Source organism: Phascolarctos cinereus, unplaced genomic scaffold (assembly GCF_003287225.1).
Source record: "Phascolarctos cinereus isolate Bilbo 61053 unplaced genomic scaffold, phaCin_HiC Scaffold_5;HRSCAF=322, whole genome shotgun sequence".
Taxonomy (NCBI): Eukaryota; Metazoa; Chordata; class Mammalia; order Diprotodontia; family Phascolarctidae; genus Phascolarctos; species Phascolarctos cinereus.
The window spans coordinates 55,603,635-55,747,813 of NW_027555958.1; positions in this window are offsets into that span (position 1 = coordinate 55,603,635).

The following is a 144,179-nucleotide window of genomic DNA, read 5'->3' on the forward strand; positions in this document are numbered from 1 at the left end:
CTGCATGTATTTTACATGAACCTAAATGTTTGTATGTTTCCTTCTCAATTAGAATACCCTTCGCTGTGATGCCTTTCTTTGCATCCTCAGAACTCAACACAGTTCCTGGCACATCACATTTTGTTGTTATTCATTTGTTTCAGTCACATCTGACCTTTGGTGACCCCATTTGGGGTTTTCTTTGCAAAGATACTGGAGCGGTTTGCTATTTCTCTCTCCAGCTCATTATACAGATGAAGAAATTGAGGCAAATAGGTTATAATTAGGTTAAGTGACTTGCCCAAGGTCACATAGCTAGAGTCTGAAGCTGGATTTAAACTCAGGAAGATGCGTCTTCCTGACTCCAGGCCCAGCACTCTATCCACTGTACCATCTAACTGCCTCATATCAAGTATAGCTCTGCTGTTAATAGGCACTCTACAAATTCCAGCTATTTCCCATGTATTTAACTAGCCAGTTTAGTATTTTACCTGATATGGATCTTCATTCCTGCTATTTGTATTTTGATGTGTAAATCTTTCCCTTTCTCTTCTACCTTCTATAACATTTCATTGTGCCCACCCTGCCTATGGAACTAAAACCTCTGTAAAGGTGGCCAAAAACTGCTGCTTGGAACCCATCGGTTTTTATGTTTCACAGGTCAATGTTGAGCATATAATAAATAAATTATAATTGTATTAAAATGTCCAGTGTGACAACAATACCAGAAGCATCTGGAGAGGCCTTGAGTACCAGGCCAGGAGGAGGAAGGACTGGATGGCCTTAGGAGGTACTGACCCTGAGATTTGGTGCACTGTTATAAAAAGCTCTTACCGCGCCCACCCTCCCTCTGTGAATTAGGGCCAATTCAGGTATTTTATAGGGAGGAGCAAGGCATGGATCAGATACATCAAATTGGTTTGATTGCTAGCAGCACGTATCAATGAATCCTTGGGCAATTTTTATGTCACTCTCTACTCCAATCTGTCCACCATTCAGTCACCAAGGGGATTTTTCCTAAAGCATAATTCCAAGCCTCACTCAATAAACTGCTGTGGCTCCCTGTTGCCTCCAGGATCAAACACAAAATGCTCATTTTGATGAAAGCCCTTTATAACTTAGCCCCCTCCTCCCTTTCCAGTTCTCCTACGCCTCACTTTGATCCAGTGACACAGGGCTCCTTCCTGTTTCATGAACAAGACACTGTTAGATCCCAGCATTTTCTCTTTCTGTCTCTTTCCAATGCCTGAAATCCTTTCCTTCCTTATCTCTCCCTTCTGCTTTCCTGGCTTCTTTAACGTTCTAACTAAAACCCACCTTCTAAAGGAGGCCTTTCCCCATCCCTCTTAAGTCTAGAAGCCTGTCCTCCATTAATTATTTCCTATTTATCCTGTATATTGCCTGTCTGTATATGTTTGCTTGCTTTCTGCTCCCCCCATTAGACTATAAGCTCCTTGAGGGCAGGGACTGTCTTTTGCCTCTCTTGTTTTCCTAGCACTCAGTGAATATCTGGTAGGTGCTTAATAAATGCTTTTTGACTGATCAACCTCAGTTCCAAAGTATTGGTGATTTAGTGTGCTACCCCACTTCTTGACACAGATATAGGATAAAATACTCATTTTTGGACATCGCCGATGTGGTGATTTGTCTAGACCAGGCATATTTGTTACAATGGTTTTGGGCGTGTTTATGTGACTGGCTCAGCCTCCTACACAAAGCTTTTTTTGATCTCCCCAGTTATTAGCACTCTCTTCTGCCTGAAATGACATCATATATACTTTGTATTTATGTGTGTACATATTGTACTCTCCCATTAGAGTGTAAGCTGCTTGAGGGTAGAGATCTAAAAAATTAAAAAAAAAGTTATCTCTCTTCCTTGCAAGGTGCAGATATATTGAGAAACCAATTTGATGTACTTTGTCCTTCCCTGCAAAATACCTGAACTGGCCCTAATGCACAGAGGGAGAGTGGGAATGGTGAGAGCTTGGTATAACAATGGGCCAAATCCTAGGGTCAGTGCCTCCTAAGACTATCTCGGTGGTCCTCCCTCTTCCTGACCTGGTGCTCAAAGCCTCTCCTGAAGCTGGTGGTGTTATTGTTGCACTGTACACTGTGATCCGAGTAGCTTGTCCTTCTGGCTTCTGATTGTATTCCTTCTTTCCCCAGCCCTCCCTTCTTCATCCCCTGAGAAGGAGGGTCTCTGGTCAAGGTACATTATCTTCCCTTATAAACGAAAAAAAAAAAACCCCACAAAAAACAGCAACAACAACCTATTATTTTTGGCATTGACTGGTTCATCCAAGCTTTCTTCCAGCAATGAATGCCCTCACAGTTTCCTCATCTGTATAATGGGTTACAAAATGATAAAAATATCCAGGATTTATATACATATATATATATAAAACATAGGATTTATTTCCTTATATTATCTCCTTTGATCCTTAGGTGCTATCATTAACCCTATTTTACAAATAAGGAAACTGAGGCTCAGAGGGTTAAGCCCAGGGCCACACAGCTGGTATGTGTTTGAGGCTGTTTTTGAACTCCAAATCCCATGCTCTATTCACTGTACCACCTGGCTGCCCAATAATACATGCATTCGCTGCCTCACAGGGCTGTTGGGAAGGCAATCACTCGTACACCTTTAAAGACTTTTAGAAATGTGAAGTGTTGCTATCATGATTCCCAGGGAGGCAGGCCCCACTGAGACCTTTGCCGCAGCCAGGAGGACAGAGAGGCTGTGGGGAGTTGGCATTCCCTGGCTCTCTCTTCTATGGTTGAGTCACAATGCCTGTGAGTGAGCCCAGCAGAGCCCAGAGAATGATCCCCTTATTACAGGGCTGACTGGTGTTTGCTTCTGCCCGCCCTCCCCTCGGTCCAAACAGCAGCTGTGAAGCTGACGAATTCCGACTAAGCTGCGAGGCCTCTTTGGGAGCCTGTTCCAGGACGTGCTGTGACGGCTTCCCGAGGAGGCGACGGGGACACACAGCAGCTTGCAAACAAGCTGGTTCTGGCTGCTGAGAAGGGAGGCGGGCAGCGTGGGCCCCTGCCCACCAGGGGAGCCGATTAAGGCTGTGAAAAGGCTTGTGGAAAGCACTGTCAAAAAACTCAATTTCATTGGGGAAAAGGGGTTGGGCAGGGTTCTGTTGAACTGTGGGAATCTGCCTGGATAATTCTGGACACTCTCAAAACTCTCACCCTGCTAAGCTGGGCACCGCTCAGTCCTTCCTCCTCCAAGATTCTCTCATTCTTGAGATGGGCTTTGGTGCTTGGGGTGGTGAGTGACCCCTGACCTCTGAGAGATGCTCAAGATTGCTACCTGGACTAGGACTGTCCATTATTATTGATTGAGGCAGGACAAAGGTCCTGGGGGTCAATAAGGATCCGGGGAAGAAGGAAAAACTTAGGGAAATGAGCTTCTGTAATATATGGTTCTATGGGGTCTATGAGATGTTATTCAGTATGAGTGGTGATAGTGACACATAATAACTAATAATAACAGCATTTACAAAGCATTTTAAGGTTTGAAAATACATGCTATCTTCCTTGAATCTCACAATAATCTTACGAGTTGCTATAATTATCTTCATTTTTTGTTCAGTTGTTTCAGTCATAGCTGACTCTTTGTGACCCCATCTGGGGTTTTCTTGGCAGAGATACTGGAGTGGTTTGCCATTTCCTTCTCCAGATAATTTTACAGATGAAGAAACTGAGGCAAATAGGATTAAGTGGCTTGCTCAGGGTCATACAGCTGGTAAGTATCTGAAACTGGATTTGAACTCAAGAAGATGAGTCTTCCTGACTCCAGGCCCAGTGCCCTATCTTCTGTGCCCCCTTGCTGCCAGGTCTGGAGTCAAGAAGACCTGAATCCAAATCTGGATTCAGACATTTTTCCAGCTGTGTGACCCTGGGCAAGTCACTTAACCATGTTTTCCTCAGTTTCCTCATCTGTAAAATGAGCTGGAGAAGGAAATGGCAAACCACTCCAGTATCTTTGCCAAGAAAACCCCATATGGGGTCACAAAGAATTAGACACTATTGAACAATATGATCCTATGATTCTAAGTCACTTAATTTCTCTGGATTTCAATTTCTTCATTGTAAACTTTGGGAGTCTTCTAACTCCAGAGCCAGTGATTCTCAAGCCATGATACAACAGACAGAACAATAGATGTGGGATCCAAAGACCTGGGTTTGAGTCCTGCCTCGGCTACTTATTAATGGTGCAACTATGGGCAAAGTAACTTCATTTTCTGAGCTCCAATTTATCCATCTGTAAAATGGGGAGGGCACTGAGCTAATTGAAACAGCCCATTCCAGCTTTAACTCCAACCATGGTGTTGATGGAGATGATGATGGAGAATTTGTTAATGGTCCTAGAAATGAGGGTGTTGCACCTTTTTCTTCTATGACATTTTTAAAGCAGACTAGACACAGTGATACACTGCCAGACCGCTGGGTCTCAGTGTTTCAGGTCATAACATCTCTCTTACTCTGGGAAACTACAAAAAAAAACCTGTGTGTTACTCACAGATCTCTAGGCAAATATTCAACACCTGCGGTGGTTTGGCCTGGATGAGAGTGATGAAGATGCAGATAAGGTGATGATGAGATGAAGAACAGTCATGGAGCCTTATTGTGGGGATATTTGGGAGGAATGGGGCCACTGACCAGATGCTCCAGAGATCTAGGCTGTTGTGTGCTGACAGGTCACTAGTGTTAACTGTTTAAGGCACGGTTTCCAGTCCATTGTCATGAACTTGGGACTTATACAAGACTTCACAGAAGGATTAGACCAACCATTCTGTGCTCAAAGCAATAGGCCTTTCTTTGACATTGTCTTTCCCTTCATTTCCCCAAGGGTGGGGAAAACATTTCAGCTTTTTTGTTGTCACGATGTCACTGTGAATATTTTTGTATCTATGGGTCCTAAATTTTTAGCTTGATGTGTAAGGTGATGCTTTGATAAAGGCATGGCAGCCCTGTTTGCTAGCACTCATAGGGAGCCCTGGCTCTTTGGCCCTGAAGTCTGGCACTGCCTTGTCTGGTACTATCTCAAAGCTTCTGATCACCCGGTCCCAGCGGATTTGTGGATACTGATAGTGAAGTAGGCAGCCAACATGGGGGCGCAGAAAGCATTTGGTTTTAGGGTATAGCCTTCCTATTTGGTCTTTCTGTTTGCTAGGACTCCTTACCACCGGTGTGGTGGTGCAGAAGTTCTGAACAGTTGGACTGCATGGGAAAACTTGACAAAGTGACAGGAGCTATAAAGACAGCTGCTTGTCATTCACTGTGGCTCTTGAGAAGAAAACAACTAGGAAAGAGGTTAAATGGAATGCAAAAAAATATGCTTGTGACTAGAAATAGAGTGCATTGTAGAGTTATCACTTATGTCAATGCATCCATCAATCACTGGTAGCCCAGCATCACCATGAACATGCTACCCAGTGTCCATCAGCTAGTGACATGTTGGGATAGGGATTGTTGGGAAGAGGATTTGTGGAGAATCCTGAGAGAAAGAAAGATGAACAAGCTGGTTAAGGGGGAAAGGTTCAGAGTCTTATCTTCCATTTTGGTACAATATGGACTTTTTCCAGATTTGAGAACTTAGCTGGCCACTGATCAATGTTACTCTGAGGTTTCCTGCAAAGAATCTGAAGATTAATAATGTAGCTGGTTAGTGATGGAGGGGAGAGAAGGGAGGGAAAGAGAGAGAGAGAGAGAGAGAGAGAGAGAGAGAGGAGAGAGAGAGAGAGAGAGAGAGAGAGAGAGAGAGAGAGAGAGAGAGAGAGAGAGAGAGAGAGAGAGAGAGAGAGAGAGAGAGAGATTGACAGAGAGAGAGAGAGACAGAGACATAGAGAAAAAGAGAGAGAATCAGGATACGGTCCTGATTGAATTCCCTCTCCTGTGACACAGAGTTGAAGAAGGAAGTAATTGCACAAACCTTTCTCTGGAAGCTAGGTGGATAGAGTGCCAGACATGAAGTCAGGAAGACATCTTCCTGAGTTCAAATCTGGCCTCAGACACTTGCTGTGTGACCGTAGGCAAGTCACTTAACACTGTTTGCCTCAAGTTTCCTCATCTGTCAAATGAGCTGGAGAAGAAAATGACAAACCAACTCCAGTATCTTTGCTAAGAAAACCCCAAATGGAGTCAAGAAGGGTAGGACACCATCGAACAACAAAAAATGAGGGAGAGGAATGAGCTAGAGGACTAGTTCTCTGAATTGAAATGAGGTGGGCTGAATCCCGTAGTGCCTGCTTGCTCACTCTGCTTTGCATCTGCTGCCCTGTCTGGTTTCAACTCCATGGAACAAGATACCCCTCCCCCTTTCCTGCCTCCTTTTGTGTGTTGGCTCTCCTTTTAACCTGCAAGCTCCTTGAGGGCAGGGGCTGTGTTTCTTCTTATTAATTTTATCCTCAGCCCTTCCCACAGTGCCTGGAACATAGTAGGTGCTTAATAAATGTTTATTGCATTGGATTGCTCCTGCAGGTTGGTCCCCTTTCTCTTCTTTGTTCTTTCCTTTGCTATCATTTATTCCCGTTGTAATCTAAAGAAATGAGTGGACAATAACCCTTGCTGTGTGATCAATGTTGTTTGTGGTAATAGAGGACATACTGGAAATTGGTCTATTTGGAAAAGGGTGGGGCACACATTTAGTCCCTAGCATGAATCATGGGGGACAGAAAGGGGCATTAATGAATGTGATGGGAATGAAAATCAAAACCCAGCGGTGATACTCTGCTAAAGTATTATTTACAGCTCAAGGTGATAAGTAGGAGAGGTAGTAAGCAGAGAAAAATTAATTTAAAACAGAATAAAGAAATAAAAATCCCCTAGACTAGAGATATTTTGAGAACCATCCTGAGTGAAGGAGGATAGTATAGTAGTTTTTTGGAGTGCTTTACTGGGGTACACCTGAGTTAACCTTCATATACCTACCTCCTACTGAATTATTGTGTCTCTCTGAAGGAGACTAGTCCATTCAAACTGAAATGTGGGAGATTTAGGGGCAAGCCTAATTTCCTCAAATCCTTCTTTAATTTATGTTATACATCGGAGACAATGCCCTTTTTAAAATACAACCCATCAACAAGCATTTACTAAGTGCCTAATACAGTATATATGTTGATATCGAGCAATCAGAAATATGCATAAAGATGTAATAGTCCATCTGGCATACTGAAATGTATTCAGAAGAGGGCAACCAAGCGGGTGAAGGGCCTAGATCCTTGTATGACATCATCTAAGGATCACTTGAAAGAACTGGGGTTCTTTTGCCAAGAGAAAAGAAGATGGGGGAGGTAAAAGCTCTTTTGATGTATTTGAAAGGGCTGCTATGGATGATGGATTAGACTAGTTTTACTTGACCCCAGAGAATAGAACTAAATGTAACGGGTAGAATTTGAAGAGGCAGATTTAGGAAAAACTTCCCAATATTAGCCAGTATTACAATGTAGAACGGACTGTCTCAGTAGTTAGCATCATTGCTACCATCGGATGCAAAGACTGGATGACTGCTGATGTAGATATGGCCTCTGAGGTCCTTTCTAGGTCTGAATTTCTGTGATGTAATAATGCCATGCCCTTGAGTTAGTTATGTGATTTTCCTGAATCCTCCGTAACTAACATCACTTGAAGAAACCACTCCCCTATGCCTCATAGTTTGCCCTGAGTTCCATCTCAACTGATCACTTTCTGTTGTTAAGTCATTTCAGTCATGTCTGACTCTTCCTGACCCCATTTGGGATTTTCTTGGCAAAGTTACTGTGTTTGCCATTTCTTTCTCCAATTCATTTTACAGATGAGGAAACTGAGGCAAACAGGGTTAAGTGACTTGCCCAGGATCACACAACTAGTAAGTGTCTGAGGCTACATTTGAATTCAAGTCTTCTTTGCTCCAGGTCTAGCACTCTATCTACTGTGCCACCTAGCTACTAACTTCTACATCTTTACAAAATTTTAAAGAGCACAATCTACAAATACATCCTTAATAAAGGTTCGAGAAAAACAGGTTGGCTTTTGCAAATGATATTCTACAGCTGATCACATTTTAGCCATCACACAATCCACTAAAAGGTATAGAGAATACATGATTCTTCTATACTTATTTTTGGTTTACTATAAAATAGCATTTGATATCATAGATCAAAATGCTGCCAGAAGGCTCTTCTCCAACATGGTGTCTCCCCATAAATCTAATACAATTATATAATATTTTTTGAAGCATATAATAGAGATAATTGCATTTGCCAATCTTTTGATTATTAATTTCAAGTGAGACATAAAACAGAGTGTTGTATGCTCACTAAAGATGTTTGCCACTATCTTAGAGGATGTCTAGGGCAGAACCCAAAGGAGAGAGGGATTCACTATAGATGGTAAACAGTCTATTTTATGTGTATATATATATATATATATATATATATATATATATATATATATATATGAAACTATGCTGATTGTATGAGCATTTCAGTATCTCTTACATGAGACCCATAATTACTCAAAGGAATTTGCCTTAACTATCTATTCTGTAAAACTATCTATCCTGTAAAAGCCAAATGGACAAGCCTATTGTCCATACTGTGATTTATAGTTGTATCGACACCCCTAGAGCTCATTTATCAATATGTGTATCTTGGGTCAGCACTTCAAAGGACAATGAGCTAGACCTAAAATTGATAGGAAGAGGAGACAGGGCTAAATTGCCTTTGGAAAACTGGATAACACTTTTAAAGGCCCAAAGTTCCTTTCTAAAGCAAAGTCCTGCCTTTTCAAGCCCAACAGTTTTTTTGGTGATATTGAATAGGTATGCGGAGAATTTCACAGTCTTTGAGGAAGTGAATTTGAAGATTATCTAAAGGTCAATGGAGCCGTGAATAGTGGACATGACCAGGTTGCCATACATTGGAAATAAGGAATTGTGCAAAAGAGGTGGGTAAATGATGATGCTAGAGAAATGTTCAGTTATTTTTCAGTTGTGTCCAACTCTTCATGACCCCATTTGGGGTTTTCTTGGCAAAGATACTGGAGTGGTTTGCCATTTCCTTTTCCAGCTCACTTAACAGATGAAGAAATAGTGGCAAACAGGGTTAAGTGACTTGCCCAGGGTCACATAGCTGGTAAGTCTGAGGTCAGATTTGAACTCAGGAAGATTCCAGGCCTCTATCCACTGGAAAAAAAGAGGGACCAGTCACATTGTAAAAATGAGGCTTAAGCAGTGTAATAGCCTGTTTGCTTCATTGGTATATAGACATTTTTAGGAGATTTAGAAGAATAGCCCTAGCATCCTAGGCAGACCTCTTATGTTGTATTTATGGGAAGGCATGAATGAGAGTTACACAGGATGGGAAGACAAGGATGAATTAATTGTGTTTCAGATCACTAGAGAAGGTAGCCTCATCAGTGAGATCCTAGGTCCATGGATGTATCCAAGAAAATATCAGGAGAAAGGTCTCCCCTCCATAGGTCTTCCTTGTATATGTTTCCTGAACTTTTGCTCATTAAAATACTCCTGCTTCTTCATCAAGTTAGCATCCTTACATGCACATAGATCTCTTAACATGTGCTAAAGGTCAGTAGATTTGTTTGGACTTTTGACTGGACTTATGACATCACCAGTGTTGGGAACTTCCAGTGAGGAGGAATGAAGATTGCCAGCTGTTGTAGAATTAATAGCCTCAGATATTTGCCCGGGACACTGAGAGGTTGTATTGATTTGCTCAGTGTTGCACAACCAAGATGTGTCAGAGACACGGCTTCATCCCAGGTCTTCCTGAAATTGTCTCAACAGAAAGGGGCTAAAATTACAATGCACATATATAGTGTATGAGTCTGTGTGCCCACAGGGGATGGTTTGTTTTTCTGGGAGAGGAACTAGAAATTAAAAAATAATGTGTTGAGTTTCCCCAAAGCAGTGAGGCATAAAGCAGCCAGACCCTCCAAGGCACATATATGCTTGTTTCAATCCCTCACCAACCCTCTAGGTTCTATTGCCCTCCCCCCCCCCTCCCCGCAGTGTCTCCCTCTGCCCCAGGGCAGAGCAGTAGCTCCAAGAGGAATTGGAAAGCTGAGACTGCCTCTTGGGCCTCATTGCCTCTCAGGTTGGTGCCAAGAATATGTCTCCATTCCAAAACATTAAACAATCAGCACTGACGTGCTGGGTCTATTCTGGTCTCCAAGTTGCTTCACATTGCATAAAATTAAGTTAGTACTAAATTTTATTGACTGTTGGAAAAAAATCCTCTTGTCTGAGATTTAACAAGACAGTGGCTTCAGAATCCCAAATAACTTTTAATTAGCACCTCAAGGCAGAACAGAGAGAGTCTCCCTGTCAATTCTGAAACATCCTCCATCTCTCAGCTATCTCTCTCATCTTGAACCCCACATTCTTCTGTCTTGTTATGGTATCTGGAGATCATGTTGACCCTTCCTTTGAGCCCAGCAATAACCTAAATTAGCCAAAGCCGACTTCCCCCTTGTTTCCATGAAGCCTGGAGGGAGTTTCCCCTCTGTTTTATGCTCTCGTGATACTTACAGTGTGGATCATTTATATGGTGCTTAGCATACTACCTGTCCTTGCTGCTTAGGGGAAAGTTGCTGAATTCAGAGGCAGATGATCTGAGTTGAAATCAATCAGTCAACAAGAAAATACCAAGTGCCAAGCATTGTGATAGGCAGTAGGGTTAAAAAGACAAAAATGAAACAATTTCTGTGCCTGAGAAGCTTACATTCTTTCGGAGTAATAGCATGTATACATATACCTAAATACAAAATATATACAAAAAGTTTTTTTTTGAGGGGGGATGGGGAGAAGAAGGGCAGGTGAACATACCAATACCTAGAGGAGTCAAGAAAGTCTTCATGGAAGAGTATCTGAGCTTTGAAGGGAGGTGGGAATGCTGAGAGTTAGAGTACATTCCAGCCTCCCCAAAGACATGGAGGATATGGAATGCTGTATACAAGGAAAAGAGGAAACAAGCATTTATTAAACACCTACTATGTGCCAGGCACTGTGCTAAGCACTTTCCAAATATCATCTCCTTTGAGACTCACAAAGGTAGGTGCTATTAATATCTCTGTTTTGGAGTCGAGGAAACTGAGGCAGAAAGAACTTAAGTGACTTGCTCAGGGTCACACGATCAGGAAGTGTCTGAGGTCAAGTTTGAACTCAAGTCTTTGGGACTTCAGGCCCAGTGCTCTGTGCACTAGGGCGCCCACTAGCTACAAAGGAGCAGCAAATAGGCCAAACTAGCTGGGATGGAGCATACTTGGACAAGACAGGACGGGTAGTCTGAAGCCATACTGTGAAAAGCTTTACATGTCAAATAGGGGAGTTTGTATTTTCATTCTAAAGGCAATAAGGAACCCCTGGAACTTTTAGAGTAGGGGGTGACATGGTTAGACCTATGCTTTAGGAATATCAATTTGGCAGCTCTGTGGAAGACACAGCTGTTTGGGCCTCAGTTTCCCAACTATGTGATCTCTAAGGTCCCTTCCAGATCTAAACTTATAGGTTTCTGAAAAGAAAGAACTTATGTATCTACGTATGTATGTATATATCCATAATTATTGCCATCAATTAAGGGTTGGATTTGCAAGGCAGGTAATATCCCATGAATTTTTCTTTTTAAATTAATCCTAATTTTAAAAAAAAGCGTCAAGAAATTACTTCCTAGTTAATACAGAATGTCCTAAAAGTCTTAGTGCATTTAAGACTCTTGAAGCTTCAAACAGCACTAAGACTTCTGGGACACCTTTAATAATACTCAGATGCAATAACGTTATAAAAAAACACCAGCACAGATTTAAAATATAATAAACAAAGCACTGAAAAACTTCACATATTATAGTTGCCTATTTAACCTAGGCTGGTAGGTTTTAATTAATTTACAATCTGTTCTGGTTTTGACCAGTCTACACTGAGCTCTGCATCTGTATGACTGTTGGTTATTCTCATTAACCATCATTGTTGACCTCAGATGTAAGCTTGTTCCATCTAGAGATGCCCCCTCTGTCCATTCAGCTTCTTTCCTTGACTCTGCCTGCTTTTCCGACTGCACTCAAAAGGAAGGAACATTTATTCTTCCTGTCATAGTCTAAGATTATGCAGCTAATTAGTGGCAGGCAGATCGGAAGCTTGAATCTGAATTTCCTGAGTCCATTCCCTGTGGTCTTTCCATTATACCATATATACTTCTTAAATACTTTTTCTTGGGGTGTGTGTGAGATTTTATATGGCATTAAAACTAATTAAAAAGGTAGTTTCCTTTGTTTCTTCATTTATTGTGAATTCACCTTTTAATTTTTGATACTGGCAAGCTGGTTTTCTTCTTTCTTTTTTTCAGATTCTAGTTTTATTTATTTCATTTTTCTCCCTTGCTTTCAATTTTGTTCATCTCTTCTTTGTTTTTCAGAATTTCAATTTTAGCTGTTTAGTTGGTGGTTTATTTTTAGGGGGACTTGTTGCTTTTCTAGTTTTTATTAGCTGCAAAGTTAATTGATCTATTCTTTCTCTTACTGGTGAAAGTGTGTGTGGAATGAGGGTCTGGTGCATGGATGAAATACCTTTGATGGCATCTGATGGAACATAGTGAAGTTAGGGAGCCTGCTTCTGGGAGAATCATGATAATGTGTAACAGAAATGCTTTAGAGAGACTGTGAAGCATGTGTAGACATTCTGTGTTTGGTTCTGGTCTGATAACAATGAGTTTAGGATGAGCCCCCATATAAGGTAAGTATATGGAATTATTCTAACGGAATTAGAAGCTGAGGCTTGTCTCAGGCCTTTTTGAAAATGCCCCTGCTTCCAGCTCTGTAGCCAACTGAAACAGGTTTCTTCTAACTGCATGGTTAGCAGACCAGGACCGGCTATAGATTTTCTAAACATGCTCTATAGTTTCTCCAAGGTTTACATCATGACAAGTCTCCCAAGGAGCAGACTTCCTGGCCTTTCCATGTGAGCAGAGGCTCAGAAGCACTCTGCACATGTGCCATCCCCTATTATATAGGGAAATATACATTTTCCTGTGTACCTAGCACGGTGGCTTACATAAGATAGTGTTGTGGTCTGGTGGAAAGACCACATGATGAGAAGATCTGCGATCCTTTTCAAGGTCCAATGTTTGACTTGGGCCAAATCAGAGCATTTCTGAACCTCTATTTTTTTCCTTTATTTGAACCTCAATTTTCTTATTTGTAAAATGGTATTAACATTACTTAGTGTCCCTTCTCATAGGGTAGTTGTACAAAAAGCTCTTTGTGAACCTTTAAGCGCTTCAGAAATATGAGTTATTACCCAAGTAATCTCTCAACAAATATTTATTAATAGATCAATTGAGAATAAAGGGCAGTTTTTCTGGGAATTTCTCATATAAGGGTTTGTTATTTTACATGCATTAAGTTTAGTTGCATCCATATACATGGGGCTCAGTCACCGTAGGGACACAGCTCAAAGGATGATGTAAGGTCCAACAACGGGTAGAACCTAGAACTCCCAGAGTTCCGAGTCACTTTTTCTGAGCCCATAGATTTAGAGGTGGAAGGGGAGCCATCTCTAATCATCCTGAGCTATATCTGGAGGCTGCACCTAGATGGCTTCAGAGGAGAAAGTGAGGCTGGTGACTTTGCACAGCCTTCCCTCACTTAAATCCAATTCACTTGCAAATCAAGGCATCATTTCCCCAATGTCATGGTCCTCTTCAAGAACAGAGGACAAACAACAACAGTAACCTAAGTGAGAGTTAGGTGGAACAGGTGGGCACCAAAGGTGGAAAGTGGCCCTGAAAGGGCTCAGCAGCCTTCACACCAGAGGTACTAGTCTTCCCTGAACACGCCCTACAACAGCAGCAACAACAGCAGAGGTGGAAGGGACCTTGGATGCATGGAGTCTAGCTTTCTTGTAGATACTAAATAGGAGAGCCAGGATTTGAACTTGGGTCTTCTAACTCCAACTCCAATTATCTTTGCAATTCAATTTAATAAGCATTTATTAATCACTTACTATGTGCCAGGTACTGTGCTAAGCACTAGGGATACAAATAAGAGGAAGAAATGTAGTCCTTACAACCTAATGGGGAAAGAGAACATACAAAAGAAAAGGGTGGGGAATACCAAGAGGTAACCAGCACAGGGCCATCTTGCTCTGTGGAGGTGAGATCAGAAAGAAGAGCAGATGGAGAGGGAATGAGCTAGAAAGTCCAATTTCTGCCCTCTATAAAGGAAAGTATGGGAGACATTTAGCACTCTACCCTCCAGCCCTTCAGAGAGGAGAGGAGCTGAGGGAGGTGGTGCCCAAGGCGGGAGTTAGCAGCATGATGATGAGATTAGATCATTGTTTCATGAAGTAGAAACTAGGCAGAGCTGTAGATGGAGAGAACCACATTGTTTCTCTCATGGTACTATATCGTTACTTTCTAGGAAGTAAGTGAGTTGTCTTAGACGCAGCCACAAACTAGCTGGGTGAAGTCTGACCAGTCTTTACTTGTTTCTGGGCATCAGAGGTAATTGATAGGACAAAGCTGTTGGATGAAATGATCTGTAAGGTCTCTTCAAGTTCTCATATCCTTCAATCCTACACCAGCATGGGCTGCTCGGACAACAGCTGGGGAGGAGCTTAGAAATCCATGTTTGGGGATGGGAGTGTGCTCAGTGACCAAAAGTGGATAAAATTCCATTAGAGGTAAAATGTTGTCAGACGGTGGCCTGGAAAGATATATTTTAAGCTGAGAAATTACTTAATAAATTCAGACCAACACTCTGTGACATTTCCCACAAGACTTTAATGCTGTTTACAAATTCCGGAGAACACCCGAATCATTTCTGGCATGGGCTTATGATTTATTTCAAAAGAAAATGGGACAGAGTGTGTGGGTTTGTGTTTAATGTGAGAAGGGATTTGGGATGGAAAGTCAACTGGTATGAAAGATTGCAGGGCAAATGCAAACTAACAAAGCATGTGGGTGGCCTTGGAGCATATGAGAGGGCCCTGGGAAGAGAAGGGGCCCTTTTGCTATTTCATCTCTAATCAAAAGGTTCCATTTGCCCAAATGAACAATGCTACAGAGAGGTGGAGGAGGCCACAATAGTCTGGTGGGTTTCATAAAATTTTTAACCTAAAGCACTTTCAGAACCTTAGTAGAGGAGAAATAAGTACTCAGAAGAGGGGGAATAGGAATCCTCTTAGGGCAGCTTGGTGGCTCAGTGGATAGAGCTCTGGGCCTAGAGTCAGTTGGACCTGAGCTGTGTGACCCTGGGCAAGTCATTTAACCCTGTTTGCCTCAGTTTCCTCACCTGTAAAATGAGCTGGAGAAGGAAATGGCAAACAACTCCAGTATTTTTGGCAAGAAAGCCCCAAATGGTATCAAGAAAAGTTGGACATGACTGAAAAACGACAAGGAATCTCCTGGAAACTGAAGCCTGTAGAAGTGAGGGATAGTGTAGTGTCCTGGGAAGAACATGGGCTCTGGAAGCAGATGAGCTGAAATAAAATCATGGAATTCTTACAACCCCTTCCTTACTATCTATATTAACTTGGTCATGTCACTGTGCCTCAGTTTCCTAAACTGGAAAAATGTAGGGGTCAGATTATTTGATCTTTATGGTGCCTTACCAACTCTAATAGTCTATGATCACCAGAGCAAAGCAGATGGGATTGCCTCTTTAACCTTTCGACTGGGCATCGGGTAATCTGGGTTCTTGGACTAGAATCACCACAAGCTATCAGTATTACCTTGGGTGAAGCCCTTCACTGGTCTAGACCTTAGTTTTCTCTTTTGTAAAAGGAAAAGTGCAGGTTAGACAATTTCCAAAGTTCTTTCCAGCTGAGATCAAAACTCTCCTCATGGTCAAATTGAGAATCAAGGGATCCTATAACTATCATGTTCTAAATTGTAATAGGAGAGTAAGAAGGACTTCCCAAAAAGCCAAAGACCGGAGATACTGAGGTTCTCAGAGGGGTGGGCCAAATCATAGAATTGTAGTCATAACTAGAAAAGACTCCAGGCTCTGTAGCCTAGTCCTTCATTTGATTGATGAGGAAATTGAGGTCTCTGGGCTTAATTCATCAGAGCATCAGAGAACCTGGGGCTTCTCACTCCAGGGGCAGCTTTTTTCCCCACTGTACTATGACTGCTTCTCCAATTTCATTTTCTTTCCTTCTTGGAGAGCACAGGGCTGGGTGAATCTGCACTAGATGACCTTTTTTCTCTCAGCATTCTGAAGGACAGCAGCAAGGGGGAAGGTGTGTGTGGGGGTACTTAGCAGGGTGTGTGTGGGGGTACTAAGCTTCTAATCTGTCTGCAGTTTGAAATGTGGTATAGGTAGAGGACGCTACATGGTAGGAAGGCAGAGTAGCAGGGAGAATATGAAATGAAGAAGAATCTGTGGCTGATCCTTGCCCCCACCTTCTTCCCCTTAGCCCCTCTTAGCCCATTAATCTTTCTTGCCACACTAGAATGTGTGGTTTGAATAGAAACAAGCATGATGACGTTTCCCCTGTCTCTCAAAGAAAAAAAATGGCATTCCATTTGGTCTTGGAAAATACACAATATTCTGCTTATAAAATATTCAATCATTATCATTAATCCTTCTGCCTGGACCACTCTTGCCCCACTTAAGTATGTGATCCCGACCTTGGTTGGATGGCCACTGGCCAGGGCTTTTCTTTCCCTGGCAAATTAATCAGTGGCTCTGAGACTTCAGTTATTAAAGGTCTGGACTGGAAGCAGGATTTCAGCCCGTGGAAAGCTTTCAGAGAAAGGGGGTCAAGACCGTCTCAGACTAAAAGTATCAGGGGCTGAAATCTACCTAGAACTAGGTAGTTACACCTGGGACTTGATTTAGGGACCTCTAGGATACAAGTTTTAGGGGATCCTTACACAGAGGCAGCATCATTAGTAGAAAGAATAGAGGAGCAGAAGTCACAGGAGGAAGATTCAAAGCCAGGTTTTACTACTTCAATTCTATTTAGCAAAAATTCATCTACTATGTCCCATGGAGTCAGGGTTGTGCTGGGAACCATATTGAACTATCTCCTAAAGGGTGATTTTTTTTCAGTGTGAACATTTACACCTCCAAAATCAGCAAACACTACACACCAGAGGCTCGATTTATTGCGTTGTTGACAGTCTAGACTTAAGAAAATCATGGAGAAAATGTTAATATTACACATTAAACTGAAAAGCGTGTCTTGGTACATTCCTCCTCCCCCTTGGGGAGCTGATTGTTAAACATTCACAAGCACACAACTGCTCTAATCCTCCTGAGCTGAGTACACTTCCCTGGTTTTGGTAACCAGGTTATTTCTCTTGAGATGCTCGGCCTTGCTTGGCTCTTTGGAGCTGCTGCTCTCTCTTCTCCTGCTTTGAATTCAGCCCCCCCCCCCATTTTTCCATCCCCCACTTCTTCATTCAGTTTCTCTTTCTCACCATCCCTTTACTCTCTTGTTTTTTTAAAATAAGTTTTACTGATGTCTTTTTTCCTTTCCAATTATTTACTGATTTTTGAGCCCTTCTTTTTAACAAAAATAATCAGTTAATGCAAAACAATTGCCATAGTGAGTCAAATTGATTCAACAAGCATTTGTTAAATGCTTACTGTGTGTCAGGCACTGTGCTAAGTGCTGGGGATATAAGTACAGCCCAAAACAAAGACAGTCCTGCACATCTATAATCTATATCAAATTGCTTGCCTTCTCAAGGAGGGAGGACAGGAGAGAGGGAGGGAGAGAATTTGGAACTCAAAATTTTAAAGTAACAAAATTTTTTAATATTTATTCCCACATTAGTAATGTTGGGAAAGAAGAATCAGAGCAAAAGGGAAAAACAAAAAACATAAGTGAAAATAATATATGATTCGATTTACATTCAGACTCCACAGTTCTTTCTCTAGATGTGGATAGCATTTTCCATCATGAGTCTTTTGGAATTGTCTTACATCATTGCATTGCTCAGAAGAGATAAGTCTAACAAAGTCAGTCATTGTACAATGTTGCTGTAAAAAAATGAATGTTAAAAATTGTTTTTACATGTAATTGGAAAAAAAAAGAGAAAAGTTCCTGTCTTCAAGGAGCTTACATTCTAATGGGAGAGGGGAAATGAGTGGGACAGGTAGTTTTCAAAGAGCCAAGGATGGCTGGTTTGAGCCCTTTCTCAAAATGGAGGTTCCAGAAGGAACTCGGCAAAGGCTGAAGGGGACTCTGGGGTGGGAATGAGAAGACAGCCCTAAAGCATGATGGCAGGTGATCTTGTTTGACAATGGTCTGCCCTGCCCCCAGTCTCTTGGTTCTTGGCTTATCATTCTTGTTCTCTAAACTTTTTCCCTTAGTCACTTCTTCTATTGGTCCCCAAGCCTGGCCTTCAAACTGTCTTCATTGCCAGATTGGTTTCTCTTTTTGTTCTACCTGGTGTCCTCAATTTCTGATTCATTATAACCTGAGCATCCCCAAAGCTCATGTTTGCATAAGATAAATTTGTCTGCAGTGAAAAGGAGAACATGATAATAATACATTATGTTTGAATGACACTATATCATTTTACAAAGTGTTATCAATAAACAAATATGTGTTAAGCACCTACCATAAGGTAGGTACCGGAAATACAATGATGAGAGTGAACAAGCCCGCTCAGGGGAGATAACATCCTCATAGATAGCTGTATACACACACACACACACACACACATACACACACATACATATATACATACATATGATATATACATATATGTATATATATACATATATATGTATATATATATACACACACACATATATATATATACATATATATGTATATATATATATACACACACACATATATACACAAAATAGGTACAATAGAGTCAGGGTAATTTAGAAGTGGGAAGTTACTGTTAATTTAATGGATCATGAAAGGCTTCTTGTAGAAGGTGGTATTCAAACTGAGCATTGAAGGAACCTTAGGGATTATGAGAGGCAGTGGTAAAGAGTGATTGCATTCCAGGCAAGTGGCATAGCCAAGGCAAAGACATACTGTCCAGAGATGGAAGGTTTCATATGAAAAGCAACGAGAAGAAGAATGTGGCTAGATTCCAGTGGACATAAAGTAGAGTGATATGTAGTAAAGATGGAAGAGCAGGATGTGGCCTGGTTGAGAAGGGCTGGCTTCAAAAGCCAGACAGAAGAATTTTCAAAAATTGATCTTCAAAATAACAGGGAGTCACTGGAGTTTATTGAGTATGGAAGTGACATGGTCAGATCTGTGCTTTAGGAAAATCACTTTGGCAACTGTGTGGAGGATGGATAGGAGTAGAAGAGACTGGAGTCAGGAGCACTTATTGCAATGGTCCAAGCAAGAGTTAATGGGGGCTTGAATTGGAATGGTAGTTGTGTGAGTGGAGAGAAGAGGACAGATGGGAGAGATGTTGTGGAAGAAGAAATAACAAGATTTGGCAATTGGTTGTTGTTCTGTGGGGGTCAGGAGAGTGAGGACTCAAGGGTAACACCAAGGTTGCTAACCTGGCTGAATGAGAGGAGGGTGATGAATTTGGCAGAAATAGGAAACTTTGGAAGAGGGATGGGTTAAGGGGGAAAGATGAGTTCTATTTGGGTCATACTGTGTTTGAGATGCCTTTTAACTAGAAATGTCCAATAGGCTCTTGGTGATATGAGGCTGAAGCTAAGGAAAGACATCAGGACTCGATATGGAGAACTGGGAGCATCTGTTGTTTCATTAGAAACTCAAGCAACCCTGGGAAGTTAGATAAGGTAGGTGTTATTATTCCCATTTCAAAGATGAGGAGGCTGAGGCTCAGAGAGGTTATAGGGGCTACTCAAAGTCACACAGCTAATAAGTGACAGAGCTGTAACTAGAACCTAGTCTTCTGATACCTATCTCTTTCCAGTCCAGAGTACGTTCTACTTTATTTATGAGATTATCACATAATCCTCATGACAGCCATGATGTATAATCAGGTATAAGATTACTTAACCCTGTAACTTAGTGAATCAAATCACTCCTCCCTGGCCACTGATACCCTGTAAATATTGTCTCCTCTTTTAGAATGTAAGTTCTTGTGGGCAGGCTTTTTCTATTTGTATGCTCAATGCTTTGCTTAGTGGTTGGTACATAATAAATGCCTCATAAATGATTGTGGAAATCAAAGGAGATGATATTTGTAGATGGCTTGTAAAAAAGATTCCATATTAATTTCATCTTTATTAATAGTATACATGTATATGTATGTGCATATAGGTTTAAACAATTTGCATATGTATGTGCATTTATACATATAATTGTACATGTGTAAACATGCACACACATATACTATTAATATAGAACATGCATACTTACACACACATACACAGTGTCCCAAAACTCTTAGTACAGTTTTAAGCTTTAATTGGTTGAAATAAAGACATTGTTTATACATTATATATATAATGCTCTATTCATTATGCCACCTAGCCGCCCCTGTTTCATGAGAATCTGAGTTCAAATCTGGCCTCAGACACCTACTAGGTGCGTGACTCTGAGCGAGTCACTTAACCGTGTTTGTCTCAGTTTTCTCATCTGTAAAATGACCTGGAGAAGGAAATGGTGAACCAATCCAATATTTCTGCCAAGAAAACCTCAACTGGTGTCATGAAGAGTTGGACATGACTGAAAAAGCCTGAACAGCAACAAATATATTACATATATACATGTCCATGTGTGTATATATAATAACACCTCTCTCAGTGGATGTTCTGTCCATACAATTCTGGGGGATGAGTGTGGCCATTGTAGAATGAAGATGGATGTTGCTGAGACTAGGGCTTTAAGGTGAAGACTGAGTTGAACACTGGAGGAGAGCTGAGGCCAACGGCACCCTGTGCCATTTATGTTTTCTGGCTGCTTGGCCCTCCTTCAAATCCCCTACCTCAGCATCCTCTGTCATCACTTGGCCATGCTGGTTCTTCAACCATGTGCATCCTCCAGTATCGTATGGACAGGGCAGGCTGTTCTCAAAAGAAAAAAAACCTTCTGCTTCCTCTTCCCCCTCTCCCCCAGTGATAACTGAATTTATGGATGGTTTGGTTTGTAATGTGACATTTTAAATGACAACCACTCCTGTATTTCTTGTTTGCATAGGCAAATATTTGTCACCCTTAACAAATACATACTAAACACTAGTGCTGCAGTGTACTGTCTTTGGTTCTAGGGACAGAAGGAGCTCTCAGTATGACAAAGTAGCTGGCCCAGAAGGAACTTTACAATCCAATTCAGGGAGACAGGTGGGGATGGGGGATGGGAACTTAAAGAGATAATAGTGGGAGGCAAACAGCAGGAGGTCAAATTAAAGAGAAATCACAGAGGGCAATTGGGAGAAGGGATAGACCTGATACTGTCATTCCTCCCATCAAAAATCTTCGATGGTTCCCAATTGACTACACAGTGAAGTTTGAATTCCTTTTCTGGACATTTGATTTCTCTTAGTATATAACCTATACACAGTAGGTACATATATACGTATATACATACATATATACACATATATATATACTACATACATACATATATATATGTAGTTCACATTAATGCATGTTTACTGGCCTTGAATTTGAATGAAGGTGGAAGACAGTCAGTCAACAGATATTTATTAAGTGCTTACAATGTGTCAAAGAAGGTTTTTTTAAAGACAAAAATGATGAAAAGAATTAGCAAAACCAATCAATACATTGAAAAAAGTCTGAAAATATATGCAATGGATCTCCCACTTCTGCAAGAGAGTTGGGGGGCATGAGGGTGCAGGGAATGTCTTCTCCTGTCTCATCTCTGGAGTCATGATTGGTCTTTGTAGTTATTATGCAATGCTCATTTTTTCCCATTTACATTGCTGTTGCTATGTCTATTGTTTTCTTGCCACCGCTTCACTCCTCATCAGTTTACCTAAGTCTTCCCATGCTTCCCTGAATTAATTATAGTCATCATTTCTTAAGACACAGGAATATTCCATGACATTAACATAATGGACTTACTTAGCCATTCTGTAACTGATGAGCATATACTTTGCATCCAGTTCTTTGCTCTTCCCCAAAAAACATTGCTATAAATATTTTGGTGCATGTGGGGACTTTCTTCTTATCATTTCTTCTTATATTTGGGGTATGAGCCTAATAATAGGACTTTTGGGTCAAATGTGTGGACATTTTAGTCCTTTATTTGCCCAAATCCAAAATGCTTTCCAAAGGGGTTGTACTAACTTACAGGGTTCCAGAGTTGATTCTTGAAGGAAGCCATGGAAATCAAGAGGCAAAGGCGAGGAGGGTGAGCACGTCAGGAGTTGGGGACAGCCTGTAAAGGCGCACAGAACTGGGCCATGAGAATAGAACTTAGAGAAAGAGAGAGGACTGGAGAGACCTTTTTGAGTAGGGAAACAATATGAGAAAAGCTAAGAGGAGGGGAGTAAAAATTGGTATGCAGTTATCCCTTCCACATGGCATGGGTTAGGGGCATGGCCCCCTCCCCTTGCAATCTGGAAAATCTGCATAAAATTTCTTGGCCCTCCCTTTGTACCAGAGAAGAAGTCTGAATTTTTTCTTTTTCTTTTATGGGGTATTTATTTATAGTACGTTGTTGTAAAATTTGGGTTAAATATTTGGTCATAGGCTCTGTGTTGTCTGCTGGCCTTCTCCTGTCATCTATAGCTTCCACAGAACTCCCCCCCAAATTCCCATTTAATTTCGTATGCCAACTCATGATATATCAAAACCATGATGGGGAAAGTTGCTATGTGGAAGGGGTAACTGTATATTCTTGAGGCCAAGTGCATGCCACCTGAGTGGTATGGGAAAGTGCCCAGGAGAGGACTAGATGGTGAGTCAAAAATGAATTGTCATTAACAGTTTATTGCAGATAATACACAAGGCTGTCTGCTCATGGATAGATGATTAATCCCAACTCAGCTTTCATCAAATACTCTTTGTATCCCTAGTATCTGATGGACAGCCCAAGGACTCCACAACATGTGAAGAAAACTGGAGGAAAGAAGGCTTGCTGCTGTAGGTTAGGTGGCCCTCACTGTGGTGACTTCATGGGAGAGCACAGATGAAAGCCACACAACCTGGGAAAGCATGAATGATTTGTGACCTGAATCACTGGCAGGAACGCCCACAACAATAAGGTCTAGTATTTACTGGAATATTGGCATATTCACAAGGCAGATAATTGAAAAATAGAATGCTTTTGCTAAACGTTAGACACGCTTCTGTCCCCAGTAGAAGTTGTTACCAACTGGTTCCCTCTTAATAGTTGGAAAGGGTTTTTTTGCATAATTTCTGCAGTCTTGAAGGGCACTCTCAAACTGTCTTCAATAAAAAGATGCAATCCAAGAAAGGAAATGTGCCCACCTGGCTCTCCCACTGAGCCTCTCATCTGGGCCAGAGTTAGACCCTTTGATGTTAAAATCCTCTGATCCTATGTTCCAACTTCTAGGGCTCTTTGCTTTTTTGTTCCCTGCTGGAGAATCTTTTTTTCTCACTAACGCTCTCCCCAGACTCTAGAAGGAGTCCAAAGAAAAAGCAGACTCTTCACCTGCTGCTTCTTTGGATGAAATCCAGGTTCGTGGTTCTTCAGCACTCTTCTGAAATGGACAGCGTCTGGGGTGCAGGGTGGAGGAGGGGCAAAACCATTACTGCTGCCTCCCTTTCTTGCAAAGGACACAATATACAGGTGACCTCACAGGCCCAGATGGCACCCAAGAGAGTTATACCATAATGCTAACTGGTCCCATTTATCTAGCACTTTCCAGTTAAAAAAGCACTTTCCATCCAACAGTGAGGTGAGGTAGGTAGTTCAGGTGTCATTATTACCATTTTACAGGTGAAGAAAATGAAGTGCAGAGAGGATGAGTGATTTTTCACATTGTTACACAGCTAATAATGGTCAGATAACTCTAACTCAGTTTTCACATCACTAAATGGGCCTTCATGATTTAATAGTGTATTGACATTATTTCACAGATGAAGGGATTGATGCGTCTATAGGCGATTTTCCTGAGGTCATATGGCTGGTGGAGCAGTGGTTAGAGTGCTGCATTGGGAGTCAGGAAGACCTGAGTTCAACTTTGACCTCATATACCTACTAGCTGTGTGACCTTGGACAAGTCATTAACTTCTGTTTACCTCAGTTTCTTTGACTTAGCACCTACTTCCTGAGGTTGTTGTGAGGGTCAAATGAAATGATATTTGTAAAGCACTTAGCACAGTGCCCAGCACATAGTAGGTGTTTTCCCTTACCTGGTTCACCTGACTGAAAAATCCAGGGGGTTTTCCTTCTTTGTCAGTAGAAACAGACCCAGCTCAGAGGCTTATTCAAGGCCTCATTTCATCCCTCTTATTGTTGTTTTTTTTCTCCTTGAGTTCTCTTGTTTTTACATCTCTGTGTACAGGTTGTGCTCCGTTTCCCCTCCTTTTATATCCTTATAATCTAGCCCAGTGCCTTCCACATAGTAGGTGTTCAATAAATGTTGAATTCAATGGAATTTTCTCTCCCTCCAAGATCATAGGGGTAGCTAGTTGGTGCAGTGGATAGAATTCTGGTCTTGAGTCAGGAAGACGCCTTGCTAGCTGTGTGACCTTGGCAAGCCACTTAACCACTATTTGCCTCAGTTTCCTCATCGTAACATCAGAATAATACTAACATCTACCTCCCAAAGTTGGGAGGATCGGATGAGATAATAACTGTAAAGCACGTAGTTCAGTGCCTGGCACATAATACGCACTGTATAAACATGAGCTGTTATTGTTGTTATTATTATCAAAGGATCATAGATGTAAGGCTAGAAAGCCACTGGGTAATTAGGAAGGAAAATGGGTCACAGAATCACGGGACCTCAGAAGTCGACCGGACCCCAGAGATCATCTAGTCTGCCTCATATCTGACCAAGAATCCACTTTAAGGCATCTTTGACAAAGGATCCTTCAGAGCAGGTGCTACTCAAACACCCCTGGAGATAATATTCTCTACTTCCGGAAGCAACTTATTCTATATTTTAACTAGTCCATATTTACTTCGTGATGAAGCTCTATTTACATCAATCAATAAATCAACAAACATTTATCAAGTGCCTGCTCTGTGTCAGGCACTGTGCTAAGTGCTAGGGATACAAAAAGAAGCTTTCCCTCAAGGAACTTACAGTCAAAAGGGGGAGACAACACACGTACAAATATACACAATGCAAGCCCAATTAAGGTGGGCTAAGCTTTAAACCATTGACTTAGCTTCCTTATGATCCAAGTATAAAAACCTACTCATGAGTAATAAGGGACTTATCCCTTAGGCTTCTGACCAACAGGCCAACATGGCCAACCCCAAAGCAAGGAAGCTTCACCCAAGTGATTCAATGTCTCATGCTTGCTGAATAACCTTTCCTTGTTATTGCTTAGCATAGCAAATCCAAATGTAAATAAGCTTATGGTAGAATCTGGACTCTCTGAGGGCAGGGCTGGCTTCTTTCTGTCTTCCTAGCTCTTATAATTTTCCTATATTAGGCACTTCATGTTTTTTAATTGAATTGAACTAAGTCTAATCTCTCTTTGACATGACTGCCCTTCAAATTCTTGAAGACATCATGTTTCCTCTAAGTCTTTCCTTCTTCAGGTTAAAAATCTTTACTTCTTTCATCCAATCTTTATACAATAGTTTTCAGTCCTTTCAACACCCCTCCTCTGGCCATCCTCTGGACACTTTTCATTTTGTCTACCTCCTTCCCAAATGATGCTTGGGAAATGAACGTGTCCCTTGGAAACAATTTTTCCCTGTACCTTCTTATTCTGTAAGTCTATGTTTGTCTACCTAATAGAATGCTTTACTATCTGATAGAGCCAGAGGGTTTTTTTTTTTAATGAATTCTAAAGTGCTGATCTGCATGCTCTGTGACACCAAATCTAAATATTCCCCAGTTAATGTTGGGTCTGGTTATAGTCTGCTTTGAACAGAACTCTTTGTAGGGTTCCAGCTGGGAGCCAAACGGTTGTTTGCCTAAAATACTATTTTATGGAGAACTCACACAAGGAAAGTGCTCACATAGAAGTCAGAAGAAGTGAGACAAGGACACTCTCAAGATTTCTCCAAAGAACTTTGGAATTGATTGCGTGTCATGGAAGATACTGGCAGAAGACCACCCAGCATGGTATAACCACATCAAAGAAGACTCTGTTCTCTATGAGCAAAGCAGAATTGCAGTAGCTGAAAAGAAACATGAACTGCACAAATTTAGAGACAGCTCCACTCCAAATGTTCATGTGGACTATTTGTGACCAACCTGTGGTAGAGCCTTCTGAGCTGTATTGGTCTGACCAGCCACTCTTGGCCACACTGTAACTTGATTCCAACATAGTGGTGCCATTTTGGTCCTCTTTGAGAATGGACAGCAACCAACTCTTCTTAATCAAGTAGCTTTCCAGTCGGCTCCTCATCATCTGGCTGAAATGCAGCATTGGACTTGAGTCAGGAGGTGTGGGTTCAAATCCTGGCTCTGCCACCTAATAGCTTAACATCTATGATTCTGGTGGTAGCACAGTGTGATAAAAGAATACTAGATTTGGGGCAGGGGATACAAGTTCAAGACTAGCTGTGCCACTTACTAGCTATATGACCTTGGGTGGTCACTTTACTCTTCTGTAAATGGGAATAATAACGGTTATTCTATCTAACCTCCAGTGTTGTGTGGAAAACATTATAAACCTTGAAGTGCTTTTATAAATGTGAATTATTATTATGAGGAAATTGAATAGCCAGGATGGTTTTGAAAGGGAATATAAAAAGAATGAAGTGATAAAAAAGCAACTGTGTAATCCAGGCTATTGAAGCTGAGTGCTGTTTTATTTCCTTTCTTTTAAACTAAATTTTATTGATGCCTTTTGTAGCTACAGTCATTTCCTAATATACTTCCCAGTGATTTCCAAGCTGTACCATCTGTACTCTGATCATCCTAATCTTTCTACTTCTGGACTCTGCCCCTGGGTCCCTGAGCTCTGATAGTTGAGCTTTGGCTTGATTTTGCCCAGAACCAGGGGACCAGGCCACTTCTCCACGGTTATACATGCCCACCTTTTTTCTTCTTTGTGTGTTGCCTTCCACCATTGGAATATGAACTCCTTGAGGACAGGTACTATTTTCACTTTTGTATTTATATCTCCATGCTTATTATAGTGCCTGGAACATAGTAAACACTTAGTAAATACTCATTTATTCATTCATTCATACCCTCCCACTGTGGAACCCTCATTAAGTGAACCTTGTCTGACAAGTGTATGCAATATTGTGTATCCACAGTCCCATACCCCTGCTCCATTTCCAGCATCACCAGCCTAGCAGATACCACTGGTTGACCATGGCATTTGGGTTTTCTTTATTATGGTGCCTTTCTTTGTGAACCTGAAAGTTTTACTAGTATCAGACTGTTGTTTACACTACCAAGCAAAAGAACGAGAATGTTTTACTGCGTTGCAATAAGTAGGTCCTGATCAAAAGATATGATCAGTTTTCAAATGAAGTAATCAAAGCTATCTATAGCCACGTGAAAAAAAAATACTCTAACTCATTATTAATTGGAGAAATGCGAACTAAAACAATTCTGAGTACTACCTCATACCTATTAGATTGGCTCATAGGACAGAAAAGGTAAATGACAGATGTGGGAAAAATGAGGCGTTAATACACTGTTGGTGGAATTGTGAACTGATTCAACCATTCTGTAAAGCAATTTGGAGCTATGCCCAAAGGGCTATAAAACCATGCATACTCTTTGATCTAGCAGTAGTACCACTAGGTCTGTATCCCAAAAGAGATAAAAAACAAAAAGGAAAAGGACCTATATGTACAAAAATATTTATAGCAGCTCTTTTCTTGGGGCAAAGGACTGAGGGAATGCCCATCAATTGGAGAATGGCTGAACAAGTTGTGATATGTGATTATGATGGAATGCTATTGTACTATAAGAAATGATGAGCAGGATGCTTTCAGAAAAACCTGGAAAGACTTGCATGGGCTGATGCAAAGTGAAATATACTATGTACAGAGTACCAACAATATTGTAAGACGATCAGCTGTGAATGACTTAGCTGTTTTCAGCAATACAACGATCTAAGACAACTCTGAAGGACTTACGATGAAAAATTTTATTCATCCCCAGAGAAAAAAATTGATGGTGTCTGAATACAGATTGAAGTATACTTCTTTTTGCTTTATTTTTCTTGAGGTTTTTTTGTTTGTGTTTTCTTTCACAACATGATGGATATGTTTTGCATGAGTACACATGTATAACCTATATTGAATTGCTTGTCTTCTCATTGGGGGTGGGGTGGGGAGGGAGGAAGGGAGAAAATTTGGAACTCAAAGTTTAAAAAAGAGTTAAAATTGTCTTTACATGTAACTGGGGAAAAAGAAAATAAAATAATAAGATAAAAAATAAGTAAGGCCTGAAAAATAGGAATTTCTGTTCACTGTGATGGTTGGGGTGGGATCCTTTCTGACATGGGGGCAAATAGCATGAATAAAGTCCCAGAAGTGAGGAGGAGGATGAGTAAGAATACATTGTAGAGAACAGTTCAGTTTGACTGGAATGATACTATATGAAGGGAGTAGTATAAGATTGTCAAAAGTTCTGGGGTTAGGAATTTCTACTTGATTTAGGGGTCAATGGGTGGCCACTGGAGGTCATTAAGTAGGCAACTGACAGTGCTTAAATCCTTAGGTACAGTTGCAAAAGCCATCATAGAACATCAGCTCCTTCTAATACAGTGATGGCCATGGAGGACTGCAAAGTTCTTTCGTCTTGGTCAGGACACATCAGGAGTATTTTACTCAGCTATGCTCATCACATTTTAGAAAAGACACTGATAAGCTAGAGACCATTAAGAGGAAAGCAAGGAACCAGTATGGTGGAAGACCTTGAGTTCATACCATATGAACATTGGTCAAAGGAACTGGGGATGTTCAGCCTGAGGAAGAGAAGACTTAGGGGAAACATGCTGGTTGTCCTCAAGTATTTGAACCATTATCACCAGGATAATGGATGAGACTTGTGTAGCAGTGGTATTATGATGTTATGCTATGTGGGTAAAAAGGGTTGTTATTCTTCCCTCTTAGCCCAACTTTTATGTGGTCTGGGCTGTTCCTCCCCTGCTATTCCCTAATCTCCTCCCCTATGAGAAGGGTTTTTTTTTTACTCTTGAACTAAATCTAGGAAAAAAGGAGAATGAAAATTATGAGGAATTGAGTTTTAACTAAACTTGGTAACTCCAGGCACATAGTACAAGAGTGCACACAGTTGGTTCTTAACAAATGTTTTCTGCATTGTGCTAGCTCTCTCTTTCAGGAAGTCCCTTCCCCAAAGAATGTTCTTAACCTTTCCTTCAGCCCCAGCTCCCCCTTCCATTCCCCCAGCACCACCAGCCTGGCAGATACCACTGGCTGACCATGGCGTTTGGGTTTTCTTTATTATGTTGCCTTTGTTTGTGAACCTGAAAGTTTTACTGGGTATTAAATTCTCACGTCAGGCTGCTGTTTATGCTACCAAGCAAAGGGACGAGAGGGTTTTACAGCCTTGCAAAAAGTAGGGCCTGAATCATTTATGAACCAGCATCACAAGAAACCCAGCACTGGTGGGAGGAGAAAAGCAGCTTCCAGATGGAAAATGTTTATTGCCAAAATTATATCTCTGCCCTCATCCCATAAATCTATAAACCCTTGTTAGAGAGATCATGTGTGTCATTAGAGAACTTCTTTGGGGGAAAAGGGGGTGAAAACTTGGGGTGGGTGGAAGTCAAGAAGGCTGAAACATGTTTTCCTTTTGGATTGGGTTAGGCTCAAGAAGGCTTTTTGGTAATTGACTTGCAACATCAGGAAAAGAAACATTTTCTGAGCCCACTGGCTATTTGATTCATTAAAAAACCTCATAGAATCTTATAATCTCAGTTACAAGGAACCTCAGACCTATCTCATCCCTTTCATACTTGAACTAGAATCCTGTCTACAAAGTATATAACCAGTGGTCATGTCAGCCTTTATCTGAGATTCTCCAGTGAGAGAACACCCTTTACCTTCTGCTACTCTCCTAATGCTAATGCTCAAGTAATTGTCTGGCCTTTTCTAGAAGGTTGGGCAGCCTCCTCAGAGTTGGGGCAGGCACTAGGCTCAGAATCAGGACACCTGGATTTGGATCTCAGCACTGACACTACTGATTGACAATGGGGAAGCCTTTTAACCTTGAACTTTATCTAAAAATAAGGACAGTGTTATTTAAACCACTTATTTCCCATGATTATTGAGAGGTAAGTGCTCTGGGAACTTCAAAGTGCTATATAAAAGGTGCGCTTTTGTTCCCAGATGCCAGGCCACTAAATAGAGTTTCTGGTGTTCATATTAGTACTTTTTACCTTCCTTCTCCATCTTGGAGTACAAGTTTCTTTACAGGTGCTGAGCAAACGTATCCATCTCGGCCTAGCATCTATCCACCTCCCTCAATGCCCTTTCTCTTATTTTTTAGCCTTTTTAGCCACCAGGTAGAGCTAGACCTACTGGAGGATCCCAAACTCATCTGGTCAGTTTTCACATGCACTACTGGGGAGGCAGTGCTGAGTAAGTGGCGCCCCTCTATGGTTACCAGAGAATCAGGGACCTTTTATGCCTCTTCGACTCAGCTGCTTTCTATTGATTAATGCCCCTTGTTGTTAAAGGGTATTTGGACTTGTGGATCTACCAGTTAGCTCTCAGTTCTGCATTCTCGCCCAATGGCCACCCCTGCCTCCTTTTGAGTGTGTTTTATTTCATTGAGCTCTAGTCATGATACTTTGGCATCATGGTGCCACTTCTCTATGGAAGCCAACATATATCCTAGAATACTGTATGTAGAATTTTTATTCTTAGCACAGAATCAGTGAGTAAATAAACAGAACCTAATAATAAGACAATTAAAATAATGAACATCACGATTCTCCCCTGTCTAAATCTTGTCAGTCCTTCAAAGACTGGTTAAATCTCTTCTCCATAAAGCTCCCCCAGACTACTCCAGACTTTGCCCATCTCTCATATCTTTGAAATCTTATTACTTTTGAAATCATTGCCACACGGTTGGCTATTTCCTGTCAGTTTTTTCTTAATAGATTCCAAGGACACTTGTACTTTCCTTACACATTCATCATCATCAACCTCACTAACATTTGTAGAGTGCGAAATGTTTGCAAAGTGTTTTTACATGTTATCTCCCTTGATCCTCACAACAACCCTGTAAAATAGATATGATTATTACCCTTATTTTACAGCTGAGGAAACAGAGGTTGGAAGAGATTAAGTCATTTGTCCAAGGTTGTACAGCTAGGAGCTAAGGCAGAATTCATACTCAGATTTTCTTGACTTCATGTGCTGATGCTCAGTCTACTGGACAACCCAGCTGCCATAAATCATTCCTCTTTCTTCCCTTCTCTTTTCCCTCTTATGGCTATGCTTGGAATAGTATTGGGCACATAGTGGGTCTAATGTCAGTAAATAATTGTTGACAGGTAGATCCCTTAGTGTGAAAGGGAAGACCATAGATTGTGTCTCTATACCCCTATGGTTCTCTCTTCTCTATCCTCCCCTTTAAAACTTCCTCATTCAGGTACCTCCAAGAGTACATTCAGGGAAAGAGTAGGTGCACTAGGGTCAGGGGGAGTCAGGAGACCTGCATCCTAGTTCAGCTACTGCCACTGGCTAGCTGTGTAACCTTGGCTAAATCAATCAGCTTCCTGGGGCCTCAGTCTTCTCTGTAAAATAAAAGGATTGGCTGAAATGATCTCATAAGGTGCCTTTCTGTTCTTAACATTCTATAATCCTATGATTTTATGACCTGTTGATATTCTCTAAGCCCTTTATTCCTGGTATTTAGCCTCCCAATACCACTGGTTAATCATCATTTTAAATTACTTTCAGTTGAATAATAGACCTCGAAGAAGAGATCTGTAAGGAGAAGCAACATGGCAGTATGGATAGGGGGCTGGTTGTGGAAGCAGATAGATCTGGATTCAGATTCCACTTTAAACACTGGCTGTGTGATTCTAGACAAGTCACTTAATTGCCCTGTGCCTCAGTTTCCTCATCTGTAAAATGTGGTGTGTATATGTGTATGTGTGTGTGCACTCACTGGCCTCTAAGGTACCATTCAGATCTAAAGCTATGATCCTATCTGTAAAATTCCAAAATCCTATTGGTTAACCCAGGGTAGTACTGTGCCATCTTTAATTTTTGTATTTTAGCCAGTGCCTTACATGTGGAGGAGCTACTTGGTAAATACTTAAATTGCAATGAATGGTGGTAGCCACAATGGCTCTACCCTTCAGCATGACTCTGAGCTTACCTGTCTGGCTTGGAGGGTGGGGTGGGGTTGGAGGATGAGATGCATTTGCTGGAAAATGAAAAAAAGAGCCAACTCTGGAAAAAGCCCTGGTTAGTGTCGGACTAATGGCCTCTCAGACAGCAGCAATGTGGGGGTAATGAGCTGCCAGCTTGTAAACACCCTGGGCTCCGGGTCTAGATATTATTCTTTATGTGCCAACAAAACTTAATACCTGTTGGGCTGCCTTGGTTTCCTTCTTGATTCCAGAAGTCTTTGATTCTCCTGTCTTTTTGCTTTACTTCTGGTGGAGAGGCAAGCCTGTCTCTCTTCCTAAAGCCTCTATTTTTGCTAGTTTCACTAACCTCCTCCCAGCCTTAGGCTCATAATCCTAGAATCATCTTTGACTGTTCTCTCCATCCCCACATCCAATCAGCTGCCAGATCTCATTGTGGATTTTTTTAAACCTCTGCATCGATTGGAGAATTCAGCTCCTGATTTCCAGTCTCTCTGCAGCTTCCTGTATTTTGAAAGCTTAACTCTTCTAACCTAGATTATTATAATAACCTCTCAAATTAGTCTTTATGTCTATAGTCTATTTTCTCTCCAAGTCATCTTCCACATGACTGCCTGAGTAATCTTCCAAATGCACCACTGTGATCGTGTCTGTAAAATGGGGATAATAATACCTATAATACTTACCTCACAGGGCTGTTATGGGGATTAAATGATATAATGTACGTAAAGATCTTTGCAAGCCTTAAAGTGCTATACAAGAGTCAGTTATTACTATCATTATGTTATATAATTTTCTATTAAAAAAGATCTTCAGTGACTCTCCTTCCCTACTATGTTCTAAATAAAGTATGAACTCCTGACTTTGATATTCCAGGCCCTCTACAATCTGGCTCCAGCCTACCTGTTCAGACTTATTTCTCATTATTTCCTTCTAGTATTCTTGATTACAGTCCAAGTAGACTACTCTCTAACTCCCATGCTCAACCTGTCTCTGCCATCTTCACACCTTTGCTCATGCAGCCCTCCATTCATTGAAATCTCTCCTTTCCATTTAAGGCTTGGGTCAGTCTCCATCTTCTTCATGAAACCTTCTCATTCTTCCTTCCAAGACCATCCCCCAGGGAAAAGTAATCTTGCTTTCCCCAAAAATTTCTTATAGGTATTAGCCTGGACTTCTTTTTTTATTTTTCTGCATTCATCTCATTCTCTCTGGAATCGGATATTTTTCATATTTTCCCTTTCCCCATTCAATTATAAGCTTCTTGAGCACTGGGCTTGGGAAGTAGGCCTATGGCATGACTATCTTTGTACGCCCAGTGCTCAGCACAGTACTTTATGCCTAGTAATTTAGTACTTCAATGGCTCTGTGTATATTCCCTTGAAATCTATCCATACCTTCCCATCCTCTGCTATTCTTGTCCATGTCCCTTGAAATTTCTCCTATAGAGAGTATATCTACACGATGTGCTGGGGGCCTTCTTGAGGTCTCTTAACATTATATGGCTTTGCCTCTATTATCCCTTGCTCTCACTACGTGACTGTACAAATTCTTTTTCCATTCATATACCCTTATACTTCTTTGATGAATCTTTTACATCACTTTCTGAGCACAATTTATTGTTGGCAATATACTGCAGTCAATTACCTTTTGGGTAACTCACAATTTTGATTTTTTGGAAATTGTGGTATTCCATTATTTAAAGCCATATAGAACCTCTGGAAGAATACTGATGTTAAAAATGTGGGTTTCTGTTTTGAGGAGAAACTTAGGGTTATTGGAAATGATGTATAGTTTCCTAAATGCAATCGATTCTGTCCTCTCCCTCCTTTTCGTGGAATCATAGATCTAGAATCAAAAAGGAGACAATTCAGAGATAATTTAGCACAACCCCTTCATTTTACAAGTGAAGAAATTGAAACCAAAGGAGGTTAAGTGACTTACTGAAGGTCAGACAGGTAATTTGTCAAAGATAGTATTTAATTCTTGGCCCGGTTAATTGTCCATCTGAAATGTCTGTCCAAGACATATATACTGGTGGACTAGCTGTAAGGTCTATTCTTCCAACTGCATAGCATATATTCTAAATAAGTAATAAGTGGAACCCAGGTTTCCCATTTCCAAGTCCCAGATTCTTTTCATTAGTCTAGGTTTCTACCTCTCCCTCTCCTACTCCTTTTCACTATTTTCTTCTCCTCAGTCTTCCTATTTTGCCCAGTCTGGAAGTACAGTGGTCACTCACAGCCATGACTCATCAGCAACCAATTAATGAATCAGCACACATTTATTAAGTGCCTACTATGTGCCAGGCACTGTGCTAAGTGCTGGGGAAACAAAAAAAAGCAAGGAGTTTACAGTCTGATAGACCACACACAAATATATACAAAGCAAGCTATACACTGGATAGACACTGGAGGATTCATCTCTCCTTAGGCAGTCTGATGCCCTCTTCACCTCCTTGGGGCTCACCGGTGTGCATATCCAATCAGTTTTAACCCACCAAAGAGCCCTTGATCTCAAGTGGACCATCAGCCTCAGGCTCCCCAGTAGAAGAGATTATATGTCTACATTACCATGCCTGAAGCTTATTTTCCCAAATACAATGGGCAAGCCTCTAAAGAGCAGAACCATGCTTTTTGATTCTTTACGTACTCAGTGCTTAGCACAGTGCCCTGCACACAGTGCCTTACATTTAAGAAGAACTCACTGAATTTTTTATGACAATGACCAGCATCTAGGAGGAGAGTAGAAAAGGATGAGAACTTACACTAAATGTTTACTGCATCACATTTAATTTCTCGCCCATTTGCCACCACCCACTCCTGACCTTGATTTCACTTTATTTGAAGTTGATTTCATTCTCCTTTATATCAAGTCAAGGTTCAATTGAGGTAACCTGACATAATGGGTATAGAGACAGATTCAAACCCAAGAAGATCTGGGTACAAGTCACACGTTTCACGTAGTCTGGTTGAGTGAGCTTGGGCAAGTCACTTAACATCTTAGTGCTCCAGGCCATATATTGCATGGAAGGTGCCAACCTGCATAGGTAGAGGGAGTCTCTTCACTTGGGAATTCTGTGTACCAATGAAATCACAGGTCCAAGTCCCTATTCTAAAATTCAGTTATGGGTGGACTTTTTACTTTGTATATTTAAAAAGAAATTAATCACAGAATCATAGAATTGCTGAGCTAGAAGGAGTCTCAGAGATGACATAGTCTAATAAAAATAGCTATGATTTATATGGTACTTTAAGGTTTGCAAAATACTTTATATATGTTGCCTCATTTGATTCTAACTCAACTCATGGAGTACTATTATTATCTCCATTTTACAGATAAGGAAACTGAGGCAGAGGGTAAGTGACTTGTTCAGAGTCATACAACTAATAAGTGTTTGAGGTCAGATTTGAATTCAGGTCCTCCTGATTCCAGGGCTGGCACTTTACTGTGCCACCTAGCTGCCCCATCACACTTTTAGACCACTTTAGCTGTTAGGAAGCTTTCCTACTATTTTGAACTGAAATTTTTAGCCTGGTAACATACACCCATTGATTCTTGCAGAGGCCAAGCAGAGTTTAATCCCTCTGTCATATGACAATCCTTTGAAGATTTGAAGAAAGCAATTATTACTTCCCTCATCCCAATAAGTCTTCTCTTCCAAAGGCTAAAGGTGGGCTTCCCATTCCAGTCCCAGATTGGCTTGTCTCTGCCAGTCCACATCTTTCTAGGCTCCTCCCATTTTTGTCCCAAGGCCTTATATTTGGTGCATTCCAACAAGGTTTACAATTGGGCTAAACTGAATATAACAATAAATGATTTAATAGTTCCTAAAGTCCAATAGAAATGATTCAGGGATAATCCATTTTTGGGGGGTATTATCTATGCCTCTTCCCTCCTTCAGTAGTATGGATGACTGAGGGTTGATTATAACTTTTCTATATCTCTGCTTCCCCCCACATCACCCCAAAGCCAACCAAAAGAGAGCCAAACAGAATAATTGACATAAGAAATTATCTCTGATTCTTGCCAAAGTAGGAACAAAGATGAGAAGCAAGCCTCCTTTTTTTGGGTGGATTATATAAGCATTTGTCTTTCCCTCTGAATCAACAAACTAATGGGCACCTTTTGTGTTTGCCTCTTTAGCTTTCTGTATCTGCTTCTCCCCTGTCCCCAAGCCATGGTCTTCTTTCTCCTAGTTTTATTGCTAATGTCTTACTTTTTTACTTCTGCACCCAGCCATCTGTGATTTCTACCCAAAGTATATTTGGCTGAATTTCAATCCAGTCTCCTCTTCTTCCCTTTCTTTCTGACTCCCCTGACCTCCCTGTATCATCATTGGCTGGTTCTGGAGTGATACAAGCTTTGGGGGGCTGCAAGTACTCTCATCAGTCTCTGTCAAATGAGTAAAAGGGCTACCAGTTATCTCTTCGAGGGAGACCAGAATGAAGAGATGAAGGGAACTGTAGTGCCACTAGTCATGACTAAATGGAAAATTATTGCTAAGAGCCTGAGTCGATTGCAAGACTTCAGCCAACAAAGGAAAGAAGAACTCTGCAGCACTTGCTGAAAAACAAGCCAGGTCCCTAAACTGGTCTGCAATTTTGGCAGCATGGGCATGAGGATACAAGGCAATCTTGGCCTCCAACCAGCAGAATGTAAACACCTCAAGGGGAGGAATTGTTCCTTTTTTGTCTTGTTTCCCCAGTACATAGGGGAAGAAGGAGTGGATAGGAGGTTGGCTTCAAGTCAGGGCTACCTGGGTTCAAGTGTGCCTAGAACTAATTTTGAGAAAGTTCTTAACCTCTCAGTTTCCCGAGCAACTATCAAAGACTATTAATTGCAAGATAATTGGCAATCTACACCGGTAGAAGGTGTTTTCTCATGGGGGAGCTCTATATTAGAGCTTACTCTGTACTGATTATCTCCAATTCATTACATATATATACTATGTAGGTATATATCTATATCTATATCTTGTTTGTACGTAGTGGTTTGTGTGTTGTCCCACCCATCAGACTAGCTCCTTGAGAGCAGGCACTGTTTTTTGCCTTTCTTTGTATCCCCACCCAGTGTCTGGCTCACAGTAGGCATAAATTCTTGTTGACTTACCATACAGATGAAATCACATCCAGGTCTGCCTCTCCTCAAAAAACAAAATGTTCTCATGCTTACCATGCACCTAATAATTGTGCTAAGTTATGGTTATACAAAAACAAAAGTGAAGAGAGAGCCTGTTCTCAAATAACTTGTATCCTAATAGAGGAGATATCACTTAGAGTAGAATGATGGCCAATGAGGGACATTTTGCTTTGGAAAATCATAGGGATGGTGAGTGGAGCCATTGAGGAAGAGATTGATATACTCTTTAGTGTAGCGATGACAGCATTCATTCTCCTTCCCGAAGCTCAGGGATATTTTGAAGGAATCAATGACAGGACTTGGTGATAGATTGGAAATCATAGAATCATAGAGTTTCCGTTACTTTGTGAGCTCCACGAGGGCAGGGACTATCTTTTACCTCTTTTTTTTTAATCTCTAGTGCTTAACACATAGTAGGCATTTAATAAATGTTTATTGGTTGAATGATCATAACATTTTAGATTTGGAAGGACCCTAAGAGACCATCTAATCCTACAGTTAGCTGAGTACATGTCACTTTCACAAGGTCTCTCACAAGTGGTCATCCAGCCTCTACTTGATTGTCCCCAGTGATGAGAGTCCATTGTCATCTCTGTACCTATGGTAGTCAGTCTATTCTACTGCTGGACAGCTCCAAGTGATAGGAAACTTTTTCTTACATCCATCATAAATCTGCCCCTTAGCAACTCTCACACATTGTTCTTTGTTCTGCCCTCTGGGGCCAAGCAAAACAAGTCTAGACTCTTCCATATAACAATCTTTTAATATTTGAAGACAGCCAGAAAGTCTTCTCTAGGATAAAAATCCCCATTTCCTCCAACTGATTCTCCAGCGTGGTCTCCTGTGTCCTCTTTATTCCGGAAGAAAAAGGAAGGGGAATATGAATTTTCTATTGTAGGAGACAGGAAAAATGGATGTAACACTGACAGAAATATGGAATTGGGCAAAGAAACCCAAAATATTTCTGGAGTTGCATTAATCTTCCTTTTTCTCCAATTTATGGCTTTTCTGTTTCTTTTTGTTTCCATTTCCCCCTCTCTCTGCTCCTAATATGGCTTCTGAAGCTTTGTCTATGACTCTGTCTCTTTCTCTTAATCCTCTGGCCCACTGTCTGTCAGTCTCTTAATTTCTCCCCTCTTTGATTTCTTTGTCTCTTTAGTCTTCTCTGCTTTGGTCTCTTCTCTGTCCTTTTCTGCCTCTTTCAGCAGCTCCCTGCCGACTGGTTTGCAGAGCCCTGACTTTGCATTGAGATCTGATTAATAGCTCAATATGGTGTCCTTTTTGGATTCTTTTCTCTTTACTGCCTTTCCTTCAGCTCATTTTGGTAGATTCTGTCAATCTTCCCATAGCTCTAGTTGTTGTGGTTCAGTCATTCAGTCATGTCTGACTCTTTATGACTCCATGGACCATCGATGCACTCCAGGCCCTTCTACCCTCCACTATCTCTTGAAGCCTGTCTGAGTTCATGTTCATTGTTTCCATGATACTATGCATCCAATGATGATGATTCTTTGACCTGTGGTGAGCCTAACACTAAGTGTTCTTTCCACTGCACCTCTCTTATTTTATCTTAATTTTTATTGATGCCTTTTGCTTTTGCATCACATTTATTTCTGAATATATTGCTCCCTAGGGAACTGTCTCTTGCAACAGAAATTTTAAAAGGAAATTAAAAAACCAGTTCAGCAAAGCCAACCAATAAATCAACTGTGTTTGACAGTATATGCAACATTCAGCATCATAGTCCCCCACCCTTGCAGTGAAGGGAGGAAGTACTTCTCTCATTTTAGGGAATAATTGAGCCACTAAGTGGCATAGACAGCTATAATTTACTTGACAAGTTATAACATACAGCCGGGGACATGTCTTCTATTGTTGTCTTGCATTGTTCTTTAAACATTTACCTTGTTTCTTGCTTGTCCTATTTCCTTTGAGGACAAGGGTCATGCCTGTCAGATCTTTGTATCCCCCATGGTGCTGTCCATTTAGCCAGTGCTTAGTTGAATATTGACTGAATGAGCACTGCTTGGTGCAATAGAGTCCTAGAGACCTGAGTTCTAGGTCCCAATCTGCCACCTGACCAGCCTGCGATTTCGGGCCCCAGTTCCTCTCTAGAAAATGAGATGAGACTTCTCTTTTGGTCTCCAGAGAGAAGAACAACAGGTGGACATTGCAGAGGGGCAGATTTAGGCCTGATATCTGGAACAACTTCCTAACAATTAGAGCTACCTAAAAGTAGAGTGGGCTTCCTCTCACTGGAGGTCTTTAAGAGGAGATTGGATCAGTACTTGTCAAGGTGTTGGATAACAGGGATTCCTGTCTTGGTACAGATTAGACTAGATGGCCCCTGAGATCTCATCCAGCTAGCCAGCAAAGAGATTCTGAGATATTTCTATGATGATAAAAATTGCCAGAGGGCTAATAAATCTGATATATTCATTCCTGCCAAACTCAGCTCTCTTATTCAATCCCCTTTGGATTTTGAGAAACTCAGAGTCGGGACATCTCATGGGGAGGGTAGTGTGATATACTGAAAAGAGCTCTGAACTAGGAATCAGAGTGATGTAGCATTTAGTAGTATGTCTCACTCACTCACCCACCAGAGCAATGGGGAGGGGAGGAGAATGTTGCCAAAAATAGGCAGAGTGATTGGTAACTACAAAAAGTAAAAATGCAATACCTCAAGTGAATCCTACCAACCCTCCCATGCCCTCTTATCTTGCTTACTCACGTCTCTGCTATTGCAAAGCAGGTCCAAGTAGCTTGTTTATTTTGCAATAAAAGGCAATGAGGAGAGTGGGGACTGGAAGGATTCACTTGAACAAACCTATAGGTCCAGGTTGGGTTGGTCAGCTTCTGATTGGACTCTGCACGTCCCGTGGCACATCCCAATGTCCAGACAAAAGGTTGGTACTATGTCACAGGAATGTAGATACTCCCATTGTATCCCTTATGTCAATAGAGTAAATTGTAATTAGGTAAGGTCTCTGAGTCTGAGCCTTGTCTCTTTCCCTTGAATCCATAAATGAACAGTTACACAGAAAATCCAAGTTCTGGCTTTTGTACTCCTTAGGGCAAATTTCTCCACCTTTCTGGGTCTCAGGTTTTTTTCATCCCTAAAATGAAAGGGTTGGAGTAGATGGAATTCCTTCCAGCTCTAAATCTATGATCCTATAATCTTGTCCAAACCCCTTGTTATACTGATGAGGAAACTGAGGTCTAGAGAGAGAGAGAAAAACAAATGACTTGCCCAGGATCACAGAGGGAGTAAATGGCAGAGCTGGGGTAGGTCACTGATCTCCCAGGCTCCTTCCAATTTTAATATTTTGAGTTGTTTCTGTTTTCCCACAAGGTCTAATCCTAGGTGAGGAGAGGCAGGGGGTAAGGGAAGGGAGAGAAGGAGGATATCTGGAGCCTTTGCTCTGATTGGCCAGGTGGGTCACCAGGCCTGGCTCTTGGAGGTGACCTTAATAACGGCTTCTCCAGTGAATTTGATTGCAAGGGCAGAGACTCATCAGCTCCCACTGAAGATAAAGAGGAACACCTTAGACAGACATCCTGGGAGCTGAGGCATGCCTGAGACAGGCACAGTGGTCTTTCTGCAAGTGATTGGCTTTGCTCAGATAAGGCGTCAAAGACGCTGAGAATTAGAGATTGCCCACAATCTCTTTCCCTAGATTTGAGTTCAGTCAACCTGTCTCTCTCCTCCTCCCCCATATCTACTTCCTAATCTCTTCCAAGGGAAGGCAAATTAACCCTCACTGGGCCTTTTCCAGAAAGGATTGATGCTCAAATATGTCAGATGCTGGGAAAGACCAAAGCTCAGCCGGTTTTTTGAACTGACTGTTAGATCTAAAAAAGAAAGGCATTTAAAGAGACGGACAAAATTAGAAAAGGGCGATGCTCCATTTTGGGTGGTATGGAGGGTATGCTTAGGGTAGACTTGCTAGACCCTGTAAAGCCAGTTTTTCCTGGCTTTTGTGATTTTAGGTACCTGTGAATTGGGGTATAGTAGGATAGAGGGGATGGAAGAGAATCAATTCAATCCGATAAGCATTTCTTTAAAAAAAAGTATCGATATCTTTTGCTTTTACATCACTTTCATTTCTAAATATATGGTTCTCCATTCCCCTACCCAGTGAACCATTCTTCCATAACAAAAAATAGAAAAGAAAGAGGAAAAAATCAGTTTAGCAAAACTAACCAATACATCAACTGATTCTGACAGCATACACAATATTCTACACTGATAATTCCCCCACCTCTGCACAGAAGAAAGGGAATTGCATTTTCTTCAACCCTTCTCTGGGGCTAAGATTAATCATTATACTTACCTAGCATTCAGCTTTATTAAAAAAATTCTTTCCGTCTAAAATTGTAAAATGAATGAATGAAAAAGCATTTATTAAGTGACTATTGTGTGCCAAGCCCTGTGCTAAGTCTTGGAGTTACAAAACAAGGAGTGAGGCAGTGTCTGTGCTCAAAGAGCTCACGCTCCAGCTGGAGAGGGGCACAAAGCATGGAATGGAAAGGAAGAATATTTACTAAGGACTTAATCTAGGCCCAGCACTTGGAGTGGGGGGATAGCAACAGAAAGAGTCCTTTCCTTCTGTACTTTGAATATGTCCTCACCCCTGCTCCCCATCCCTGAACTCCTCCCTAAGCACTCACTCTTTAATTAATCCATTAAATTCATTCTTTAATTTAATATCCTGTAACTATGCCTTTATGTTACCATGTCTGTTTTAGACTGGGAGCTCAGAGTATAGGGGGATGGTCTGAGTCACTCTCTCTGTGTAGCATCTGAGACAATGTTGTGAACAATTAGGTACCTAAAGGAAAATTCGCCTTCAGAGTGGATAGCAAGTCCCAGGGGTTCTGAGGTTACACTGGCAGGTCAGATGGCAATGCTGAGAGGCCTGAAGTGTTTTGTGGAAGGGCAGATCATAAGGATTGGTGGTGTTCATTCTCACTGGAAAAATTATAGTTTGTGACTACTGGTTTATCTAAGATGCAAGTGGCCACGTCTGTTCCTTAAGGAGTAGAGGCTGTGGGGTCCAGTACACAACTGTTGGGATGGGGGAAGAGGGCCTCAGGATTGGACTGGAGCAGTGGCTGTGTTCTCTCCTTATGGTGTGGTGATGGGGGTAGAGATCAGCATCTAGCTGGGAGGAGAAAGGAGGAAAGGGGGCAATTGCAGGAAGGTTTGGGGGGAAGCTCTCTGTGGAGCTTGCTGTGCTGTGCTTTCTGGTGCTTGGTGGGGTCTGGATAGTGGGTGGGACAGGAGAGAGAAATGGAAGAACTCCTTTTAATTCTTGCTCCTGTAGACAGTGCATATATTATTTTCCTGGTTCTGTTTACTTCAGTTCTGCATCAGTTCATACGAATCTTCCTATGCTTCTTTGAATTCTTTGTAATTCATTATTCCTTGTGACATGGTAATATTCCATTAGATTCACGTATCACAATTTGTCTAGTCATTACCCAATTTATAGACACTTACTTCTTAAAAAACAGTTCTTTTCTATTACGAAAAGTACAATTATAACTTTTTTGGGGGGTAGGACTTTTCTTTCTGTCTTCAATCTCCTTGGGGTATATGCCTAGAAATAGTATCTGTGGGTCAAGGTATGGACATTTTAGTTATTTTTTTTTAAAACCATATTTTAAATTGCTTTCTAGGATGATTGAACCAATCCACAGATCCAACAGTATATTAGTGTGCCTGTCTTTCTGCAGTCCCTCCATTATTTACTATTTCTATCTTTTTTCATCTTTATTAATTTGCTGTGTATATGGCAAAACTTCAAAATTGTTTTGATTTTCATTTTTTTCTATTTTTATATAATGCTTTATTCAATTTGATCCTTATGATAACCTTGTGAGATGGAAAGTATGCTTATATCCAGAGGAAAGTAACACCTGGGAAACTGTTCAAGGTCAGCAGAAGAGATAAGACATGAGCATAAGTCTTTTGACTCCAAGTTCAGGGTTCTTTCAACTAATCCAAGTAATATTTTTGTAGCCTATGTTTTCTTAGGGTATAGTAACACTGCATTTCTCTCATTGGTGGTTTGTAGAAATCTTTCCTATGCCAGTCATGATTGTTAATAGTTTGCAATTTTTGATAATTTTTGATAATTTTTTCATATCTTTGGATTACTTATCTATTCGGAAATGGCTTTTATTCTTAAATATTCGTGTTAATTCTCTAAATAGTTTGAATATCAAATGCTTATCAGATATGTTCTATAACTTCCCTTGGCCTAGCTGGATCAATTTCGTTCTTGCAGAAACATTTCAATTTCATGAATTCAAAATGATCTATTTGATCTTTTGGAATTACCTCTATCCCTTATTTGGTTAAGAAATCTCTCCCAGTCATAACTATGAATAGTATCGGATCTGATTCTCATCTATTTTTTTTTTACACATCCATTTTGAGCTGATTGTGGTGTGTGGTATAACATTTTGCTCTAAATCCTGTTTCTTTTAACCTGCTTTCTAATTTTCCCAGCAATTCTTCTCAAATGAAGAATTCTTCCCTAAGCAATTTATATTTTGGGGTTTATTGAATTCAAATATTTCTGATCATTCCTTATTTAGTCTGTTCTACTAGATTTACTTTTCTTTGAAAAACATTTATTGAGCACATTCTAATAGCTTCTAGGGATGCAAACATAAAAATAAATTATTCCTTGCTTTGAAGGAAGTTGTATTTCTTGGCTAAGGGAGAAGGGAGTGTGTGTGTGTGTGTGTGTGTGTGTGTGTGTGTGTGTGTGTGTGTGTGTAGCATCCTTTGTAGGATTATCTTCCAATTCACACCTGAAGTTTTCAGTTTGGATCTCCTGTAATGGTTCTCATCATAACTTCTTGGTACTCTGTTGGTCTGCACTCCTAAACCTGTAGCTTATGAGCCACACTGCTGAACTGACTTTTAATAGTCATCTAGTAGACATGATTCTTTCAAGACAATTGGTATTTATTAAGACTGTATAATAAGAATAGTAGCTGCAAAAATTATCTTCATAAATCTGAGGTGTACTGTCCTACAAATATACATAGTGTTTGTGGGTAGAGTGGACATCAACTTGGAGTTTATTGTTAGTGAGGCACACTTGTAGGGAACACATGTGGCCAAGGTAGCTCATGCACTAGCACCCCAAAGTCACAATGTCCTATCTTGTGGCATCCTCATGGTGATCCCTCCTAACCCCACCCCCACCCCCTACGCCCCTGGTGTAATTTCTTTCTGATCACTCAGCTAGGTTCTCTAGTTTGGTTTCTCTCCTCAGCCCAACTCTTGACTACCAGGGCTAACGTTCCCTTAAATCCATAGTTGACTCTATTCTCTGATGCCAGGGGTCACACTCCTTAGAACTGTCTCCAATAATCCTCTCTCTTTCTCTCTGTTCCCTGAGTGAGTAGCTCAATTGCAAGATACCATGTCAGTGCATTTGGGGGAAGAGGGAAGAATTTTCTCTTTACCTCTTGCATCCTTCTGATAGAGGCACAAGGGTGATAATCTACAAAACTGTTCTGGGGCTTGACTTTGTGTCTCCTGGGATGGCAAGTGTACCTTTTTAAAGGCCACTATGGGTGTTGTCAATCTTTTGCCAGTGAGTGGCAAGCTGTTCTTCCAATTCCACCAGCAAAATGTCTTTACGTTTCCTAGGAGAATGATCTGTACATTTTTTTTTTAACATTAAACATCTTAAACCACCGGCATCTTCCCCCTTCTCTAATTAAATCAACTGGACTGGCATGGGCATCAATTGGTTAGGGACCAACACATTCCACCCCTCCCCCCAATAAGTAAATACATAATATATACAGATTCATCAGCATGGAGAGGGTGAGGGGCATATTGACAGTCGGTGGGGTCTGGAAAAGTGATTATTGAGTTGAGCTTTGAAGGGAGCTAGGAGTTCCAAGAAATGGGGGCATAGGAACAAACTGGGAAAGGATTAGAGTTGGAATGTAACAGACAAGGAATGGAAAGTAAGCCAGTGTGGCTGGAATGGCGAGAGCAGGAAGGGTTCATGATGTGACCTAGCAAGATAGGTTGTTGCTAAGAGAGGGTAAACTAAGGGTGATGGGCCTGTACCAAGAAGAGTCTGGATCCTGATTTCCCTGGCCCTGAGAGATTTAGGGAAAATGTGTTAAAATAAAGTCTTAATGTTTAAGATTAGTAAAGATGCAAGACATAAAATAAACCCACACAAATCATCAGCATTTCTATATACTTCCAACAAAACCCAACAGGAAGAGATAGAAAGAGGCATTCCATTTAAAATAATTACAGACAATATAAAATACTTGGGATAAAATACTTGGGAGTCTACCTGCCGAGATAAACCAAGGAACTATATGAATACGATTACCAAATACTTTTCACACAAATAAAGACATATTTAAATAACTGGAGTTATATCAATTGCTCATGGATAGGCTGAGCCAATATAATAAAAATGACAATTCTACCTAAGTTAATTTACTTATTCAGTGCCATAGCAATCAAGCTGCCAAAGATTATTTTATCAAGCTAGAAAAAAATGACAACAAAATTCATCTGGAAGAACAAAAGGGCAAGAATATTAAGGGAACCAATGAAAGAAAGTGGGAAGGAAAGTGGTCCAGATGTACCAGATTTCAAACTATATTACAAAGTGCCAATCATCAAAGCAATCTGATATTGCTAAAGATCAGTGGACTAGAATGGGCACAGTAGTAAATGATCATAGTAATCTACTGTTTGATAAACCTGAAGACCTCAGTGTCTGGGATAAGAACTCAACATTTGACAAGAATTGCTAGGAAAACTGAAAAGCAATTTGGAAGAAAATAGGCATAGACCAACATCTCACACTATATACTAAGGTCAAAAAGGAGAAATGATTTAGATACAAAGGGTGATATCATAAGTAAATTAGGGAAGAATGGAAAAATGTACCAGTCGTGTCTGTGAATAAAAGAAGAGTTTATGACCAAACGAGAGAGAGAATCATGGGAAGTAAAATGGATAGTTTTGCTTACATGAAATTAAAAAGCTTTTGCACAAATAAAACTAGTGTAGCCAAAAATTAGAAGGAAAACAGGAAACGGGGAAAGAATTTCAGAACAAGTTTCTTGGATAAAGCCCTTATTTCTCAACTATATAGGGAAGTGAGCCAAATTTATAAAAATAAGAGCCATTCTCCAGTTGATAAATGGTCAAAGGATATGAACAGGCAATTTTCAGAAGAAGAAATCAAAGCTATCAATAGTTATATAAAAATGCTTTAAATCACTACTAATTAGGGAAATGAAAATTAAAATAACTCTGAAATACTACCTCACACCTATCAAATTGGCTAGCATGACAGAAAAGGAAAATGACAAATGCTGGGGAGGATAGAAATATTGGGAAACTAATGAACTGTCAGTGGAATTGTGAACTAGATCAACCATTCTGGAGAATAATCTGGAATTTGCCCAAAGGGCTATAAAACTGTGCATACCCTTTGACCACTATTAGGTCTGTATCCTAAAGGGATCAAAGAAAAGAGAGAAGGACCTCTTTGTACAAACTATTTATAGCAAGTCTTTTTGTGGTGACAAATAATTGGAAATTGAGGGAATTCCCATCAATTGGGGAATGGCTGAACAAGTTGTGGTAATATTATGATGGAATACTATTGTGCTATAAGGAATGATGACTAGGATGGTTTCAGAAAAATTTGGGAAAACTTATGTGAACTCATGCAAAGTGAAGTGAACAGAACCAGGAGAAGATTTATACACAGTTATAGCAATATTGTAAGGATGATCAAATGTGAAAGATTTAGCTACTCTGATCAAGACAATGATGGGGGCATCTAGGTGGCACAGTGAACAGAGCACCAGCCCTGGAGTCAGGAGGACCTGAGTTTAAATCCCACCTCAGACACATAACACTTCCTAGCTGTGTGACTCTGGGCAAGTCACTTAACCCTAACTGCCTCACAAACCGCCCCCCCAAAAAAGACAATGATCCAAGACAATTCCAAAGGCCCCATAATGAAAAATTCTATCCACTCCCTGAGAGAGAGAACTGCTGAAGTCTGAATGCAGGTTGAAGCATACGTTTTAAACTTTATTTTTCTTGTTTGTTTGTTTTTTGGTCTATATTCTCTTTTGCAACATTAATAAAATATAGAAATATGTTTTGCATGACTTTATATGTATATTTTATATCAAATTGCTTGCCTTCTCAAGGAGGGAGGCAGAGAATTTGGAACTCAAAAAAATGTTAAAAAATTTTTACATGTAATTGGGAAATACTTAATGAAATAAATATTTTTAAAAATCTGAGATTCAGCTTAGACAATGGCTCTTTTGAACTCAGTTACTCTAACCCTTTTTCAACTCCTAAGGTTGGTGACAGCTACAAGTGGTTTCATCCATCTTCTTGTCTCCAAACAAGACAGCCTCTAATCCTGCCCATATGGAGTGATGGAGATTTTTGGGGTTGTTTCTTGTTTGGAATAATCTCCTACAAACTGAGATAGTACAAATTCTCTCCTCCTTAAGGTTTCTGACACTGCATAGAAAAAAGGGGGAAGCATGGTAGAGGGTAGGAAACAGACTCCAGAGTTAGAGGGTTTGATTTTAAATCTTTCTTTGCTAATTATGACCTGTGTGATCTTGGGGAAGTTGCTTAAGTGGTACATGGGTGCCTCAGTTTCCTCATCTGTAGAGTGAAAAGTATGGACTAGGTGATCTCTGAGGTCCCTTCTAGCTCTAAATGACTATGATCCCAAGAGTCGCTGCCAAGTCGGGAGGTTCTTTGTCATCTTCACGTAAAGGAAGCATGCTGGTCACTGAAAGAGCCAAGCACCTACAAAGCCTTCCCAATTCTCACAGAAGTATTGGATGCTGAAATGAATCTTCTTCCAGGTGGTAGGTGAGGGATGCTGGTCCCTTATATGGTAGGTGAGGATTCCTGTCCCTCACATGAATTTTGAGCTCCTAATCCTTCTCAGTGACTTGCTAATTGAACGGCTTCCACAATGAGTGGCTTTCTTGAATGCTAGGTGTCTGACTGGCTTTTCAGGGCTGGGATAATATCTTTTTTGTGTGCTAATCGGCTTTCCAGTGTCAGTCAAGTTCTAGGCAATTCTCCAGTGAACTTTAACTTGGAACATTTTTTTTCCCTGCAAATGAAAAGCTGGCATTTGCATAACTGATTAAACCTGTGTTTTAAAATTAGGTCTGACTGGCTAACCCCCTACATCTATGCAGGGAGAGGATATCTCTACAGGTAACTGCTGGCTGGGATGAAATTATAGAGGGCAATGAAGCATGGAATCCCCCCAGGGGACTGATGGGGCTATGTTGAACATCAGCTGCTCTTCCCTGGGGGTGGGAGCTAGGTGTGGGCAGGTTTGCTCAACCTGTTCTGGAAAGGTCACAGCATCAAGGACTTAGAGCTGGAAGAGACTTCAGATACTATCTACAACTTCCTCATTTAACAAATAAATATGCATTTATTAAGTACCTACTGTGTGCCAGGTACTGTGGTAAGCACTTTTACAAATACCATCTCATTTAGTCCTCACAACAATCTTGGGAGGTCAGTGATGTTATTATCCCATTTTGCAGTTGAGAAAACTGAGACATACAGAGGTTAAAGTGACTTCCCTAGGGTCACACAGCTAGTGAGTGTCTAAGGCCAGATTTGTACTTAGGCCTTCTTGACTCTAGGCCCAGCACTTTGCCCCCTGTGTCACCTCTCTCTCTCTCTCTCTCTCTCTCTCCATACATACATACATACATACATACATACATACATACATACATGCATGCATACATACATATACATATATATGTATACATATATACACACATTATATATATGTACATATGTATGTATGTATGTGTGTGTGTATATATGTGTGTGTATATATATGTATGTATATATATATATATATGTATGTATATATATATATATATATATATATATATATAAAATCTCATTTGATCAAAACAAAAGGCAAAAGACAGTCTTTGCTCTCAAGGAAACCACAGTCTAACGTGGTCAGATGGAAATTAAGTGACTTGCCCAGGGTCACCCAACTTGTAAGTGTCTGATGCTGGATTTGAACTCGTGTGTTCCTGACTTCAGGCCCAATGATTCTTACTAGATATGAATTGGGGGTCAAGAAGAGACTGGTGTGATTGGCTAATCAAATAAGTTGCCCACATTTCTGCGAGCTTTAACCAGTAGAGGAATTTCAGCATTCAGCCCAGCAGTGAAGCATTAAAGCTTCTGCTCCTTGAGGAAGCAGACCCTTGGGCCAGAGGGCAGTAAGGGAAGAGGAGTGGGCCCAGAGGGAGGGTCATATTCTTCTTCCTCTCATCAACCATGTCATGGAAGAGATAACACATCAAAATAAGACCAGAGATGCACACACTGAAGACAAACCTGGAAAACATGGACTTAGACAGAAAGACAGTCACCTGAAAGAAGAAAAGCTTTGAGTTATGTTTCTCTGTGAATCAGAAAAGGCTTCTGCTTATGGACTCAAGAAAGAACTTGTAATAACCAGTTTTGAGTGGTAAATTTACCACCTATAGTCTCTCTATATGCCTCACTTTAAGTTTGAGCCTACTCACCCTACAGTCCTTGTGTATGCAGTGAGAGAACATGCCCTAGTTTTCTTGGGGGAAGGATATTTCAATCCAGCTAGGTGGTACATTAGATAGAGTGCTAGGTCTGAAGTCAGGAAGACCTGAATTCAAATCTAGCCTTAGACACTTACTAGCTGTGTGACCCTGGACAGATCACTTGATCTTTGTCTGCCTTAGTTTCCTCAGCTGCAAAATGGGGATAATAACAGCATCTATCTCAAAGGGCTGTTGTGAGGATCAAATGAGATAATATTTGTAAAGCATTTAACATAGCTCCTGGCAGGTAGTAGGTACTAAATAAATGTTTATTTCCTTCCCCTACAAAATGATTTTATTATATACTGCCTTACCAAATATTCTTTCCAAAAGGTAATTGAGATTATTGTCTGATCATTCCCCACTTGATAAATAGTCAAATGATATGAATAGGCAGTTTTCAGAAGAAGAAATCCAAGTTATCAATAATCTTATAAAATGCTCTAAATTACTAATAATTGGAGAAATGCAAATTGAAACAACTCTGAGGTACCACATCATACCGCTCAGATTGGTTAACGTAACTGAGAAGGAAAATGATAAATGCTGGAAGGGATGTAGGAAAACAGGTGCATTAATGCACTGTTGGTGGAACTATGAACTAGTCTCATGATTCTGGAGAACACTTTGGAACTATACCCACAAGCCTATAAAACTGCATATGCTTTGACTCAGCAATACCACTACTAGGCCTATACTCCAAGGAGATTAAAAAAGAGAAAGGACCCACATTTACAAATCTTTATGGCAGCTCTTTTTTTTGTGGTGACAAAGATTTGGAAACTGAGGGGATGCCCATTAATTGGGGAATAGCTGAACGAGTTATGGTATATGAATATGATAGAATACTGTTGTGTTGTAAGAAATGTAAAGGGGATGGTTCCAGGAAAAACAAACTGGTTTCAAAAAACCAAAAAAGGCAGATGAACTAATGCAAAGTGAAGTGAGCAGGACCAGAACAACGTACACAGCAAAAGCAATATTGTAAAGATAATCAATTATGAAAGAGTTAGTAACTCTGATAAATCCAATGAGTCACCACAGTTCCAAAGGACTTATGATGTAAAATACTGTCCACCTCCAGACAGAGAACTGATAGATTTAGAGTGCAGATTGAAGCATATTTTCCCCTTTATTTTTCTTGTTTTATTTTGGGGGAACATGGCTAGTGCAGAAATATATTTTTCATGACTTCATATGTATGATAATATTGTATTTCTTGCCTTCTCAATGAGAGGGGAAGGGGATAAAGGGAGGTGGAAAAACTTGAAACTGAAAATAAAAATAGTACCAGAAAAAAAGGGACCATTGTCTAATAATTAATGAGAAGCACACTGGTGGTGGCTTACAGCTGATAGTGTTAAAAACCTCAGTGATCTGTAGGGTTACTCTTAATTTTTTTTTTTTTAGGCAATTGGGGTTAAGTGACTTGCTCAGGGTCATACAGCTAAGTAAGTGTCAAGTGTTTGGTCTGAAGTTAGATTTGAACTCAGGTCCTCCTGACTTCAGGGTCAGTCCTCTATCCACTGCACCACCTAGCTGCCCCCTCCTAACTTTGAAGAAAGCAATAGTCAACCACACTTGGAGACTTGGTCCATAACTATCAGTTAGAACTGAGGGAATATACACATAGAGGGTACTACACCTCTGCTTACACAGGGAAAGTTTGCCAAGAAGCTGGGCTGAGGTGGAGCCAAGACGGCAGAATAGCAGAAGAAAGTTAGTTGCAATTCGCTCCTTCCCACCAAAATTCTTCAAACAGATAGAAAATGTCCTAGACCAAATCCTGATTGAGAAATCTAAGAAGATGTCACAGTGAGTCATTTTCCCAGCCCAGGTCAGTGTAGAAGGATATGGAAGTCTAGAGACATAGTAGATAGGGCAAGGAGCAAACCATTCAGAGCATTCTGGTGCAAGGCTGTGTATTTAGGCGAGAAGATTGCCCCATATGCATATGGGGTACCACAATCTGATGCATATAGCTTTGTTACTACCCAGTTTCAAGTCACAGATCCAAGGTGGATAGAGGAAGGGACTTTTCCCTAAGGTTGACATTCTGGGGTGAGGAGTGTAACTCAGCAAGGAGTAAATTTGGAAGCTAGTACTAGCAATGTGACCCTGATCCCAAGTGTAGAGTGAGGTCTCAGTTTTGGCTTCTAGTTCAACCTGAAGACTGAAGAAAATTGACTAGGGTAGGAACTCCAGACCAAAAGGAAGCCTATAATTCTGTCACTCTAAATCAGCAGGTCTTTCCAGCTGGCTGATAGTAGTTGAGTCTAGCAGCAGTCTAGTTTTGCTAGACCCAAACCCAGGTCAGAGACTTGCAGAGTTCAGACTGGGGAGGGGGAGCGGGGCAGTGATCAGGCTTTGCTCTGGATCAGACGACTTGGAAGCACTGAAAGCTTGTAGGTCCACAGTCTGAGCTGGTCTTAAGAGCCCAGACATTCCCTCTAGAAGAGCACAGAGCCTGGCCTGCATATAAAGTCTGAAGTCAGAAAGTAAGCTGGAAGGAACAAATAAAAAGAATCCCATCATAAAAAGGTATCACAGTGATAGGAACACTCAAGATACCAATGTAGAAGAAGAGAACGACTGCAAAACATCCATAAGTAAAGCCTCTAAAAGACCTTAGGATGCAAATCCAGCTAGAATTCCTGGAAGAGATAAAACAAAAGCTTTAAAAAGAGTTAAAATATTTTTTTTATAAATGAAAAGAGAGCACTAGAGGAAAAAGCTGGAAAAGAGACTAGCTATAGAAGAATTGGAAAGGAAATTAACAGCTTGGCACAAGAGGTACAAAACCTTGCCCAAGCAACAAACTCCCTGAACAAAAGAATGGACCAAATTGAATTCCATTAGACAACAAAACCACAACTCCATGCGACAAGAAGAAATATTAAAAACAAAGTCAAAAATAGATAAAAATTCTAGATATCTTATAGAAAAAAGAACCGACCAGAAAAAGAGATTAAAGTGAAAAAAATTAAGAATTATTGTACTACCAAAAGCCACGATAAAAAAAAAGAGCCTAGTCATCAATCAATCTTAAAAAAAAATTGCCTAGATCTCTTAGAAGCAAAGTGCAAAATGAAAATATAAAGAACCTACTGAATACCTCCTGAAAGAACCCCCAAACGAAAACTTCCAGGAATATTGTAGCTAAAATTCAGAGCTTCAAAGAAAAAAATGTTGCAAGCTGTGAGAAAGAAAAAAATCAAGTACCATGGAGCCACAGTCAGGATCATACATGATTTAGAACCACCACTATAAAGGAGCTTGGAGTACAATATTGCAGAAAAGATATAGGGATTCAGCCAAGAATAACTTACCCATCAATATTGACTGTAATCATACAGGGGAAAACCAAATTTTTAATGAGATAGAGGATATCTCAGTATTCCTGCTAAATAGACAGAGCTGCATAAAAGCATTGAAGTGCAAACACAGGAGTTAAGAGAAACATAAAAAAGTAAACAAATGAAAAAAATGACTAAGGAATAAACAAAGATAAACAGCTTACATTTTAACATGGGGGAGAGGATACATATGTACTCTATGAATCCTATCAACCATTAGGGGTCAAAGAAAGACTCTAATTAGACAGAAGGCTTGAGAGTGTTTCTATTATGTCTTGACGATCTTAAAAGAAGAATATAAAGGGAGAGAGAAAGGAGTATGCCAGGAGTGGAAAGGAAAAGAAGGCTAGGGAAAATTATCTAACATAATCCGCATTCACAAATAGAAGTTTATACAAACAAGGAGGAAGGATTGGGCAGAGTGGTGGCTGATGCTTGGTCCTCACTCTCATCTGAACTGGTCCAAAGAGGGAAGAATGTATAGACACAGAGTCCTGTATAGAACTACATTTCACTCAACAGGGAAAAAGGAGAGAAAGGGAAGAATAGAACAGAGGGAGGGTACAATAAGGGAATAATTAATCCTAAGCAAAACATGCTAACTAAAAATATAAAAAAAATACTTAAAGCTCCTCTTCAGGTTGTTATTGTTTGCTCTTCATTCTTAAAGAGGACTATGACATAAGGGAGGTGAGCCATGATTCCTGCAAGTGAATTGGATTTAATTGAGGGAGGGCTGTGAAAGGTCACCAGCCTCATTTTCTCCTCCAGAGCCATCTGGATCCAGTGGTGAGATATAGACCAGGACAACTGGAGATCACCTCAGATGCAGTGGGAGACCTTGGCCTTTTTAAGCTAAAGTCTTTCCCAGGTCTCAGTTCATCTGAGGCAGCACCCATTCAGTGATTGGAGGCTAGGTAAGAACTGAGGTGGTAAATGATTGGGATCTGAAGGAGTATCCATTAATTGGGGGAATAGCTGAAAAATGTGAATGTGGAAGGAAATGACATGAAAATATGAATGAGTTGGAATGCTATTTTTCTGTAAGAAATGATGCAGGGGATTGTTTCAGAGAAAGCTAAAAAGATTTGCATGAACTGCAAAGCTAACTGAGCAGAACCAGGAGAGCAATTTATTCAATTACAATTTATAATGTCTGAGGGCTATTGTGGTGAAATGGATGGTTAGGCAAAACTCCTAGCTTTCAGGAACAGCTCTAGGCAGAAAATGCCCCTGGGCTCTGCCTTTGTCAGAACATGGTCAGATAGCAGATTGCAATTTTTTAAAGCTTCTTGAAGAAACAACTTCTGAATCCAGTGAGACAGACAATATGGGTAACTGCTGATAGCCCTCCTTCCTTGTGGACATGCCCAGGCTTTTCTGTGATTGTTGCTGACCTAAGCATCCCTCCTCAAATTTGGTTTCTTGGCACTGGTGACTCCAAACCCCCTTCTTTCTTCTTCCATTCTGACCTTTTGTTTCTTTTTCCCAAACCAGCTTGACCCATGATCTTGTCTGCTTGTGTCCCTACTTGATAACCAGTTCCCTTTCCTTCCTGGAAGGTGATTGTGACTAAAATCAAGTAATCAAGAAAAATTTATTAAGTACTTATTATGTGCCAGGCACTATGCTAGGTGATAAGGATGCAAAGACAAAAAAAGAAACAATCTTTGCCCTCAAGGAGCTTACATTCTATCTAGGATTTGAGTCACCAGCAAGGGTCTTCACTAAGAGCTCTCTGCTACCATGCCCAAGCTACTTCCACTTTCCTTTCCTTGACTCCTTCTCTCCCAACTCACTATTGGAACTCAGGTATATGACTGTCTTTCCCTTGAAATTGTATTTCTTGCTTTTCTCTTGAACATAGTCTCTGAGCTCCAAGAGGAAGAAATATTGTCCAGCTCTCCTCTCTATAGACCCCAGCAGCTTCTCCATGCGCAGGAAACATTAAATAATAACCATCAGCAGAAAGCATATAGGACTAACCTGCTGAAAATTCCATTTTCATACTTGCTTCCACAATTTGAAAGACAGAGCAAACTATATTATCTCCTCTCTGCCCGTACAGACAATCTCATTGCCTCCGCACCATCGACCATATAACCAAGAGCCAAGTTATTGCTGGCTCTTTACAACAGATGTGAAATGAACCTTAGGAGAGGAGTGAAGAGTTGCTATTCAAACCCAATGGAAAACTCTGTTCAGTGTAGTGAATTACAGAGTCAGAGCATTCTACCCCTTTGGCTGAAGGGAGTCTTTAACTCCCCTGCCCTGGCTAATAGGAGTTCTCTCTTATTCTTAAAAAATATCAAAGAAGAGGCTTCTCCATTGGGACAAAGCCAGGAGGAAAATACTGAAGATAATTCCAGGGCCCCAATCAGTCTAGGACCCCCTCAGAGGGAAAGTTTACTTTTCCCCAGGGGGCCCAGAGGGTGAGTTACCCTCTTAACATTTTTCCCAAGTAGGAGACAGCTATAGTCTGAGGCCCTGAAAATTCTGCTGCATGGCCTGGCCGGTAGGTCATATTTCTAATCAACTAACTGTAGGAAGGTTTTTGTCCTCTCCTACTATTGCATTTGAAAGATACTCATCCCATTTTTTTGCAGCAAATTATTTCTGTCCTTTTCTTGAATTCCCAGAAAGCTGATTCCCTTAAAGAGTAAGAGGGGCTGTGGTTTTTACACGATGATAACTCATGGCTTAAAGGCAGCAAACATTGTTACAAAGCATCTTTCTTCCATTTTGTTCCCCCAGCTTCATGCATACCTGATTAATTCTCCTGGTTCCTGGACTCTGGCTTTGTTCCTACATTCCAGGCTGTTGCTTTCATACTGCTTCCATTTGGGTTGTTCCTTCAATATTAGCTCCTGCCTAATTCCTTGGCCTTGATGTTCTAACTTCATCCATTTTTCTCAGGACTACTTATGACAGATGAAGCCCAAGTGCTGATCTTGTCCTGTTCCCAACCATAGCAAGGATTCTTAAATCCAGTATCTGTGAGCTTGTTAATTTTTTTAATTTTTTTAATATAAATTTATTTATTTTTAGTTTTCAATATTCGCTTCCACAAGTTTTTGAGTTCCAAATTTCTCACCCCTCCCCCAACCCCAAGATGGCATGCATTCTGAATACCCCTTCTCCTGGTCTGCCTTCTCTTCTATCTCTCCCCCTCCCTTCTCTTATCCCCTTCCCCTTCTATTTTCCTGTAGAGCAGGATAGACTTCTGTACCCCATTTCTTGTATTTCTTATTTCCCAGTTGCATGTGAAAACATTTTTTTAAAAAACATGTGTTTTTAAAACTTTGAGTTCCAAATTTTCTCCCTTCCTCCCTCCCCACCCACCCTCATTGAAAAGGCAAGCAACTCAATATAGGTTGTACATGTGCAGTTATGCAAAACACTTCCTTAGTAGACATGTTGTAAAAAACTAACTCTATTTCCCTTAATCCTATCCTGCCCTCCCATTTATTCTATTCTTTCTTTTGACCCTGTCCCTCCTCAGAAGTATTTGCTTCTGATTACCCTCTTTCCCAATCTGCCCTCCTCTCTATCACCCCCTGCTCTCTTGTCCCCTTCTCCCCCTATTTTCCTGTAGGGTAAGACAGATTTCCATACCCAATTGAATGTGTATGTTATTCTCTCCTTAAGCCAAATCCTATGAGAATAAGATTCCTCATTCCCTCTCACCTTCCCCGTTTCCCCACTGTGAGAGACTTTTCTTTTCTGTTTTTTTTTGAGATAATTTACCCCATTCTACCTCTCCCTTTCTTCTCCGAGTATCATCCTCTCTCATCCCTTAATTTTATTCTCCAGATATGACCCCTTAATCTTCAACTCACCCTGTGCCCTCTATCTATCTATACATACATACATACATACAATTTTTTTCCTTCAACTACCCTAATACTGACAAAGTTCTCATGAGTTACAAATATCATCTTTCCATGCAGGAATGTAAACAGTTCAATCTTAATAAGTCTCTTATGATTTCTCTTTCCTGTTTACCTCTTCATGTTCCACTGGAGTCCTGTATTTGAAAGTCAAATTTTCTGTTTAGCTCTGGTCTTTTCATCAGGAATGCTTGAAAGTCCTCTATTTCACTGAATGACCATTTTTCCCCTGAAGGATTATACTCAGTTTTGCTGGGTAGGTGATTCTTGGTTGTAATCCTATCTCCTTTGCCCTCTGGAATATTATATTCCATGCCCTGCAGTCCTTTAATGTAGAAGCTGCTAAATCTTGTGTTATCCTGATTGTGTTTCCACAGTACTTGAATTGTTTCCTTCTGGCAGCTTGTAATATTTTCTCCTTGACCTGGGAACTCTGGAATTTGGCTACAATATTCCTAGGAGTTTTCCTTTGGGGATCTCTTTCAGGAGGAGATCTGTGGATTCTTTCAATTTCTATTTTGCCCTCTGGTTCTAATATCAGGGCAGTTTTCCTTGATAATTTCTTGAAAGATGATGTCTAGGCTCTTTTTTGATCATGGCTTTCAGATAGTCCAATAATTTTTAAATTCTCTCTCCTGGATCTATTTTCCAGGTCAGTTGTTTTTCCAATGAGATATTTCACATTGTTTTCTAATTTTTCATTCTTTTGGATTTGTTTTACAGTGTCTTGATTTCTCATAAAGTCACTGTCTTCCAATTGCTCTATTCTAATTTTTAAGGAAGTATTTTCTTCAGTAATCTTTTGGACTTCCTTTTCCATTTGGCCAATTTTTCTTTTTAGGGCATTTTCTCCTCATTGGCTTTTTGGATCTCTTTTGCCATTTGGGTTAGGCTATTTTTTAAGGTGTTATTTTCTTCAGTATTTTTTTGGGTCTCCTTTAGCAAGCTGTTGACTTGTTTTTCATGATTTTCTTGCATCACTCTCATTTCTCTTCCCAGTTTTTCCTCTACTTCCCTTACTTGCTTCTCAAAATCCCTTTTGAGCTCTTCCAAGGCCTGGGACTGATTCATATTTTTCTTGGAGGCTTTGGATGTAGGAGCTTTGATTTTGTTGTCTTCTTCTGGTTGTATATTTTGATCTTCTTTGTCACCAAAGTAAGATAATATAGTCTGACTCTTTTTGCGCTGCTTACTCATGATCCCAGCCAATTACTTGAGTTTTAAACTCTTTGTTAAGGTAAGAGTCTGCTTCCAGTGTGGAGAGTGTACTGTCCCAAGCTTCAGGGGTTTGTGTAGCTGTTTTCAGAGATACTTGTAGGGACCTGCAAATTTTCAGTTCTTCCAAGGTGGTATGATAAGGGGTGAGGTGTTTACTCCTTTCCTGGCCTGTGAGCACAAGTACTCCTTTCTGTCCTGTAACTGTGAGGAGGGGTTCCTCTTCACAGCCACTACAAGCTCCACCACGCCAGCGCTCCTCACCCCAGCACTGCCGCCCAGAACTGTGACCCAGATCCACACACGGGCAAAGCAAGAGATTCCTGCCTCAGCACTGGCAAAGAGATCCCTGCAGTCCCTCTCTGATCAGCCACTGGATTCCCCCTCAGTCTGTGGGCCAGAAGCTAGGGAAGCAGCTGCCCCCCCCCCCCCAACTTGGGGAATGGAGCTGAGACCCCGCCTTCCTTTCTCAGCACTGATAGAAACAGACTTTTCCCACTGACCTTCTAAGTTGTCTTTGGCATTCGTGGATTGAGGAGTCTGGAAACCTCCACAGCTGCCCGCGATTCAGTCCTCTGAGGCCTGCTCCAGGTTTGCTGTGGCCTGTGCGCCCACGCTGTGCTGTGCTCCCAGCCCAGCACGATACACCTTTCTGATCAATCATCCAGGTTGTCTTGGGCTGGAAATTTGTTTCACTCTGTCTTTTTGTGGGTTCTGCTGCTTCAGAATTTGTTTAGAGCCATTTTTCATGAGTATTTGGAGGGGTTTGGGGGAGAGCTCAAGCAAGTCACTGCTTTCACTCCGCCATCTTGGCTCCGCCCCCGAGCTTGTTAATTTTTTAAAAATGGGATTTCAATATAATTGGTTTGGGAATCTATGCATTTTGTTTTATGCATTTAAAAACATTCTTCTGAGAATTGGTCCATAGTTTTCACTAGTCTTCCAAAGGGATCCATCACACAAAAACACTTAAGAAGCCCTGGAAGCCCAAGTTATTGCAGTTGGACATTAATCCTTAACTTCCTGCTGCTTGATGACAAGATATATTTTCCCAATCAACAGTATAGCGCCTGACTTATAGTAGGCACTTGATTAATGTTTGTTGATTGAATGGTAGTGATGCCATGTAGAACCCAAGCAAAAGTGCAGAGAGCTGCCTTCTGGTCCAGGTGTCAGAGAAAGGGCTGATTTCACCCAATGCCTCAAATCTTTTCTCTTGAAAAGAATCATTTTGATTTGATTTAGCCAAAACTCTGCCAGAACAAATGTGAATTCTAGCCCACACATGTACCCCTCTCCCCAATATACCAAAAATTCAATTTCAGTAAACAACCAGACCCAGCTAATTTAAATGTCTTATCCATTTAGATGAATGCAACAATTCATTTAGCCAGAGACTAATGGAATGATTTGGATATCATCCCTCCGAATCCCCATGATGTTGACTCCTTGAATCCATTCCTAGGGTAGAGCCCAACTCTCCTTATGGAGGGCTTCCTCAATACTTTTTCCACAATGCTAGCCTTTTGGCCTCCCATCGATGGAAACACTTCTTCCTGATATGTGCTTGATAAACCTGCCTCCTGACTTTTAGTAAAAATCATCAAAGCTGATTCCTTTAATTAAAGAGCTCGTGATCAAGGCACATATGTACAGATTAACTTCCAGATTACTGGATATATTCTCCCTCCTAAGAAGGCTTGCAGTATTTCCATGTGCACTTAGGGCTCCATCCTCCTGAAAAGCCAGGCATGTACTCTGGAGTTTGAATGGTCATGGTTTCTTGGGGGCAACTGTAGAGATTGGGATCAGCTCAAATTTTTCATGCCTTGCCTGCTTCTTTCCAAAGGGAGATAGGAAGTCAAGACCAGACACATCCCCTGACCACATGGAATTTATAGTCTAGTAAGGGGAGATGTCACACTAACTTTAATGCTTTCACGGACTTTTTATTTTGAGCCCTGCATGGCATGAACTTGGGGCCTGATACCATTTTGTTTGCTTCTTTTTGCAGCTTTCCTACTTGTCAGGGTTCTTCTAATACAATACTTTAGATGTGATCGAATGAGGGCAGAGTCTAGCAGGGTTACCACCACCCTGGCACTTAGTCTCTCAATGTAGTCTATGATCACATTAGCTCTTCAGATCACACTCTTAACTCATAATGAGCTTGAAGTCCACTAAGAACCCCAGGTTCTTTTTTCACATGAACTACTATCTAGTCACATTTACCCCAATTTGAACTTGGGAAATTGATTTTTTGAATAAACTATGAAAGTATACATTTATTACCATTAAATATAATCTCATTAGATTCAGTTCAACATTTTAGCTTGATGAAATCTTTTAGTTCATCCAATGTGGTCACTGGGCTATCACTTTCTTTCTTTATGTTATCTACAATTTGATAAATGCGCCAACTGTGTCTCTATCCAAGTCACTGGTAAAATTGTTAAGCTATACTGGGCCAAGCACAGATTACCGAGGTATTCAAATGTTTATTTCTTTCCGAGTTGACAGCAAACCATTAATGACCATTTGTTGGGTTCAAACTAATTTCTAATCTAGCTGTACTATTACCTAGCCCTTGGCTTCCATATTATCTAAACTGGGCACTTATTGCAGAGCAGGCAGGCCAAATTTGCTCATGTGGCTGGAATGCTGCCTTATTTAAGTCTATAGACAGCACCTCTCTTTATAAATTTTCTAGCAAAGAAGTGTAATATCTGAGTTGTCCACCAGGTGGCATATTACTTGAGCTGCTAGCCCAGTGTTTGCATCAATTATTTCTTTCCAGTATCTCTTAACCTATACACCATGCTCATTGGCCATCAGAAAATTCTGCAGACGTCTAGGCTGGTCTCCCTACTGCCAAGCCTGTGGTTTCAGCATTTGTGCCCAAAAGTCTTGGTTTGAGTCGTGCTGCCTGGGTTTGGAACTATTCTAGGGAATGAAATGAAATATCACTCAAAATATTAAAATATAAAATCTATAGTTTGAACACAGTTCATGAGCCCCCATATCTTCCTGAGCTCCTCTTTCTTATCTGATGACCTCTAATCCCTGCCCAACATTAATGGACTTAGTCTTAACATTCTATGATCAATCCAATCCAATAAATACTTATTAAGCACCTACTACTGCCAGTAACTGTGCTAAGTGCTGGGGATAGAATTAATAATAAGAGAGTCTTACCTTTAAGGAGCTCATGATCTAATGGGGATAGGGTGGGGTAGGGTGGGCTGGGGTGGGGTGAGGAGACAACACACAAAAGGAAGGAAGAAAGTGGGAGGGAGTGTTAGGTGGGGTGGCCAGAAGGTACCTGGCTCAGTGTTTTGTTTTGTTTTGTGAAGATGAAACCAGGCAGAGAAGTAGGTGCAGAGTGGAGTGAGCCAGAAGGTCCAGTTTATGTCCTCCATAAAGGAAGGTATTGGGAGGAGTCTGGAATGCTACCCTCCAGCCCTCCAATCAGAGGGGAGAAGAGGCTGAGGGAGGTGGCTGTCAGTCAAGGCTTGAGTTAGTAATACAGTCGAGAGATTAGAGATGATGAGTTTGACTGGGCTGTGCATCTTGTTCTGTGGAGCTGAAACCCGGCAGAGCAACAGATGAAGAATGGAGTAAAAAGTCCAGTTACTTCCCTCTGTGATCACAGAGTTTATTGCACAAAAGTGATAGGAAATAGGTCAAGTGCTCTTCTATGGAGACATTCTCCTCCATTAACACCTAAACCCTCTTATTTCCCCTCCCAGATCTTTGTGTGTGTGACAGCAGTATTCCCAGATTATATGCACTAGAAACTCATGAAAAGGAAAAAAGGAAGAGGGTATTAGCACATGTCTTAGGATTACAGGCTGGAAATGAGGAGGAAAGACAGAGATAGTGGTAAAGGGACTCAATTTCCCTCTCCAGCTTACCAGTCCAACAGGATTCATAATAGCTGGCAGTCTTGGGGGCAGCTAGGTGGGGGCAGCTAAGTGGTGCAGTGGCTAGAGCACCAGCCTTGGATTCAGGATGACCTGAGTTCAAATCTGGCCTCAGACACATAACACTAGCTGTGTGACCCAGGGCAAGTCACTTAACCCCCATCGCCCAAAACAAACAAACAAAAAACAAACCCCCCCAAACAGCTGGCAGTCTTGGTAATCAACATTCTTTCATAGTTCCCTTGTGGTTCCACTCCTACTCTAGTACCAGACTCTCTCCCAAAGCATTGGTCCCCAGTTGTTTTACTTGCCACGTTTCCATGACATAGACTTGGTTCTTCTCATCCAGCTCATGGGAGTCTAGCAATCCAAGTCCAATGGCAAGTAGCTACCTGTCCCTGTCACTATCCTGGTAGCCAGAAAGTCCATATCCAAGCATAATGGAATCAATCAACATTTATTAAGTGCCTCCTATGTGCCACGCACTGTGCTAAGCACTGGGTTTACAAAAAGAGGTAAAATACAGTATCTGCCCTCAAGGAGCTTACAATCTAATGGGGGAAACAACATGCAAACAAATATATAAAAAGCAAGCTACATACAAGGTAAATAGGAAATAATTGACAGAGGGAAGGCAATGGAATTAAGAGGAATTGGGAAAGGCTTCCTGTAGAAGGTGGGATTTTAGTTGGGACTTAAAGGAAGCCAGGGAGATTAGTAGTCAGAACAGAGAAGAGAGCATTCCAGGCATGGGGTACAGCCAGAGAGAATGCCAGGATCTGAGAAATGGATATTTTGTTCTTGGTACAACCAGGAGACCAGCGTCACTGAATCAAAAAATACTTGTAGGGGAGTAAGGTGCAAGAAGACAGAAAAGAAGGGGCTAGGCTATAAAGGACTTTGAATATCAAACCGAGCATTTTGTATTTGATCCCAGAGGCAATTGGGAGTCACTGAAGTTTACTGAGCATGGGGGTGACATGACTGGACCTACACTTTAGGAAAATCACTTTAAGGGCTGCATGGAAGGTCGATTGGAGTGGGGAGAGACGTGAGGCAGGCGGATCCACCTGTGGACTATTGCAATAATCAAGGCATTATGTGATGAGTATGAGGCGGAAGGAAGAGAGGAAGGAAACCAGGTATGACAGCAGACTGATTGCTTCTCCATCTCATATGATTCAGCTTCCTGTCCTAGAACTCATTCATGGAAGCACAGTTGCCACTGTTCTCACTGGGTCCTAGAGAGAACTAAAGGCAATCTCACTTTGGTGCTATATTTCCAATCCTAGTCTTTCTCCATAGAGGCTTCCTGGGCCCTAAGATCCCCACAGTGATGGAAACGTGACACAGAAGCATGAGCTATCCCAAAGAACAGCATGAGAGACTGGTCAAATGTTGTGCTAAGATTTAGGAAAGCTACTTCTACATCATCTCCCTCATCTATCTACCTGGAGAACCCTGTTAAGAGAAATGAGGTGAGTCTGTCCAGACTGTCTTCAGTGAAGCTGTGCTAGTCCTTTGGGATTACCGATTCTTTTTTCAAATGTAAACCAACCATTCCTTTCATAATATGTTCTATCTTTTGCCAGGAATCAAAGTCAAGCTCACTGGCCTACAGTTTGCAGATCCTTTTCTTTTGTCAAAATTAGGCTAGTTGAGGGGCAGCTACATGGTATGTGAATAGAGCACCTGCCCTGGAGTCAGGAGGACCTGAGTTCAAATCGGACTTTAGACACTTGACACTAGCTGTATGACCCTAGGCAAGTCACTTAACCCCTATTGCCTCATCAAAAAAAAAATTAGGCTAGTTGTCCTTCTTATAATCCTGGCTATCGAATATTGCTGGCTCAGCAAACACTGAGGACACAAGCATATAGTTTATCTGGGGCTGGTGACCTGGAGGCATGGAGGACTGCTAAATGGTCTCTTACTATCTCCTTACATAGCTTGGTTAGCAAGTGTCTATTAACCATTTATATTCTGTCCTTCCTGGCTTTGGGAGCATCCCTCTTGATAAACACCCCTCTTTATCAGCCTTCAAAATCAGAACCAAAATAAGAGATGAATAATAATAACAGCTAGTATTTACATAGGGCTTTAAGATGTGCACAGCACTCTCCAAATAACATTTCATTTGATCTTCCCAACAACTCTGAAGGTAGGTTCTATTTCCCCCATTTCAAAGATGAGGAAACTGAGGCAGTCAGAGGTTAAGTGACTTGCTTAGGGTCACATAGCTAGTGAATGTCTGAGGCTGGATTTGAACTCACGTCTTCCTGTGTCCAAGCCTGGCACTCTATCCACTATGCCACCTGGGTTCACTTTCTGTTGTTTATTATTGACATCCCATTAGATTAGAGCAATAGCCCCATCTAGCCCTTTCTCATAATTGATCAGTCTTTCACCCACAATGTAGCTTATATTTTCTTTTTGTTATCCTTAGCTTTCCTTTCCAGCTGCTCAAGCCTTGACACTCCCAATAGTCACTGATTCTCTTAGACTCTGTTGCCTCCTTCAAGACACGACTCAGATTCCTCCTCCCTCTCTGACCCCTCCAGTCTATCTTGAAATGATTTTCTCTTTATTTCTCTGGGTCCACATTTTGTTTCTGTGCCTTAGGGGCAGGGCCTCTCATTTTTATCTTAATAATCTTAGTGCCTAGCATAATGTCTTGCACATAATAGACACATTAGAACTTTGTTTAATTACATTTGTTGACTTTTATTGACAGACTACAGCTTTGGGCTAAATCTGATAAGATTAAATTTAGTAGTGATAAATATAAAGTCTTATATGTTGGCACTAAAAAAAATTAACAAATACAAAATAGAGGAGGTATTAAATTTAGTAGTGATAAATATAAAGTCTTATATGTTGCTACCAAAAAAAAAAATAACATACGAGATAGAGGAGGTAGCAATTCACGTGAAGAAGAGCTGGGGGGTTTAGTGGACTGAAAGCTCAATGTGAGTCAACAGTATGACACGGGACCAAAAAACCCTAATGTTGATGGGGATGGGATCTTGACCCTAAAAGGAAAAGACCGTGTCTTTGGGACCTGGACCCCAAAGCCCCTGAACCCAGATCTCTGGCATTTACCTGAGGCACCTGGCCCATCCCAGTCACGGATTCTTTTAACTACCCTTTTACTGTGTCTCTCCAGCAGCTTAACTCCCTCAATTGTCTGCATTGGCCCACCCCAGCCCATCTTGATTACTTAATTAGGTTACTTGACCTTCTTAATTCCATCCAGATCTTCCCACAGTCTTTCTGTATAAAAGTGTCTTTCCCCCATTAAATTAATAAATTAAATTAAATTAATCTTTCCCCCATTAAAATGCATAGATTCATATTGTTGTCACAAATGCAGCAAACTCATTAGGAATCTTACCCAGACAACCTGTGTGGTAATAAACTCACTACTTAGACTGAAAGAAGGGTTGAGTGGTCAAATTCTTTCCAGGCAGACCTCTGACCCGTACCCTTGGGTTTCAGGGTTCCTAGCGTCCCTAAACTGAAGTAATGTGATCTTGGGATGCGTTAAGAGATTTATGGTATACATAAATAAGGGATGCTGCTCAATCAATACATACCTACTTTATGCCAGCCACTATGCTAAGCATTAGGGATACTAAGACAAAAAGGAAAACAGACCTGCTCCATGTTGTCTTGGTCAGACACCTGGAATATAGGTTTTGGTTCCAAGCACCTTGTTTTAGGAAGGGATTTTATGCAGGTGGTTTACCCCTGTGATCTCGGTGGCTAGGAAGGCTGAAGCTGCAGGATTGCTTGAGTCATGGGCAGTCACTGAAAATTTCTGAGGAGAATGACTTGGTTAGATTTGTCTTTTAGCAGTATCGGTTTCTGGCTAGGAATGATGATGCACAGCTGTAATTCCTGCTTCTTTGTGAGTCAGGCTGGCAGATCATTTGAATTCATGAGTTCTGAGCGATAGTAGGATAAAACCAACTACCATTATGATGAATCCTTGGGAGACTGAGGAGTGGGCACAGGGCTGCCAAAGGAGGGTGAACTGGCCCCAAATCAACCCCAAACTCCTATGCCAATCAGTGGTGACATCTGGTCCATGAATGACTGTTGCTCAGACTGGGTAAGATAGAGAAATGGTCTAAAAAAATTTTTTTTAAAGGAAGATCTTTTATAAATTGAAGAGTGTCTAGGGGATTACAACTATGATGGCAATGGGCCTTGAGTATGAGGATTTGTGAAAGGGACAGGGAGCATGTAACCTATAGAAAAGAAGACTTAGAAGGTACCAGAAAAATGTATTCAAGAATCTGAAGGATTGTCACATGGAAGAAGGATTAAATTCATTTTGTTTGGCCCCACAGGGCAGAATTGTAAGCAATGGATGGAAGTGTTGAAGAGGCAAAACTAAGCTTGATGTATTTCCTGCCCATACAACTATCCCAGAGTGGCATGGGCTACCTTGGGAGGGAATACCCTGTCCCTGGAGGTCTAGATGATCAATTGTTGGGTGTATTGTCTGAAGGGTTCTTCTTCAGGACCCATGGACTCAATGGTCCCTTCACCCAGGACTGGATGACCTCGGAGATCTCTCCCATTTATGAGAGTCTATAATTCTATAAAAATATATTAGGAGGGATCTGGGTTGGAGGTGACACATTCTTAAAGGTTCTGAATAAAATTTCTTTAAAAAGGGAAGAATGGAAATGATCATGGCTGGCACTTGAAAAAAAAGATGACCAACCTGGGATTGGGCATTTTTCCTTAATTGATTTTCTTAATTGTTTTTCTATGTTGCAAGCGAGAATATGAACTAAAGGTGGGAGAAATTTCTTCTTTCCCTACCTCACCCCATATGATTGTGAGGTGGAGACAAAGATGTTTTCTCCCTCATTAGATTATGAGCTCCTTGAGGGCAGGGACCACATTTTTTGCCTTTCTTTTCTTTTAATCGCCCGTATTTAACACAGTGCTTGGAACATGGTAAGTGCTTAAATGTTTGTTGACTGTCAACCAGTTTTAAAAAAATTATTTAAAAAAATTATTAAAAAACAGATGGTAGAGAAACCTCAGCAATGATTGATCCCTATACTTGGTCTTTTGTCTCTATAAAATCTTTATTATAATATTCCATGCTTACAACAAAAGGTATCCTCAGTGAAAACTTGAGATGAGAAGAAGCATGTTTTTATAGTCAACCACATCTTTACAGTCAGACAATAGACCTAGATGTAAAAAATAGCCTCCTGCTATGTTTATTTTTTTATTTTATAAAAGCCCTTGACTCGGTAGGATAAAATGCAGACTCGAAAGTGATCTTCAAATGAGGTGTCTCTCTTGCTTACATTAAAATTATATGAAACTCTTTGACAGAAGCAGCTGTGGAGAAAACTTTGTTCAATGACCCACTGAGTACTGACATCAAAGTACGAAACAAGATGGCATATGTTTATTTGGGTGTTCACTAGTGTTATAGAAGTTGTCCTGTCTGCGTAGAGTCCAAATAAAAAAAAATTTCTGTTCAGGGCAAGGTCTGACAAATGCTCCTGTTCACCGATAACACTGAACTAATTTTATAATTTCCTGGAATGTTAAAAAAAAATTCTCACTCTTGAAATCTACAGCAGTGGGAAATATTAGCCTAACCATCCATACGAGAAAAACAAAGTAGATGAAAAACATTTACTGCTCAGACTGTAATATGGACCTGGATGAGTGGCCCATCAGTTTAGTTCATTGAAAGCTACAGCTTCGGTGAGGTACTATAGATACATAAAGACCTAGAATTCAATAGTATGAGATGGGGCTGAGTCCCATTTGGAAAACTACTCAGTGTTTTGATGACTCCAAACTTCTCATTACTGTCAAAACCCATCTCTTCAACCCTGGTATCCACTGGATGATACTATGTGAGCATGAATTCTGGCAGACTACAATTCCAAAAAAAAATTACTAGTATTTCATTGGGCACTGTACAAAATGCTATGTTTGGCATTGGCAGAAATAAAAAACCAAATTAAGCAAGATAGTTACAGTGCCCATAAGGTCCACAGTCTAGAATGGGGATGAAATACCTATATAAATAACATAAAATAGAACATGATAGATACATGAAGGAGAGGTACAAAAAGAATGATGTGAATTGGGTGGCGAGGTAGCATGATATAGTAGATTGTTTGACCAAGAGTCAGAAATTCTGGGTTCAAATCCCTGCTCAAATACTTCCTGGTTGTGTGACCATGAGCAAGTCCCTTGACTTCTGAGTCTCAATTTTTTCATCTGTAAAATGGGTGTGATAAGAATACTTGTATCACTTATATCCTGGGGCCATGGTGGAAGAAGTGCTTTCAAACCTTAAAGTACCATAGAAAGGTAAATGGTTGGTATTGATTTTTGAGGAAAGATTATGCCCTTTCAAGGTTCAAGGACCATTCCTTTAGCCTAGTACATGGTGGAAGGAAGAAGGCCAACTAGTATTCATTCCTCTCTTGGCTCTGCTATGAACTTCTGTACTTAAATACCATGCCTCAGTTGCTGTCTCATCACTTTCCTCCATGCCTGGAGCCTCCTCAATTTGGACCATCTAGCTATCCCTATGGCCTTTTCACCCTGGAATGCCATCCTGTGAGGTCATTGGTCCTCTTAGACAGTGAAAGATGAACAATAACAGCACGTTTCTGCCAGGCCAACTCCCCTTCTCCCGTTGGTGAGATCCTCCTTCATTTTGTTGAAGGGTTCAGGCTGGCCAGCTGCCATCCCTTTTCCCCACCCCCACCCCGATCTTGACTTTCCAGATGTCCAAACCATGCCCCTGCTCTGAATACCTTAGTCCCTTCTCCCTTCTGATTTTTAGCTCTCTTTGATATTTCTCCCATTAGAATGTAAGCTCTTTGAGGGCAGGGACTGTCTTTTCACTTGTATTGGCATCCTCAAGGCTTAGAGTAGAGTCTACCCCATAGTAAGTGCTTACTAGATGTCTGTTCCCCTATTTTCTTCCCTTTCCAAGACTCTTTGTGATTTTATGGTATTCAGTTCTATTCAATTCCAACATTTATTAAATGTCTGCTTCATGTAAGGCACTGTTTTATAAAGACAAAACAAAATAATCCCTGCCCTCAAGGAACTTTGATTCTATTGAGGGGAATACAACATAGTCAAAGATAAGTAAATGCCAGTTAATTTGAGGAGGGAAGGAATACTGACCACCAGGGGAATGAAGCAAGACTTACCAGAGGAGGAAGCACCCAAGTTGATCAAGGTAACCAAGGATTCTAAAATGAGCTGAGAAGGGAGTGCACTAGAGGCATAGGGACAGCCTGTCCTAAGGTTTGGAGATTGGAGATGGAACAGGTAGTAGGCCAGCCTGGATGGAATATAGAGTGAAGGTGAGGGATAATATGAAATAAATGATAGGGGAGAGACAGATTGCAGAGAGTTTTAAATACCCAAATGAGGAGTTCATATTTTATTCTAGAAGTAATAGGAAGTCATTGAAATTTTTTGATGGGGGGGGAATGGCCTGGACCCCTGACCCTTTATTGGCACATTGAGTTATGTGGCCTCTAAGGAAAGTGGGACCCACTAGAGGGGAAAGACATTTGACTTCTTAGGAATTTCAAATTCTTTACCCTTTTTGGGGGGCAGGGGTTACTCAGAACAATATTATAAATGTAGACTTGTGCATAGGTCCCTGGAGAAAGCAGAGGGCCACCAGAGAAGGAAGGAAAGTGGTCTTGATAGGCTCTGGGCTCAAGTATGAGCTCTTTGTACTTTTGATTGGCTTAAATGAAACCTGTCTTATATTCAATGTCTTGTTAGTCTGAATGTTTGTATAGGAATGGAGGTTCAAATCCTAATGTTTCTGGAAGAAATTCTGATGGGTATAAGATAAACCTGTACTCAGTTATTGTTGATAAGCCCCCAGAGTTCCTCTGCTGACCCTGGACTGCCCCTTAAGTGCCATCTGATTGTTTTGCCTATGCTTCAACCCAGTCTTTTTGGGGCTGGCAGAGCTGCCAGTGAGTGTGGGCCTTTAGCAATCTGTTCTTGACTTTCTAGAATTCCAAACCATGCCTCTGCTCTGGGTACCTTAGTTCCCTCTCCCATTTTCCCCTCCCTTGATTTTTAGCTCTTTTTTCTGTGCCTTCTCCCATTACAATGTTGGCTCTTTGGACTGTCTTTCATTTATTTGATGCTAAAATGACATTGGAGACTGATCTTATAGGATGCAATTTGGTTCTAGTAATTGTTACCTTAGAGGGTTGAATGGGGGGGGTATTCTCAAAACACCCACCTAAATATCAGAGATGGTAGTCTTGAGTTCATGTGGGAAAGAGAGGTTCAGAGGCAACCCTGTCCCCTCCCTCTTCCCCCTATTCTACTCACTTCTTAGGTAATTCCACGGTCCTTGTGGATTTTTTGGAATTGGATCTTTGTGATTTGGAGAGTTCTGAGGACCTAACAGGGAGCCAGGCTAGGTGTTGTCTAGAGGAGATTCCACCTTTCATCAAATCTTCAGAGTCCTAGGATTTCTGCTTGCTAGAGAAAGCACTTGGCACTTTTCTCCAAAGTCCCCACCCAGCATCTTGGCCTTGGCACCATCCTAGTCATGCACATTGCCCCAGCAGTCCTTTACAGACTTCACAAATCAATAATGATCACTCTTGCAAAAAGGCCTGAAGGGTATGCAGCCATTATAGTCATTTCAGAGTTCCAGGAAGTTGGCACAACATGATGCAGGGCAGACCGAGTGGAACCTGGGTCCTTTCTCTGACCACTACATCATATTTCTTTCCACAGAAATGACAAAAACATGTCTATTAACTCTATCCCAACAACTACCATTAAAAAACCCTTTAGTTTGCAAATGAAAACACTTTTCCTTACAATAACTCTGTGGCAGTGGTAAGCATAATTATCATTATTTTACAGATGAGTAAATTGAGACTCAGAAATGTTTAGTAACTCTTCTAAGGTGATACAACTAGGAAGGTCCAGGCTAGGATTCAAAAATAGATCACATTCACTGTGAGCCTCTTACATAACCAATCTTTTCCCCCCACCACACTATAATGTCTTGCCTTTCTTCACTTTCTTTCTCTCTTCACTCAGTCTGTGCTTTCTTTCCCAACCACATTCTCTAGTAGTTAGCACAATGCTAGTTACATATTTATTGGCAGCTAGGTGGCACCATAGTGGATGGAGCGCTGGGTCAGGCATCTGGGAAACTCCTGTGTGACCTTGGGCAAGTCACTCAACCCTATTTGCCTCAGTTTCCTCATCTGTCAAATGATCTGGAGAAGAAAATGGCAGACTATGCCAGCATCTTTGCCAAGAAAACCCCACATGAGGTCACTCAAAGTTGGAAATGACTCAACAGCAACATATTTATTGGTCAGGAAATCCTTGATTGGTTACATTCTAAGAGAGTATGCATTACTAGCATGCATCTTATTAATTTCTTTAATTTTACTCTAAGGCAGGGTAGAGGAGGCTGACACTTACCTTTGAGGGGCTGGTGAGTGCTTTCATTTTATCTAGAAGGTCTACCTGACTCTATGCCTATGGTCTAAATATCCCCAGCTATCCTCTAAATATCCAGCCTCCACCACTAACTTCCGAAGCAAACACTCCACCACTTGAATTGTTTGAATTTTTCAGACACCTAAATTAAATACAGGAGAAAGTCCACTTGTGTGGATGGGAGGGGGGCAGGGTGGGGACTGGGGAATGAAAAAGTTCTCTAGGTGTCTCTGGGGGGAAAGAACAGTGTGTCACCTTCCCAAGTCTAATTTGGACTTATCCAAGTGAATAATTTCCTCAGACAGCCAGCAGGAATGATAAGTCCCCTTTGAGGCTAGCATCTCTCAGAGTTCAGGTTAAATTCATGACAGGCATCAAATTGGAATCAAGTCCTTTCAGCCTCAGACCTTCCAGGCTTTTTGCTGCTTTATTTCACCCACCACAGGTAACAACCAGTCCTTTCTGATCCCAAATACACAGTCAAAATCCAGGGTAATAATTATCATAATGACAGCAACAATGCTTACACTGATATATTGCTTAACTTTTTTTTTCTACCAATGGCCCTGGAAGGTAAGTGTACAAGTATTTTTATTTCCATTTTGAAGATGAAGAAACTGAGGTTGATGGGATCATAGTGCCATCACAGCTTTACAGCTAAAAGGGTCCTTCAGAAGTTACCTTATCCATTCTTTTTTTTTTTATGGATGAGAAAACTGAGGCTGAGAAAGCTTAAGTGACTGGCCTGAGCTTTACCCATGTGATAAGAAAGCAGAGAAGTAGATGAGTAGCCAGGTCTTCTGAGGGCAGCTGCTGCCTCCCATAAAGGGTTAAGTATGAGTTACCCAAGATCCTACAGTTTTCATATCAGAAACTGACCTTGAACTTGTCTTCTAACTTCAAATTCATAGATCTCAGGAATAGAAGGGACCGTAAAGGCCGTATAATTACAAATGATCCATTTTACAGATGAGGAAACTGAGGCTCAGGAAAGAAAAGGACACATCTCTTATCAGGGTGCCAGGTAGGACTGACTCTTCAGAACAGTCCAAGCAGTTCCCAAGGACATCTAGGCAAGAGACAGTTTCCAGGGACTCAGATCATGGTAGTTCTTTCTCCATTTTTTTTCCTCGGCAGGAAAAATGAGATAATGTATATAACACTATCTTTGTTCTTATAGACAGCTAGGTGGCTCTGAGGATAGAGTGCTGGACCTGGAATCAGGAACATCTAGGTTCAAATTCAGTCTCAGACACTTCCTAGCTGTGTGACTCCAGACAACCACTCAATCCCTGTCTGCCTCTACTGTAAATTGGGGATAATAACAGCACCCACACCACAGAGTGGTTGTGAGGATAAGCAGATATTTATAAAGCATTGAGCACAGAGCCTGGCACATGGTAGGTATGCTTATTCTCTCCCTCCAGGTAGAGGGTAGATCAGATATTGGGCAAACTTTCACTAGTCTGCCGGGACACAACCTTTTTCTAAACCTGCCCCTTCCTTTCCTTAACGATCAAGGGCCCTTCCAGGGTGTTACTCTCAGGGCCAGATAGTAAAGTGATTATTCATAATCTTTTTTGATAATTTATTTATTTTTAGTTTTCAAGATTCACTTCCATAAGATTTTGAGTTATAAATTTTCTCCCCCTCCCTCTTCTCTCTCCCTCACCCAAGACGGCATGCAATCCAATATAGGCTCTACATATACATTCATGTTAAGCATATTTTCCCATTAGTTATGATGTAAAGAACAATTAGAACTAGTGGGGGGAACCATGAGAATGAAGCAATAAAATGAAACAACAAAGGAAAAGGAGAGCAAATAGTCTGCTTCCATCTGCATTCAGTCTCCACAATCTTTTGCTTAAAGAATGTTAGTGCTAGAAAGGGACCTTAGAATGCATCTCGTCCACTCCTCCTTGTTTCCTAGTTGAGGATGGTGAGGTTCAGAGAGGCCTCTGAGGTCACCAGCCTGGTGTCCTCTCAGTCTCTCCCCTTAATGTTGTCTAGGGTGAAATGTATCCTTGAACTTTGGGGGTATCTGGGCATTATGTGTTTAATGAACCTCTTAATTGCTCCTACTACCACCTTGAGGGGGAGAGATGGGAGTTAAAGCTTAGAGCAAGGATCTATCAGAAACAAATCCACTGAGAAGAGAGGCTAAGAAGGGAGGGAGCACGTATTTATTTATTAAGTATCTACTATGTGCCAGGCACTGTGTTAACTGCTTACAAATATTGACTTATTTGATTCTCACAACAACCTGGGGAGGTAGGTGTCTTATCCCCATTTTACAGATGAAGAAATTGAGGCAGATGAAGTTAAGTGACTTGTCCAGAGTCACACGGCCAGCAAGTGACTGAGGCTGTATTTGAACTCAGATCTTCCTGACTCCAGGTCCAGTGCTCTATCCATTTTATCACCTAGCTACTTCTAAAGAACAGGAGGACCCTGAATAAAACTGAACTTTGTTTATTTCCTGGGGGCAGAGAAGGGAAGGGAGGGAACAGGGAGAAGTTGTAGCAGCGGCCTGAGCATTTGGAGACTGGGCTGTGCCTGGGTGGGGTAAGGGGTTTGTTGTGATAGAAATTGTCCCATCTTGAGGTCGATAAGTATGTCAGATGAGAGAGGCCTCAGAGACTGTCAGAATTTCCATTTTGCTTTCACAAAGAGCTGACTTGGAACTTGGAACGTCAACCTGCTAACTCCAAAGACAATCATTTTCATCTCTCCTTAAAAGACAGAGTTGTTTTTAGAATTGAGGTGGGGGTAGGGTTGATGGTGAGGGGAGATGAAAAGGAGGCAGATAAGAGCATTCCTTTGTTTTTGAGGTGCTGGATTTTTCCTTTGATTTCAAGTATGTGTATTATGGTAATGCGTACATTTATTTCAGGCCAGACACAAACAACTCAAGAGATCTGATCCCTTTGATGGAAGAAAGTTTCCTGTTTCTCCTTCTGCCCTAGTTCTTGGCTGGGGAGTGCTGTTCATAGAAGATTCTGGGCACAGGCCAAGGGCCACAGCCTCCCTCCAACTCTTATTTTACTCGCAATCACAACCCCTGTCAGAGAACCAAGCTCAGGAGATACCCAAGAGACGTTTATGCTAAGCACTGTTAAGGCCTGGACAGCTCCATCTACGCTATAGTACTGATGATTTCTAAAGTGCTTTCTTTTCAACAATTCTGTCAGAGAGGTGGTGCAAGTGTGATTATTTCCTTTTTATAGCTGATAAAACTAAGGTTCCAAGAAATTATTTGTCCAGAGTCATGCAGCTGCTAAGTATCAGAGCCAAGACTTGAACTCAGATCTTTTGACTCTCCCCTCTTTTCACTATAGTATACTATGCTGACTAAACACCCTTGAGTATTTAATCATAGTCATCCTACAACTGCTGATAACCTAGTTCTTGTCCCATCCCTCCAAACTAACAAGGGTTATATGCACACTTGCCCAAGATCATACCCAGATTATCAAACTACAGAGAGAGTGCTTTCCCCATTGTAACATGCATGCCTGGGCCCTAGCTGGCAGTTCTTGTCCAAATTTCCCTGGTTTCTTACAAAGAGAGTGAGGGATGCTTAGCAACTGTTTGTGGATCCTATGATGTCTGATATTGCTCTGCTGTTTTGGGGGTAACGGCTGTCACTTTGCATCCAGATCTATTGGATTCATTACCAGGACCTTCTTTTTACATTGATTCAGTGGCAGGGAGCGCAAGGAGCTTTCCTGTATCCCCTGTCATTGACTGGCTCAAATTAGCATGTGGCAAACCAGCAGGGGTCTGGTGGCTGGCATGATGATGACTGACAGCTTTACCAGCCAATGAATTTGGGGGGAAGAAGGAGAGGCAATACTCTTCTTTTCTTACAGTGAAGTCTACATAAGTATTGGGTCCCATAAGTTAAAAAAAATCTTGAGTTCTGTCCCCAGCTCAGGTACCGGAAAAAGTTAAAAGATGTTTAGTTGAAAAACAGAGCCAACAGGAAGGACTTAAAATTCCCATGCTTGCCCACTGCCCTGAGCCTATGGTTATAACCACACTTTTTTTTTTTTTTCAGTCGTGTCTGACTCTCTGTGATCCCATTTAGGGTTATCTTGGCAAAGACACTGGAATGGTTTGCCATTTCCTTCTCCAGCTCATTTTACAGATGAGAAAACTGAGGCAAACAGGATTAAATGACTTGCCCGGGGTCACACAGCTAGGAAGTATCTGAGGCCAGATTTGAACTCATGAAGATGAGTCTTTCTGACTCCAGGCCCAGTGCTTTATGCACTATAGTGCCACCTAGCTGCCTATGGCCACACTGGTTATCCCCTAACTCTAAAGTTAGGTTATACAGTCCTAAATCTAAGTAAAGTAGCTGACAGTTATGTAGCCTCTGAAGTTTGTGGAGTATGTTATATACCTTATCTCATTTGATTCTCACAACAGGCCTGTGAGGTTGGTGATAGACATTAAAAAAATCAAGCATTGTGATTCATCCATGAGGAGACTAGGAAACTCCATCTCCAAAGGAAGATGGACTATTCATCTGTAACTTGTAGCCTTAGATGTTTTCCCAGGGAGTAGGACAACTGGAAATCTAGTGACTTGCCCAAGGTCACACAGCCTGTACATGTTGAACCCCAGGTCTTCTTGACCCCAAGACTGGCCTTCTGTCAACCACAGTATGTTACTTTTTTACAGGTATTATTATCTCCATTTTCTATATAAGGAAACTAAGTGCCAGAGAGATTAAAGGATTTTCCCATAGAGATGCAGCTAGTAAGTGGCAGAGGTGGAATTCGAACCGGGGTCTAATGCTCTTTTCAATGTTTTCTTCCCAGAGCTTCACCAAAGACTACTGACTCAAATGCAGCGAATGGGCCATTTTCACTTCAGATAAGGAGGTCTATGCTTTTGGTTCAACCATCATTGAGTTAAAAACCAGCAAAGTAGGATGCAGTAACAACCAGTGAAAACTGTTCTGAGGCATCTTGGCATATGGGGAGGGCACCTGGGTCATCCTTCCTGTGAAGGTGGCTGAGATGGGGAATGTGATGACAACTCTACTGCCTAATTAACATGGCTCCAGGGGGAGCCTGGAACAGAATTTAATGGGAGGCCAAGATTACCCACAGGCTGGGGAAGATGCTACCTCAGATCAAAGCAAGCAGCTGGGGATATTGAATCAGCACTGGATGTGAAGAAATAGGCAACAGCCCTCCTTGGCCAACTTGAAGCTTCTTAACAATGAACCATTTGAGATGATATTTAAGATGACTGCTTACGAAGAGGAAGAGGGAAGAGCTGGTCAGGGGATGGAGGAATGACTGAAAGATGTGGTGGCATTCTCTCCATCCTGGTCACTGCCTCTAACGTTGACTCAAGGAGAACACCCCACACTTTAATCAGCCAATCATGATGATATAGAGCCCTGTAAAAGGTGCTGTGGGGGAGACAGAGGAGGCAGGAGACAGAGGGCACACAGAGAAAGTAATTGAAGACTAATTATTCATCAGCATATCAGCAAGAACACTCTTACCAAACGAGGACTTAGGGGCTGGTCTAAAATTTGCACCTGATCCCGCCTCACCAGTGCAATTCTTCTTTCAAGTACTGTATGCCCCCACAGTTCAAAGGGAATAACTGAATCAGAGGGAATCTATGCGGCTGCTGCTCATGGCCATGGGTATATCAGTCTAAGGACAGAGGATACCTCTGCTTCTGCCCACCCCCCACCCTAGACAAGTTTTTTGGGATCAGGTTGAGTAAGATAAGTGGTCAACTTCCTACATTTTGTCTTTCTGATCTCAAGCATGGCCCTTGGATCTCTGGAAACCCCCTGATACCAAGTCAAGTGGAATCTGTCTTCTTGGCTCCAAGTAGTGATTGCCCTTCTTTCAAGCTTGGGTTGTTTAATGGCCAGCATTGTTGACCCTGTGCTAAGTATATAACACGACAGTTATATTCTGATTGTGCTCATGCCAGCTGATACCTCATCCTTTTGGGAATCATTTCTGTCTACTCATACCTGCTGCTGTTAGGCCTCTTCCTGTGGCAGAGATACTCCTTTTCCTTTGTTCCACTTAAGATCGAAATGGGTATTAGAGTTTTTTTGTCTTGTTAGGAGAGAAAAAGCAAAAATGCACAACATTTTACAGTTGTGGAATCTTTCAGCAGTATCAAATGCTAGCAATCCTGTCTCTGGATTATATAAAACTATACATGCCATTTTAGACATAATGGTTGCTTCGATTTCATAGTGCCCCATTCCTAATGATGTCCAGAAGTGCAAACTGATTGCCGAGGTGTTAAGGGGATGAAAGGTGAAGGACCTCTTAGGATTAGTCAGGGTCATTCAGGGAGGCATTTTCCATTGATAGAGCAGAGCTTTGAGTATCATTGCAAGGGGATCATGGGATGGCAGGGATGAATGACTGGACAACTTGAACAAAAAGCATTTCCTCTTCTGTACAATGAGAGAGTAGGACTTAGATAATTTCTAAGGTGCTCTCTGATTGTATATCCTAAGGGAAAGTGAAGGGACTTAGGGGAGACTTCCCAGAGGACAGAAGTTGTAAACCAGTTTTGAAGAAGGAGGAGAGGACATATTTTTGGAAAACTTCTAGGTCTTTCTTACATTCATCTTCCAGTAGAATGTAAGCTCCTTGAGGACAGCAACTGTCTTTTGCTTCTTTTTGTGTCCCCAGTGCTTAGCACAGTGCCTGGCACATAATAGGTGCTTAATAGTCATTGAATTGAATAGAATAGTACACTTGCTTTGTACATGGCAGTAAATTAACTAATTTGATAATTTAAAAAAATGCTTATTGGGTTGGATGACCTCCACAGTCCCCCAACCATGAGGCAAAATGTTTATGAATCATAAATTAAGATATTCCATTTAACTGTTTTCCAACCTCTACTCCTCTGCTCCAATCCTGGTTGGCTGCAGAATTCTATCCATCATTAGCTGCAAAGGAGTACTCAGAGAGTGTCAGGATGATCATGGGTCATATAGTAGTTTGAGAGCTAGAAGGGTTCTTCAAAACCATCTAGTCCAGTGCCCTTCTTTTACAAATGAGAAAACCGAGGCCTAGAAAAAGGAGAAGAAACTTGCCAAAGGTAATGCAGCTAATAAGTAGCAGAGACTGGTTTTGAATCCAGTTCCTCTCATTCCAAAGCCAGTATTCTTTCAAGCTGTGCCTTTGCATCCCAACACTGCTCCCCAAGGCCATACTCTGTAGTTCTCCCTAGGGTCAGGATGAGACAGCCTTTCCTGGGAGTCATCTCTGGAAGCCAGAGCACAAGGCTTGGTTTCCAGCTTTCACGACCCCCATCCTTCTATTTGGAGAAGTGCCACAGATGCAGACCATCTAGTCTTCTGGGAAGAAACCCTTATGATTCCAGGTTGGATTTGGTGCCAGACAATCTGGCTCCCTTCAACCCTGGCTCTGCCACTTTAACTGCCAGGGTTACCACTTCAGGTCTCAGTTCCCTCATCTGTAAAATTAGGGGTGTGAACTAGCTGGCCCTGATGTCCCTTCCAAATATAGATCTCTGATTCTCTGACGTGCTTGGCAATGGAGATCAAAGTGGAAAATGAAGCAGCTCCTGCCCCTGAGAAGTTTACAAACAGCTTCTAAGTTTGCTCAAAATTTCTGCTCCCATAATTTTGTGAGAATGTCCTAACCTATTTAGAATCAGCAATCCCAGCACACATTGCTCTGAAAAGTCCACTGGGGGAACGGGGCTTTTTACAGCATCCAAGTGGGGGTAATTCAGGGGTCAGTATGAGAAAGGCAGGCCAGGGCACTGAAGGTCGCTCTCATAGGTTTCTTTTCCTCTGTTGGGACTGAACCCACCTTGCAGGGATACTTGGGTCAGGTTTCACACTGAAGCAGAAAATAGAACTAGTGTCCAACAGTTAGTGTGAGTGACATGGAGGAAAAAGTCATTTTGCAAGACATTGGGTTTGTTTGACTAGAGGGGCCTGAGGTGGCAGATGAAGGGAGAAAAAAACCCCACCACCCCACCATCCCACCGCCTCGCCACCCTAGCAATTTAAGTCTTTTAGAAATGTTTGGCAACTGTGAAGAGCTTATCTGGATGTTTTTTTTTTTAATCAACTGCATCTTTAAGAAATGCTTGTACTGGGTGTAGAGATCTATTTATTGTTTCCCTCTGGCTTCCTTTCTAGAGGATTGTTTTTTTTTTTGATGGGAGGAAGGGAAACTTCATCCACAATCCCTGATCTGGTGCTGTGCATATTAAAAATACAGCAGATTCCCGTGCTGTTTGCCTGTGGATTTGTCTCATCTCATACCTCGCTGATGTCTCCTCTCTGCATAGAACACACCATACTGAGTTGCAAAGTGAAGGGAGGGAGGTTGGCGAGAGGAGATGTAGAAAGGGACCAGAGAATCTCTTGTTTTCTCAGCAAACTCTAAAAAGGTTAAAATCAAAGCTGGAACTTTGAACAAACAGAAGCCTGGTAGTTTGGGTGCCTGGAGGTATTGGAGGAAAAATAAATTCACCCACCTTGCCTGGTAATTGACCTAGCCTGTGGTTCAGATGCTAGCTCTTAATCCGTTAAAGGCTGGTATCCACATGATGCTTCTCAAATGGATGGGAGTCTGGGTGGGAGGGAGAAGGTGGGGGGAAGTTTGCAACTGGGAGGGGAGTTTGTAAAACACATTTCTGTTTAAGTATTTTGGTAGATCTAAGAAATAGTTACAAGAAGCCTAGAGAGGTGTTAGCATAGTTGAACCAAAATCAGAGGCCCAAAGTTGCCAGGCTATGGCATATGTGTCATATGTGATTTTGAACATAATTTTGAGTGGCGCAGTCAGGGCTGGTGGAATCCCCAAAATGTGAAATCCGTGGGGCTCCTTTTGTATTTTCTCCAGTGCTGTGTTGTAGTCATCTCGAATTAGCAACTGGCTTTTGATGGATTGTTTTGTTGTTTTGTTGATTGTTGAGAGTTAAGAAAGTGATGGAGAAAATGCCAGTATGTAGCACAAATAATACCGATAAAACTTAAAACGTCAAATGTTTATGTTCTGCTCACCAGTCAGTCATTAAGCGTTTAACCAACCCAGTGATGATTCTCTCCTACCTTTCCTATTTGTGTTTCCGTCTTCCCTTCTGGAGCAGCTGGGTGGCACCATAATGGATAGAATGCCTGGCCTGAAGTCAGGAAGACTCATCTTCCTGAGTTCAAATCTGGCTGCAGACACTAGTTATGTGACCTTGGGCAAGTCACTTAATCCTATTTGCCTCAATTTCCTCATCTGTAAAATGAGCTGGAGAAGGAAATGGCAAACCACTCCAGTATCTCTGCCAAGAAAACCCCAAATGGGGTCACAAAGAGTTGGGCAAGACTGAAAAATGACTACAACAACCTCCCTTCTGCATTCCAGTTTTGTTGTCAGTTGGCTACAGCATGATAAAGTGATCTAGGAGACCCCAGTTCGGTCCTAACTCTGCCACTGACTAATTAAGTAACCCTGAATGAATGAATGAGTTCACCTCTCTAGACTTCAGTTTTCTGAAAAGGAGTCTCTAAAAGGAAACTTGAGACACTTAGAAGCTGTGTCCCCCAGCAAGGTACTTAACCTTTTGGCCTCAGTTTCTTCATCTGTAAAGTGTGAGGGTCAGATTTGATGAACTCTTGAGTCTCTGATTCTATGAACTAGGAGACTTTCTAAGTGCCATTTTAAATCCTTTGATCTTATCTTATGGCCAGACAACCTCTTCAGCTCTCTTCTGGGTCTAAGATTCTTCTGCTATGACTTTCTTATCCTTGCTTAGAGTTTAGGTGATAATTAATGTGTTAGCCGCGAACAGCTTAGGGTGTGATCCTTCCCGGGAGTGCTCACACTTTAAGACAACACTCTTAAAGATAGAAAGTCCTTATGCCACAAACCTTGGGGCTTCCCTCCTCCTCCCACCTGCAGGATGGAGCTATTGACCTTGAAGGAGGAAGGACTCTGCACCCCTTCAGTTTATAGATGAAGGGACTGAAGCCCAGAGAATTGAAGTGACTTGTTCAAAGTCACAGCTGATTAAAAAAATACACTTTCTTATTTAAACCTCACAAAACTCTTTAAGATAGTCACCACAGGCATTATTAACTCACTTTATAGGTGAGGAAATGGAGGCTCAGAGAAACTAAAAAACATTCTTCCCATGGTTATGTTGTAGCTGGTAAGAGGGACTTGAACTCTTCCAGATGAGTCTACCTGCTGCTTGTTTCCCTATCCACTGAGCTCCATATTTTTTCTCCCCACCCAACAATGCAGCCCTTATAACTGCCTAAGTGGCAGAGCTAGGGCTCCAACTGAATTCTTAATTCTAAGCTCACTGATTTTCCCATTCTTTAATATTGCTCCCTCTATGACGCAGCTTTACTGCCCCCAAAACTCTGGGTCATGGGTATAGTACACATTCCATCTTTTGTCCCCCCTAACCTGTTCCATGATCCTTAGTCAATTGAAAGAAATTAGGGATCACTGTGAACTTTCAGGGTGAAATCAATAGAAGAAACATATAAAGTGGAAAGAACACTGGATTAGGAAATTCTTAGAGCCAGCAATTCTACACTGTGATATCAAATTCTGCCCTTGCCACTCATGACATATGTGCCCTTGGATGAGTCATATTTGACCCTCTCATCTTTCCGGGCTTCAGTTTCTTGGAAGATGAGTGAGTGAAACTAGGCAACTTATATATTCCTGTTAGTTCTAAATCCTATGAAACTTATGGTGACAGGGCTTACAAATTCTTGGGAGATTTAGAATTTACATATACACAGCATGACACAGTGGACAGAGCATTGGATGCGGACTCAGAAGACTTGAGTTCTTCTACCGCTTACTGCGTGACCTTCTCTGCACTGTGGTCTCCTCATTTTGTAAAATGAAGAGTTTGGGCTAGATGACCTAAGTGACTAAATGACTAAAGGTTCCTTCCAGCTCTGGGATCCTATGACCTTCTAAAATCTTTGTTCTACCATTTTCTACCTGTGTGACCTTGGCCAAATCATTTTGCTTTCCTGGGTCCTCATCTGTAAAAATGAGGGGGTTAGAATAGATGACTTCTGAGCCCTCTTAAAGGTGTAAATCTGTGATCTGAGGGGAATGATTATCTGGCATGTGAGCCCGGCCACTGATATGTAGCTGTTTCCAAAAGTCTGAAGGTGTGGGTGGAGCCGAGATGGTGGAGTAAAAGCAGTGACTTGCTTGAGCTCTCCCCCAAACCCCTCCAAATACCTGTAAAAATGGCACTAAACAAAAATCTGAAGATGTGGAACTGATTTTTTTAAACAACAATGGGCTAAACCCAGGGCAAAAGTTTCTTAGAAAAGTCTAGGGCTGGGAAAGAGAGGCATTTTGAGACTGATTCCCAGTCTTGGCTTTGGTTTTATATGAGTCTTGAAGCCCAAGGAGACTTCAGCTTGGGAGAGACATGAAAATGCAATTGTGCCTCCACACTGCCAGGACTCATGGTTGAAAAGGAAAAAAAAAACCTCTCCATTATTCTGATTCTTTACTTCTGTGTGGACTAATCACTCAAGAGTTCAGTTGGTTTTCTTTAGCTCAGTTAAATTTTTTTTTTTTTTTGCTGAATTCAAAGCAGTCTGCCTGCCTATAGACATGATCTGAATGAGATCTAACCACGTGATGGGGCCTGGAAGAAAGATACTGGAGAAAGTCAAGGTCTCTAGCTTTGTTTAGTAGGGAGGATACATTCCTCTGCCTGGGAAAGAGATGAACTTGAGACAAATGCAGGCTCCACATCTGCAGAGGCTGTAGGGAGAGGCCAGGCTGTTTCCTAGCTGAAGCCTGAGGTCCTCTCTCTTCTTCTGCCTCATCTGACAAACTGGAAAAGGTTACCCATGTGAAGCATTGTTACCTAATCAAGTTGCAGAATGTGGAGGCATATTCAGTGGGGATGAGAGGGCTGGTTGCAGCTCAGAGACCACACACTCCAAGGCTAGGGATGATTTATGAGCAGCGGTCTTCCATCCCTTTGCCTCTTTTCCCCCTGGACCTTTGGGAAAGCTTTGGCCACTTCATTTCAGCTCTAAATCACCAGATTCTCCTTGACCCTTGGCAAACTATCCCAGGACTGGAGAGAGGCTGCCTCGGTTTGGCCCAGGACTGATCTATTTATCACAGTGGCCCAGAGGGTTATTGAGCAGGAGTTTGCTGCTGTCCTTGCTCACTCTCCCCTGGCAGCACAGTCCTCTGTCCTTCAAGTGTCCTGTCTTCTTGGCTTCCTTTTCTCTCTGACAATGGCTGGGCCAAGCCCAGAGGAAGCTGGGGGAGTAAAAAGGGGAGGGGTAGAGGAGAATTGCTTCTTGTGCATAAATAGGTGTTTTAGTTTTTCTTCCCCCCAAAATAGTGATGGTGTAATGGAGAGAAAGGTAATGTTGAAAGAGGGAAGAGGAGAGAGGGGACAAAGGAGACAGAGGAGAAAAGAGAAAAGAGAGGAGAGAGCAGAGAAAGATGTACAGGGTCACAGGATCTGGAAGAGAGCTCTTCAAAGCAATGAAGGGTCAGTAAGAAGAAGAGAGTAGGTTTTTTAAGAGCTGAAAAAAAGAAAAGTTATTTTCATTCATATCATATGATACCAACAGGAGACAACTCTTAATATCCAACATCTCCCCTTCCCAGAACCACCAAAGGGAGGAAGCAAAATTAGAGAATAAGTTTCTGCTGTCAGTCTTCCTAGATACTAAAGGGTGGGTGTGAACACACCAGTGGTGATACCTCTAGGAATGGGCAGTCCTAGAGTACATGTATATGTGCATGACTGAAGGACCAGAGAGGTTAACTCTCTGCCTAAAGTCACACAGCTATGTACTGTTTTCCCTGTTAAATGTGAGGAAGGCTTGATCTAGTTGTATTCTGAGGTCCCTCCCAGCTCTAAATGTACAATCCTATGATTCTGTCAAATGAGAAATAGATTTATTTATTTTTAAAATTTGAATATCTATCTATATCTATCTATCTATATATATATCTGCTGCTTCAATCTAGATCTCTGTCTCGGACATAGAGTCATGACTAGGGCAGAGTACCTGGGGCCTTTCTCCAGGCACACTATTCCAAGGGCTGTGCATTCTCCTTGGGAAGGGCACACTCTCTCCTGGAAGCGAACTGGACATCACCATCCAAGCGCCTTAGGGTCAGGAAGGTGGTGAGCCTTAAAGGAGATAGTGGAAGTAGAGTATTTTAAAGCACTATATAAATGCCAGTTATTATTATTATTATTATTATTATTATTATTATCTATTGTTGTTGTTGTTGTTGTTGTTAGTCTCCAGTGGCCAGGCCTCCAGTCTGGTGATGACTTTATTCCTGAACCTTCTATGGCCCTATTGCTGAGCTTAAATAATGTTTATGGAACAAAGCAGGGGCAGGCTGATAAATGTTTAAGAACTGGACTCTCTGAAAAAAAAAAAGTCATTCATCTATACTTTTAAGTTTAATTCTCATTATTAACATTTTCTTAAGTTTAAATAATTAACAAAAAAGTAAATCAAGCCCTAATTTGTAGTAATTGCCATTTTGGAGGTATAAATGCTCCCAATGAAAGTTAAACAATAGGTCTCAGACCAGTTAGAGCTGCCTCTGGTACACCCCTGCTTACAGTTCTCTGTTAGTCCACATTCCAGAAAGGGTTGAATAAGAAGGTAAACTCTGAGTCAGGATAAGGAAGTAGGATCAGGGGCCAGTGGATATTGGGGGAGGAGGTGCATGGAATGAGTAGACTTCATTGTACCCTTGACCTTATTGCATCCTTGAATCTACTTTCTCTTTGGGTCAGGTTGTGACACCACTAGTCCTTCTTGGATCAACCGAATTTGCCTCAGGTGCTGGTATTTGTAGTTCATAGGTCACAGGATCATAGATTTAGAGTTGGATGTCACCTCAGAGATGTTCTAGTCTAACTCTTTCATTTTATAGATAGGGAAACTGTCACCTAGCAAAGAGAAGTGACCTGCCCAAGATGACCTAGATAGTAAGAAATAGAAACAGGATTTGGATCGAGGTTTTTAGACTCCAAAATCAGCTTTCTTTCTATTGTACCACATGGCTTTTTTTCTACAAATGATTGTTGTACAACTAGGATGGACAGATTAGAAATTCTCCTAGTAACTGCCGTGGTCTACTTGATTTGGGAAAATCTTGGCCATTTGGAAGTGACAGTGGCTTGTTGGGGAAGATTTCTATCCATAGTTCCCTAGGACTGAGGATACATATATAGGCATACATACACAGATATGCTTAATGCTTATGTAACCCAAGTCCCAAAGCCCATTGGTATGGGACTCTCTTCATTGCTGGAGATTAATGTCCCATGCCTTTGTGAAGAGGTAGGGTAGAGTTGGAGAGAAAGGAGGAGAATCTCTTCATTCTCTTGGGGTCTTGAGTCTTGCTGGACTCTAGTCACTTTGGGATCTTCTGGCTTCCAGCTCTAAGAGAGAAGATGGATGATAACCCCACTTCAAGCTGCTGAAGGGAGAATAAGACTCTGGGAAGAAGTCAACATGGGAGGAACTAGCAGTCTCCATCATGTCCCTATCCCCAGCTGTCTACACTAGAGACTTTAGGGAATTTCCTCTTGGGTGAGATCTGGGACTCTCTGTGTTCAGCTGAGTTACCTAGCTCCCATTAGGAGAGCTCCTTCACTTTCTGTCTGGTATATATTTTCCCACATACATTCTCTGATTTCTGTTGCGTTATCAACTCGGATAAATGGGCTTCTTTGCTTTTCTCCCTTCCTGGTAGGAATTGTTGTTGTTCTTTTTTCTTTTTTGAAGAGGACCAAGGATGTCACAATGGGATGGGCAAGAATTAGTCTCCCTTGCAGAAGGGTGGGGGGGAGGGGAAGGAAGAGGCTAGAAGGCTATTGTTGCCTTCCTGTGCACCACACAACAATGTCCCCCATTCTACATGTTGGGGACAGCCCTCTACGCCTGGAAAAGCTTAGGTTTGTCTTATTATTGCCCTATTACTCAAGGGGTTTCTTCAATAAGTCAACAAGCATTTACTAAGCACTTATCCCATGCTAAGCACTGTGCTAAACTCTAGGCACACAAACACAAATAGAAAGAAAGACAGTTCTAGCCTCAGGAGATTATATTCTAGTAGGGGAAGATAACACGGAAAAGGAAGATGAAAGGGGGCAGGGGACCGATGCCCACACAGTAGGTGCCCATACTTGGTAGGGAAAGTCCAGAGGGTTAAGAGTGGACCCCGAAGAGGACTTGAAGACATGCTTGGCCTGGGTGCTTTCCCCCAAATGGAGGTTCTAGGAGGAGCTAGCAAACAGAGGAAGGGGCCGCAGAGGCAGATTATATCTTCAGTGTGTGAATTTAGGGGCATCTTTGGGAATATCAGGAGTCAGAGGTAGAGCCCGAAGAGGATGAAAGCTCCATTTCTGAGCCTGCCTGCACCAGCAGAGACTGGCAGGAAGAGTGGATGAGAGGGAAGAGGACGAGAAGTAAAGGTGGGGGGGTAAATTTAGGGATTCCGAGGGAGGCGAAGCCAATACTTTTCCCGAAGTGAAGAAAGTCCTATGTTACTGCTCCACAGTAATGCTTCAGACTTGAAGATCTGGGGACATGGAGCCAATTAGAGATGTGGCCTTTTTCAAGGAGCTCCCCACGCCTTCCCTTGTTTTGAAGATGATGCCAATTATGTCAAATCCCAGTCACTTCTTCCTATAACAACAATAACAAAAAGGCACTTAATGTCAGCCCGGCTGTCAGTGAAACAGTCTGAAAGGCAGAGTTGCCTCAGTCCAAATCCCCAAGCAGGGGCAGTGGGTCTGCAAGAAGCATTGCTTTTTTGTACAGCAGAAAATGGCTTCAGAGCCTAAGGAAGATCAGCAGGAGGAAGCAGAGGTGACAGCCCCAGAGGACAGTGGGCTTTGTGCTGTACGGCCTGGGGCCGGAGGGTGGGGGGGGGGAGGGCACCTGTGTAGGCGTGGAGTCAGGAAGCCCTTAGTTCACATCCTACCTCAGACACTTTCTAGCTATGTGACTCTGGGCAAGCCCCTTAATCACTGTTTAATTCAGTTTCCCTATCTGTAAAATGTAGATAATAATAGTATCTATTGCCCAGAGTTCTTGTGAAGACCAATGAGATAATATTTGTAAAGCGCTTAGCATAATGCCTGGCACTTAGTAAGTACTATATAAATATTAGTTATTATTATTATTATAGTTAATTATAATCATAATTATTGTTATTACATTGGATAATTTTAGGGAGTAGAGGAAGCAAGAGGGGCTTGAGTACTTGTAAGCTCTGTGATTGTATATTCTTAATAGACAACATTAATCCTGGAAGGGAACTTGGCTTGTATTTTTCTTCATCTATAAAATGAGAGAGTTGGGCAAGATAATCTCTAAAGTCCCTTCCAGACTTGGCATGCTATGGTTCTGGGCAGCTGAGCTACTCAGAAGGTTGTCTTCTCAGGTATTCCAAGAAGAGGAAAATACTATAGTGTCTGGAGTTACGGGACAATAGGGCTAAGGATACATACAGAGATTTATGTACACACACATACGTATGTATATACATGTAGAGGGAGGAGAGAGAGAGAGAGAGAGAGAGAGAGAGAGAGAGAGAGAGAGAGAGAGAGAGAGAGAGAGAGAGAGAAAAGGATTTGGATTCCCCCACCAATTTTTGTAATCACAGAAAACAAAGGGCTTATAACAGCGATGATGAAGTATTAACGCCATGTTGTCTCTTTTTGAAGTGTGAAAAAGTTTTTCCTTGAAGGAATTAAAGCAGCAGAGGGTACTCATCATCCCTTTAAGAAATGTGAAGGAATTTTCTTTGATTGAGCTGGAAGTGGTAATGCCATTGACTGGATGAAGATGATGTAGGGGTCTCTTAAAAAGTTGAGCTTACTAACTCCGATGAATCAAAGCAGGGAAACAGCTTTTAGGAGCATGACCTTTGGCAGCAGGAAAGAAATGACTACATATTTAAGAGAAGACCAGCTCTGAAAGTTGAGAGTGGGGCTCTAGAGAGGAAACTGATCCAGAGAGCCCAGATGAGTGACCTGCCTAGCAGAGATGTTGTACCCAAGAAGAATGAGCCTACACAAAGACCCCCTTAAGAAAAGAAAAAAATTGGGGTTTTATAGTACTGAGGAGTGAGTTGCCTTGCCCACATGTGTTATTTACATATGTATTTCACTTATATTCTGTGCCCATTTTTTCCATACATGTGTGTGAATTTGTCGGAATGTATGCCCTAGGTTTATTATGTAACAGAGAATGCTTTATAGCTGCTGTTCTTACTATATCATGATAGTAAAAGTCTTTTCTGTGAGCTAATTGTGGCTAACTGCTAGTGAAATCCACTGCTGGGGGCTCATAAGCTATAGTCTTAGGACTGCAGACCCACAAGGTACCACTTGAAATCAAAGATAATGCTCATTTCCCTGGGCACCTAATGGGTAAACCTATGATTGCCGGTTGGGTAAATAGCCCAAAGGACATGATAACACATGCATTTCTGAACTCTTCAAGTAAGAGATGAGGAATGGGGGTTGGCATCTTGGGACACACAAATTCTTGCTTCTTACCTTTTAGGTAAGGGCACCGTGTGCAATCTCTGCGTGGTGACTAGGGGTTACATAATCAAGATCCTGCTGCTCCTCAAAGTGGGTGAGGAACAGATAGATTCAGAGCTGGTGTTAGATTCAATGTTAATTAAGTTCCTGCTCTGTACAAAGCACTGCACTAGGAGCTGGGGATGATACAAAGTTTCACGAGATAGTTCTTGTCTTCATTGAGTTTACTAGTTGATAAAAGAGATGATACAAACATGTAATTGTCACATATAACAATTACATGATAAAGTGCATTTTAGACTTGCAATATGCTATCCAGTATGGGGACCAGGCAATTCACTACAGACCTGGGGACTCTAATGCCCATGATTTACACGTTTGTCAGTGGCAAAGCTGAGACTCTGACTCAGGTTAGGATTCTTTTCACTATGCCACATTGGCTTCTGCTTGTGGGGCTGCTTGGATGAATGGATGAATGGATGAAGGAGACTGTCCCTGAAATGACTCTGAAGTCTCAGTCTTCTTTAGGATGTAGCCCATCTGGACAGTTGAGAGGATGAGTTGGCTTGTCTTTACCTGGCTCTAATCACTCTTTTATCTGTATCCAGTCCTAGACTTTAGGCATTTAAAATAACTGCATTATTAGATCATAGACTCGGAGCTAGAAGGGACCTTAGAGGCCATTGTATCTAATCTCTTATTTTACCTAGGATGAAACCAAGGCATACAGAGGGTAAGTGAATTGCCAAGGTCACACACCTAGCAAGTATTTGGACCTAGGAGATTTGGACCAAGATCCTCATGACTCCAATTTTAGTGCCCTAGTCACCACCATGCTGCATAGCTTCTGCTTCATTACTTTTCATTAACTTCTGTATTTTCCTGGGTGTGTATTTAGTTCCTTTGCAGTTAGCTTGAGATCTTGTTAAGGGCAGGAACATGCCTCCTCCTTCCTGACATCTTCCCTCAGCACTCAGTATAGGGTTCTGTATAAAGAGGGAGTATTCAGATAGCCTTCTCTAGGAAGAAGGGCCATGGACCTTGACCTTTCACCAGCCCTGACGCTGCTGCTGGCTCTTTAGCAGCTCTAGAAGGGAGACAGCCAGCCTGGGGAGGAGAAGGTTTCTCTTCAGTTAATGCTGAGAGACCAGAAGCTCAGATACATTTAACCTACCATTGGCATTTTTTTCTTTCCTCAGCTAGAAGCAAATAAAATGGTCCTTCCCTTCCAAGATTCTACACCCAACTGATACGAACATACATAAACACACACACACACACACACACACACACACACACACACACACACACCCTGTGGTGACTAATTTTTCCTTCCAAGTTTGGCCTTGGTGCTCATTTTAAGCTTGATTTTAGCTGTATAAAAATGTTGGAAGTGGGGGCTCACACTATATGATTCACCCCTTGGCTATAGGCTTCTAAAGCTGTCTTTGTGCTCAGTACAGGAAGGCTAACTGACCAACTGTTAGAAAGACATACTAGTGTCATGGGAATAATAATAATTACTGAGGTAGCTAGGTCACTCTGTGGATAGAGCCAGGAAGAACTGAATTTGAATCCCACCAAAGACACATACTAGCTTTATGTACCTGGGCAAGTCACTTAATTTCTGACTTCCTGAGTATGATCATCTGTAAAATGGGGATAAAAATGGCATCTACCTGCAGGGTTATTTTGAGGATCAGATGGAGAACTAGATGCAAATTGCTTTGTAAATTTTAAAGCACCAAATGTCAGCTATTAGTAGCATTTTGCAAAATGACTTTCATGCATCATTTCATTTGATCCTCCTAGGATCACTTGAGGTAGGAGCTACAGAGCCAAGACTATTATGGGCATAACTATTGTTCAACTGAAAAAAATATTGATTTAAATTGATTTAAAAAAAACAAAATTGATTGAAAATCTTACCTCTGACAGTCAGCACCTGTATGACCTCAGGCCAATCTCTTCATCTCCCTGGGCCTGAGTGCTTCATCTGTAGAAGAGGGGCTAGGTCACATGGCCTCTGAGGTTGTTTCCAGCCCTGGTTCTATTATCCTCATCTTTCATATAAGGAGATTGAGGGTAAGAGAGGTTGCTCATGATCACATAGTAAGCAAGTGATAGGCAAGATTTGAACCCAAGCTACTAATTCCAAGTCTTTCCATTATAGCATGGATCAGAGAGCAAGAGACCTGGCTAGTTGACTCAGCTTTGGCACGTAGTGACTGTGTTATCTTGGATAAGTCATTTTATCTTTCATGGTCCTCAGCTTCCTCATCTTTCAAATGAAGGGGGGGGTGGGTTACATGGAATTCTAAGTTTCTTTCTAACGTCCGTGTTCTAGGATTCTGTGACTCTGAACCAGGCAGAAGGATAAAAACTGCAATGAATGAGGGAAGCGCCATGATGAGGCTGCCCATGAGAGATTAGTGCTCTTCTCTCAGCCAGCTTCAAAATTTACCCATCCACCATCTGCCATCTATTTAGCATGGTTTAGAAATGCTACAGTTGGATTCTATGTCTACATAGGGATTCTGTGTCTGCCTTATAGGGAATGGCTTTTTTGGCTTATGGCAAAAAGCACCATGCCAATGATAATTGGGGAGAGAAGAAGAGGGGAGGGGTGTGTGACTATTTTAAGAGGTTGTGTTTACTTTTTGGTATCCTCTTTTAAGAGAAAGACAGCCTGGCATAATGGATAGAGCTGTCCTTAGAGTTAAGAAGACTTGGGTTTGAGCACTGTCTCTGATTCATACTGGCTGTGTGACATCAGGCAAATTATTTCATCTCTCAGTGGCCCAGGAAACTCTGGAGGACCTTGGGTTGCATAACAGATACTGATATGCATGAACAGAAGGGGCTTCTTACACCAAGGGAGTCATAGGTCCTAACTCTCCCACTTCTGCCATCCCCTTGCAAATCTTCTTTTAAATATCACCCTGTGAAAAGAAGGAGTGATAATTATCTGTCTCAATGATCTATCACTTATCTTCCATTTATTCGTTGATTTTGGCAGTCCCATCCATCCCAACTAATTACTCAAACTCCAGTGGATTCCTTTCTCCTCCATCTCCTCCCCTTCTTGTCCATCATTCTTTCCACTTTTGTCCCTCAGCTCTTGCAAGTCATGCTAACTCACTGAAAAATCAAGAAATATTTTTCATCTGTCTTCTACTTCACATATCCTGCATTGTGTTAGGGGCTTTGGGGGATATAAAGGAGCATAAGTGCTGGTCCTTATGTCCTGGTTTGTCAGATAAGGGAAGGGGAAAGGGGAAAGGAATAAACATTATTAAGCTCCTACTATGTGCCAGGCACTGTGCTAAGCACTTTACAAATATTATCTTATTTGATCCTCATAGTAACCCTGGGAGGTTTTATTATAACAAGAAAAAAAGGCAAAATACTGCCTGCTTTGTGTCATTTTTGGTTCAGACTCATGCTTCAATCAGTATAATGAGTTCCCGGTACAGATCATGTATACTCTCCAACTTATAGTCCTAGAGAGTGGCCTGGGACCACTGAGAGAGTACCCAGTACATAACACGTTTGATATATGCTATCTCGCACCACTCCCCTTTTGAGGTGTTATTATTATCCACATTTTATAAATGAGGAAACTGAGTCAGACAGAAGTTAAGTGACTTGCCCAAGATCACACAGCTAGCCAATGTCTAAAGCAGTAGCCACACTTGGGTCTTCCTGATTCCAAGTCCGGGGCTTTATCCATTATGTCACATAGTTGCATCTAATGACTTTTTTATTTTTAAAAAATTTAATATTTTATTTTTCCCCAATTACATGTGAAACAATTTTTAAACATTTTTCTAGTGACTTTTCTATGGCCACATACCTAGGATATGTCAGAAGACCTGATCCAGGTCTTGCTCATTTCACTATGCCAGCCTTCATCTGCTTCTACCATTATAGTTCAGGATACCTCCTACCCCTTTTTTGAGTTTTGGGCTCACAGGGAACAGATTTGATTTTAGGAATTAACTCCAAAGGATGTTATAATCTTTGGCTCACTATGCCCCCTGTCTAGAGTTTACACTGGGTGATCACGTGGGTAACAGGGGGAGCTAAGCATTGGTTACAAATTCATATTGGGCAGAGAATAAACTTTATTTTACCCCCACAGAAAAATACAGAAGGCACAAAAGAACTGTAGAATCCCTTAAACAGGTACAAAAAACTCATAAAACACGTATAGTAGTCCCCCTTGGAACATTCTGAATTTGAGATTGCTATCATGGCAAAAGTCTGATGAAGTCTGGTGAATCTCTTGTTCTTCCACAAAGTCTTAATCTATTCCCTCAAGGCTCATTGGGTCCCATGTGGCTTCAGCTTCCTCGAAAGGCAAATATACTTTGAAACCCTTTCCTATAAAACCTCAGTTTCTGTAATGGCCCTGGGGAAGGGGGGGAGGGAGAGACAAGGTCCAGGTCCCTTGCTCCATGTTGTGTTTTCAAACCTCATTGCTTCTTTAATGCAGTGCCCACATGGGTAATCCTCTTCCTTGTTCAAGAAGTACACTGTTAATGAAACTCCCTTCTCCCTCTATTGTTTGTTTGTTTGTTTTTTTTTTTTTTGGTTAGGCAATGGGGTTAAGTGACTTGCTCAGGATCACACAGCTAGTAAGTGTTATGTATGTGAGGCCAGATTTGAATTCAGCTCTTCCTGAATCCAGGGCCGGTGCTCTATCCACTGTGCCACCTAGCTGCCCCTCCCTTCTCCTTCTAAAAGGTCTGATCTCTAAACTTTCAAATTTGGAGTTACCCTTGAAGTAATCTCCAAGGCTTTCACTGCCTCCAAATCTTTTTTTCTCTGCCAGAAGATTAGATTCTAGGATCATATCGCTTAGGAAAATTCTCTTTTGCTACCTGAGAGATTAATGTTCAGGAATGTTTGGCATGGACTGCTTTTTCAGGTCACCTGGTCACTGGGTCAGCATCGAGCTGATTATGCTCTATTACAAAAGAAGGGCATAAGTGAAAAGGCAAAAGGGGGTTCCAAAGGATGATTAGATCTTAGCTCACTTTTTTTTGGCAGTTGGGGTTAAATGACTTCCCCAGGGTCACACAGCTTGTAAATGTCAAGTATCTGGTCTGAGGCTGTATTTGAACTCAGGTCCTCTTGACTCCAGGGCCAATGGTCTACCCACTGTGCACCTAGCCCCTGTTAGCTCACTTTTAAAGGCCAGTGAATGGGTTCCTCCAACCAGAGTCCTGGTCAACCAAATCATTTCGGCAGTAGCCCAAGTTCTTGGAAACCAGTCAAGACAACAGCCATGGGAAATTTACCAAGAATCATCTTTGTCTTCTCAACAAGGTGCCAGTAGGAATGTCTATACTTTGTTAGGGAAGAGATATGCTCAAATATCTGGACAGTGGTAGAAGAATACTCATGAAATAGTCCTTATATTATCAAAGTTGTGTCATTGGCTAAATGCTACATTAAGACTATTTCTGGCTAAAAGAATTAAGGAAAGCTTCTTAGAAGAGATAAAATTTGAGCTAAGCCTTGAAAATGGGTAGAATTTGGATGGATGGAAAGGTTCAGGGAGTATGTGAAGCAGGTGCATTCTCCTTATGTTTATGTCATTGGACAGGAATCACTTAAGTATTGGAAAAGCATTTGACTTGGAGTCAGAAGAGATCTGGATTTCAGCTTCACCTCTAAAACTTGCTAGCTGTGTGGCTATGGACAATTTCACTTCAACTCTCAGTTTCCTCATCTGTAAAATAGGGATAATAATACTTGTGGTACTTACTGCACAGGGCTGTTGTGAGGATCAAATGAAATGAAGTATATACAGCATGTCCCCAAAGTCTTAGTGCAGTTTTAAGCTATTAAAGTTTCTTAACTTATATAAAAATAGATTAAAGTATTACAGCTTTATTAAAACTACACCGAGACTTTTGGATCACCATGAATTGGATTTTGAAAAAAATCTTAAAGGATTAAATAATAGTCAGCTATAGTCACTATTTGTCTCTCAGTCTTCCTCTTTATCTTGTCTTCTCTTTCCCTTTGGCCATTTTCCCATCCGGCTGCTCTGTTCTCATCGGTGATCTTGCCCCATTCATTGGCCTTCTCCCTTTAAATCACTGTCCTCTGTTGGTCCTTCTTCATCTATCCCACCTTCATTTGTTGGTTCTGTCTCTGACTAGTCTGTCCCTATCAGTCAATCTTCACAACTACCATTTATTTGTCACCTCCTTCCCTTGAGTAGTGTACACTTGTCACTGTATGGAGCTGGGGTAATAGGAGTCAGACAGACCTGGGATTTGGGAACATATATATTTAGGGCAACCTATTCTTCTGTTTTCTCACCACCTTGGGGTGAGGAGAGGAGGTGGTAGTACACAACAGTGCCAGCATATCTCTGGTCTGGAGCTAATAAAAGGCCTTTGAATTAAATCATAAATAGTACCTTTTATTATCGAACTATTTCTCATTAGTGTGGAGAACTCTTCCCCCTCAGGCATCTGCTATTCACTCACAACTATCAAGCCTCTTAATAAACCAACTCTTGGAGAAGAAAGCCCTGAGGAAAGTCTTCAGCCTAAAGTGGCCTGAGTCCCTGGAGATGGTGTTGTCCTGGGCCTGCTGGGTGGAAGACAGAAAGAAATCTCCAGGCAAAAGGGCACTCAGAGTCATGCCTAGCTTTTCTTCTGGATTTGGAGCCAGAGACCTATGTCTGAACCTTGGCTCTGTCACTTCCACCCCGTGTGACTTAGGGGAAATAACTTTATCTCTCTGAACCTTTGTTATTTCATCTGTAAAACAATAGGATTGGATTTGATCTCTAAGGGCCCTTCCAACTTTAAATGCTATGATCCCATACTTTTATGGCCACTGATAGGTGCCCCAAGGAAATTATTCCTACTGAAGCTTCAGAATCTGTAGTTCTAGGAAATCTTAGATGTCATCTACTCCTACTTTTTCAGGATACAAATGAGGAAACTAAAGTTCAATGACTTGTCCAAAGTCATGCAGTTAAAAATAGCAGAGCAAAGATTTGAACCCAAGTCTTCTGATTCCAAATCCTGTGTTGTCCCCCCCATTATACCAGTGGTTGCAAGGGGAGAGTAATGACTCTTTCTGCATCTTTCTTCTGTTGATAACACTTGCCAATCCTTGCTCGAGACACCCCTTTCTTTTCTGGATGGGAATCATTGAAGTATTGGAAAAATGCTTGACCTTGAGTCCAGAAAGATCTGGGTTTCAATTGCATCTGTAAAACTTACTCATTCAAGAGAGAGGGTATGTTTCAAAAAGGACTCCATGAACACTTAAGGAGGAAAAGCAAGCAAAATAAAACAAATTTACAGGGAACCAAAATGTTGAGTTGGGGGGGTGGCGAGAGAAGGGAGTAAGCTTAACACTTTACAAATATTATCTCATTTGATCCTCACAACAACCCTGGAAGGTAGATGCTGTTAATGTCTCCATTTTACTAACAAGGAAACTGAGGCAAACAAAAGTTAAGTGATTTGCTCAGGGCCACACAGCTAGTAAAGTATCTGAGGTTGAATTTGAACTCAGGTCTTTATGATTTCAAGCTCAGAGCTCTGTGCACTATGGCGCCACCTACTGGCACCATTTACACTTACATTTACAGAAGATGGGCTAATAAATCATCTTGGCCAACTAGACTGTTCACGTAAATCCTAGAATGTGCCCCAGGGCTGGCCTCTGCCATGCCATTCGTTACCAAAGGATCTGAACTAGAATCTTGGTTTTTTAACTTGATACTTGAGTAGGGGTGTTATGAGGCTCAAATGAGATAATGAATGTGAGACATATTGCAAGCCTTGAAGAACTAAATAAATGTCAGTTATTATTCTTATTCTTGTTTTTATTAGCCTCCAGTCACCAGACCTTCAGTCTGAGGATGACTTCATTCTTTGAGCCTCCTCCTGAACTCCTGCTGAGCTCAAACAGTGTTTATAGAGCAGTACCAGGGTGTGCTGGTAAATGTTTAACAACTGGACCGGGGGTGGTGGTGGTGGTGGTGATGTATGTATGCATATTTTAAAGTTTAATCTGAATTATTAATACTTTCTCAGTCTAGACAACCAACAAAACAACAAATGAAGCCCTAATTTGTAGTGATTACCCATTCCTAGGTGTAAACGCTCACATTGAACATTTAGCAATTTGTCTCACAAGAGGGTTAGAAGCTAGCTCCAGCACACTCTGTACCTGGGTGACCTCCCTATTTTTACTTTGTGGGCCTTAATTTATTCATCTATAAAATGGAAAGGTTGGACTGGATTATCTCTAAGATTCTTTGCCCCTCTAAATCCTATGATCTCCCTATGACCTTTTTGGGGGTGCCAGTCAGGGCTGCCCAGGTTATCCATAGAGGAAAATAACAGTATAATTATCACAGGATACAGAATTGCAGAACTAGCAGTCACCTAGTGTAAGGACCAGTGCTGGGAACACCAGCCTGGTGTTTTCCAGGTTCAGTTAGTCTCCCGTATATCAGGAGAGACCAAGACTTTGCCCTGGCCAAAATACAGCACCAGACTATTGAGACTTTGTTGTTGACATATATGCATAGCAATGTTGGGACTGTTGGTTAGGTGGCTAGAAAGCACTGGAAATCTATGAATCATAGGATCTTAGACTCAGAGCTTGAAGAGATCTCAAAAGCTATTGGGTTTGACCCCCTCATTTTTACAGTTGAGGAAACTGAGGTCCAGGGAAGCCAAGGGACTTGCCCAAAGTCACACAAGTCCTCTAACTTCAGACTCAGTGCCATTTCCCCCCATCACAGTTAGCTTTTGTTCTCTTTCAAATTCATTTGCAGCAGAGATAGATAGGATCTCAGGAGATATGGAAGAGTGACTACCTGGGATTATGTCAATTTTCTCTATCTGAAAGCTTTGCTCTGGCCCAGACAGCAGGGTTGAAAAGGGCAGAACTAATTTTAGCCTAGGTGCACTCGCTTTGCTGTTATTAGCTGGATGCAGTGTCCATGACTAGCGAGTTCTTTCCCAGGTAGGTTCTACCCAGCAAAGTATAGCGCGATAAAGGCCTAGCGAGGCACCAACTCTATTGCCAGTAAGGAAGATGCTCAGAAAAGGCGCTATTGCATCCTTAGTTCTCATCCTTCTCGACCTCACTGTAACATTTAATATTTTTGGCCACATTTTTTTCCTGAACCTTTTCTCTCTTCTGTGGGTTTTTATGGCATTAAAATGTCTCCGTTTCCTTCTATCTCTCTTGACTATTCCTTTTAAATTTCCTTTTCTGGATCCATGACCTTCTGCCAACTGTGGGCGTTCCTAAACCCTCTGTTTTGTCCCCTTATCTTTTTTCTCCCTCTTACCTTGGTGATCTCATCAGTTCTTATGAATTCAATGATCATTTCTATGCAAATGACTGTTAGATCAATAAATCCAGTCCTAGATTCTCTTTTGAGCTCCAATTACAGTTGGACATCTCCACCTGGGTGTCCTCTAGCTATCTCAAGCTCAACATGTCCAAAATGGAGCTCATTTTCTTCTCCCCAAACCCTTTCCCCCCCAAGCTTCCCTATTCCTATTGAGGCCACCACCAATCTTCTTGCCATTCAGATTCACAACTTGCCAATCATCCTTTATTCATCTCTCCCCCTGACTCCCTATATCTAATCAGTTGATATATCTAGTTGATCTGACCTCCACAATATTTCTCACAAAATTCCCCTTCTCTGCTCACACAATCGCCACTCTACTGTAGACCCTCATCACCTCTTGTCTGGACAACATAAATGGACTTCCAGTCTCCTCTCTCACCAAATCTTCCTCCATGTAGCTGCCAAAATCTTCCAAAAGCATAAGCATGACCATATCACTGCTTTACTCAAAGAACTTCACTGGCTTCTGATTGCTTCTGGATAAAATACAAACTGTTCGGTTTGGCATTTAGCGCCCTTAATGATCTGTCTCCAGGCTATCTTTCCAGGCTAATTGCCCATTACTTCCCTTCATGTATTCTACATTTGAGCCAAACTGAGCCACTTGTTTTCAGAACTTGGCAACTCTATCTTCTAACTCTGTTCTTTTGCACAGGCTGGCTCCCATTCGGAAGTTATGCTTTCTTCTCTCCTCCATAGGTTCCTTCAAGACTTACTTGACACCTGCCATGAAAAAAATCTTACCTAGTTGTTAGTGCCCTCTTCTTCTTTGAACAGTCATGCATGCTGCCTGTTTGTATTATACAATGTGCAATAGAATGTAAGCTCCTTGAGGGCAGGAACTGCCCTTGTTTGTTTTGGCATTTGAACCCAAAGCATCTGGCCCAGAGTCATGAGCACAGTGTGTGACTGGTAAATGTTCGTTGTATTGGGTCAGACTGAAGTTTGGTAGACATTGTTCACATCCAAAATTAGCATATTATTCAAACATGTTCTTTTGGTCACTTCCTCCCAGAGCTCAGGTGCACACAGTGATGTCCTAGATTACTTAGTTAGGATGACATTGAATACTGAATACTATGTATGTAAAACCTGCACTTACTACCAAGGTGAGAAATATAACTAAAGAAAAAAGTACAGCTTTTGCCCTAGTCTAATAGGGGAGAAAGGACACCTACAAAAAAAAATACCCTACAGAACAAGAAAAAAACATAGCACGTGTAACCTGAAAAAAACATAGCTGGGGCGGCTAGGTGGCACAGTGGATAGAGCACTGGCCCTAGAGTCAGAAAGACCTGAGTTCAAACCTGACCTCAGACACTTGACACTTACTAGCTGTGTGATCCTGGCAAGTCACTTAATCCCATTGCCTAGCAAAAAACAAAAACAAAAAACAAACAAACAAAAAATAACATAATACATGTAACCAGAGTCCCAAAGCCCATTGGTATGGGACTCTCTCCTCATCGGAGGGGATTAATTCACTGTACTGGTGTGAGGGATAGGGTAGAGTTGGAGACATCAGGATAGAGGAGAGATCCAGTATCATCAGTCTCTGCAGGTTTTGATGTCACTTTGGGCACATGTGGCTTTCATCTTTGAGAGAGAAGATGGGTGATACTGATGCCATTTCAGGTTGCTGAATGGAGAATAAGACTCTGGGAAGAAACCTACAGGAGAAGACCTATTAATTTCCATTATAGCCCCATCCCCAGCTACATTAGAGATCTTGGGTAGTTTCCCCTTGGTAAGATGTGACACTCTTGGTTGAGTGGAGTTACCTGGCTCCCAATGAGAGAGGTCCTTTATATCATCTAGTATACATTCTCCTACATGTACTTTCTCTGACTTTTGTTTTGCCATTGATTCGAATAAATAGATTTCTTTCCTACTTGCTATGTGTGCTCATTGTGGAACGGTACTTGGTGGGAAGAGAATCAAGCCTCGAATACTAAAGCTTGGGTTTTTCTTTCCCCATCAATGAACAGTAATAATAAGCCTAATTTGAATCTTAAAAACTATATCCCCAGATAAATATTTAAGGGAAAAGACAGATATAATTCTATCCTGATGCCCCCTTTATCTGAGGAGAGCAGAATGGTCAGCCTCTGACCTCTACCTCTTTCCTTCCCTCCTGGCAAGAATTAAAGTCTTCCTTGAAGAAGGTTAGAGGAAGAGAAGGCTAAAGATGTCTATTATTGTCTCCCTGTGAACTGTGCATAATGCCCCAGAAATAGCTTTAGACATATACTTTGTAGAATAAGAAAAAAGCATAGCACATACTATGATTATTGTCATTTAAAAAAAAACTTGAACTATGATTTCCCTGGCAAGGAAATGACCTCTACCAATGTAGACTGACAACTTCTTCTGTCACTTACTGTCTTAAAGAATTTCCAGGGGGCACTGAGAATTTAAGTAACTTACCCAGGGTCACATGGCTAATACGTAATAGAAGGAATACTTGAACCCAGGTCCTTCTGACTCTGTGGCTTTGTCTTTCCTTGCTGCCATTACTATTTTCTATTTGCATAGACACTTTTAACATATTTTAAAGCCCTTTCAAACCTATTATCTCTTTATAGCTTCATAATAATCCTATGAATTAGGTAGGGCAGGTAATACTATCTCTGTTTTCAGATGAGGGAACTTAGACTCAGAGAGATTGTGGCTTACCCCAGGTCACATGGCTAGTGAATGATAAAATCAAGACTAGGACCAGCTTAATGATTTAGATCAAACTCAGATAAGCTGAGTACCTTAAGTTTTGGGGTGGGGGGAGGTAAGAGAGTAGTGATAATCAAGTTTTAAAAGAAGGAGATATACTTTGACATGAATCACCTTGGCAGGCAATGAGTTCTTCCTTACAAGATGTCTCTAAACAAGGACTGGGTGATCATTTGTTAGACATGTTGTAGAGGGATTCCTGTCTAGTTGGACTAAATGGTCCCTAAGATCCTGCAAAGCCCTGCTAGTCTGTGATTTCATGACAGAGGAGGGAGAGGAATGTTTCTTAGAGCTCTGAATACAGTATCTTGAACACAGTAGGTGCTTATTAAAAGTTGAATCATTGACTTGTACAACAGAAATGGTCCATACCAAGGCTAGAATGAGCCATCTTCACTGCATCACAGTGAGTATAAGTGCTTGGCTGAAATGGAATCTGTGGTGAAGATATGATAAGAAACTAGGCTATGACATGAGGCCAGTAAGAGGAGAGAAATTGTTGGAGGAGCCTTGAAAATAATGTTAACTTGGGGCAGCTAGGTGGCACAGTGGATAGAGCACCGGCCCTGAAATCAGGAGGACCTGAGTTCAAATCCGGCCTCAGACCAAACACTTGACACTTACTAGCTGTGTGACCCTAGGCAAGTCACTTAACCCCAATTGCCTAAAAAAAAAAAAAGAAAAAAAAGAAAATAATGTTGACAAACTTGGATGTTTGGTTTCTGAATCCTGGTAGACTATCCCTTTTATGACCAAAGTGAAGATATGACAGATGCATCCCAACCTTACATTGAAAGGAAGAGAGGCACGCGTCATTTGTTATGTGGTACCTTGACTTGGTCCCTGTGACCAAGGATCTCTTGGTGCCTTGGTCCCATCACCTCACTGAGCTTTTTATGGGAACCTGACTGATCCCTCAGTTTTCCTACTGCTGGTTTCCACTTTTAAAAAATTATTATATTTTCTTTTTTCAAATTTTTTTTTTTGGCTAGGCAATGGGATTAAGTGACTTGCCCAGGGTCATGCAGCTAGTTAAGTGTTATGTGTCTGAGGCCGGATTTGAACTCAGGTCCTCCTGAATTCAGGGCCAGTGCTCTATCCACTGCGCCACCTAGCTGCCCCCTACATTTTATATTTTCAAAGAACAAGTATTTATTTTCTCTCCCTCTTGCCTTCCACTCTCCCCCTAAAAATCCCTAAACCCTTCTAACAATTATGCATAGTAAGGCAAAATAAATGTCCACATTTGCCGTATCCAAATATGTGTGTCTCATTTCACATATTCAGTTTATTTTCTAGGTTTTGGTAGCATTCTTCACTGGTTCTTTAGAATCATGTCTGGTTATTTCATTGATAAGAGATCTTAAATATTTCAAAGGTATTTATTTTTGTAATGTTGTTGTTTTAGTATAAATCATTTTCCTGGTTTTGCTCCTTTCACTATGCGCATTCAAGTCTTCCTAGGTTTCTCTGTCACCATTCTGCATTTTGGTTCACTTATCTCTCGTCTACGTAGTTTGATCAAATGAGATAATGCACGTAAAGTGCTTTCCAAACCTTAGGGAGCTATAAAAATCCTAGCCATTATTATTGCTTTTTTTGGTACAGTTAATACACTTTATGAGAATAAAGATGATTTTATTGACCTTTTTATTTCCAGTGCCTGGTACCTAGTAGGTATTCAATAAATGTCTTTGACATCTTAGCTCTCTCTCTCTCTCATTATTAACTTCCTTAATTGCTGACATCACTCATATTGATTTTGACTGGCCATGCTGGTTAATCATTAACTCTGACAACTGAAAGTGGGACTGGATATTGGATATGATGAATAGGCAAACAGGGAACCGTTGTAAGATTTGAAGGAAGTCCAGTTAAGATTTTCACCTCTCTTTCTCTGTCTCTGTCTCTTGCTCTCTGCAGCTATGTAATGCCCTTATGTTCAGAATGTGTGTTACTGGAGTCCCTTTAATTACCATTTGGATTTTCCATTCTGAGTCTGTTCAGGTCCCTAAGCCTCTATTACTAAGATTCATTTGGTCTCCTTTGTCTTATGAGACCACAATCCCCAGAAAGCAAGGACCATATCTGTTCTTTAGTGTTCTGAGTGTCTAGGACAGTACTTGGTAAAACTGTGGGTTTGGAAGAGACTTGGTGATCTGACCCTGCCATTGTGAGGAAAAGCCCTTCTGCTGGTTCCATAGTCCCAAATGAAAAAAGAGGTTCATTTACTTCTTTGAAATTTTCTAGCTCTGCAATTGATGATGAATTTCCTATCCCACTCAGAAATTGGTTAAAATCTATATGTATGGTGCTTAATACCTTCTGAGTGAGATGTTGTTTAAGAATCATGTTGAGTTTTGACTTTTCACAAGTTTCAAAAACCAACGACAATTTGAAATAGCATGCATGGGCCAAAACTTCCAATCTAAATCTAGCCAGACTCTCCTTGAATGTTGGGGATTGGGAATGTGGCATTTTCACAGTCACTGTTAGATTTGTGTACTTTTCTGGGAAACAACAGTGTCCCAGATCACTCTTAGAGGCTCTGTCTGGTGGTCTGGCATCCTGGGAGTTGACCTGGCTCGTTTAGGGTCTGTATCTCTCTAGGACTAGGGGCTGAGAGAAAGGAAGCTTTGTAGCAGCTTAAAAAGATGAGATGAGAAAAGAAATAGCTGGAAAGGAAGAAAAAGTTCTGAGACCCAGGATGCTACTAGTCTCAACAGACAATTGAGGGTCTCCTCCCTCAATCAGTGTAATCAGTGTAAAGAGAGGCAGCATTGTGTCATGGAACTGATGATAAACCTGGAGGCAGAAGGCCAGGTTTTTAATCCTGATAAGATGTTGGTCAAGTGACTTAGCCTCTTCTGGCCTCAGTTTCCTTATCTGTAAAATGAGAGGATTGGAGCAGATTCCTAAGGTCCCTTGGAGCAGATTCCTAAGGTCCCTTGGAGCAGATTCCTAAGGTCCCTTGCAATTCCGTGATCCTAGGAATGGCTCATTTTGACCCCAACTCCTTGGAGAGGGAAATAAGCTGAGGTACATCTCTCAATCTCACACATTCATCGCTTCCTTATCTTGTATTCTGGTTCTTTCTGATTCTTTTTATTGGTGGCCATGAGAGCAGATGAATGATGACATAAACACACGTATATGCATCGAAGTGTTCAGTTCAATTTAACAAATGCTTATTGAATACCTACTATGTGCAAGGTGTTGTGTGATGTGCTCCGGATACAAAGACAAAAACAAAACAAAACAATCCCTGTCCTCAGGAGGCTTATATTGTACCAGAAATACTAAGTACTTGCACTTGCATAATGCTCATTTATATAGAGGCAGCCTAGAATAGTGTCAGGGGCAGCTAGGTGGCTCAGTGGATAGAGCTCTGGCCTTGGAGTCAGGAGGACCTGAGTTCAAATCCCATCTCAGACACATAACACTTACTAGCTGTGTGACCCTGGGCAAGTCACTTAACCCCATTGCCTAACCAAAACAAAACAAAACAAAAAAAAAAGTGCTTAACAACAACAACAAAAAAGAATAAAAAAGAAAAATAAAGACCTGGCTTCAAATCCTGCCTCAGACATTTACTAGCTGTGTGACTCTAAGGAAGACATCTAACGTCTCTCCATCTTCCGTCACTGGCTCAGCTTGATTCTGACTCCAAGGACATCCTCCCCCAGGATAAACTTATCACCTGAAATCTTATTATCGTGTAGACTGACTCAGCTTTTGATGCTGTTGCTGTTGTTTTGTCAGTCCTATCCCACCCTTCATGACCCCATTTCGGGTTTTCTTGGCAAAGGTACTGGAGTGGTTTGCCATTTCCTTCTCCAGCTCATTTTACAGATGAGGAGACTGAGGTAAAAGGGTTAAGTGCTCAGGGTCACACAGCTAGTAAATGTCTGAGGCCAAATTTGAACTCAGGTCTTTTGGACTCCAGGCCCTGCTCTATCCACTGTGCCACCTGGCTGCCCCTAGCTTTTGATACTCAATACTCTCTCAGTTCCCTCAGCTACATCTCCTCTCTGATTTCAGGGTGGACCAATAACTTCTTCCCAAAGTCTTGCTTTATAGAGGGTTCCAGGCTTTCCAATAACTCTCCATTTTCTATCAGGGTTTTGTTTTGTTTTAGCTCCATAAACGTAATGTCCTTGTACCACTGGGTACCTTTTGGCAGGCCTCCCCTCCCTTTTCAGCTTCTTTTTGCCTATTATCTTCCCTCATTGGCTTTTAAGTTCCGTGAGGTAAGGACTGTTGTTTTTTCCCTTATTTTATAGGTGAAGAAGCAGACTCAGAGAAATGAAATGACTTGTCCATGGTCACATAGCCAGTAAACAAGTGGCAGGATCAGGATTCGAACTCAGGTTTTTCTGACTCCAAATTCTCTGCTCTTATAAAACACACCAGTTTGTCTTGGTTATAGCTAATATTTCACTAAGAAATATGCTTAACATTACTGACCATTGTTTAACAGCTGTCCAAAGGGCTGGCTGATGTCCAGAATCAACATTCAGAGTGCTTTGCATACGTCATTTCATTTGTTCCTCACAACAACCCAGTGAGGTAGACAGAACAATTAGTGATTATGGGTCCATTTTACAGATGAGGAATCTGAGGCTAAGATACCATAAATGACCTGCTCAGCATCACAGAGGCAATAAGTGTCAAGGGAAGGACTTGAGTCTAGGTCTCATGACTGAGTTTTGTGCCCTTGCAACTTGCTATGGAATAGAAAGGGCAACTAGACTGAAAAGTGGATAGGGTTCTGGCCCTTTAAGTCAGCAGAACCTAAGTTCAAATCTGGCCTTAGATACTGACTAGTTGTGTGACCCTGGGCAAGTCACTTAATCGTATTTGCCTCAGTTCCTCATCTGTAAAAATGAGCTGGAGAAGGAAATGGCAAACCACTCCAGCATCTTAGCCAAGAGCACCCCAACAACAATAACAACAACGTAGAAGGTTCACGTTGAAAACTAAATATTTGATATTCCCAAGGCTAAGATTGGGCATTAGCTTACCATTGAGTACCTACAATTCTATCCTTTCCTATCTCACAGGTACAGCTATTATACACACATGAGAGGCTGCATGGCATGGTGAATAGATACTTTGCCCTGGGAGTCAGAAAGACCTGGGTTCGAATTCTGTCTCTGACACATTGGCTGTATAACCATGGGCAAATCATACAACCTCTCAGTGCCCTGGGGAACTCTAAAGTTGCAAGTTGCAGATGATGGGAGTTCCCTATATCGATGAAATCATATCAGGCTCTCCCCCTCCCACCAAGCTATCTCACAGAGAATTCCACATAGATATATGCATATACCCATAGAAGTCCTAGAGTAAGTGAATGATGAGAGAGGTAGTCTCCCTCCCTGCAGAGCTAGGGGCTCAGCTTCTGAAAACAGACCGAAGGAAAGTATTGTAATTGCCATTAACCAGAGTGAATTGCTCAGCTGATGGATGCCGGCAACGTGTGACGGCCTGATAATTGTCTTTTCATCCCAGGATGGATGCGACACTCTCGTTCCCTGGCAAAGTATTTATTTGAACGGGATTAGATTTGACTGGGGAATGCTTCTCCCTTTTCTAAATTATTAACATCTAATAAAAGGTTATAGCCAAATTCCCTGACAGCCTCGCATGTGGAAATAAAACCATCATTTTTCACACTGTTGCCACGGCTGCATTTTCCTTCTGTGGCTCAGAAATATGGGAATTAAAAAAAAAGAGTGACTGGGGTTATGCTCGGGCCACCGTGGGGTTGCAGTCTCCCTTGGCCTTCCTTTCTTTGGGGTGAGGTGCAGCAGAAAGGTTTTATTCTTTTCCCTGTATCTGAATCTGAGTTTTTATTTCTTCGTACATCATGGAGACACCTGTCACCAGCCTAGGGCTGATTGTCTGGTGTGGTAAGGTTATGGCGGGGTGGGGTTCTGATGGGAAAAGAGTTGATTGGTTGGAAGCAGCCAGTTATTGATTCAACATGGTTTAGATTGTTGTACTGGATAGGTGAGGTGCATACTAAGTAGCAGACCAGGGGAATGTCATTAGGGAGCTTCAGGTTTGGTTTTATGGACTGAACACAACCACCCAGTGCAACTTATATTTTTTTCAGAGACTTGTACAGTCATTTTCTTGGATTCAATGAATCAAACAATTAAAAAAAGTCATTCAGTCCCAATGCTTGCCCTCAGCGAAGTTATGTTAAACAGGAAAACATAGTAGGCATATTTTTAATCAAGGCAGTATGACTGTAAGAAATGAGGAACAGGAAAAAAATTCAAAGAAGCCTAGAAACATGTACAAACTGATGTAGAGTGAAGCAAGCAGGACCAGGAAAGCAACACACATAATGACTATTTCAACGTCAACGGAAAGAACAGCATCAGAAACAAAAAGTGAGGGCGAATCTTGTGCAATATAATGACCAAGCTTATCTTTGCAAATAGGATGAGAAATTATACTTCTCTCTCTTCTCTGCAGAGGCGGTAGGTGAGTACGGGGACTATGGATTTGAAACATTACCTACATTGTTAGCCTCAGTTGATTTCTTGGTCAGTTTGCTGAACTACCTTTTTCCTTCCTTCTTTTGTTCTTTCTTTCTTCCTCCTTTCTTCCCTCCCTCCCTCCCTTCCTTTCTTCTTTTGTCAGTCATTTTGTCATATCTGACTCTTCATGACTCAAAGATACTGGAGTGGTTTGCCATTTCCTTCTCCAGTTCATTTTACAGATGAGGAAACTGAGGCAAATAGGGTTAAGTGACTTGCCCAGGCTCACACAGCTAGTAAGTATCTGAGGCTAGGTTTGAACTCAGGAAAATGAGCCTTCCTGACTCCAGGCTCAGCACTCTATCCACTGTGTCATCTAATGGTCTTGCGTGGAAGTTGCAAAGAGGAAAATTGAGGTTGTGGGTTCCCACTCCTTAGAGGTCTTCAAGAAGAGACTGGATGACCACTCGTCAGATATGTTTTAGTGGAGATTTCTTTCAGGTAAAAGTGGGACTAAATTGCCACTGAAGTCCCTTCTAAATCTCAATTCTGGGATTCCATAAAGAGATTGCTGTTAGAGGGAGGAGTATGGCATTTACCCTTACCACCCCCCCCGGGAGGAGGATTTAGTCATATGTACCTATTTGGTAGTTTTCTATTTTAAGTAATCATTCTTGCTAACTAGGTACCAAATGGAGTTGTTTCTCTCTACTGAAGGAGTCTCAGTTCTCTCTTTAATTTTCAGCTTGTCTGTATGTAAAATTTCCTTACACCTCTAGTAAAGTAACTTAACTTACCCTCAAGAAATCTGTGCTGAGAGGATGTTGCTGAAACAAGACTTACTACATGGAAGGATGAGTAGCAGGCATCATGGAAAGGACATCCTGAGGCCAGAGCACAAAAAATGTAACATTTCCACGTGTAGTAAAGTGAGAGCTAATAAAATTGGACAAATTGGTGGTGATATTTATATAGTGCCTTGTAACATGCAGAGTACTTTATATATAGTATTTCACTTGATCTTCACAACAACTCTTTCAGTGCAGGTTATAATCGTTCTGTTTTACAGAGGAGGAAACTGAAGCCCAGAGAGGTCGTCATTTTCCAAAGGTCACGCAACTAGGAAGTCACAAAGCTAATACTTCAATTCATGTCTTTTAACTCAAAATCCTGTATTCTTTCCACTATATGAGGGTATCAAAAGTAGTCAAAGTAGTCAAAAGGCTGACTCTTTCCCTCTTTCCTCTAATCCCAATGCAAACAAATGAACATAGGATAGGGCATGCACACTAGAGAAATCAAGACAAGGGAGACATGAGCAGTAACAGACACCTGACTCTCCCTGTGTCATGCGGCTTTTCTCCTCTGTAAAGTATACTTTAGTGGTATAATAAGTAGGCCGCTGGACTTGGAGCCAGGAAGGACTAGGTTCAAATCTTGCCCCTGTACTTCCTCATTGTTTGACTGTAGGCAAGTCATAGGGCCTCTCTGATTCTCAGGTTCCTCATCTATAAAATGAGGCAGTTGGAGTAGCCTCCAATGTCCCTTCAGCTATAAATCTATGATCCTGTAATCCTGCTCGTAGTTCACCTCCCCCTGCCGATCATTGATGTGCACTCAGAGAATAAAAATTCCCTTCAGTATTAGCCCATGGACAATGTAATGAGGCAGGTAAATCTACTTCAACAAACAAAAAACTAACAGAAGAAAAATTACAGAATACTCCAAAGTCAAATGAAATTGTTTCTTGGGTTATCTACTTATTTGAATTATTGATTCTATTGATTCCTTCCTACTTGACACAGACACGGAGCTCCTCCAACTGTGCTCTCTAATGTCTACCTCTTTCTGCATTACTAAAACATCCTTGCCCTGGACCCGTATTTGATGTGAATCTTTCACTCTTCAGCAAGGTATTGTTTTGATGTTTCTATTCTGCTCTCTGTATGTCCTGTTCATAGCTGTCTATGCCAATATGCTTGCCTTAGCACAGAGGGCAAGGTTAGGATCTCTATAGTTCTCTCAATAAATTGCTTAGCAAAATGCTATGTGAAATTAAGCAGTTAACCAAGGAGATGATGAGGATGATGATGATGATGACAATATTAGAGATGAAAGGGACTCTAGGTCAGTCCACTAGCATTTTTAAGTACTTACCATGTATCAGGCACTGTGCTAAGCCTTGGGGATACAAAGACTGTTGAAAGGCAGTCCCTGTTCCCAAGAAGCTCTAATGAAGGAGACGATATAAAGCAGTTATGTACAAACAAGATATAGATATGATGAATTGGAGATAATCTCAGAGAGAAGGCACTAGGAGAAGAGGATCATAAGGACTTCTTGTAGAAGGTGGACTTTTAGCCAGGACTTGAAAAAATACAGGGGAATAAGGAGATGAAAATGAGGAAGGAGAGTGTTCTAAGGTATGGGGGCTAGCCAGTGAAAATTCTTGGAGTTGGGAGATGGAGTGCAAGGAACAGCAAAGAGACCAGTGTCACTGTACTACAGAGTGTATGAAGGAGAATAAAGAGTAAGATGATGGAAAGATAGGAGAAAGCCAGGTTATGAAGGACTTTGAATGCCAAATAGAAGATTAGGGATCATGTAGTCCATTCAACTTACTTCACAAGATCATGCATCTAGTAAGTAGCAAAACTGTATTTGAACCTCAGAACTCTGACTCCAGAGTAAGAATTCTTTTCACCACATCATGCTGTCTCTCCATGACAATGCTCAGGCTCATCTCCAGGGCAAGTGAAATGATCTAGAGTGTTCACAGAATCATAGGATGGCAGTAGAAAAAAACAACTTTAGTGGTTACCTAGTTCATGCCTCAGCATCTACTGTAGAGACAAGGCAGATTAGTTTGAATTTGAATGATCCAAATTATTCCTCTACTTGGGAGTATCTATATGGTCTGTTGTCTTCTCTTCCCTCTCTTTCAGGAGATGTAGCCCCAGGAAGGGTTTTAGAGCTCTGGATCCATAGGTAAGGGAAGGTTCATAGAGGCTAATATGAGACAATATCAGGAAGACTGGAGCCCAGGGATGGACCCAGAACTTTAGCCTCCTATAATCTTCACAAAGCAGGACAGAAGTTGGACATTTTCTCTTAGTCTATGTGGAAGTGATTTTCCCCCTGTTAAAATTTATTCAGGTTTATGGAGCACATAAAGACCCACTAAGTTGGCCTTTTGATGTAGTTATAATAGCTATAAACTTATACAGCTGGAATAATTGCATTTTAATGATTTCTTTATATTCCCATAATTGGTATAGTTAATGATCATGTCAACAGGAAGGAGAGGAAAAGAGTGTTCCCTGAAGACTCCCTCAGCCCTGGCCTTTTTTTAAATCTTCCAGGATTCCAAAAAAGACAAATATTTGGTTATTTCCCTTTAGCAACAGATAATGGACCTGTCTGATCATCTCCCATCATACATCCCCTTACTTTCCTTGGCAAAGCCTCCATTTCATCAACATATTGTAATTTTTCCTTGTTTCATAAGCAAACTTACTTACTGTATCCCTACAGAACAGGACTTGGTTGGCAGGTTGTCTGTTTCTCTTCCTAGTGTGGCTACAGCTCAGCTGCACAGTAGTTTTCCATCTCTGACTTCATTATTAGAGAGAGATCTGGGAAGTAAGAGGTCTTTGTGCTTGTGTGTGCACACATGCTTGTTATTTAATCATGTCCCAAGTGCCAAGAAAAAAGCCCCTGTGAGATCAGAGTGGGATGAAAGATCCTGCTTTTAGCTGGAGGGGAAGAGGGGAAGAAAAAAAAATCAGCTCACCAGAAAATTCTCATAAAATTTGCAAAATCTAAAGAAGAAGGGGAAAGTTTTGTAGTGCGGAGGTCCATAGTGAGCAGGGTCAGTTGCAGGCTCATGTAAAGGGTTGAACTAGTTGTCAGTTATGCTAATATTTGACTGGGGCTGGTGGGGGGGGGGGAAGAGTCCATGTTGGAAACTTGATCCTAAACAGAGTTTGGGGGCAAAATTGGAGTAAAAATAAAGCTTCTCTTTAGTATTTTTCAACTGTAATAGACTAAATGACCTGTAAGATCCCTCTTCGCTCAGACAGCCTTTGATTCTATGACTTCTACTCATTCCTGTCTACTTTCTGACAAAGAAAAAAAAAAAAGAGGCAGCACACAGTGCTGAATTTCTGGACAGCTCCCAGGGAGCTGACTTCCTGGAATAGAGTCTACTTTCCCTATGCGGTGGACCCATTTTCTCTCTCTCTCTCTCTCTCTCTCTCTCTCTCTCTCTCTCTCTCTCTCTCTCTTTCTGCTGTTTCCCACCTCTCTCTCCTCTCTCTCCATCTATCTTTTTCTCTCTCTTCTCCCTCCCTCCTTTCCTCTCTTCCTCTCATAGAGTGAGGGAACATAGGTATAAGGTATTCTCAAATTGGATAATCAATTCCAGACACACAATTGGTAGTAACAATCTCTCGTATCTTACATAGATTTTTAATTTGCACCTCCCTAATCCGCTTACTGTGTAACATTTTACGTTATAGTTAGCTGCATTTGAATTTTATCCTTCTAGACAGTAAAATCTATGTGGGCAGAGTTTGAATCTTATCTAAATTTTTTATTTCCCACTGTGCCTTGTTCAGTGCACACAGTAGATACTCAACTATGTTGGATCAATAGTAGATTCTCAACAAAAAGCATGTTGATTGGTCATGTAAATTATTTTTGGAATGCATCATATAATTCTATCCCAAACAAACTTCCTATCTTCCTCATGTTTTGCTTAGACTAATCTGAAAAAATATTTTTCATTTTTTGAGCATCAGCAACTTGTTCTACTGTGAGAAAAATTTCCCTGATAGTAAGCTGAAATTGGTCTTGCTGTAACTTTTACTTTTTGCTCCTAGTTCTGCCTTTTGGGGCCAAGCAAATTAAATTTAATCATTCTTTCACATGGCAATTCTTTAAATACTTGAAGACAGCTGTCATTACCCCCACCCCATTTAATCTAGTCTCCAGATTAAATATCCTAATCTCCTTCAACCAATCCTCTTGTTGTATAGTTTCAAGTTCATTCTATATCTTGTTCACCTTTCTCTGTTTATCCTCCAGTTTGTCTGGAGGGCATCCTAAAATGTGGTGTCTAAAATTGAATGCAATACCCCAAATAAGCTCTGAGAATGGCGAAGAATGGCAGCAAGATTACTCCCTTCTTACTCTAGATACTATGCTTTTATTAGGACTAAGAATACATTAAAGTTTTTTGGCTGCAACATCCAGTGTTGATTCATGTTAAGTTTGTGGTATACGTCCTCATGTTTCATTTCAACAGATTCTTGTTACATGGATAGTTATTGTCTTTTCCTGTACAGTTGATTTTTTGGACCCAAATATAGGACTTTACATTTATATACATATACATATACACACATACATGAATATGTGTGTATATCTATATTTATTTCTAACTTCATTTTCCTTTACTGCAGTTATACTCCAATGACTAATTGTGTTATAGAGTTGACTAATGAAATTCAAATTTTAGCTGGTCCTAATAGATGTTTCAAGTATGGAATTGAGTGATAAATCTCTGTCTCTACTCTTTAAGAGTCAGTCTTGGTATGGGAAGGGTTATAACTGCAAGGTTGGCCACTAGGTGAAAAATTATTTTTAGCCACATCAATTTATGAAACCATCTACTTCAGCATGGAGGGGTTGATATCTGTGTCAGAAGATGGTTTGCCCACACTAATGAAATTATGGATCCTTGGAGCACTAAAGTAAGTAAAGTGCAAATGTCTTTAGGTTTCAATTCTATCCTCCAATATATTGGTTATTCCAAGATTTGTATCATGCACACATTTGAAAAGCAGAGTAGCTATGCCTCCATCCAACTAGATGGTAAAGACAGAATAAGTCATCAACCAGAGTGGGCCTTAGTCCATTAATTCTCCATGTGCTGTAATTGAAGTGGCCCCTGCAGTGCTCTCTGATCCAAAATATCTCTAATATTGCCTGAATTTCCACCAATTATGGAATCCTTTGGGGGTAAACTGCAACTTTAAAAAAATAGTAATACCACTGGATGATTTAAGGGAGACAATCAGTCACATTATTTGGGTGGATTAGTTTAATCAGATTGTTTTTCTAATGCTTAGCTTCAAGCACTGGAGGAATGGCAATTTTGAACAGTGAGAGGGGAATAAGGGAGGCAGTTTTGGAACATCCCAGAACCATAACTAGAGCCAGGTTACAAGGTCTTTCCCTCAGGGCACAAAATTTAAAGGTTATTGACAATCCTTGAATCCTTCAGTAAATACAAACAACTGAGTTTATTAGTTAAGAAGAGTACCAAGAATAATTAGTTAAAATAGGAAGCTATCAGATAGCAACTTCCTTTCCAAAAAAAATACACTCTATGAGATCACCTTAATTGGTGGCCTCTCTAAGGAGCAGCTTTACCATGTCCCAGGGTCTTTTATTGATGGCTGATATCTCCTTTCCCCCAGTGAATTAAGGGTGCATTTGTGGCTTGCTTTGGGTATGCCAAAATTGGTGGTTATATCTCTGAACATGGGTACCATGAAAGAAAGAGGACAAGTCTCAGTGGGGCCTCAGGGAGGCAGGTGAAAATATCAGGGTACTGGGTAATTAGAGAGTGGGCAATGGGGGGAATTCTAGGAGGTGGGAGGCTGTCAAAGAAAAATGTTTGACAATTTTTCCTGGGGCAACTAGGACCAACAGTGTCACTAAATTGCAAAACTTCATATTTATATGGAAGTCTGTTGTTTCTGCTACCTCTCTGTTCTCCATCCTAGCCATATTTACTTTGATTTAGCAGTAACTTAATTCTTCTGCTGAAGCCAGAACAGGAAAGAATTGGATTAAAATGCAGCAGGATGGATTTAGGTTAGACTGGTTGGACAACTTCCTGGCTCTATGGGCTGTCCTATAAGTCGTAGTGCAGTTTCAAGTTATTAAAGCTATTAAGCTATTAAAACTTAAGACTGCACTCAGGCTTTTGGAACAACCACTGTACTTTCTAATTAAACAGGTCATTCAGGAAGATCATAAAGTCTCTTTCCCTAGAGATCTTTCAGAAATGCCTAAAAACAAGGGGATAGGCAGGATGGATAAGAGGTGCACTTGTTTTATTATGATTATTGTTATTAGTCATTAATTCCTTTGGGGCAAAACAGTAAGGACATGAGAAGGACTATGAGGATTCTGTGAATGTAACTGGCAAAAATCCCAAAGAAACCCACAAAGTCACAGTGAATGGCCAGTCAGGCTCCTATGCACCTAGGACTGGAACCATTTTTAGATCTCTTTCAAGTGGACATGAATTAGAATCAATGAGGATAAAGACCTTTCTCCTGTATCCACTTCCCTCTCCAGAGAATATAGTCTATGAACGTGAATGAAATGCTTGCTAGATGAATTAGGAGTATTTGCAGTCATTCCCTTTCCTCCCACTCCCCTCCCCCTGCCCAATGGGCTAAGGAGAGAGATGATGGATGGATGAGGTGAGTCAAACCAGCAGAGAATTTTGCTAGTGTTTCTCTTCTCTCTCTCTCCCTTTCTCCCTTCTTTCTTCCTCCCATCCTATCCTTTCATTCTTCCCCTCTTCCTTCCCTCTTCCATTTCCTGTCCTCTACCCCCCTCTCCTTCTCCTTTCTTCTTTCTTACTTTCTTTTACTCATCTCTCCTTTCACCCTTATCTCCTGTTTTCTTATCCTTCTCTCTCTTTTCCCCAGTTCAACTTACGTCTTCTATAAAGATACCTCTCCTGATTCCCCCAGGTATTAATATCCTCTCCAGTTGTTGTGAAGTTGTTTTCAGTCATGTCTGACTCTTCATGGCGCCATTTGAGGTTTTCTTGGCAAAGGTACTGGAGTGATTTGCCATTTCCTTCTCCAGCTCATTTTACAGATGTGGAAACTGAGGCAAGCAAGGTTAAGTGACTTGCCTAGGATCACGTAGCTAGTAAGTGCTTGGGGCTAGATTTGAACTCAGATCTTTTTGACTTCAGGCCTGGTGCTCTATTGACTGTGCCACTTAGCTGCCATCACTCTGTAATTGCTTTGTATTTATTTTGTATATATTTTACATTAATTTTTTTGTGCCTATGTTGTTTTCTCCAGTATAATGTAAGCTTCTTAAGGGCAGAGAGTATGTAATTTCTTGTCTTTTATATCTCCACTGCCTCATTCAATGTATATAATAGGTATCTAATGAATATTTGTTGAATTGAATTGAGTGGTACTTTATCATACCTCTCCTCTCTCCTTTCTCTCTCTTCTCCCCTCTCTTTCCTTTCTCTTTTCTCACCCTCTTTTCCTTTTCTCATCTCCTCTCCTACCTTCTCTTCCTTCTCCTTCTGCTCTCTCTCATTCCTCTTCTTCCCCTTACTTCTCTCCTCTCTTCTTTCTCCACTCATGTTCCTCCTTCTCCTTTCTCCCTCTTTTTTCTTCTTCCTTCCTTTCCTCTCTTCACCTCTTTCTCTCCTACCTTCTCTCCCTTTTCCCCTCTCTTGACTTCCTCAAACCTCTCCTTTCTTTCCCATCTCTTTGCTTTTTCCTTTGTCTCTTCCCCTTCTCTTTTTTCTCCTTTTCTCTCTTCACTTCTATCTAATCTCCTTCTCTTCCTTCTTCTTGATTCTTTTAATCCTCTCTTCCTTTCTCTCTTTTTCTCTCCTCCCCTTTCTCTGGTTCTCTCCTCTCTGCTTTCCCTCTACTTTCCCCCCACCCCCTCTCCTCCATTTTCTTTCCTTTTCTTGTCTGAAATATTACTCCAAATACATTCTTCTGCTGCTGCCTCCTCCAGCTGGTATTATAGGACATCTCTTAGAGTCTTTTCTCTTTCCTCAAAATTAAAAGATTCCCAAATAAATCATGAAATAGAAACCCTCTCTTGCTTTAGCATTACTCCCCAGAGTCAAGTACTTGGAGCAGTTCATTAATAATGAATCCAGTGTAAATGAGTTAGTACTCTTCCTAAAGTGACCTCCTGACAAATAGGCCAGTGGGGGGTGGTGGTGAACAGAGCTTCTGAGAGATAAGATTCTGAGTAAATTTATTAGCAGAGGACCCTACAAATAGGAAGTGCTTGAGAAATGTTTTGGGGATCATAGAAATAGAAGATATAGAGTTGAACAAGATCTTAGAGATCATCTAGTCCAACCATCCCACCATGCCCATTTTACAGACAAGGAAACAAGTCTTGAGGTAAATGACTTGTTCAAGGTCACATGGTATGTAACATAGATAAGATTTGAACTCAAATTCTTTGACTCTAAATCAAGCACAACAATGATATAGTAATGAACTTGGAATCAGGGACCATTGTGTATATCAGAAACAGTCAACCTAATAAACCTAGTTATCTCTTATAACCCTAAAGCTGTTTTCAGCATAGGCAACCCTCGGGTCTGCTTACTATTTATACCATCTACTTACTCTCCCAAGGTAGGAGGCAATGAGCTAAACAAAGAAGAGTAAAAGGGAGGACCAGCACTGCCTTCTTAGTCCAGATGAGAGGATGTCAACATGAAGGATATTTTTCATTTTTCAGGCTCATTACACTGACATATCATGGGAGTGTGAGAACTCCTTTCCTCAAGGCAGACAGTAACCCATCTATAACTTAGAATCTGAAGCCCAGAGAGATTACTACTAACAATGATGATGATGATGATGATGATGATGACATTTACATAGTGATTTAAGCTTTGCAAAGCTCTACATATATGTTATCTCATTTGAGCTTCAGAATAACAATGTGAAGCAGGTGCTATTAATATTCCAATTTTAGAGATGAAGAAATTGAGAATGGGAGATATTAAATGATTTGCTCAGGGTCATATCTCCAAGCCTAGTTTGAGTGACCTTCTCCTGGTCAGAAAGTAGTAAGTGGCAGGCAGGTCTTAAACCCAAGTCTTCCTGCCTTGAAGCCCCCCACATTATCCACCATTCCACACTGCCTCTCTGTTCAGTCATCATTTACCAAAAATGTATCCATACAATTTACCCAAAATGACTACACAGCTATTAAAATCAGGATAACAATGCTCATGCTACCTCCCTTACAAGGTTATGATGAAGAAAGTGCTTTGTAAATTTTAAAACACTTGAGGATATGAGCTGTTACCTCCCTCATTACTGTGCCAGAACACATCCTTCCTGCAATATAAAGTTGGCAACATTTCTGTTCATGTTTCTGAAATAAAGTGTTGTGAAGTCATGTTTAAATTCACCTTAGTTATTGTGAGGTGACAGCCCTTCCCTGACTGTGGGTGGAAATGTTCTATAACCCTTGTCTGTCTAAAATGGCTGTAATATTGTATCATTGAAAGATGGAATTTTGTAAAGCTAATTCCCCTGAGGATGGGAGACTATCTCTGCTATGAGTTAATAAGCTGAATCAGAAAAGGGGTAATCACTCATAGGTTCAGAATGTGTCTGTCATCTCAGCCCAGCAAAAGGATTCAGAACTGGGGCCTTGGGAAACATGAGCTTAGTAGGAAGTATGATCTTAGGTGGGGTGCAGGAGGAAATCAGTTGGAAGGGAGGACTCAAAGGATCATGGCAATAGTTACTAAGGACCATGTGGAGAAAAGGCCAACTAGGCGTAGACATTAATTAGAACAGAGTTTTCCAGACCTTGTTGGTCCCAATATCCTTTGGTTTTCAGTAAGCTTTTCCCTACTCCTCCTACCCCTCTTTTCATTCTTTTGGTGTGTTGTCTTTTCTTATTATATTGTAAGTACCTTGAGAGCAGGGATTGTCTTTCTTTTTCATGTTTGTATTCTGTGCTCTTAGCACAGTGCCTGGCACATAGTAGGTACTTAATAAATGTTTATTGACTGACTCTACCTCTTATTCAATATGTAAGGAAGTAAATTCTAGAACTTATATGCCCTTAAAATATTTCAATAGGATAATGTAATTATTTATCAAATAGTCTCCATTTACTCTTAACAAGCTTCTTGTACTCCCTTAGAGTATGTATATCCCAAATTGGGAATTCTTCAATTAAAACAATTAAAATAGTTCACATTTATACTACTTTATATACATACATATATCAAATCTCAGCATATTATAGTGCTTCCTCAATGAGAGCCACAAAGACTCAGATGAAATTGACCTAACAATCCATACAGTAAAAACTAAATGGACGAATAATGCTATTTGTCCAGATTATGATAGTCAGTCAAATGGCCAGTCTTTTTAGTCAGTCATTCATTACCTATGCTCAGAAAAGTTGAACCCAGAATTGGACAGATGGTAAAGAATGGATTGGATTGCATTTAGGAAATTAAGCAGCGCCTTTAACAATCTCAAATTGTTTCTTTAGTGCAAGGTCCATATTAAGCACACACACACACACACACACACACACACACGCACACAATATGTTCTGGAAATGGTACATAATTATGATTATGACTGTTTGAGCACTACAGTCCCAAGGAATCAAAGCTATGGGTGACCCAAAGGATATTGATGGGGTGCTATGTTAGCTACTGCATACAGTATTTTCAATAATGACATACACAAGAAGTAAAATGAGAGATAATATCAAGGAAATATATGATTGGAAAAGGTGATGGGCTGGCCCTGTGTTAAGATGGACAGTGCATTCCTAATACAGAGTGCTCTGCTGGCACCAATAACATGTACAAAATACCTAGAACAAGGCCTTCAGTATACTACACAGATCCTTTATGGAAATCTATTAAAGTATACAGGCAAAGTCTCACGGGATGACAAGGGATGAATAGGTTATGATCTATTCCAATAGAGAGAATGCCTAAATTAAGGAGATCACAGGCCCACTGAAGTATTTATAGACATTATTGCTTTATTCTCAAAATAACATTGTGAGGTGAATAGCATAATCACGAACATTTTCATTCTACAGAAATGGACGCTCACGTTGTGTCCAATTTGGGACTCAAACCCAAGTTTTGTTTTTGTTTTTGTTCTTGTTCTTCCTCCATATCCAATTCTACTCTGTGGCTTTGCCTTCAGGTCACTGGTCTGGGTATAGAAGTTGACGAATTGGTGGTAGTGGTAGAAGTACAACGTCCAGAGCAGAAGATATGGAGCAGTCCAGGACAAAGACCACAGAGGTCATTGTAAGGTCTGTGCAGGGAAGGAATTCGGAGGGAGGTGCAGCTAGGAGAATGTGACCATCAACCAGGGTTCCTCAGACAATATTGAATCCAAATGTTCTTTGATAATAGTGGACATGACCTCATTGCACTTGTCCTAGTCAGACTACAGCTAGAGTACCACATTCAGATCTGGCACCACATTATAGGAAAGGCATCAACTGGAGAGTTTCTAGGTGAGAAAGATAAGGATGGCAAAGGGACTAGAGCCAATGCCGCATGAAGATTGGTTGAAGTAACTGGGAATGATTTGCCTTTGTGTGATTTCATCCTTCAGAAGGTAGATGAATAAATCTGTCAAACATTTATGAAGTTCTTTCTGTGTAGCTAGCACTGTGCTAAGTGCCAGGGATAAAAGAAAGGCAAAAACACTGTCTTTGCTTGCATGGAGCTTATATTTGAATACGTTAGACAACATGTAGGTAATTATGTTTACGTAAAATGTATATGGAAGGTAATCTGAGAGAGGAAGGCATTAGCATCTGGGAAGGGCCAAGGACAGGGAAAGGCTTCCTGAGAAAGGTGGGATTTGAACTGAGTCCTGAGGGAAACCTGGGAAACTAAAAGGGAGTGGTGGGAGAACAGAATATTGCAGGGGTAGGGGACAGTCATTACAAAGGTTTGGAGCTAGGATATGGAGTGTCACTTTTAAGGAATTGCAAGGAGGCCAGTGGTGTTGGATTATAGAGTTAATGGAGGGGAATAAAGATTAAAAAAGTAGGAAAAATAACAGGTTATAAAGAGTTTTCAATGTCAAAAAGAGAAACTTTTATTTGCCCCTGAAGGTAATAAGTAGCCATTGGAACTTATTATGGGGTTAAGAGGGAAGAGAGGAGGTGAAGAGTGAGGAGTAAGAGTGGGTGAAGAGAGGGCAGGAGAGAGAGAGAGTGTGTGTGTATGCAGGTGTGTATGATACAATGAGGTTTATTCTTTAGAACAATCACCTTGCCAGCTGAGTGGAAAATGGATTGGAGAGGGGAAACGCTTGAGGCAGGAGACAGCTTTCACAATAGTCTAGATGATGAGGACCTAAATTAGGGTTGCATCTGTAAGCATGGATAGAAGGGGGTGAGATGTTATCAATGTAGAAATGATGAGATTTGGTAGCAGATAGATATATGGGGTAATTGAGAATGAGGAGTCATGGAAGACGTTGGAATAGGGGAATGTTTCTGAACCAAATTTTCACCAACAAGAAGGAGCTAACTGCTAGAGTTATCTGTAAAGGGAGAGGGTTGGATTAGTGGCCCCTCTAAGGTTCCTTCCAATTCTAAATGTGACCTTATGATGATAATACAATATCCAATCAGATGGATGATTGGATGACTGGATTCAAAGAGTAGTTGTTAATGGCTCAATGTCAAAATGGCAGTAGGTCTCCGCTGGAGTATTCCATAGATTTGTACTATTTTAACTTTCTTTCTTTCTTTCTTTCTTTCTTTCTTTCTTTCTTTCTTTCTTTCTTTCTTTCTTTCTTTCTTTCTTTCTTTCTTTCTTTCTTTCTTTCTTTCTTTCTTTCTTTCTTTCTTTCTTTCTTTCTCTCTGTTGTCTGGTGAATGCTGTATCTGAATGCTACCACAATGATAAAGTAGAGGCAGGATCTTTAAAAAAAAACCCCATTACATTGTGAAATCTATCTTGAGGGGGAGTCCAGGCAGGATATGTGCACCATATCTGAGTCCAAGAGATATCCAAGGGGTGTAAGCCCTTGCATGTCCTTCCATTCTCCCACAGATGCATGTAGACAGACTGGCTTCCAAATCTAGATCTAAGATCATTCTCTTTCCTTGAATCTTTGGTTTAGGGAGGGTTGTTAGAGATAAGACTTAGGTGAAGATGGCAGGGATAGGAAGGGGTCACTGATTTGGTATGGATAGATGAGGACTGGAACAGGATTATCTCAGAAAGGAGCATTAGGCTGAAGCTAGTACAAATGGCCATTGCTGATTAGATCTCTCTCTCTCATTCTCTCTCTCTCTCTCTCTCTCTCTCTCTCTCTCTCTCTCTCTCTCTCTCTCTCTCTCTCTCTCCCCCTCCTTCTCTGTCTTGCATCTGCCCCTGTCTCTCTCTGTTTCTCCCCTTCTGTGTAGACTTTATTAAAAGCACCCAGAGTTAGGGTCTTCATTCCTTCTGCAAACCAACTCTACTTCCCTGAACATTTCACTTCTAGCCTATTCTTTTTTCTTTTTTGGGGGGGACTAGATTTGTGATTTCACTACCAATGAATAACTTCTCTCTACCATTGCAGACTGGCACCTCCTCTTCCATTTGCAATTTTAGGTGGTTTCCTGGGGCACTGAGGGAGAGGTGACTTCACTTGTCCAGGCTTGCCTAGGAGCAGCTTCACCAGCTAGATAAAAATTTACCAAGCACTTTGGCCATATTATCTCATTTGATCCTTACTACAATCCTTGGAGGTAGGTGCTATTATTGGCCCCACACAGATAAAGAAACTGAGGATGAAAGAGGTTAAGTCACTAGCTCAGGTCCTACCCAATAAGTGGCAGAGACAGGATTTGAACCCAGGAATACCCCATATAAAAAAGAAAATAAAAAATAAAAAGAAAGAATGACTTTTTTCAATCATTATCCGTGCGACAGAGGTGCCTCCGAACTCTAAGATGTCAGATGCCATCTCTTTTGAAAAGCTATCAGTGTTCCAGTCATCTTCAAATTATTTTGTATGTATATGTTCTACTCATTCCCCTAGGACAATGTAGTTTCCTTGAGAAAAAGCGTTTCATTTTTGTCTTTGTCTCTATAAGCACCCAATGAAATGCATGGAATATGTAGTAGGAGCTTGGTGAATGCTTGTTGCATTGCATTGAATTGTGTGTGTGTGTTTGTATGTGTATGTGCACATGCATGGGCATGGGGGAGTCAGTGAAGGATTGAATCAGTAGTACAGATAATCACTCTTTTAACTTGCAAACACTCAAATGAAAAATTAGTTGGTTTGAAAACAAGTATTGGGGCAGCTAGGTGGTGCAGTGGATAGAGCACCGGCCCTGAAGTCAGGAGGACCTGAGTCAAATCCAGCCTCAGACCAAACACTTGACACTTACTAGCTGTGTGACCCTGGGCAAGTCACTTAATATCTTTGCTTATTGTCTAAGACAGGGATTGCTAACACTTCCTGGACTTCACATCTTTGATCTAGATCTTTGGGGTTGAAGGCTGAAGATTTCACTTGGAACCTCAGTCCTGAATACCTTGGTTTTTTTTTTTTAACTTTTTTTTGGCATCACCTTTGCTTGACCTTGGGCTCAGTAGAAGCTGAAGGAGGAATCCTGTAGTGAGTGGAAGGAATCCTGAATTTGAAATCATGAGACTTGGGTCTGAGTCATGCCTTTGCCACTTTCTAGCTGTGTGAAAACGAAGTCACTCCCTCTCTTTTACCTTCCATTTCTTTATCTGTAAAATGGAGATGATAATATATGCTGTCTATTCTGCATTGTTATGAAGAAAATGCTTTGTAAACCCTAAAGTGGGGTAGAAATGTGAGATATAATTAGAAAGCCTATTCCTTTTTACGTTGAAAGGTTTCCTGTGGTTACTAAAGGTGGACATAAGGGATGTACTTCTTCTGAGCAAATAAGTTCCTAACACAAGGTTAGACTTTCTCTTCCTGAAGGTATTTGCATTTTAAGCCTCATCTCTCTGTGTGGAAGAAAAGAACATATCAGTTTCGTAATGTGATTCCTGGCATTGTCAAGCATGTGGAGAGAGACGTTGGGTGCCCGTGTATAGAAAGACCGTGCAATTAAGACTTGTAGGCGCCAGTTTCCCCATAATGGTTCTTTACACGTTCTAAAGACACTACCTGGAAGGGCAAACCCGGAACAGGCCTGTGTTCAGGGCTCACCCCACTTTGCTTCTTTGTCCAGAGCTACAAATGCCTGCACACATTCAGTCTGCTGATGTTTCATATTCTTTTCTGGCCTCCAGTTTTTCTCTACAGTTGCTGGGATTGTCCCTGCTGAACTGGGCATTACTTAATTGCTGTTCCAAGACTAGTGATTTGGGATCTGGTCAGTTATAAGTGTTTCTAGGTTATCTGATGAATGAATTCTTTAAAAGTAGGATAGTGAGTGGTCTACTTGGACAGGAGCTGCAATTCCTCCTCTGGCTTTCCCCTCACTATGAAGCTTGGGGAAAATCCTCCCTTGATAGATTTTGAGGTGGCATAGTAGATAGATTGCTATGCCTGAAGTCACAAAGACCTGAGTTCAAATCTGGATTCAGACACTTATTAGCTGTGTGACCCTAGAAGTCAAACTCTGTCTGCCTCAGTTTCTTCAGCTATAAAATGGGGATAATAATAGCACCTCTCTCCCAGGATTGTAGTGAGGATGAAAAGAGATAATATTTGTCAAATGCTTAGCACAGTGCCTGACACATAGTAGGTGCTATATAAATGCTGGCTTTTAATATTGTTATCTTTTTACTTATTATTCTCTCCTCCACAAAGAACAGCTTGCTGACTCTCAGAAATAGTATTTGTCCTAATTCCCAGCATGTGGCTTTGATAGGAACTCTGTGTGTCTGTGCTTTACAAATATTATTTCATTTTATCCTCACAATAATGCTGGGAGATAGGTGCTATTATTATCCCCATTTTATAGATGAAGAAACTGAGGCACACAGAGATTAAGTGACTTGCCCAGGGTCACAGGGCTAGTAGGTGTCTAAGGTCAGATCTGAGCTTATATCTTTCTGATTCCAGGTTCAGTATGTAGGGAGAGCAGAATGGAATTAGGTGATAAGTGGCGATGTCTATGTATGAATGATACACAGGAAGGGATGTATGGAATTGTAGATCTCCAGGATTAGAGGGAGATACTCTAGGGAGACAACTTTGGGAATGTCAGAGACAGTCGGATAGAGCTTTTTGGCTGCATCGTTATTAGTCAAAATTTTGTCTGTATGGAAACATTCACACTGTCTATAACATTTTGTTCCTCAGATAGACTTGGGTCTTGGAGAGCTGTCCTTCCTACCTCTAGATTTCTCTGAGGCAATATTTTCCACCAATAATGGCAGTTCAGTAGTGTATTGGAAGTCACTTTTTGTTCTAGAAGGATCCAAGTTTATCTTGGTATCTGTTTCTAAATTATTGGAGCTGATCTTTTCCAGACAAAAACCTCGCCCAAGAACGATTTGCTAATAAACACTCTCTTCCATTCCCATTTGGAATGGAAACCAAATAAGAAGGCATCTTGCCCAAATGCCATCTACTCTGGGCCAATGTAGCAGAGAAGCAGACATTGGAAGGACAGCTGAGCAAATCCTCCCTTGGCTCAGACTCTCCATACTCACCTACTTCCACCTGCCGATCTTGGTCTCTGGGGATTATTTGGAATAACGGAGAGAAGACTACTCGTGAGATTTTTAAAAACCATTTCACCATAGAATTTTAAAACCGTAGAATTACCTAGGAATTTTAGAAGCATAGACTTTAACAGAATATTGGAAGGGGCTGTCTAATTTCCTCTGCAGGGGAAAATCTCAAGTATTTCTCTCCAATTCAATTCAATAAGCATTTATTTAGCACATGTTATATGGTAGGTGCTGATGGAACAAGGACCAAGACAAATAATCCCTTCCTTCAAGGAGCGTACACTTTACTCTATACAGAAAATAATCACACAGAGGAATAATTACAAAATATGGACAAAGTAAATACAATGTAATTTTAGGGTGGAGGGAGGAAACACTAACAACTAGTAGTAGGGGATGGAGGCTGAGGAAAAGCAATCCTTTCAAGAACTTCTGTTGGGAGGGATCTGAGAGTGGATGAGATTTGAATGTGTAACTCCTGTTCCTCAGTTTCAGCTGGGGAAGACCGAATGGAATATTTGAAACCCTACCAGTCCCCATCCTGAGTATCCCTCCTACTCAGTGAGTTGAAGGATCAGAAAGTTTCTCTTTTCTCAGGATTCCCAACAAATTTTGTTGAGATGTAATTAAGTTCCAAGTCTCTATAAATCAACAACACTCTCAAGAACTAATACTTTGGCTTGGCAATTAAGAGTAAGGGAGGGACAGCTAGGTGGCTCAGTGGATAGAGCACTGGCCCTGGACTCAGGAGGACCTGAGTTCAAATTTGGCCTCAGACACATAACATTTACTAGCTGTGTGACCCTGGGTAACCCCATTGCCTAAACAAACAAACAAAAAGGAGTAAGGGGAAAATTTTCAGCTCCCCAAGCTAATTGTCAAAGGATCTATCTTGGACTTTCCATGGGGATAGGCAGAAGTAGTCACTGGCAGCCATGATTAATCAAGCATATCCTGTTTGGCTTCTTTTTCCCCTCCTTTCCTTCCTTTCTGCCTGCTTGCCTTATGTCTTTCTTTCTCTTTCTTTCTTTCTTTCTTTCTTTCTTTCTTTCTTTCTTTCTTTCTTTCTTTCTTTCTCTCTCTCTCTCTCTCTCTCTCTCTCTCTCTCTCTCTCTCTTCCTTCCTTCCTTCCTTCCTTCCTTCCTTCCTTCCTTCCTTCCTTATCTCTCTCTTCTTCTTCTCTCTCTCTCTCTCTTTCTCTCTCTCTCTTCCTTCCTTCCTTCCTTCCTTCCTTCCTTCCTTCTTCCTTCCTTCCTTCCTTCCTTCCTTCCTTCCTTCCTTCCTTCCTTCCTTCCTTCCTTCCTTCCTTCCTTCCTTCCTTCCTTCCTTTTTCTTCCTCCTGAACTGAGCAAAGATTTCATTTCCGGATTCAGATAATTTATTGTAGAGTGGTAAACATAGTCTCATAAGCATCATTGAGACTTGGTGGTATAGATTAGAAGGGGAATTGACAACCTAAAGACAGGAGCCCCAAATGGTGAGAGAACTGTAGACCATACTATGTAATCATTAACTGAGGAATTGAGACTGATTAGCCTGGAGAAAAGAAGTGGGCCATGATAACTATTGGAAACTTTGTAATGTCCAAGAGAGATTAGATTTGTTTTACTTAGCCAGAGATGGCAGACTTGGGAGTTAACTAGGTGGTTATAGGGAGCTAGATTTTGGATTAATATAAGGAAATATAAGGAAATTACATTTGTCTGGAATTCGAATGGACTATGGAGTTTCCTTTCATTAAGAATCTTCCAGCAAAAGCTGGATGACTTCTTTTTCGGAATGTTATTGATGGCATTCATTATTTGGTTTGGGATTGGGAAGATGACCTTTAAGTAAGATAGTATAATGTGGTGGAAAGGCCTCTGGATCTGGAGTCTGGAGACCTATGTGTGAATCTTTGCTTTGTCACTTATAATCTGGGTGACCCAGGGCAAGCCTCTTAACCTAGGCTCTCAGTTTTCTTATCTGTAAAGTGAAGGTGTTGTAATAAATGACCTCTGAGGTCCTTTCCAGCTCTAATTCTAGAATCCTATGAAGTGGCTTGAAAAGAAAGACCTTTGTAATCCTGAGATTCTCTGATTCTATTAATTACTCAGACTTTAAGGCGAGAAATATGTGATCTCAACCTGCAGAAAAACCAAGCAGAGGTTTGAATAAAATTCCAGTGTTGGAAGTGACCTAATCTAGACATGATCTAGTTAATTGCCCTGCTTATAGACAAAGCTGTTCCTAAAGCTTGGCTGGCAGGTATAGAATTATGTAAAAGAGAGAGCCTTAATTTGGACTCAGAGTGCCTGCCTTTGAATCTTGTTTCTGTACCTTAAAACCTGAGGGACTTTGGACAAAACCCTCACTTCTCTGTGCCTTTGGTTTCTTGTCTATAAAATGGATTAGATGAATATAAAGGTTCTTGTCATCTTTAAATTTATAGTCAACGTCATTTCTAGTTATCTTTAAAGAGTAATAATAATAGCTAGCATTTAAATAATTCTTTAAGGTTTATAGCTAGGTGGGCAGCAGCTAAGGGGTGCAATGGATAAAGTGGCAGTCCTGGAGTCAGAAAGATGTAAGTTCAAATCTGACTTCAGACTCCTACTAGCTGTATGACCCTGGGCAAGTGACTTAAACTTGTTTGCCTCAGTTTCCTCATCTGTAAAATGAGCTGGAGAAGGAAATGGCAAACCATTCCAATTATCTCTGCCAAGAAAACCCTAAATGGGGTTATGAAGAGTCAGACATGATTGAACTACAGCAACAAAGTGCTTTGCAAATATTGTTTCATTTTATCCTCACAATAACCCTGGAAGATAGGTGCTATTATTGTCCCCCATATTACAGATGAGGAAACTGAAGCAGATATAGGATAAGTGCCTTGCGCAGGGTCACAGGGCTAGTAAACATCTGAGCCAGATTTGAACTTACATCTTTCTGATTCCAGGTACAATGCTCTATCCATTTTACTACGCAGATCTAATAGTGGCTACACTTACCAGTGTCCCGTAATGCTTCCAGAAGTCCACTTTAATTTCTAACTTCATTCAACTCTCCCCTTTCCCCTGTGTCAATAAATGCCTGCTTCTTTGGTGCTGTGGCCAACACCCATTTTGTAAAGAAAACAGAAGGCTGGTTACTATACCACACTTTACTATGTTTGTTTTCCTTCCCAAAATAATAATAGAGATGACTTATTATACAACTGTTATACTTGGTGACTAAGAAAACAATCAGTCCAGGATGACAAAAAGGTTAATGGGACACAATCAAGTGAACTGATTTCAGGAAGGTAAGATCTCACATTAAAATACGGAATGTCCTTTGTCACCAGGCAGGAATCAAATGGTAGTAAGAGTCCTTTATCAGATGGAGAGCTAAGCAGAGAGGATCAGGTGGGAGAAGTGGTCCAGTCCAGTCCTCCATGTCTGTTCCTGTGGCCTCGGTGGTCAGCACAAACAGGTCACTTAGATCTCTGCCTCATCTTTCTTCTCCTGTTGCGTTTCTGTGTATGTATGTGTGTATGCATGCATGCATTGCGTGTGTATATGTATGTATATGTATATACACATACACACATATATAATGTATGTGTATATAATCTTATGTATACACACATATAGACACACACACACATATATACACACACTCATACACATATTTCTGTTATTGTGCTATTTTTCAGTTCTGTCTGACTCTTCCTGACCTCATTGGAATTTTCTTGGCAAAGATACTAGAGTGGTTTGCCATTTCTTTCTCCAGCTCATTTTACAGATGAGGAAACTGAGACAAATAGTGTTAAGTGACTTGCCCAGGGTCACACAGCTAGTAAGAGTTTGATGACAGATTGGAACTCATGAAGATGAGTCTTTATGACTCAGTTCCAACATTCTATCACTGAGCCATCTAGCTTCCCTGTGCCCTCCTCCATCTTTCTTTTGTTCATTATCTCCAACACATTGTATATGGTTTTTGTGTAGTTATTTGCATGTTGTCTCTCCTATTGGACTGTGTACTCCTGACCAGGGCAGGGCTTCTTAAACTTTTTCTGCTCGTGACCCATTTTCACCTGAGAAATTTTTACTTGATCCTGGGTGTATAGTTATATATAATAGGTATACAAATCAAACATTTACTGATAATAAACCATAAAGAAATTTACTTTAAAACACTTTTTGGTATACATATGATTTTTACCATTTATTAAAGATGAAAGCAAATTTGCGTACTAATGAGATGGATGTGCTTGTTTATTTTTACATAAAGAATTAAACTTTGGTGCAATATTTGATACTGTAGGGCAAAGAGCATCTTCAATTTTTTTATAATCGTCAACGCTGAGAACGCCAATTCTCATAAATATGTTGTGCAAAATGGCAGAAGTATATTTAGAGCTACTTCATAAATTGCTGGAAATTCTGTCCTAATCCCAAGGCAATATTTATTTAACAATTTTTTAAGGAAACTCAAGTTTTAAACCTGTATCTCTTGATAACTCAGCAAATTGTTGTGTGTTCAGAACCAAGGTTGCAGTGAAGTCATGTGATGCAACACAGGCAAATGCTGCCAGCAACACCTCACATTCATTATGTGTTTGATTTTTGAATTAATTTTTCATTGTTGTGCATTCAGAAACCTTTTACCATTGCCAAATTTTTCGGGACCCCCATATTCAGTTGCAATGTTATATGAGGTCATGACCCACAGTTTAAGAAATACCGTGCTGGGGCAAGGACTTTCTCTTACTTTTCATTGTATCCCCAGGGCTTAGCACAGTGCCTGAAGCATAGTAGGTCCTTAATCAATGTTTATTGATTGACTGATTGATTAACTTCTTTCTCCTCTCTTGATCTCATGGTGGAGTGGAAGCTGTGGAGAGAGAAATAAATAGTAGAGTGACTCTGGGGTGGGTATGGTGGCACACACCAAGCTTGGATGGCAATAGGTAATAACCTTTGGTGGGAATCAGGCTGCTCAGAGAGTTTTTATTCCCTTGTGGAATTGCAGTCATAGGAGCTAGAAGAGCTCTAAAGGCCATCTAGTCTGACCCCCTCATTTTATAGAGGGAGAAACTGAGTACAAAGGAGGTAGAAGGACTTGTCCAAGGTCACACCAGGGGTAAGCAACAGAGGTGGGTCCTAAGCCCTTCTCTCCAGAGATGATACTCTTCCCACTACACTACACAGTTTTGTGTGGGGTTGAAATTTACATTCATGCAACTTTCTGGGTATGCTGCTCTCCAAGCAATCCCAAGTCACTTAGACCTCAGGAGACTCAGAGGAGCCCCAAGGTAATGGAAGGAGGGCTGAACCGGTTGGGACCTCAGTTTCCTCTTCTGTAAAACAAGGGGATTGAAGCAGACAATTTTCAAGCTTCTTTGCATCTCTAACATTCCATGGTTCTAGCGTTATGCTTAACTGATGGAGATAGAACTGGAATGAGAGTCAGGATATCTTTTTTCTAGTCAAGGGTCTGTGTTTAACTGACCATGTGACTTTGGACAAGTAATTTACCCTCTCAGGACCTCATTTTCCTCATTTAAGAATAAGAGGGTGGTGGATCCCTTTAAATCTAATATTTTATGACTTCACAATTTTATAAATAAGTAGGAGTGGGGCAGCTAGGTGGCACAATGGATAGAGCACCAGCCTTGGAGTCAGGAGGACTTGACCTCAAAGTCAGCCTCAGACACTTGACACTTACTAGCTGTGTGACCCTGGGCAAGTCACTTAACCCCACTGCATAGCAAAAACCAAAAAAATAAAAACCAAAAAATAAATAAACAGGAGTTGTTGTGGTGCAAATAGGTATATTTGTTAAGGGGATATGGATGAGAGGAGGCAGAGAAATAGAGAGGTGGAGAGAAAGAGAAGTAGAATGAGAGATGACATAGATGGTGTTCAGGATTGCGTATAAATTTTAGAAAATATTATCAGTTGGTCAAAAGTAGGAGTGCCTCTGACAGAAGCAGCAGGAATTGAGGAAGGATAGAGCCAGAGTGGGGAGGAAAGAGTAGGGCTGCTGGAAGTAAGGGGGCAGTTTCCACTTTTTTTTGTCTAGTCTATCTTTTAAGCCTAGCCTAGCTTCTTTCAGACCCAGGGACTGTGTCCTGCATTCATTTTCCAGCTATCCTCACTTCTAGCTCAGAGGTCAATGCTTCTCATTTGTCCAGTGGAGTCAGTAAGAAGCTTGTCAGGACAAGGGCTTGGTAGATCTGATGATACACCCTTTAAGAAACAATGTTATTCCTGGTTTGGTTTTGTCTTCCTTTATTGCGGCCAGCTTCGGGGCAGATAAGTTGCCCAGAAGTCACACTAATTGAACATGTCAGACAGGGCTGTATGCAGGACTTTTGTACTAATGGGGTCCCAGAAATAGCTGTAGGATCCATAAAAATGGACACACATGCCCTGGATGCCAATCTGAGCTGTCTCACAATGCACAAAATGCATTGTTATTGGTTAATTGGTTATTATACTGTTGCTGGCTGGTCTGATAATGACTGACAACTCAGTCAGCCAGTGTCCAAGAATGTAGGAATACTCTTTTCCTTACCCTTGGCTGATTCAACACAAGAAAAAGGTCTAGGTAGAAATCACAGAGTGAAAAGTGGCTCCGTGTGCTCTGAAATAGCTATACAGAAACCAAGAGTCTGACCACGTTTTGGAATGATTGCAGCTGGGACAGGTACCTCTGCAGCTGAAGGTGAAAGTCACCTGCTAGGGTGCCTTGCATATAGTCAGCACTTAATAAATGTTGTTTGTCTGTTTGGATTTTATCATATAGCATATAGAGAGTTAGACCTGAGGTCAGGAAGACTTCATATCCCACCTCAAACGCTTGCTAACTATGTAACTCTAGGACATGCAATTACTTCTTTCTAACCTTGGTTTTCTTGTCAGTAAAATGGGAGGAAGGTTTGGATTAGTTGGCCTCTGAGGTCTTCCTCCTAGGTCTGTATCTATGATCTTGGGATCTATATAACAGCTATAAAGCTTCATAATGACTATTGCTGATGCCCACAGGGGCTATGCTTTAAGAGGTAATGGAAGGAAGCTGTGCCTTCCAGCCAGAACTTGCCGTGATTATAAGAACCACCAGGCAACTTCCTGCAAAAGGCAGGGCTGGTGATCAGCTAAAAGTTCACACCTTTGGGAGAGGAAGCCTCATACTTTCCTGGGGCAGGAGAAGCAGAGCTCAGAATGGGAGGAATGATGAACAGAGGCTATAGCCAGGTCAGATTGGTAGCAGAGCATCTCTGGGGCTGAGATGGAAGTCAGAAGCCCAATTTTAAGGAATCAAGGTAGGAACCTTGGTATTATTTTAGGAAGTCAAAACATAGGGAGGGTCGTGGAGCTGACCGTCTGAGGACCTGATTCCCCCAAAGCTTTAGTCCTTCAATGTCAGCTTCTTGCTTTCCCTGCCCTGGCTGGTGATGATATAAGATGTTGTCAAAGGCAGGATTCATCAAGCCTTCTCCTGACTTAGCCACCCCACCAGGCTCATACACACCACTTGACTGTGCTGGCTGTAGAGAGTTTGATCCTTCTTCTTTGGATAGAGAGAATATTATAGATCTGTGCCTCTGAGAGAAAGCTATCCATGAGCATGGCTCAGAGGTCTGGTATCATGGGGCACCCTTCCTTTGACCAGGTGGAGATTATTCCACCTTGCTATGGAGGTAATATGGAAAGGATAGCTGTGCCCACCACCAACCTAATTTTTCTTCATATATCATCCTGAACAGAGCAAACAACTTCAGCCTTGGAACTCCCACACAGTTGTGCCATGAGGCAGGGGGATGGACTATATGACCTCTAGAAGGATTTAAATTTGGCCTTTTGTCTCCATGGCAACTCTATTGGGTGGCCCCCATATGTAAGTTCATATTATTTAGAGTTGAAATTAGATCCTTTGGTTCATTTAAAAAAATTTTTTATTTTGTTAGGCAATTGGGATTAAGTGACTTGCCCAGGGTCACACAGCTAGTAAGTGTCAAGTGTTTGGTCTGAGTCTGGATTTGAACTCAGGTCCTCCTGACTTCAGGGTCAGTACTCTATCCACTGCCCCCTTTGGTCCATTTTAGATTGGGAAATTGAGGCCCAGGCAAGAGAAGTACTTTATTTGCCCAAGGTCATACAAGTGGTCAGTAGCAGAGCTGAGATTCAAATACAGGTCTTTTCATTCCAATGCCCTTTCCACTGTATCCCAATTTCAAATGATTCCTTCGTACCTGGCAATGCTTATATCATGCAGTACCTTTCTGTCATGCCCACTCCTTTTAAATTTCTTAGCCTGTTCCCCATAATGCTGACAACATCTTGTTGTACCTATCCATTATTATTATTATTATTATTATTATTATTATTATTATTATTATTGTTATTATTATTATTATCATTATTATTATTATTTTGTCCCAGGCCCTGCCTCCTTCAGGGATTCAGGACAAAACCTTCAAGGTACAAAGCTTCCAGTCGCTTTTCTTTAGTTTCGTATTTATTTAGTTGAATGGAGGGGTTAACTTTAAAAAATAATAACACACAATACCTATCACTTTAATTTGTTGAAAACAAACCAGGGGAAGGAGAGATCCTTCTTCTGGATAGCAAGCTTCATGCTCTTGACCAATCCAATTAGCCAATGGTATCTTATTCTCTTTGTGTCCTCTACAGCTTCCTTCCACCCCTGCCCCTCAGCTTTCACATTTCTTAATTTCTATTCAATGTCACTTATTAACTGCCAGTTTCTAAATTAATTTCTTTCAATAAAAGGACAGAAGAGCTGCAGAACAAACAAACAAACAAAAAAACTGGCTGACTCTGGGCTTATTACTGCTGTTACCTTCTTAGCTGGCTTGAGCGGACCGACTTCAGAAATCTTAAGAAGGCGGGTGAGTGACACAATGGATAGAGGCTGGACTTGGAATCAGGAAGAGTTCATATCTTGTCTTCAATAGCTATGTGACCCTGGGCAAGTCACTTAACCTCACTCAGCCTCAGTTTCCTCATCTGTAAAATGGCTATAATAATAGCACCTACCTCCCAGGGTTGCACCTAGATTGTATTTGATACTCTAGTTGTAAAGATCAAGTGAAAATACATATGTAAACATTTTGCTTTAGAAACCTTAAAGCATTATATAAATGCTAACTATTAAGAAGGTCAGAAGGGAAGGGGTTAAATGAGGCTTTTTAAGCCTCCTCCCCTTTCTCTTACCTCTTGCCATTCAGGAATATGTGACCTTGTCCTCCTTCCTATCCCTACCCCCACAACACTGTGCCACGCTTTTCTCCCCAGTTCTGGTGTATGCTAGGTATATTTGCTTTTCATGTTTTGACAGCTAATGACTAATTTTCCTCAAATAATAATCCTCTTGCCCCTTTAGGTTGGATGATGAAGCATCGATGGATTGGCTTTGTTGGCTCAGCACATTCTGACGTCTGGCTGGGCCCTCCACCTGCCCAACAGCAGTGGGGCACATTGTCCTGGCTATAGCAGCCCTAACCTGTTGGGAAGAGCACAGGACTTGGAATCAGAGGCCCTGGGTTCCAAACCTTACTCTGCTACATATTACCTGTGTGACCTTGAACAAGTCCTTTGCATCTCTGCAAAATGCTCATCTGTAAAATGAGCAAAGTTGGATTATATTATCTCTAAGGTACCTTTTAGCTGTAAACATATGAGCTATGCCTGTTATTATGAAATGTCTTTCTTTGCAAGGATTTCAAAGCTACTAAAGAAGGCAGCATGGTGGAAAGAGGATTTGGAGTTAAGAAACCTGCGTTAAAATGCAGCCTTTCATCCCATATAACATGTGTAACTTTAGGCAAGTTTCCTTATCTATAAAATAACTGGAATAGTTGACCTCCAAGGCCCAGACCAGCTCCAAATTTATGATCCATTTAATATTCTATTGCCTCCGTATGCCATCTTCTTCTAGTCCCTTTGCCTCCTTCTCTGCAGTGTTATACAAGTGGGTTAGGGAATAAACTTGTGGTTTCATTGCTATAAGGAAATACCTGGGGATGAAAATCCTTCTACTAATACTAGTTAGTATGTTCTCTGAAACATTGTCTTACAACAGCTGTTCTCAAACTTTTTGGTCCATTTACAATCTTAAAAATTATTGAGGACCCCAAAGAGCTTTTGTTAATGTGGATAATATCTGTCAATATTTATCATATTAGACCAAAAACTGATTAAGTGTTAAAAATATTTATTTTCTAATTCATTTAAAATAATAATAAACTTATTACATGTTCATATAAGCAATATTTTAAATGAAAATAACTGTTTTCCAAAACAAAAAAAATTAGTGAGAAGGATGGCATTTTTAAAAAAGATTTTTGCAGATATCTTTAATGTCTGGCTTAATAGAAGACAGCTGAATTCTCCTCTCTACTTCTCCATTTAATCTTCTGTGATATGATGTTTTGGTTGAAGTATGTGAAGGAAATCTGTTCTCACACAGATATGTAGTTGGAAGAGGGAGAAGTATTTTAATAGGCAAATAAGGTCTTAGTATTATTATGAAAATAATTTTGACTTACTAGCTGTGCGACCCTGGGCAGGTCACTTAACCTCAATTGCCTCACCAAAAAGCAAAAAAAAAAATTTTTTTTTTGACATTGCAGACTTCCTTGTAGGGTCTTTTGGACTAGTGATTTTAAACTCAAATGAAAATTGGCCACTGAACCCTACATCAGGATCCTTGCAGGTACATATTGACTTAGAAAGCCACATACTAACATTATTTATGTTTTATTATATTTTTATTTATTTTGCTAATTTTTCCCAATTGCATTTTAACCTGGTTCAAGTCACACTAGGGAGTGTTGGATTTGGTCAAGGCAGTGAATTTGACACCTTTGGCCTAAAGCAAGGAGATGTTAAATTACTTACCCAGGTCATACAGACAGTATGTGTCATTTAAACACAGAGATAGGACTTGAATCCAGGCTTTCCAGGCTTATAGGTCAGCTCTCTATTGCCTACACCACACTGTTGCTTAGTAATAATAACTTATGTAATGACTGACCGCAGTGCTGACCTTCCAAGGAGGCTGCTCCCCAAACTTGGTATATTGTTAAAACAAGCTCTCACTTGGGTGCCTGGGTCGATCTTTACTCCAAGTGTCAGGCCAACTCAGATGTTTTATGCCAAGGAGTAGGAAGTCCTTCTCAGGTGGGTCTGATTGGTTTCCCAACTTTGAGCTCAAGTGCAGGGGGCATAATTAGCTAGAAAATTGGAAGACTTTAGTCTAGCATTCAGATAGATGGAGTTCAAAAAAATGGGCCGGGCAGGATAGAGGGGTTTTGGCTAGGACAGAGTCAGCTTCTTGAGTAGAGAAAGACTTGGCCCTGTTTTTTTTTTCCAGACTACAACACTAATAATGGTCACACAGCTCATGAGCCAGAGCAAGGCCTAGAACTCGGGTCTTTTGTCCTTAGAACCAGGGCTTACTTTATATAATAAATACACTACGAGCTAATATTTATCTCACTTTGTTAGGTTTGCCAAGTGTTTTACATAAATTAACTCATTTGATCCTCACAATAACCCTATGAGGTAGGTCCTATGATCATCCCCATTTTATAGACCAATAAACTGAGGATTGCACAGGTTAGGTGACGTTTCCTGTGGTCACACAGCTAAGTGAGGCAAAATTTGGACAACTGTCTTCCTCTCTCCAAGTCTAGTGCTCTTTTCGCCATGCCACTTAGTCCATATATCACTGAAGATGGAGCAAAAGTGACTTAAGAGGGAGTCAGATCTAGGACCTCACTGCACTGACCAGCCACAGACTTATGAATACTGGTAACCATGGCTGTAGCCAGGAAGCATCTACAAACCTGAGTCAAAAGGTGGTCCAGAGACCATCTATCTAACTATACTGTTAGTCCTACCTACTGACTGCAGGTTCTCTGAATTGATCATAAATGATTTGCATTGGGGGATTGATAGATGGCCTTCACTGGACTCTCTCCCCCAAATATCATTCCCCCTACACATTATTAATTTTGCAATGTGTTACATTTTCATATTGCTTTATAGTTTATGAAATACTTTCTTTACAACAATGCTGTGAAGTAGGTACTGTGCACATTTGCATTATCATCTCTTTTACAACTGAGGAAACTGAGGCTCAGAGAAATCAATAGCCCACAATCACACAGCTACTATATGCCCATATTGGGACTTAACCCAGATCGTCTGACCTTATGTCTGCTATAAGGTCTGGAAGGAGACTTAGAGGTCATCTAATATAGACATTCTTAATCTGAGGTCCCCTGAACTATTTAAAAAAAAATTTGGGACAGCTGATAGCGCAGTGGATAGAGCACTGGTCCTGGAGTCAGGGGGACCTGAGTTCAAATCCAGTTTCAGACGCATAACACTCTTTAGCTGTGTGACTCTAGGCAAGTAAAGAAAAGAAAAAAAAAACTTTTGATAATGTATTTCAATATAATTTGTTTCCTTTGGAATCCTTTGTATTTTATTTCATGCATTTGAAAACATTATTGTGAGAGGGGCCTATACACTTCACCAGCCTGTCAAAGGGGTCAATGATACAAAAAAAGGTTAAGAACCCCAGATCTAGTCGAATGCCTTCATTTTATAGATGAGGAAATGGAGGTCTAGGGAATCTAAATGACCAGTCCAAGGTCTCACAAATTCTAAGTAGCAGAGCTGGGCTGTGTGCCCAAATGAACTCCAAATCCAGTGTTCTTTCCAACGTACTACCCTTCTTTCCATTGCACACTGGGAAATTGGAAATTTCTTTATTTTCCAGTTAATGGTGGATTAAATAGGAGCCCAGTGACGGCTATGTAAGAAAATCATGGTTCAGTCACTTCATTCCTGGCTCAACTCACTTTCTAGATTTCTTCACTTCTTTGCCAACCACTTCAACAAAACAAAAAAACCCAACCTTCACTGTAGAGCTGGTTCTAATTCAGATTGGCAACTCCCTCTCTTGGACCACTATCTCTCTGGAGCTCTGCAATGCCCATTTATGTGTTGTCTTTTCTCATTAGAATGTAAATTCCTTGAGGATAGGTACTATCTTGTTTGTATTTGTATCTCCAGCACTTATCATAGTGCCTGACAAATCTATCTCTATCTATCTATCTATCTATCTATCTATCTATCTATCTATCTATCTATCTATCTACATACCTACTTCTATCTGTCTATCTATCTATCTATCTATCTGTCATCTATCTATCTCGAAAATAAAATTGTTTATAGGGTAGAAGTCCTTAATCTAGAGCCATTTAGAAATTATTTTGGGAAAACTTGTTATTTTTGGAATATCCATCATCCCATCCACTAGCGTGAATTGGCTCAGGTTTCATTACCTCTTCATGTCTAATTTGATCTAATAGCCATTTCCTAAGTGAGTACGGGGAGCACAAAGTGCCAGACATTGAAGGAGGTACAAAGCTGAATAAGGTGCAGTCCCTGCTTTCATGGCATTTACAGTCTAGCTGGAGGGCACAAAACAAACACAATATAGAATGATATAAAATGAAACATGTTAAGAGCATTCCAGAAGCACAAAGAAAAGGCTGTGGGAGTACTGAGGGCAGAAAGATAATTTCACAAGAGAGAGGGGATCAAGGAAGGCTTCCTGACACCTGAGCTGGGTCTCAAAGGATCAATTGGAATGAAACAGACTTCTGTAGCAATAGGTAGGAAGAATTTTCCAGGCTCAGGAATAGAATGAGCAAAGAGACTGAGGTGGGAAAGTGGGATGCTTCAGGGGAACCATGAACCCTGGGCTATAGAGGGTATGGAAGGAAATAGTGTGAGATAAGACTACAAAGGTAAAAAAGTACTATTTTTGGGAGGGCTTCAAAGGTAAAGATGTTTAGATTTGGGAGTGGAATGGTTGAATGCAAAGTTCATACTGGTTTTCTAGTCAAAGGATGTCTACCTGTGCGACTCTGGTTAAGTCACTTAACCTCTCTAGGCCTCAGTTTCTTCATCTGTAAAATTAAAGAGTTGAACTTAATAGCTTCTAAAATCCTCTCTGGCCCTAAATCAATAATCCTATGATCCCACTCTGGTCAGCCGTAAGGAGGCATTGAAAGGATTTGAACTGAGCAGCGACAGGACAAGTCTGTGTTTAGGGAGGACAAATCTAGATATGGTGTAAGTTAACCCAGCAGTTTTGGACAACAAATCAGTTTCTGATGAAGGAATCTTGCTCCTCCTTAAAAAACAGTCTTCATTTCAAATGATTCTTTCTTCCAGGCATGGGAGCTGACAAGAAAGCAGAATGAAGCTCTCAGCTGGGCCTCATCCTTTCATTTCCAATTCTCTTTGTGTCTCCTGCTTCAGGGGAAGTTCTGAGCATGAAGGAACAGAAGTGTCCAGTCTTGTGGCCAGTTTCAAAATTATGGATGAGCTTTCCTATCATCCAACTGAAGACATTTGCTCTTTACAGGAGATATTTTTCTGCTTCTCAAAATGGGGTCATCTCAAAGAGTCTGTTGAGTGGATAGAGGTGCCCAATCAGTACTTTCTTTGTCAGACCCCCCTCATGAGTGAATGTATGCATCTCTTGGGGATGGGGTAGGATAGAACAGGTCATCTATCTATCTATCTATCTATCTATCTATCTATCTATCTATCTATCTATCTATCTATCATCTATCTGTCTGTCTGTCTATCTATCTATCTATCTATCTATCTATCTATCTATCTATCTATCCCTTGATTTTGTAATTTACTAACCATTTCTTTTTTATTGTTTGGAATGAGATACATAGAAGTACTTCCCCTCACTGTTCCCTTTACCTTTTCAGAGATAAAAACAATCAAGAAAACAAGTTTAAGAATTCATCTGCTGCTCTTCTTTTATCAAAAATAAGAAGAGGAAAGCTGAATTCTCCCATAACAAATGTATCCTATTTCTTTCTCAGCTCTGTGATCTGGGGAAAGAACTCAGAAACTCAGCCTGTAGTTGGCTGGGAGGGTTCTAGCATACCACCACCTTGATATCACCTCTGCTTTTCCTTCCTTTGATTCCAACCCCAGTGTTCTCCTCCATGATTCTTTTGCAGGATAATGTCTTCTTGATGCATTATGTTCACTTGTCTCCCATTTCATAGGATCTGTTCCTTTTGAACAATGAATATCCTTCCACTGACACATTCTGTTGAAGATATATCTCACTAAATCTGAATTATACTTGTGAGATCCCATTTAGCCAACAAATGTGTCCAGAATGCTCTCCATTAGCACCTCCACCCTTGGATACTCTAGTTCCCTTCAAGTTTCAGCTCAAGTGTCATCATGTACACAAAGCCTTCCATGATTACCCCAGTTGTTAGTGCCTCCCTGAAATCATTTTGTATTTATTTTACATATTCTGATCTGCGCACTTATTATCTCCCCTGACAGAATGTAAGCTCTCTGAGGTCAGAGACATTAATTTTTTTTTTATCATTATTTCACCAGAATCTAGGGCAGTGTCTGTTACGTAGGAGGCATTTAATGAACGCTTGTGAAATTGAATCAAATGCCAAGATCATCCTGATTCTTTTTCAGATGAATAACTTCTTCTATAAAAGCCTCCCAATTATATTTTTGTGAAGTTCATTTTTTGAACTCAAAGATAAATGCTTCTCAGGTAATACAAAACTGGTAGGGATAGCAAACATAGTGACAGAATATAACCTGTTTATTCCTAGAAATTTAGGCCTCTTAATAAAGTCCAAAACCACATTAGCTTTTTTGTTTTTGCCCACCTAACACTGCTGCTGTATTGAAGTCCACTGAAACCCCCAAATGTTTGTAGGCAAATTGCTATCTAACCATGACTTCTCCATCTTGCACTTGTCAAGTTGAGTTTTTGAACCCAAAAGTGAGGCTTTATAATTGTCTCTATATAATTTAATCTTATTAGATTCAGCCAAATGCTCTAGACTGCCAAGATCTCGTTGGAAACAGACACTCAGCACGTTGGCCAATCCTCCCAGATTTGCAGGATCTACAAATTAGGTAACAATCAATCAACGCATTTGTTGAGCACTTGGTGTGTGCCAGGTGCTAAGGATACAGGTATAAAAACGAAACAGTCCCTGTTCTCAATCAATTTATATTCTATCTGAAGAGGTAACATATAAATATACAAGTATATGTAAAATAGGGGCAGCTAGGTGGCACCACAGTGGATAGAGTACTGGACCTGGAATCAGGAAGGCTCATCTTTGTGAGTTCAAATCTGACCTCAGACACTTACTAGCTATGTGACCCTGGGCAAGTCACTGAACCCTGTTTAACTTAGTTTCCTTATCTGTAAAATGAGCTGGAGAAGGAAATGACATACCACTTCAATATCAGTATTCAGCTAAGAAAACCTCAAATGGAGTCATGAAGAGTCTGATGTGACTGAAAATGACTGAACAACAACAATATATGAAATATGTACAAAATGAACAAAAGGTCTAATTTTGGGGGAGAGGTGTTAGCTTCTATGGGAATCAGGTTGGGCTTGAGCTGAGTCTTGAAGGAAACTTAGGATTCTGACCAATATAAAGGCACAGAAATGGGAGGTGGAATACTGTGTGTGAGAAACAGTAAGAAAACTCTTTTGGCTACACTGAAGAGTGCATAAGTAGGAGGAATAGGTAATAAAACTGTAAATGAAGGTTATGGCCAGGTTGTGAAAGGCTTTAAATGACAAAAAGGGGAGTGGATATTTCATCCTAGAAATAATAGGAAGCTACTGCAGTTTATGGAGTAAGTGAGTGACATGGTTATAACTCTGGTTCAAGAAATTCCTTTGACAGTTGTTTGGAGGATGGATTGGAATATAGAAAGACTTGGAACCAATCAAAAAACTATTGCAATAAGCAAATAATGAATTGCAGTAAGTGATGAGAGCCTGAAGTAGGGGGTGGCTATGTGAAGGATATAAGATGATAGAGGAAAGATATGTAGAAGTAGAATTGAATGTGATTGAAAACAAGGACTCAAGGTTAGATAGATTCAGAACTTATTTTTTTTGGAGGCAATCAGGGTTAAGTGACTTGCCCAGGGTCACACAGCCAGTAAATGTCTGAGGCAAAATTTGAACTCATGTCCTCTTGGCTCTAGGACCTGTGCTCTATCTACTTTGCCACCTAGCCGCCCCAGATAGAGTCCTTATTAAGTGCTTACTGTACACAAGGCAGAATACTAAGTTGTGAGAATACAAAGACAAGCAAATAAGAGAGTCCTTACTCTCAAGAAGCTTACATTTTAATAGGAGTGGTAGCCAGGGAAGGGAGCTTTGGTCTGTGGAGTCCAGGGATGGTGAATTGATGCATAAAAAAGTCAATAGTCATCAAGTGCTTACTATGTGGCAGACACTGTGCTAAATGCTATCAATTGCTTCCCATGATAGTGTGGGTAATTTGATTACTATGCCCAGAGCTAGAGTTGGAAAGAAGGAAGTGGCTGGGATGGTGGTAGTCATATGGCCAATTGGCCTTGGTGTATGGCATGTCGCGCATAAAGGTATAGCATGGGCTAGAATCTGGGGCCTGCTAATAAAGCAGGTAAATTTACATTCACTCAGCTATCAATCAAGACAGGTAGACCTTAGGCCAGGAGTTTAAAAGATGAAGAGATTAAATTCATAAAGGTGCTAAATAAGCCCATGGAAATTGATGAGGTCACCAAATGAGGGAGTGTAGAGAGATGAGAGGAAAGAGTCTATGACAAAACCTTGGGATTTGTTTACAATGAAGGATGGAATATGGATTATGATCTAACAAGAGATAGGGAAAGAGTAGTCAGAGAGATAGGAGGGTAACCAAGAGAGTACAGTGTCCATAAATAAAATAAAAATAAATAAAAATAGAAATTAAGGAGAGAGAATCCAGGGGGAAAGAGTAGTCAATTATTTCAAAGCTTTGGAGAGATCAAGAAAACCCTATCAGATGTGTCAATATTCAGGCTAAATATCTCCTATAATTCAAAGAATCTCTAGGCTTCCTCCAGAAAACCATTGAATAAAAAATTGAGGTGGAAGAGAGGCGTACTGTGGAATGAAGTTGTCACCAATATATGTTTGACTCTACCAAGTGACTGACACCCAAATTTTCCCTTCTCATGCCCCTGGGAAGTGGATAATCTTGTTCATTTTAGGACAAGGGTAGAAAAACTTCACTTTTAATCCTGAATCTCCTGTGGCAGCTCTTTAATGGGCAGAAAATTGTGCATCTTAGTCTGCTCCTCACTATGATCAGATCTGCTCACTGCCATCATTCATTGGAAGAACAGTGTAAGTTCGACCATGATTTACCAGGTATCCATAAAGCAATAAGATGTGGAAATATCCACTTGTCCAACTGCCATTATTGCTTATTTTCTCCTACAATGTGCTCTAGGAGAATGAGCCAAGAATCTCA